The 144,179-nt window shown below is 34.8% G+C and overlaps 1 protein-coding gene across 1 annotated transcript; it reads right to left on the minus strand.

The window, feature by feature from the left end:
- Nucleotides 1-50,325: 50,325 nt before the first annotated feature.
- Nucleotides 50,326-101,972, minus strand: GRPR (gastrin releasing peptide receptor). Its single transcript, XM_051984451.1, has 3 exons — nucleotides 101,339-101,972; nucleotides 59,742-60,093; nucleotides 50,326-52,292 (listed from the first exon to the last, which is right to left on the minus strand). The coding sequence occupies exons 1-3, from the start codon at nucleotides 101,746-101,748 to the stop codon at nucleotides 51,900-51,902; spliced, it is 1,155 nt and encodes a 384-aa protein (XP_051840411.1). The 5' UTR covers nucleotides 101,749-101,972; the 3' UTR covers nucleotides 50,326-51,899.
- Between the last annotated feature and the right edge of the window lie 42,207 nt (nucleotides 101,973-144,179).

Genomic DNA, 144,179 nt, shown 5'->3' on the forward strand with positions numbered 1-144,179 from the left:
TTAGATGCTATACCACTTGGTACATATATGTTTAATATTGATATTGCTTCATTGTCTATAGTATCCTCTAGCAAGATATAGTTTCCTTCCTTATCTCTTTTAATTAGATCAATTTTTGCTTTTGCTTGATCTAAGATAAGGATGGTTTTCCCTGATTTTTTGACTTTACCTGAAGCATAATAGATTCTGCTCTAACCTTTTACCTTTACTCTGCCTGTATCTCCCTGTTTTAAATGTGTTTTCTGTAAACAACATATTGTGGGTTCTGACTTTTGATCCAGTCTGCTATGTGCCTTCACTTTATGGGAGAATTCATCCCATTCACATTTATGGTTAAAATTTCTAATTCTGTATTTTCTGCCATCATAATATCCCCAGATTGTGTTTTTCTTTTTCTTTCCCTGCCTTACCCCCATTCCCTAGTATTAAACTTATGGGTCCCACTTGTGTCATGCAGCTCTACCTCTTTAGGATCCCTTTGAATCCCTTCCCCTTTCTTGCACCCTTCCCTTATTACTCTTTTTCCTTTTCCCTTTTCCTCCCCCACTTTTTAATGAGGTGATTCTCTGTAAAATAAATGTCAATTATTTTCTCTTTGAGCCAACTCTGAGGAGAGTAAGATTCACACAATGTTCCTCCCCTTCTCTAAGTTCCCTCAGATATGATAGGTTTCCTTTGCCTCATTGTGGGATATAGTTTCCCTCTTTTTATTTCCCCTTTCCCCTTTTTCTGACACTATCCCCTTTCCATTTCTAATTCCCTTTTTTTATGTTATATCAGTAAAATCAAATTATACATGCTTTTTTTTTTTTTTTTTGTATATCCACAACAGAAATACAGTTCTCAAAAGTTCCTTTTATTTTTTTCTCCTTCTCTTGAGTCCTATGGTTAAAAATCAAATTTTTTTTGTTTAACTCTGGCTTTTTCCTTAGAAACAAATGGAAGTCCTCTGTTTCATTAAATTTCCATCTTCTTCCATGGGAAAAAAATGCTCAGCTTAGTTGGGTAGTTGATTCTTGGCTGCATTCCAAGCTCTTTTGACTTTCGGAATATCAGATTCCCGGCCCTTCGATCCTTTAATGTTAAGGCAGCCAGATCTTGAGCGACCCTTATTGTGGCACCTTGGTATTTGAATTGTTTTTTCCTGGCTGCTTGTAATATTTTTTCTTTAGTTTGACAGTTCTGAAATTTGGCCACAATATTCCTTGGAGTTTTTTTTTTAAGGTCTTTTTCAGAAGGTGTTCAATGAATTCGTTCAATGCCTATTTTACCTTCTGGTTCTATTACTTCTGGGCAGTTCTCTTTGATGATTTCCTGTAAAATAGTATCTAGGCTCTTTTTTCCATTATAATTTTCGGGTAGTCCAACGATCCTCAGGTTATCTCTCTTAGATCTATTTTCCAGGTTTGTTGTTTTTCCAAGTAAATATTTTACATTTTTTCCTAATCTTTCATTGTTTTTTTGGTTTTGCTTGACTGATTCTTGATGTCTCAATGAATCAGTCATTTCTACCATGTTTCCCTGATAATAAGACCTATCCCAAAAATAAGCTCTCCCCTTACTGTGTAAGATTCCTCTAAAATAAGCCCTCCTCCCCAAATTAAGCCCTATTGAGATTGCTACTGTAGTGAAGGTGATCCCCTGCACTACACGCTACATTATGGTATCCTCTGTATGCAACGTTCCCCCCCTTCCCTCCCCCCGGGTGAAACGCACGCCGCACTCCGAGCTGCATCCAATCAGAGCTGCAGCAGTGAGCGCGTCATCCTGTTCTTCCTTTTTTTTTTTTTAAATAACTTGTTATTGATAGAACCCATACCAGGGTAATTTTTTACAGCATTATCCCTTGCATTCACTTCTGTTCCGATTTTTCCCTCCCTCCCTCCACCCCCTCCCCCGGCAAGCAGTCCTTTACATGTTGAATAGGTTACAGTATATCCTAGATACAATATATGTGTGCAGAACCAAACAGTTTTCTTGTTGCACAGAGAGAATTGAATTCAGAAGGTATAAATAATCTGGGAAGAAAAACAAAATGCAAGCAGTTTATATTCATTTCCCAGTGTTCTTTCTTTGGGTGTAGCTGCTTCTGTCCATCTTTGATCTATTGAAACTGAATTAGCTCTCTTTATCAAAGAAATCCACTTCCATCAGAATACATCCTCAAACAGTATCATTGTTGAGGTATATAATGATCTCCTGGTTCTGCTCATTTCACTTAGCATCAGTTCATGTAAGTCTCGCCAGTCCTCTCTGTATTCATCCCACTGGTCATTCCTTACAGAACAATAATATTCCATAATGTTCATATACCACAATTTACTCAACTGTTCTCCAATTGATGGGCATCCATTCATTTTGATATAATTTTAGAAAACAAAGTAAGGGCTGATTCACTTTTTACATTATATCCCTAAAATCTTGTAGTATGTAGTGCAGGTATTTATACATATATTTTGTTTTAAAATTGAATTTAAGCATTTCTATCTATGGTTCCATCTTTTCTACTTTTTAAAAAATCTTAATCTGTTGTTGAAGTTCTTATAGAGCTAATGGTCTCATTGTATGATATAAACTATGTATTTGATATCTCTATCTATTTCCTTTCTTTCCTTCTTTCTTTCCTTCTTTCTTTCTTTCTTTCTTTCCTTCCTTCCTTCCTTCCTTCCTTCCTTCCTTCCTTCCTTCCTTCCTTCCTTCCTTCCTTCCTTCCTTCCTTCCTTCCTTCCTTCTTTCTTTCTTTCTTTCTTTCTTTCTTTCTTTCTTTCTTTCTTTCCTTCCTTCCTTCCTTCCTTCCTTCCTTCCTTCCTTCCTTCCTTCCTTCCTTCCTACCTTCCTTCCTTCTTTCTTTCTCTCCCTTTTTCTTCTTCTTCCCCCTTTTCCTTCCTTTTTTCTTCTTCCCTCCTTCTTTCCTTCCATTTATTCTTTCATTTTAAAATTTTATTTAAAATTTAAAGACAAAATAGAAAAAAACAGAAAAATAAACATAATTGCTATGTGCACAACAGAACATAAAAGAAGATTCAAAATATGAGAAAATAAATTTCTTTTTTAAAATTTATTTTATTATTTTTTTAAATTTTATAATAGCTTTTTATTGACAGAACCCATGCCAGGGCAATTTTTTACAACATTAGCCCTTGCACTCACTTCTGTTCCGATTTTTCCCCTCCCTCCCTCCACCCCCTCCCCTAGATGGCAAGCAGTCCTATATATGTTAAATATGTTGCAGTATATCCTAGATACAATATATGTATGCAGAACTAAACAGTTCTCTTGTTGCGCAGGGGGAATTGGATTCAGAAGGTAAAAATAAGCCAGGAAGAAAAACAAAAATGCAAATAGTTTACATTGATTTCCCATTGTTCTTTCTTTGGGTGTAGCTGCTTCTGTCCATCATTGATCAATTGAAACTGAGTTAGGTCTCTTTGTCAAAGAGATCCACTTCCATCAAAATATATCCTCATACAATATCATTGTCGAAATGTATAATGATCTCCTGGTTCTGCTCATTTCACTTAGCATCAGTTCATGTAAGTCTCTCCAAGCTTCTCTGTATTCATCTTGCTGGTCATTTCTTATAGAACAATAATATTCCATAACATTCATATACCACAATTTACCCAACCATTCTCCAATTGATGGGCATCCATTCATTTTCCAGTTTCTAGCCACTACAAAGAGGGCTGCCACAAACATTCATGCATATACAGGTCCCTTTCCCTTCTTTAGTATTTCTTTGGGATATAAGCCCAGAAGTAGCACTGCTGGATCAAAGGGCATGCACAGTTTGATAACTTTTTGGGCATAATTCCAGATTGCTCTCCAGAATGGTTGGATTCGTTCACAACTCCACCAATAATGTATCAGTGTCGCAGTTTTCTTGCATCCTCTCCAACATTCACCATTATTTTTTCCTTTCATCTTAGCCAATCTGACAGGTGTGTAGTGGTATCTCAGAGTTGTCTTAATTTGCATTTCTCTGATCAATAGTGATTTGGAACACTCTTTCATATGAGTGATAATAGTTTCAATTTCATCATTTGAAAATTGTCTGTTCATATCCTTTGACCATTTATCAATTGGAGAATGGCTTGATTTCTTATAAATTAGAGTCAATTCTCTATATATTTTGGAAAGGAGGCCTTTATCAGAACCTTTAACTGTGAAGATGTTTTCCCAGTTTCTTGCTTCCCTTCTAATCTTGTTTGCATTAGTTTTGTTTGTACAGAGGCTTTTTAATTTGATATAATGAAAATTTTCTATTTTATGATCAGTAATGGTCTAGTTCATCTTTGGTCACAAATTTCTTTCTCCTCCACAAGTCTGAGAGATAAGCTATCCTATGTTCCTCTAACTTATTTATAATCCCGTTCTTTATGCCTAAATCATGGACCCATTTTGATCTTATACGGTGTTACCTGTGGGTCCATGCCTAATTTCTGCCATACTAATTTCCAGTTATCCCAGCAGTTTTTTCAGGATGGAACAAAAGGGCAGATCAGAAATGGTTTGATTATCAAGATAAGGAAGGAGATAGAGCACTTAAGCTGCTCAAGTCAGCAGAGACTAATCAACTGCACTTTAAGTACAGCATTTGAAGGATGTGGATTTGAATGTTGGGAGCACAATAAGAATCACAAAATCATAGCAAAAAAAAGAAGAAAAAAATTAAAAAATAGTAAAAGTAATAAGCTCATGTTCCTAGCAGCAGGGGAAAGCCACCTTAATTTTCTTCAGACTCCATCTGCTTCTCTGCAGCATTGTCAGTACACTTCCTGCCCTGCTGTTTCTTTTCCTCTCCACCTTTCTAGTAATTCTTCATGTATTATCTACTCTGTAAGCTTCTTGAAGGTAAGGACTATCTTGCTTGTTTGAATTTTTATTCCTGGTAAATAGCATAATGTTAAACTCCAAACATACAAAGAAAGGCAAAAAGGAAGGCCCTTAAGAAGCATGCTTTTTAATGGGGGCAACAACATCCAGACAGCCATAAATATATTTTATAAATATTGTATAAATATAAAAATAAATATTTTATAAATAAAATAAAAATATTTTATAAATATAAATAGTTATAAATATATAAATATAAACATATAAATATATATAAATATAAATATTTTATATAAAATATAAAAATTTTATAAATATCCTAATAAACATAAATATATAAATAAATATATATAAATAATATAATATATTGTATAAATATAAATATTTAAAATAAATATTAAATATACTATAAATATTACAAATACAAATGTGTGTGTATTATATATGTATACATACACATATGTATATATATATGCCTATATGTGGCATGTATATTTATATACATATATAAAATATATATGTGCCTATATATGGCATCTGTGTATCTATATATATGAAGAGAAAAGGGGAAGGAGAGTGGAAAAAGGGAGGGAGAGAGAGAGAGAGAGAGAGAGAGAGAGAGATAATGGTAAGGTAAGGGGAAGAGAAAGGAAGAGAGGGGTGGGGAAAGAGGGAGAGCCTGAGCCAAGGTGAGAGAATTGGAAATAATCTTAAAGGGAAGGCATTAGGTACATTTGAGGAGAAGATTGAGAAAAACCACCTGCACACAATAGGATTTGAAGGAAGCCAGTGAAGCCAAAGGGAGACTAGAAGAAAGAATGGGGATTAGTCAGGAAAAATGCCTCTATTGGGAAATGGAATATTGGGTGGGAGAGAAAGTAAAAAGACTAGTCTAGCACTTTGTGCAAACACTTAAATTTTAAAAATAAACTTTACAAGATTAGAAAAGTATTTCTAGATAGCCTGCTCAATACAATATGGCAGCTGGGAAAAATAATGCAATCTTAGGCCATAGAATATTACTTCCTGGAATGAGGAAGTAAAATCATAGCCAGAGTATTGTATTTCATTTTGGGTGTTACATTTAAGTCAGCATACCAATAAGCTGGAGAGAATCCAGAGACAGGTAACCAGGATGGTAAAGTTCATACTCTGTAAGGACTGAATGAATTAAGGGGTGGTGAATACTTGAGAACTGATATAGGGGAAGGAAGAATTGATAACTATTAAGGTAGGGAGTGCACAGAGTTGATATGCATGGCCTCAGAGGAAGGAACTAGGAGCAATGGGTGGAAATTACACTGAGGCATATTTAGATGTGCTGAAATGAGACATTTCCTAATTGTTAGGGTTATTGCAAAGTATAATTATTTAATTAAATAATTTAAAATATTTCAGTATCATTATTATTATCTTTACTAGAATAATTTAGTCAGCTATTTTAGATAGTAGATAGAGCATTATGTTTGGAGTCAGAGTTGAATTTGAAGTTTGTCTTAGACAGTCTTAATTGTATGGCTCTGGGAAAGAAAGTCACTTAATTTCTAGCTACCTCAGTTTTCTTATCTGTGAAATGGGAATCATAGGATTGCTGTAAATAACATGTAATATTATGTAAAGCATATAAGTTATGCATAAAATATTATGTAAATAAAAAATAATATGTAAATAATCTGTAAAGTGCTTTGTGAAACACTGTATAAATGTTTTGTTATTGTTAAGTTATTTTCAGTTGGGTCCTACTCTTCTATTTTTAGTTGTGTCCAACTCTTCATGACCCCATGGATGTCTGTCCATGGGTTTTCTTGGCAAAGATACTGGAGTGGTTTGCTATTTCCTTCTCCAGTTGAAAAACAGACAGTAAGTGATTGTCTAAGGTTAAACAGCTAGGGCATTTTTGAAATTAATTTGAATTCAGATCTTCCCAACTCCAATCTCAGAGTTCTATCTCCTCTGACACCTGTCAGTAGGGAAAAGCTTTCTATATTTGTTGCCTTCTCTCCATGTTTTTTTTTAAAACCTCTCATTTAATTCTCATTCTCTTCACTCTGATTTTCATATCTAATGTTCAACTGAAATTTTATTCTCAAAGGTCACTCATCTTTATTTATGACTAAATTCAATGTCCTTTTCTCATTTCCATCATCATAATTGATGTTAGTGTTTGGTCCTAGGTGTTTGATCCTGCTAACCATCTCCTTTATCTGTTTCTCCTCCCTGGATTTTTGTGACACTTCCATTGTGGGTCTCTTCCTTTCTGTTTGATCAATACATTTCAGTTTTTTTTGTAGGTATAGCAATTTATATGTGTGGGTAGCCCCGAGATTTCTGATATAGGGCATCTCTCCTATGGCGTCAACTCCTATAGGCAGCCCTGCTTCTCTCTTCTCTCTTCATCGCCTGAATAACATCTTTAGGTGAAAGTTTCAAAGACATCTCAAAATCAAAACATACTACAGTACCTTCCACCACACTCCAAATGCAACCTTTCTCCTAATTTTCCCATTTCTGCTGAAGACATATTGTTCTTTTAATAAACAATGTTCATTCTTTGATATATTTGATTATCTGTCGATGGGGTGGGAGGAGAGAAGGAGGAACAGAGAGAGAAAGTAAAGAGGGAAGGGGAGAGAGAGAGAGAGAGAGACAGAGACAGAGACAGAGATATATAGAAAGATAGAGAAACAGAGAAAGACAGAGAGAGACAGAGACAGAGATGGAGAGACAGACACACACAGAGAAAGAGAGACAGAAAGACAGGCAAACCAGACAGAAACAGACAAAGAAATGGAAGTAATCTTAAAGAGAAGACATTAACTCTGTATGGGAAGGAAAAACTGAGAAAAACCTATTGCACAATTAGTCTTTGAAGGAAGCCATTAAAACCAAGGGGAGACTAATAACCAATGTTCATTCTTTGCCAAGTCTTGTTGATTCTATTTTCGCATTATTCATGACTTTCTTATTCTCTCCACTGGCATCACAACTACCTCAATTCACATCTCTACCTCTATCACCTCTATGAACTGAAAGATTACAGTAGCTTCCTAATTGCTCTTGCATCCATTCTTTCCCCTCATCAAAGTGACCCTTTTCCACATGTTGACAAATAGATATTCCTAAAGAATAGGTATGGCCATGTACTTATATTGTGTGCCTGTACTTGAGAAAATTGTTTCAAAATCCATGTTAACATTAAAATCCTTGTCATTGTGGCTCTAACCTGTATTTCCAAGCTAATTCTATTATATTGTTGTTGTCTAGTTGTTTTTCAGAACTGTCCTGGCAAAGACAGGTCCTTCTCCAGCTCATTTTGCAATTGGGAAAACTGAGGCAAACAGGGATCTTTAACTTGTCTGGGATCACACAACTAGTAAGTGTCTGAGGTTAGATTTGAACTTAAGAGGAATCTTTTTGTTTTCAGATCTAACACTCTATCCATTGCTGTCCTAATCATGTTACTCCCTTTCATGTTTGTTTTTCCTATGTTGTAGACAAAAACTGACTGATAAATATTTTCTGGATACTACATTCCATTTCCTATGTGCATGTCTTTTTCTATGCAATTGCCCTTACCTAGAATGCTTCCACCTTTCTTTTGGAGCATCAATTCATTTTAGGTTCAGATAAAGTCCTACCTCCTATATTAGATGTTTTCCTTGATTCCCTCAGATTTTATTCTGTTCCCCAAATCATTCTATTTTTATACATATTGTATTTACTTACCTGCGTCTTTCATCCATTAATTTCCCCATCTGACCAGAAAGATGATGCTTCTTAAAAGCAGGGACACTTTCAATTTTGTTTTTCTCTCTCTCAAGTACCTGACAGTTTCTGAATGCTTACTGAATTGAGTTGACCTATGGTTTAGGAATATTATGTTTGCAATGGTTTAAAGAATCAATTAGAGAGAAGAGATACCAGAGACAGGAAGACCAGTTAAAAAGTCATTTTGTAGTCTGGGGAAGAAGTGCTAAGGACCATAACTAAAGTGGTGCTCTATGAGCGGCTATATGGGAATAGATGCAAGCGGTTTTATGAAAATAAAATTTTCAAGATTTGACAGTTAATTGGGTATAAGAGAAGGGGAGGAATTAAATATGATTCCAATATGTTAACAGTCCCTTTCAATTTTGGGCCACATGCAAATGAAATGTGCATCTTGCATGGCTTCATCCACATCAATGATAAAAATGTTAAATTTAATAATATAAGGGACTGGAGACCACCAGATTCTTAATGATTCTTTGGTTCCAGTGATTAAACAAGTTCTATTTAATCTAACTATACCATAACATAGTTTTTAATCCCTCCATCATATTATTATACATACAAGGATACTTTGAGAGTTGGTCAAATGCTTTGATGAAATTTAGGTATATTACTGTATTGTATTCAGTTCTTTCTTTTGATGTACAGGTCTGTTTACACCAACAAAAAGGAAGTAAAATGAGCTTGTTTATATTTTTGATGAACTCATGCTAACTATTAACAACCATCTCCTCTCTTTCTCACAAACCATTTCTTGAATGTTCTATAATTTTGCAAGGAATATTTGGCAGGCTATAGTTTGAAGAATCAATTGGAGTAAAATCGATAAAAGTGCAGAAACAGTTAGACCCTTTGGGAAGATAAAAACATGAGTTTTCCCATGAATAACATGAACCCATAGATCTTTTCTGAGAATTACAAAAAGGGATTTTTATATTTTCATTCATTCTCCTTTTGAGGAAGGCCAATGAAATATATGAGTAAAAGAAACAAAAAAACAGACCATGGCAAATTTTAAAAGCAGATATTTCACTTCCTTTCCCCCAAAATTCCTAATCTCTTGTGCCCTGGTACCCTGTGATGGAGGGGTGGAGGAATGGAATTCACATCAAAGATAGGTTGGAAATGGTCACTACATTCATAGGGAAGGATTCTTGTGAAGGAATCCCCCCTGCCCATCACCACCCAGTAGTCTATAAGAATTGTAGAAATGGCTCTATTCTTTCTCTTTGGATCCAGTTTCTCTTGGAATGCTTGTACTTTCTGTTGGACTTCTAGTCTACATGGATAGGCAGGACAGAACTTCTTTTCCCTCCCTCTCTCCAACTGTGAACAGAGGAAAAGTGGTTTTTTGCTAAAGCACATGACAGCAGGGACATCTCTTTCCTAGGAGAGCTTGAGTCCTTGGCTACCCTCTTCTGCCTTTCTTTTCTAAGAAATGACCATTTCTAATGAAGATATACTTGTATCATTGTGGCAACCTGTATGAAAGCTAGGAGCCAAAGCACATAGTCAGGTCCATGAGAGGTACCTCAGTTTCATAATTCTCTTACACCCTTCCTGTAAGTCATTAATAAAAATGTCAAATGTGGCTCTTCAACAATGAGATGATTCAAACAAATTCCAATTGTTCAGTGATGAAGAGAGCCATCTACACCTAGAGAGAGAACTGTAGGAACTGAATGTGATTCACAACATAGCATTTTCACTCTTTTTGTTATTTGCTTGCATTTTATTTTGCTTCTCTCTCTCTTTTTTTTTTATTGGTTTGATTTGATTTTTTCTTGTGCAGCACAATAATTGTATAAATATGAATGCATATATTGAATTTAACATCTTTCTACTATGTTTAATATATATTGGACTACTTGCCATCTAGAGGAGGGGGTAGGGAAAAGGGGGAAAATTGGAACACAAGGTTTTACAAGGACTAATGTTGAATAATGGTCCATTCATGTTTTGAAAAATAAAAAGTTTTAATAATAATAAAAAAGATAAATATGTCAAAAGGTTCTAACATCAGGGGTGTGGAGTTTAACAATGATTAGCCAGTATGATAATTGTAAACTTTATATTATTTGATATTATGCTTATAATGACAGGACTCCAATATGGAGTCATTTAGGCTAAGTGGTCCTAATGCTTATAAAGTACATAAGCAAAAGACAAACAAAGCTTATGCTTTTCCACTATTCCAATCTATGTTAATTCTGTGTCAGGCAGATAATGCTTGAAAGTCATGAGTAGTTGCAAAGAGTCTTTTGTCATTTTCCTTCTACTGCCTTAGCCAGTTTACTTAAATTCTCTTCCAGTTTCTGGTCCTGATTAAGAAACTGCCCATAAATATTGATACATTGTTGGTGGAATTGTGAATGGATCCAACCATTGTGGAGAACAATTTGGAACTATGCTCAAAAAGTTATCAAATTGTGCATAGCCTTTGATCCAGCAGTATTACTACTGGACTTATATCTCAAAGAGATCTTAAAGAAGAGAAAGGGACCTATATGTGCAAAAATGTTTGTGGCAGCCCTTTTTGTGGTGGCCAGAAGCTGGAAAATGCATGGATGTTCATCAATTGGAGAATGGCTGAATAAATTGTGGCATATGAATGTTATGGAATATTATTGTTCTGTAAGAAATGACCAGTAGGATGATTTCAGAGAGGTCTGGAGAAACTTACATGAACTGATGCTAAGTGAAATGAGCAGAGCCAGGCGATCATTATATACTTGAACAATACTATATGATCATCAATTCTGTTGGTTGTGGCCCTCTTCAACAATGAGATGATTCAAACCAGCTTCAATTGTTCAGTAATGAAGAGAATCAGCTACAGTCAGAGAAAGAACTATGGGAAATGAGAATGGACTACAATATAGCATTTCTATTCTTCCTGTTATTGTTTTCCTTCTCAGGTTTTTTTTAACTTTCTAGATCCGATTTTTCCCAAAAATTGGGAAACAGATGAATAAATTAGGATAGATAAATGCAATAAAACAATACTGTACTGAACTCTTATCAGTGTAATGAAGCAAGTGATAAAACATTCTACTCACTTCTTAAAAGAAAGGTAAAGGAGACAAAATACAGATTGAGAAAAATTTTTATAGGATATGGCCAATGTAGAAAATTGTTGAAATATGGAAAGAGGTCAGTAGCATATGTATGTAATTTAGAGAGCTATAACATAGGGTAACTAGATGTTGCAGGGGATAGAGCACCAGTCCTCGAGTCAGAAGAACCAGAATTCAAATCCAGACTTGGTTGCTTAATACTTGTTAGCTTTGTGACAAGTCACTTATTTGTGAGAATAAAAATAAATAAGACATGAAACAAGCATTGATCTATGATCAATCGCTTATCCAATCTTTTGCTCTAAACCAACCAATGGCATTTATTAAGTCTTTACTTTGTTTTTAGTCATAGCTAACTCTTTGGAACTCCATTTGTTGTTTTCTTGGCAAAGATATTGGAATAGTAGTGGCAGCTAGGTGGTGCAGCGGATACAGCACAGTTCTGAAGTCAGGAGGATCTGACTCAGACACTTAACACTTTCTAGCTATGTGACCCTGGGCAAGTCACTTAACCCCAATTGCCTCAGGGGAAAAAAAAATTGGAATAGTCTTGCCATTTCCTTTACCAGCTCGTTTTTTAGATGAGAAAATCAAGGCAAATATTAAATTCTCTTAATTTCATTAAGTTACTTGACTAGGGTCACAAGCTAATAAGTATGTAATAAGTATAAGCAATAAACTTAGGAAGATGAGAGCGCTATCCACTGTACCATTTAATTGCACTGTATGTTAGAGACTCTGCTAAAGACAAAGGATACAAAGAAAAGCAAAAATAATTCTTGCGTTTAAAGTGTTTGTTTTTTAATTAGAGTGACAAAGTAGGTGGAAGGTAACCTTAGAAGGCAAGAGGCTAATAGTTGGGGAAACCTGGAAAGACTATCTGCAGAAGTTAGCATTTGAATGAGTCTTGGAAAAAAAAAATTGCAAATTTGTAGACAATGGTTTGATTTTCTACAATTCACTTGACTTGAAAGGGTTAATCAACCCCCATCCCTCTCCCTTTTCATTTTAGAGTGAAGTAGACCAAGTTAAGGCACAGCTGGCTGTTGATATAAGATAATCAATCACTTTTCAGAGTTTTCTTGCTTTCTCAGATTTCTCCAGGCTGAAATTAGTTAGTTCCAGGATGAAACCCATACAAAGGCTTTGGATGAATGGATTGGTTATCAAAGAAACTATCAAAATAGCTTAGCCATTAGAAATGGGATGAGGGAAAGGGGAACTACAGCCACTGTGAAAGATTTTCTCAACACCCTCTTGGAACACCTGACATATAGAAAAAGTATGAACCTCCATTTCATGCTCTGGAGAGAATCTTCTAATTTTGACAACAAGATCAGTCACTTTTACAGCTCTCTTTCTTAAGTACAAGTCAGGGATTGACTTGTATCTTTAATGGATAAACAGTTCCCAAACAAGTTTCACCCATCTTTTAAAAATATCATTTCTTTTTCTTTTAAAAGTGGACTACAGTTGTATCAGAGCCACTAGGTTATTATACTTTTGGCAGTAGACTTTTTCCTCCATTTTATTCTTCTTATGTGGGTAGTCATACTTCAGAGCAGCTAGATGGCCCAGTGGAAAGAGCTCTGGGCCTGAAGTCAGACATTCATCTTCCTTGTTATACCTCAGTTCTCTTTTATTGTCCTGACTCAGTTTCTCTAATTATCCTGACTCAGTCTCCCTAAATTGTTTTGCCTTGGTTTCTAATTGTTCTGCTCTATCCTGCAAAACCACCCCTCCCTTTTAATCATCAGAATATTTGATAAGGATAAAAGATCTTATATTTTAGAATATCAGAATGCCTCTCCCTATCCCAAACTATCTGAATATCAGATACTGTCTTATAAGAGACCCTCTCCCCATCTCCACGGTGCCTCCACCCATGATGTCATCTCCATCTCAGGTAGCTCACCCCACCCTGTCAAAACTGGATTGTTAGTCCCATGTTCCCCCTCTCAGCACCCTGACTCTACCCCTGCCTCGGTGTACCCCCTGTTGTCTGAGCCATGTGTATTTATGTCATTGAGAACTCAGACTGGTTGCTGGATTCTTGGAAATGATAGTCTCATTCAGCCCTGGGACCAAAGCATGGATTCATTTGGTCCCAGTAAATCTCTCCCTTTCAAATAAATTATTAAATACTCTCTACTCTCTATCTTGCCTCAGTTTCTCCGGCATTAGATCCTGAGTTCAAATCTAATCTCAAATACTTGCTAGCTGTTTGACTTATCCCATTTGCCTCAGTTTCTTCATTGTAAATTGAGCTAAATAAGGAAATGGCAAGTCATTCCAGTATATTTGTCTAAAAACCACCAATGTGGTCATGAAGAATCAGATGTGAATGAATAATAAGAGATGGGTCACTAAAGAGAGATACTTTTTTACTCCTTGCCATTTTTAATTTCCTAATTTCTTTTCAGTGACTGGATTATTTATATTTTATACTATCACATTTTAAAATTATTGGTAAGTAATACCCTAAACAAATCCCTCTAGAAATACAATTATGAGGAGTTTCATTTGGGCTAATAGTTAAGTACCTGGGCCATGAAATCAACAAATCAAACATAAAAACAGAGTGGGTTCTTTTTTTTTTTTTTTTTTTTTTTTTTTTGTCAAATTCTTTTTGAGTTATTCAAGCCTGACTTCTAACATCCCTCTGGAGAGTCAGTTGGAAAGGTTCATTTTAATTTCCTAAATTATCAGGTTTCCACTGAATATTCTAAAATTATATATAAAGTCCCTTAGCCACTATCACATTTCTTCTTCTGTGTAATAAGGAAAACAAGACCTTTGAAGAACTCAATATACTGGCAACAGCAAAAAAAATGGAATGATAGGCACTATTTGAAAACTCATTCCCTTAGAGAGATTTCTTTGTCAAAGTTTGAATCACTGATGTACCTAAGCTGTATCTTCACTCCTTAGGCTTCTAAAGCTGTCTGAAATAACCAAAGGAAAACTGATCTGGGGTTTCTCTGGACATTCAAGAACAAAATCTACCTTCTTTCTTACTTTGTGCTGAAGGGTAATTGCTTTAATAAAGTTGTTTGATGTCACAAACACCAGATAATACTATTGCTATGGAAATAGAATGCTTCTATCTGAAACAAAATTGATCTTTTGTATTCTTTGCATTAGTAATTTATCAGGGTAGAGGAAAGAAAGATCAACTTTGGAGGAAAGGTCAATATCAATGCCTAAAAAGATCAATGCTTAGAAAATGGAATTAAAAACTAATTATAGTAAATTTATCCCAACTCCATTATCTCAGGATAATATTCTATAACAATTAAAAAGAATTAGATTTGTCTTGGTAATCTTGTCTGAAATAATTTTATAGAAAATGATCTGACTTTTCAATCCCTACATATTAGGGTAGCTAGGTAATAGAGCACTAATGAATAGAGCACTGGGCCTGGAGACAGGAAGATCTGAATTCAGATCCCATCTCAGACTGTGATCCTGGGCAATGGTTTCCTCAACTGGAAAATGTAGATAATATAGGTACATGCCTCTCAGAGTTGTTGTGAGGCTGAAATGAGATAATACTCATAGAGAGTTTACCATTATATACGGCACATTGTTTCTTGTTGTTTGTCCTCTCTAGAAGACTACCAATGTCTTCACTTACAAGAAAAATGAATGTAGATAAGAACTGCGCAAAGTCAACAGCCTCTCTCCTCCAAAATCATCATTGGAGTCCAATGGCAAGAAATAAATAGTTCCAGACAACTGGTTATGTCCCAGGATGCAGTAGGAAATAGTGGTTCTTTAAGCTAAGGTCTTTCCCAGGTCTGAGTTTACCTATTTAGTGAATAAAGGCTAGGTAAGATTTGAGAGAAAAACTGACCTACTTTGCTTTCCCAAAAGAATCAATCTATGAGGAGAAGGCACTCACAATTTCTGGAGAGAGTGGAAGCAATTGCTATTTACATTCATTCTGAACCATCAAAACCCAAAGAGCAAGTAAGGCTCAGGCTGGAATCTATTACTGGCCAATCAGTGAAAGCTGGGATTTAAAGGTATAATCAGGTAGCTCTATTTGAATCTCAATGGACTTTAACAAGGCCTGGTTTTCCAGGCCTTTAAGAAATGATAAATAAAAACTACATGAGACAAAATTGTTGATTGTACCAATGTTTTGGAAAAAACAATGATAGAATAAAGAAGTGTGTGGTGATGGAAGGAAGAGGGGAAGACAATCTACTTTCATATCCCCAAATATTTTGCAAAGTATAAGTGATCAAAATTTACATTTCTTTGGACAGAACACCCATATTTAGTAAGGGTATGGCTCTCTATGTGAGCAAGGTAGGGGAAGGGAAAAAAAGAGGAGGAGGAGGAGGAGGAGGAAGGAAACAATAGCATTGTTCAACTAGAACTAGTCTGTTGAGTCCCCTCCTGGGGCAACTACAACTACTCACAGATTGTTGCTTGTCCTTCTTTCTGGAAGAAGACCAATGATACCAGGAGGGTCATATCTTAATTTTCAAGTAAATTGGAAAAGTCACTGGTTTTTAGAGTTATCACTGGGGTCCAGTGGCAATATATGTGTCAGGATTGGTGATAGCTTAAATGGTACATGGCAGCCACTAAGGGGCCCTCTTACCCAGCTTCTTAATAAGTTGAAACTTTATTGGATCTTGCTATGTAAGTCTGCTATTTTATTGGCGTCCCCCAGGCTCCTGACCTGCTGATAAACCACCCCCCAAAATAAAAATTACCTAATGCGCGCTATAACCACTAGAGATACCCCAATTATAAAGCCAAACTGCACTAACACCATCACAAATGCCTCGACAAAAAACATGGTTGAGCTGAAATGGGAAGGAATAGGCCTGAAGTAGCAACCAGTAGCCAGTCCGAGGAAGGAACTAAGGTTCCTCTGCAGATTATGGGCTTACTGTGAAGGATCGTGTATCTTCAGATGATGGTCCTGAGGTGAGGATAAAGGTTTTCCTAAGGATAATGATCTGCTAGAAGAAGTAGCTTTGTTGATCACTCTTTATGGACGTAATGTCTATGTAAGCCAACATATTATGTCTTATGTAATATATACATATTATGTATTATGTACTATATGAGATATATTAGGTAAAGATAGGCATGTATTAGATAATGATTAGTAATATTAATATTAATGTATTTAGTAATGTCTACTTAATATGTATATTATTATATGATAGGGGACTATAAATGTATGCTCTCTCTATATAAAATATACATAAATAGAGTTGTCATTTGTGTCTATGTGGCCATCAAACTGGTTTTTGTAATGGGCTGAGGCTCAAGTTGATGCACTGAGGTCCCAAGCACGTGAGGCTAAATAGTAATTGGACCATACTCTATTAATATATAAGCTTGGAGAAAGAATGGCCCCTGCCCACTCTTTGTGCAAGTCCTGATGTGTTGTATAGGAAATGACGATTTTGGTGGGTGGAGGCAAGGGGGCGGAGATGAAAGCAGAAAGAGACTGCTGGCTGGCATCTTGACACAGCTGCTCGCATTGCTATCTCGATGGCCCTTCATCTCCAATCCCCCTCTGCTAGCTGGCTTCCTGTTGCAGCTGCCCATGTTGCTATCGCAATCCTTCTTCACCTCTACTGAGAATAAAAATTGAAGATTTTTCCCTTAACCTGAATTCCTGACTCTGGCTGATTTTAAATACACGGTCATCACAGGTTTTTTTTTTTTTTTCTTTTTTAATAAAGATCTATCCAAATGTCTTATTCCAATGTAGAGATAACCTTGGGATGTCTAGGACAATGCAAAAGGAATATGAGCTGTAATATATTTTATCATACCTGAAAAACTTTGTATATGGTTCTAACTACTGACCATTCCTACTTTCTAAGGGTTAGTCTAGATAACAATATAGAGGTTTATCATCCCCTGGCTGTTCATTTGGTGACGAATTCTTTAGACATGGCAAATCATGAAATAACAAACAAAAAATACCAAAAAATCCCACAGTACAATTTGAGCCTTCCCCCCAACATATTCCTCTGTTTCTACAATGTTAATTCGGAAAAGGGGGCATAGGATTTCAAGAAGCACAGATAAACATTGATTTAAGTTTTGGTACACTTAATAGGAGATGTTTATTCAGTGATCCAGAAGAAAAAAAGCTATTAAAGGAAAAGAAAGTCTTCTGTCTTGCATCTCGATATAAATCAAATCAGAAGAGAAAAGAGACTTAGCTAAAATATGCTTTTTTCTGAGATTGTATTCCATTTGTATTGTATGTATATACAAACATATGCATAATGCATAGTTATTTGCATGTTCTTTCATTTTCCTGTAAGCTCCTTGAGGACAAGTACTGTGTTTTTGTTTTTCTTTTTATCCTCAATGCTTAATATAATGCCTAATACATCAAGCACTTAATAATTAGTCATTAACTGACTAAATGGACATCAATAAACCTTTAAGCATTTTTAAAATGTCAACGATATATTAAACAATGTGCCATAGGTCCCGGAGAGTACAAAGGATGAAAGAATCCTTTTTTTTGTGAGGTGCTTATGCTCCAATATAAAATGTATAAAATATGTCATTTTGCATTATATTTGCAGTGGAGAGGCATATAAAGGAGTTGGTGCAGTTGATTTTATTGTGGACCAAAGGACAACAAAAAACTTAATTTCACAGAACATCTGCTCTTCTTATATCACAACACTCATATAAGTTTTTGCAAAAAAACCACCATGAAAATAAATGAAACTTATGTTCTAGCATCTGTTGTAGAGAATGAGGAAAATAAGATGTTTTATGAATAACTTATTAAGACTCTTCAAATAAAATCACCATTTAACTTAATTCTAAGTGACTTCAATGCAGGAGGAAAGATGGTGAAAAATGTTGGAAAATAAAGTTCAGGGGTAAGAAGTCAGAGAAGGCAAGGATGTATACCACTATATGGAAGCTTTGCACCTATTCATTGTGAATACTTTCTTTGAGCATAGAGTTAGAATGTGTTGGGCATATCCAGTGTCAAATACCATTATGAAAATGAAATTGATTATGTTTTCACAGGGAATGCCTGATTATGTGACATGTGAATGATTTCTAAACCAATTGTCTGTCAACTAGAACCAGTCAGTCTAAGTTCTTGTTAAAGCAATAATCAAAATTTGTATATTTGTAAGATAATAAAAATATGATAACATAATAAAGGCAACTCCAGTAGTATCTATTTAAATCAACTGCTGACTGCAAATTAAAGAAATGGATAAAAGAGCAGATATCAACACAGACCATCACTGTCGTTGAGAGATGCAGATCAATTGTCACAGTGAGGAAACTATAGAAACCTAGAAACCAACTTAACATGTAAACATTTCATGTTTTTGCTGAGTAGAAAGATATGGTTAACATCACTTTAGAATATAAACTAATTTGTAAAATCTTATGGAGGAGGATAGTGGAAGATTATAGGTAATATGGCTTCATCAATCAATCAAAGAATATTTATTTAGTGTCTACTATTTTCCAGACATTGTGCTAAATACTGGGGATGCTGAAAGAGTCAAAACACAGTTGCTTCCCTCAAGTAACTTACAATCTAATGGTAGAGACAATGGATAAATAATTACATACAAAGTAAACTATATACAGGATAAATAGGAAATTTGTGGAGGAGGTACCACCTTTGTATTCTAATATTATATATGACAGGACCTTTGGAGCATTCACAATTCACCTGATATGGAAGCACCCCTAAGCAGATTTGCCTGATCATTCTCAAATCTCCACTTTCCTTTCTGTCTTATGCAGAAAAGCTAGTCTCCTTTAGTTGACTACCAAACTGGAACAGGTGGCATCTTTAAAACTGGGTGCAATTGAGATAATTATTTTTTCCCAATTTTTCTGATCCGTCCCTTTATGCAGTGTGCACTTTCCTGCCACATTCTGAGGGTGATGATCACAGTTCAAACACAGCAAGGTATTTAATGGTGAAAGAAGAAGGACTTCCTTCCTCTGCCCTGCTTCTTTTATCCCAGCTCTGATAAATAAGCATAGAACTGTTTATTTTTATTCTATGTCATTTGTCCTCAGTTTTAGGTGTCAGGAGTGGTCCCCACTAGAACTGGAAGTTCATGTCATTATGACTTTGGAAATGATTTGCAGGCAGTATGGGTTTAGTCAACCAAGCCAACAGTAAAGTCCAGAGAAGTCAGATCACCTTAGATTCAAGGCCAGTTTGTTTTCAATTTGGAACTGGCACTGTACTACAGAAATTGAGCTATGCTAAAAACCTAATACCTTTCCCCTTCCCAGAGACTGAAATAATATAAGGTATAGGGGTGTTGGCCTAATAAGTATGTAGATTTGTGATTATACTTTACTTTTACAGTAAATATTTCTTTGTAAAAATCTCATGTGAATGTAGTGATTAAATGGAACTGGGGTGCAAGGTGGCTCCTTATACTTGGATAAATACCACTGGTTTAGAGCCATTTTAGAGAGCCTGCATCCCACAACCCCCCTTATGGGTACCCAACACTGAAGGATGGGTAAGATTTAACTTCTCTGGTTATAAGTGGGGGCTAGGGTAGCAAATATTGCCCATAATCCCCACTGTACTACATTAGGAATGAGCACTAAAGAAGACAAAAATCAGAATAACAGCTAGATTAGACTATATAGCCTAAGAAAAACAAAGGCAGTTTATGCTGCAGGCTAAACATCTTTTTATAGGGTCAAAGAATCAGCTTTCAAAGATAGCTGAAGGAAAAGGGCAATGCAAAAGGTATGAAAAAAAACTTAAACCTTTTAATTACTGAAAAAAAAGAGACTACAAGAACATCACTATAAAATTTTAATGACAATAATAATAATCTACTTATGAATCAAGGACTTTCTTGATGAAGCTATGAGAAAAGAATACAGGATTATTCAAATGATATTCTGCAACAATTCACTGAAAAGTATAGAGAATATAAGATCACACTGCTTATTTTGTGGACTTTTGAAAAAAAATTGATGTCTCCTCATAGGCTCTCTTTCAACAACATATTTCTTGTGTACATTTCAAAATCATATTTCATATTCTTTGAAATATGTAGCAATAGAGATGAATGTCTTTGATAATAAAGATGTTATTATTTGATAAATAATAGTGAATAAGACATAAAATCTGGAGATGTACACTTGCTAAAAGTATTTACCACTGCTGTGGAGCATATTCAGTCCAAGTTGAAGAGGGATTCTTTATAAGGTAAGGTCACTTTGAAGATGACATGAAGTCCCTCTGCATGAAGTCCCAGAACATTGCCTTAAAAGCCACGCAGGAAAATACTTGTTCCCAAAAACTGGTCCAGATCATGATAGACAGTTGGATGCACAACTAGCACATTATTTTCATTATATAAATAAATATATTTTGACAAGAGAATGCAAATGAATAATAAGTTTGGCCCACAATTGTATACAAAGAAGAGAGCAGAGTGGATTGCCTTTGGAAAATTGCAAAAAAAAAATTTTTTTAACAACTTCCAAGTTTTTCTTTGAAATAAAGGCTCATCTTTCCATGTATATTTTCTCTCTGATGTTGTGTGGCTATGAATCATAGAATATCCCAGTCATTAAAAAAATAGTTGAGTGTGATGACTGAGTATTTTAAGATCAGCCAGAGTCAGGAATTCAGGTTAAGGGAAAATCTTCAATCTTTATTCTTTTTGGAGGTGAAGGGGATTAGCAATGTGAGCAGCAGTGACAGGACCCAGCCAGCAGTCTCTTTCCGCCTTTCTCTTAGCCCCCCTGCCTCCTCCCACTAAAATCGTCATTTCCTATACAACACCTCAGGACTTGCACAAAGAGTGGGCAGGGGCCATTTTTTTCCCCAAGCATATATATTAATAGAATATGGTCCAATTACTATTTAGCCTCATGTGCTTGGGACCTCAGTGCATCAACTTGAGCTTCAGCCCATTACAGTTGAGCATCACATAGAGGGCAATGGAGAGATGCTTGGTGAGTAGCCATTAAGTGGCTACTCATATTATACACAAACAATTGCACAAGAATAGACATTTAGATGGATCAGTGGATAGAGAGCTGGGTCTGAAGTCCAGAAATCTGAGTTCAAATCTGTCCTCAGACTACATGACTGTGGACAAGTTACTTAACCTCCATTTGCTTTAATTCACTGGGGAAGGAAATGACAAATAATTCCCCTGTCTTTGCCAAGAAAACCCCTTGGATAGCATTGGTGTGTCATGGTCAGGGCCACATTCAATCATTACTGAATGATTGAACATCAAAACAGCACAAAGAATATAATCAGAAAATTATAGCTGGAAAAGAAGGTGAGCTGATCATAGATGGGACACTTAAAAATTCTCCTTTTACATAAGTAATGTAAAGATCTATAGAGGTAGCTCTTCTAATAAAGATTTTCAAAAGGATCTAAATAAGAGTTGCATAGGATAAAAGAACGTCATGGGGGTGTGCAGATTGAGATGGGCAATAACTCAAGTAAACAAGCATTTGTCAAGTGCTTACCATGTGCAGGCCATGTGCTAAGCACTGAGAAGAGAAATACAAGCAGAAAAATAATGCCTGCCTTCAAGGAGCTTACATTTCTTTAAAAAAAAAATATTTCTTGAACTAAATACAAAATAAGAAAAAATAGAATAGAAAAAAGAAAGACAGAAAAGAAAAAGACAAAATAAAGCAAAACATTGTCCTATGCCCCACAGAACATGAAGGAGGATTCAAAATATACAATAATTTCCATTTCAAGAAAGCATATTGTATTCATGAGCTTTCATCTTTACTTCCTTGTAGGTCATTCTTTAGTTCTCTGCTAGGTATTTTCTACTCTATTCCTTTTCTTCCCCTTCATCCCTCCCACCTCCTCCAAGCAAGCCACAGTTAAGCCAGATATATTTATGTTTACATAACACACACACACACACACACACACACACACATATATATATATATATACATTCAAAACTACCCACAGACATACATATATCTATATACACATATATAGAGATTTACATGTATACATACTCACTTAGACACACACAAACATATATATAATGCATATATATGCATATGGATTTGTATAATATTCTCTCTAAAATGTAACGTTCTATTGAGGTTTTCTTGGGGTTTCTGGAGGCAACCTTCCTTTCAGTTCAGTAATCACCACACTAGTAGTCAGAGGTTAAAGTCTGAATCCTTTATTCTCGCTTTCAAAGTCTTGTCTCCTTTATTTGGGGCTCAGTTAGTTTTCTGGAGGCCTTCTGGAGTCTTGGTTTCAGTGGAGAAGTGAAGGAGGAGAGCCTAACACAAGGTGGTGTGAGATGGGATGAATCTATCTGAGTCCAAGGGCTTATGCTCCAGCCTTCAGCCTCCAGCCTTCTGTCCATTTGTCTCTGAATCTCCCTGGCTAAAGCTTCTAGCTTATATGCCCCCACTGAGTACAAACCAATCATTATATCACTAGGAAACCATTATTTGTTGTAGGATTAAATCAATGCTAAACTAGATTTAACCACTGTCTCCTCAATTCCACTTAGTTCCTTGTTTCAAGTTCTGGCCCATAACATCTCCTTGTAGCATTAAATCATTAATATTGAACCATGCTAAATTAGATAACTATTGTCTCAATTCCACTGACTTAGTACTTTATAAGAATCCTTTGTTTCAAGTTCTGGCCCATAACACAGTTGCTCATATATAAATATGCATCTAAAACAATATTAATATGGATGACTTATAATGTAGATTTCTCTCTTGATTGTGATTACTAGCCCTACTTTTACCAATCAATTCTACTCCTGATCCTTGCTATATAATCTCTTATTTCCTATTCCTGATAATTCTTTAATTCTGCTCTTTTAACTTGCCTTGATATATATTACTTAGCTTCCCCCTACCCATGGATCCCTCCCTTATCTTCTCCTCCCACCCTTTCCTTCTCTCTTTATCCTATTTCCATTAATCAGCACACCTTATCCCATTCCTGTTCATCTAAACTCCCTTCTGTACCCTCACCTTACTCTTACCCTCCCTCCCCTCTTTATTCATTAATCTATACATCCTGTCTCACTGCCATAAATCTACACATCCTTCTACACCCCACTTTATCCTATTCTATTCCTCCTTCCTTTTCCCTTTATTTTCCTTATAGTGTTTGGAAGGTGTTATATCTCCATATATAGGTGTGTGTGTGTGTGTGTGTGTGTGTGTGTGTGTGTGTGTATACACACATATATATGTATATATATTCTTCCTCTGTACTTCATTTATATAACATAATTACTATTTTTATCTTTTCCCAGACAGTTTTGCTTCTTAGAGTCAGATAATACTGAACTCTGTCCCAATCTTTATTTTGAGCTACCCAATTGCTAATGTCAATCTTAAACATAAAGTTTAAATTTCCATATTAAAAAAAAACACACATAAACAATTTGTCCATGTTAAATTCCTTGAAATGAATCTTTTATATTGGCTCAAATTTTCTATTAAGTTTGGGTTTGGTTGAGACAAAGTCCTGAAAATCTGCAGGTTCAATGAATGTTGATTTTTAAAAAATTCAATATTATGGATAATTTTGCTGGACAATATTTTTGACTGCAGGCCTAGATCTTTTGATTGTCAGGATATATGATTCCAGGACCTGCCATCTTTTATTGTGGAGGCTGATAAATCCTATACAATTCTAATTATAGCTCCAATTTTTTTTTCTTATTACTTGAATATTTTTCTCTTTGATCTGGGAGTTTTGAAATTTTGCAATAATATTTCTATGTGTTTTCTAAAAAGGGTGTCTTGAGATGGTGATTGGTGGATTTTTTTTCCTACTTTCTCCTCATGTTCTATCATTCCAGGAAAATTTTAAAAATATTTCTTGCACTATTGTGTCAAGGTTCTTTTTTTTTTTTTTTTTTTTTTTGTCAGTTTTCAGGTAGTCCAATTATTCTTATATTTTTCGCTTCTTGATTTCTTCTCCAGATTTGTTGTTTTTCTTATATTTCACATTCTGTGCTATTTTTTCATTCTTTATATTTAGCTTTGTTATTTCTTGGTCATTTATAGCTTCACTGGCTTCTTGCCCAATTCTAATTTTCAAAGAATCATTTTCTTTAAGGTTCTGTATCTCCTTTTTCAGTTGGTTACTTTTTTTCATAATCTTATTGTTTTTCTTGGATGGTTTTTATTTTACTTTCGTTTTAGTTTTTCCTCACTTTCATTTGGTTTTTAAAGACTCTTTTGGAGATCTTTTATAGATTCCCTGTGCAGGGAGCTATTTAACATTACTTTTTGGGGTATACAAAGCTTTTTTTTTTTTTTTTTTTTTTTACTAAAATGTCCTCCTCTGAAGATGAGCTCTAGTCTTCCTTTTCCCAAAGTAAGTTTCTATGATTTAATTCTTTTTTCTTTGCTGGTTAATTTTTTTTTTTTTTAATGAGAAGTATTAGTGTAAGCACCGCTAATTGTAGTTTGGGAGGATAGTGCTTCTACTTTCACTTCAGCCCTCCCCTCTGATCTGACCATTGTCAAATCATGTCTGCACACCTCTCTGGGGAGGGATCCCCTCCTTCCCTCCCCACAGTGGGGCATGTGTCTTTGTCCCACTGTTTCTACACTCACAGCGTTTGCTGGTTCTTTCTAGCTCAGAGCTGCGTTTCTGCATCACAGCTGGACCTGGTGTCCCTAAACAGCGGGAGTCCCCCCCCAGTCTTCCTAGACTCAGACCCTATCTCCCCACACTGTCACCTTTCTGGGAAGTGAAGGTTTGACCTGAGGCTTCAGCCAAATCCAGCTAGCCCCAGGACTCCTCTGGCTGTTTTTGCAGAGTTAACCTGGAGGTGTTTGTTATTCACCTGTGTTAATCTTTATTTTAAAATATAATTTTATTGATATTTTTCTACTTTTTTTATCACTATGGTATCCCACATGTTCCTCTTCCTTTCCCTTCTAGAGAACCATCCATATAAAAATAGCATTTTTGCAGAGGGAGAAAAAGTTAGCATAGCTGATTGATACATTGAAAAAGTCTGAAAATATGTGCAATGCATAACATCTGTGGTCTTTCACTGCCACAAAGCAATAGGCTGAAGGTGACTTCTAATATCACTCTATTCAAGTCTCATTTGATCTTCATAATTTTGTACATTTACTTTTGATTTTTTTTTGGTGTGTATGTGTGTGTGTTTTTCTCCATTTCCATTGTTGTTGTTACTGTATATATTATTTTCTTGATCCTGCTTACTTCTCTATATTGTTTCATATAAATCTTTCTTTTGGGAGGGGAGAGTTTAACCGCTTTTTTTTTTTTTTTTGTATGTAGCTTTGAAACAAACAAATCTATTATCATTTGGTGGCCAATCTTCTGGTGATGAAGTCATGCACTAAGTGCATTTTATTGAATATATATTTGTAGCCCATCAATTAACAAATATTTGTTAAACCCCTACTATTTGCCAGGCACTGTGCTCAATATACAAAAAAGGACAAGATAATCTCTGATCTCAATGAATGTAGAGTCTAATGTAGAAATATAATATACAAAAGGAAGCAGAAAAAATAGGGAAAAGAAGAGGGAGAGGTTACAGAAAACATGATGAAGTCTCAGTGAATGCCAGAAATGAAGAGATGCCTCACCTGCACTCCCCCTTACATAGAAGTTCTGGGAGAAACTCTCTGATTTCTGCCCTCCATCTTCCAATCAAGGGATAAAGAAGCTCCAGGAGCAAGAGATACTGATGTAACCTTGTACAAAGAAAGGGTTTTTAAGGCATGATGAAGTCTAAAAGAGTCCAGATAGGTGGGAAATATTCCAAAATAATAATAATCCCTCAGAATAGAACCGATTAATTTTTTAAATTTTCCTTTCTTTCCCTAAAGTAATATGTTATACATAGTAAGAAATCAGTGAATGTGTTATAAATAAGTATTAAATGAATGAATTTCCATTTTCAAAGCAATAAGTTAACCAAATAAGCTATGTCCCAAAGTTGTTTCATTGAGAACAGAATATCAGGGCTTCAAGGGAAGAATTTTGCAAATCTAATGAAACAGATGGTAAATGTATAATCAGTATAGATCAATAAAAAAAGATAGAAGGAATTAGATGAAGAGAAATGCCTTCAATGGATGTCGGCCTTTTATAGGAAGTAATTAATTTCTTTGTGGAGAGATCAATCAGGGAAATGTGATTATACAAAGGACCTTAAAAGTTGGAAAGGATTCTAAAAAAAATTGATCAATTTTTTTTTCTCCAATGAGGAAAATATTTTTAAAAATTATTTTAAAATAAACTTTTGAGGCAGCTAGGTTGCACAGTGGATAAGAGTACCAGCCCTGAAGTCAGTAGCTTCTAAGTTCAAATTTGGCCTCAGATAACTACCATTAGACACAAATACATGTTTGTGAATACATATATATGTAAAAATCATTCTACATAATTGTATTGATAAGTTTTTTCTCTGGATACAGATAGTATTTTCCTTCATATGTAGCTAATTTGAATATTTAAATCAAAATGACTTATTCAGAGTTCTTAAAACAATTTTGCTCTTATAATATATAATGATTTTTTTGGTTCTACTCTTTTTGTTTTATATTATGTCATGTAAGTCTATCCATTTTTTCTAAGTTCATTGAGCTCATCACTTCCATCACAATCATATACCAAAATTTGTCAAGCCATTCCCCACGTGATGGGCATCCCCACAGTTTCAGTTCTTTGCCACCACAAAGAGAGCTGCTATACATATTTTAAAACAAATTAGTTCTTTTCCTTTATATTTTAAAACAATTGAACTTACCAATTCAAATCAGTAAACTTATTAAGTGACCACTATGTACTAGATACTGTTCTAATCTCAGAGGATATAAACAAAGGCAAAAATATAGTTCTTATCCTGGAGGAGAAGGAGTAAACTACATGCAAATGAATATATAGAGGCTACAAACTATATAGAGGCTGGAAATAATCCACAGAGGGAAAAATTTTCTGCAGGAAGTGAGAATTGAAAAAAGACAGGGATGTCAAAAAGTGATAAAGAAGAGGATTCTAAGTATGGGACAGTCAAACCTGGAGTGCCTTGTTCTTGGAATAGCAAGCAGACCAGTGCCATTGGATGGCAGAGTACATGGGCAGGTATGAGATACAGAGAGACTAAAAAGATGTGTGTGTGTGTGTGTGTGTGTGTGTATGTGTGTGTGTGTTTGTGCTGAGAAGAGTAGGTTTATGGAGGACTTTGATATTCAAACAGAGGAATTTGTGTTTGATTTTGGAGGTGAAAAGGAACCATTGGAGTTTGTTGAATGGCTGAGGTAAGAGTTACACACTAGCTGTATGTTTCTGGTTTAGTCACTTAACCCTGTGTACCTCAGTATCTTTATCTGTAAAATGAGCTCGAAGAGGAAATGGAAAACCATTCCAGCATTTTTTGCAGGAAAAAAAACAATAAACAAATCTGCAAATTGAATCACAAGAAACCAGATATGACTGAAAAACTACTGAACAGAATATTTGTACAGTAACTGATTATGAGAGCAATAGTAGAGAGAATTAGTATTTAGGGAGCAACTACTATCTGCCCATTTACTATGCTAAGCGTTTTACAAATATTATTTCTTTTGATTCTCACAAAAACCTTCTGAGTAGATGCTCTTATTACAACTGAGAAAAATGAGACAGATTGGTTAATTGATTTGCTTAGAACCAGACAGCTAGCATGTGTCTTAGACTGAATTTGAACTTAGGTCTTCCTGGCTCTAGCATGAGTATTCTATCTAACTAGGTAGTTAAAATAAGTTATTGTTTTAGTTAAAATTAGTTAAAATAAGTCATTACACTAAAGGGAGAAATAATTATAGAATATACTGAAATAGATGATGGATGAATATTTATAAAATATATTGACACTAAATCTTTTAGAATTAACCCTCAGGCTTTATGTTAATGTGAAGCCTATTTAAGTCCCAAATCTTTTTTTGATTTTATATTGAATTATACATGTATAATAGAATAGATTTTATTAAGGATAATTTCTGGCTTAATGTTTTGCTTTTTTTTTCTTTTAGAGAGGAAGTTTATAATACAATTCTTTTTCGCATCTTTTATGCTGAAATTTTTTGGTGATTAACTTTACATTAAAAATATAAAAAGATACTTCCTTTAGTTTTCTGTTCTAAACTAATCATTTCTTTTCTTTTTATAATTTAATTTAATTTAAAATTATCAAGCATTTATCTTCTCATCCCTTAACTTCCACTGGGGAAAAAAAAACAAAACAAAAATTTTGACATAGATATACATAGGCATGTCAAATAATTTCCCACATAACCCACATTAAAACACTCATGTATCCTTCTGCCTTTTGTATCTGGCACTTCTCTGTCAGGAGAAATCATTATTGGCCTTCTAGAATCAGGGTTGATCAACACAATTAGCTATCTTATGTCTTTCAAAATTTCTTATCTTTAAAATATTATTGTATACATTGTTCTGCTGGTCCTGCTCACTTCTTTCTGCATCAGTTCATATTAGTTTTTTAGGTTTCTCTAAAACTATCCCTTTCATCGTTTCTTATTGCATATAATGTAATACTATGGTGTTATATTATATTCCTTCTCCACCAAATTAGCACCCTTCTCTTTTTTTTTTGCCATTAGAGAAAGAGCTACTTTAAATATTTTCTACTTATGAATTTGTAAATTCTTTCTTTGCTCTTTGGTATATTGACTCAATAGTGGTATTGCTGAGTGTCACTTTAGAGGGCCCCAAAAAGGGAATTAATATATCTGTTTTCCTACAGCTCTTCCAATATTTGTCATCTTTGTTTTTTGCCATTTTAGCCAATGTGATGAGTATGAAATATTGCTTCAAAGGTTTTTTAATTTCTATTTCTCCACTTATTTGTGATTTAGAATAGTTTTTATATTCAGATTAGTATTAATATTAGTGTATACTTCCTAACTACTCCCAGGGCATTTACTAGAGGGAGGTAATTGATTTTTTTATTGAATAATCCTATTAGCATATCAACCATATTGAGGGATGGAAGAAAACCAAAACTTGTAATTAAGAGAGGAAATAGGATGGGAGATATTTACATTAAGCTTAAGTGGGATGCTGTGATGTGGTCTTGAAGTTTCTAATTGTTTGGTTATGATGATTTATATATCAAAAAATGAACAAAAGGTCCCCCTGAAGTATTATTATTTTTATCAAGCATTTCTTGTTTGTTTCTTGAATTTCTAGAATTGATGGCATTCTCATTTTACATATCAGGTTCCCAGAATAGCTACTCTAGCCTTAAGAAAGATCTCCAGGTCAATCCCTACTCAGTATGATAGCTTGTGAACCCTAATGATGTGTTTACTTTATCCCAAGTCGCACAGAGGGACAAATATTAGTTCAAGGCAAAAATATTTGATAAAATGACATAGTAATATTTGAAATAGAACATTTTTACAATAAGTAGAGGACATACTCTCCTACAAATGTACATATCAAAGTGGAAAGAGTCAGCATGCATTCGGATCATAACTTAGGCTTGGTCAATTCAGAAACAGTTTTGACTTTATTATTCAGGGGTGAATCATTTGGGTGAGGTGACAGAGGTAGTCAGTAACAGAATCACAACTAGAATATATACTTCTTTCTTTATTTTTTTGCAAAAATATATTTTGTTTAGCCATCTTGAAAAAAAAAGGAAGAGAAAGTGGAAAATGATTTGCTGTACAATTTGTCAATTCTCTCTCTTGAGGTGGTCAGCATTTTTCATCATGAGTCCTTTGAAATTGTCTTGAACATTGTATTTACCAGAGAGGCTAAATCTTTCAGATTTGATTATCATAGAATATTCCCCTTCTTGACCCTAGCCCAGTGCCTTTTGTACTATGTCAGGTTAAGCTCAGAAATTTGATTTCTAGTTTTAACATTGACTTTAAGTGGATTTATGACATTGAACAAATCATTTAATTTTCTTTGTCTCAATTTTCTTATCAGGAAAATTAAGAGGTTGGACAAGATTAACTTTAGGCTGCTTTCTAGGACTTTTAGTTACCTTTTCTCCCAAAGCCTCCCCTTACAGTGGGCTCAGAATTTCCAGCCTTTTCTTAATTCCTAACTAGATACTCTGGTTGGTTTGATTCTGTGAAAAGCAGACTATATTCTGATATTGATCCCCCTTTTAACTCTTTTTTGTTGTTTATTCTCTTCCTTCAATAGATTATAAGTTCCTTAAGAGCAGAAACTTTTTCTTATTTGAGTCTTCAGTGTTTAGCAGAATACCTGATATGCTTACTAAGTGTCTACTGACTACTGACTAAAATGCTTGCTTCAATAGAGTACAAGAGTACATAGCAAGTGTTAGGTTTTTGTTTTGTAACTCATTATTTTTAGAATGCCAGTGGGAAAGGTCAGCTATAATCAAATATTCAGAATCATTGAATGCTAGAGCTGGAAGGGACTTAAAGATTATCTAGTCTAATCCCCATGAAAATGAATTTGAATTTATTTTTCTGACTTCAAAACTTAAGGTTATTTTTAATAACTTCATACCTTGAACATATATTAAAATATATAGGAATAGGAAAATGTATCATATTTGAATATATATTCAAATATTCAAATATGATACATTTTCCTAGCTACTAGTATGTTTAAATGAAAGAGTTTACTGAAATGTGACCATGGCTTCTTAAAATAAAAAATTGGCCCAGAGGTTGGTTGACCTGGAACTTAGTCTTCATGTCTCTTATTTCCTGGCTCACTAATTGAACTGGAACACCTTTCTTCTTTCCATTTTATCTCAATGATCTAAAAGTAATCATGCTTCTTGTTTGTGGCTTTAATAAGAATATTGTGGATCCTAACAAAGAAAGAGTCTGTCAGGGAAAAGAGTCTAAAGACGGGATATTTGTGACATAACATTCAGTACATAGCTTGTGAAATGTTCTATCTACCACAACATGATTGAAAAACATAACTTTAGTTAGTTGTCCATTTGGATGTCTTTGCTCCTAAAGTGACAATGAATTTTAGTTATTCGGAGTAGGAAGGGCATTCAGATTGGCACTAACACTTTTGTGTTAGTCACATAGGTAATACTGTTTCACAGAATTATGGTATCCCAGAACTGGAAAGGACAAAGCATAAAATTAATGATGGATTTCAAATCAGAGGTTGTTGAGTTCAAAACCTGACTGACTACCACTTCATATTTGTTCTTGTTAAAGTCACTTAACCTCATTGGCCTCAGTTTTCTCATCTGTAAGAAATCCCCTATGGTACAGCAGCTAATTAAATTGGTGGGGCAATTGAGAAAAAGGAGGGATTTTCTCATTGTACTTTGTTTTTTTATTCTCATCTGTAATGTTGTACTCAATTCTGAGCATCACGTTTATTTTGTTAATATTGTTTTATTTTTCCCCCAATTACATGTTAAAATTTTTTTGGAATTTATTATGCAAGATTTTTTCCCCTCCCTGCCTCTTGAACATCACATTTAGGGAAGGAAATTGCTAACTGTAGATTATCTAGTGGAAGGGAACTAGGATGATGAAGGACTTTGAGACTATGACATTCAAGGATTAGTTGAAAGGACAAGGGAATATTTAGCTTGGAGAAAAGAATTTTCTGGGGCAGCTAAGTGACTAGGAAGAGAAAAAAAAAGAAAAAAGAAAAAGAAAGGAAAAAAAGATGATGATGATGAAGAAAAATAAGAAAGAGGAGGAAGAGGAAGAGTAGAAGGAGGAGGAGAAAACGAATCAAAGGGAATGGTTACATTCATGTATTTGAATTGAAGGGCTTTTCTTTTGTGCAAAGGAGGGATTGAATTTTCTCTGTTTGTCCCAAGAGAATAGAATCAGCAGCCATATATGGAAATTGCCATAAGACAGGCTTAGACTTGCTGTTAGGAAAAAAAATTAACCAATAGACTTGTCCAAAAGTAAAATACTCTTTACTTTTCATTATTTCGTAATGTAAATTTTTAAAATGTAAAAAAAATACATTACTTTGTAAGTAACAGCTTTGCCACTACAAAGGATGGATTCCCTTTCACTGGAAGTATTCAGGAAGATGCTAAACCAGGGAAAATAAAAACAGAAAAAGAAAAAGTAAACCAATTTTTTCAATGAATATCAATGTTGAACTTTTAAATAAAACACTGGCAAAGAGATTATAGCATTATATATAGCATTATATACTATGACTAGGTGAGATTTGCACTGGGAATGCAGGTTAATTCAATATTACAAAAATGATCCCCATAATTGATCATATCAATAATAAAAACAGAATAGGAATCTTATAATTTTATTGATAGATTCAGAAAAAACTCTTGCAAAGTATAACACCTGTTTCTATGAAAAATACTAGAATCAAAGGAATCAATGAAGCCTTTCTTAAAATAAGTAATCTCTCTGTAAAAATAATATCCAGCGTTATCTCTAATGGAGATAAACTTAACAATTAAAACCAATAAGATCAAACATGAAATAAGGATCTTGATTATCACACCTATTTTTATCATTGTGCTAGAAGTACTGGTTATAGCAATAAGACCAGAAAAATAAATTGAAGGAATAAAAGTAGATAATGAGAAAACAACACTATTATTCTTTGCAGATAATATGATGACATACTTAGAGAACTCTAAAGAATCAACTAAAAAACTAGGTGAAACAAATAACTTCAACAAAGTTGCAAGATATTAAATAAATCCACAAATCACTAGCATTTCAATATACTATCAACAAAACCCTGCAGGAAGAGATAGAAGAGAAATCCCATTCTGGAGAACAATTTGGAGCTATGGCCAAAGAACTATAAAACTGTGCAAATTCTTTGACCCAGCAAATCTAGATTTGTATCTCAAATAGATCAAAAAAGAGAAAAAAGGAACAGTTTTCACAAAAAATATTTACAGTTGCTCTTTTTGTATTAGCAAGAAATTGAAAATCAAGGGGAAGCCAATCAATTGGGAAAAGGCTAGAAAAGTTATAGTATATTATTGCAATGAAATACTATTGTGGTATAACAAATGGTGAATAGGATGATTTCAGGAAAACTTGGGAAATTTTATATGAAAGTGAAATGAGTAAAACCTTCTGGTTCTGTGTACATTGTAGACAGTAACAGCAATATTGTAGATAATTGTAAAGACTTGGCCATTTTGATTAAGACAATGATCCAAAATAATTTCCAAGGTTTGATGGTTAAAAAAAAAGGCTATCTATCTCAAGAGAAAAAACTGATGAACTTTGGATGCCTATTGAAGCATAATTTTAAAAATTCTTAAATTTTGTTTATTTTCTTCTGCAACATGACTAATATGAAAATGTTTGTCATGACTTCAGATGTTTAACCAAAATCAAAGTGATTGCCTTCTTAAGAAAGGTTACAGGGTTGTAAGGGAGAAATTTAGAATTCAACATTTTAAAAAATGATTGATAAGTTTTTACATGTAATTAAGGAAAAAATTAATGAAACAAATACAAATAATTGAAAAAAGAAAAAAGGAAAATTTAGATGACCACTTATCAAATATGGTATAGTGGGGGATTCTTTGTTGTGTGGATTAGACAGAATGACTACTGAGGTTCTATCAACTCTCAAATTCTATGATTCCTAAATCTATCATTTTATGACTTTTGATGTAATCTGCTCTAAATAAGTTTGAAATAGGAATCCTCTCTATAACACTGATGATAAGTTTCATCTATTTGATGTCTTGAATACCTCCAATGAGGAAAGCTTCTACCACACAAGGTTTGATGATAGCTCTTATTTTTTAGAAAGTTTTTTTTTTTTTATATTGAGTGAAAATCTGATTCCCTCTAACTTTTATCCTCCATACAGGTCCCTTCTCCACATGGTAAGTCCTTCTAATATTTGAAGACTACATTTATGCTTTCACTAAATCTTCAAACAGAGCTCAGTAGATTAGGCTTGTTAGCTATAAGATTATGACTTATTTGTTTATTTAATATTTATAATATTTTAAAAAGCATGGGGTTCTTAATCTTTTCTTTAATTTTTATGGCCTGAGAGAAATGTACAAGATTGCAATATGTAAAAGAATTACTTTTCTGTTACTTGTTAGAATTCTAATTATTTTTTGTCTGAGATTTGAACTTATGATTACTTAAACCTAATAATAAAATATATGTTTTTCTTACCTCTATGATTTCTGCATTGTGGCAGATCAATTTTGGCAATAGTGACCTTCCATATGAACTCAGGAAGGAGATATTTCTTCCATACCAAATTTTATATGTGTATATATTATATATGCACACACATATTTTAATATACATGTATATTGTTCAGTCATGTCTGGTTCTTCATAATATTATGAACCATTCTGTTCATGTGGTTTTCTTAGCAAAATTATTGGAGTGATTTGCCATTTCCTTCTTCATTGGATTAAGATAAACAGAGGTTAAGAGTCTCTAGATTAGAACTCAGGTCTTTCTGACTCCAGACTCAGTGCTCTAAAAACTGAAGCACCAGTTCAGTAGGTGCCTCCCTGACCCCATCTCTTTCTCCCTCTCCACCACCTTTCTCTCCTTCCCCCTCCCTCTTTCTCTCTCCCTCTTTCCTTACTTGGCTTCCTTTCTCTCTCTCTCTCTCTCTCTCTCTCTCTCTCTCTCTCTCTCTCCCTCTCCTTTTCCTCTCCATCCCTTTCTCTTTCTTTTCTGTTTCTGTCTCTTTTTGTCTTCTCTTTTTCTGCTCTTCTTTTTTTCTCTCCTCTTCTCTCACTGTTTCTCTTTTCTTCTTTCTCTGTCTCTTTCTGTCTCTGGTTCTCCTCTCTGTCTCTCTCTTTCTGTCTCTGTCTTTGTCTGTCTGTCTATTTGTGGATGTTTGTCTCCTCTCTCCCTCTTTCTCCCTCCCCCACCCCTGTTTCTTTTCTATCTCTGTCTCCTCTATTTTCTCTGTATCTGTCTGTCTGGCTCTATCTCTCTCCTCTCTTCTATTTATTTTTTTCTTTCTCTCTGTCCCTCTATCTCTGTCTTTCTGTGTGTGTCTCTGTGTCTCTGTCTCTATCTCTTTTCCTTCCATACAAAGCTACCATTCAGACCTTCAGCACTTTTTGTTTGGATTTTCCTAAGAACCTTCAAATTGTTGTTCCTGTTTTAAATCTAAGCTCACTCTAATCCATCTTCCATTCAGATAACAAAGTGATTGCTCTCAGATGTAGATTTGATGCCATCTCACCTCACTTATCAAGAAACTCTAATAGTTTTCTATAACTTCCAGGTCAAAGATAACATTTTTATTTAGCATTCAAAACCCTTCTTCACCTTTCCAGTTGTCTCACACTTGATTCCCCTCCATGTACTATACCATCAAGTCATATTTGTCTAATTGTTCCTTGCACACTATACTCAGTGTTTCCCATCAATATGGGTTGTCCCAATTACCCCTCTCACTTCCACCTCTTAGAATATATGTTTTCCTTCATGATTCTACTCAAAAGCCACCTTGTACAAAAAAATCTCTCTTAGTTCCTTCAGCTTCTAGAACTTTTCCCTTTAATGCTCCCTTTAATCTACTCTATGTACTTAATTATATACATATTGTCTCTCTCCTTTAGAACAAAATCTCCTGGAAAACAGGGATTGTTTTTGCCTTTCTTTGTTATGGGCCAGAACTTGAAACAAAGTGCTAAGTCACTGGAAAGGATAGAGACACTGCTTATGTACTTGGTTCACACCTTTGGAGTTCACACCTTTGGGAGAGTTCACACATTAGCTCACACATTAGAGTTCACACCTCTCACACCTTTAGAGTTCACACCTTTAAGAGATCATATATAAGGAGCTCCCACAAGCCAACTAGAGACTTTTGGGAGATTCACAAGTCAGGATTCAGTGGAGGAGATTCACAAGTCACAGCTCCCACAAGCCCACTCTCTCAGAGGAGGAGTCAGATTCATTCCATATTTCACCATTGTGCTGGTTGGAGGCTTTGGATTTGGAGGCTGAAGCTGGCAGAGGCAAAGGACTAGCAACAAAAGCTCTTGGAACCAAGGAAAGCTAACCAGGCTATTTTGGAAGAGACAATAAAGGACTGGACTTTAATAGCTGTCTGTATTTGAAGTGATTATTACTGTGAACTGAAACCAAGGCTGCTTCCAGAAGCTCCTTAAGAAACCTGCTCCCAGAGAATAATATAATTTAGAGAAGAGAACACTATATTTCTTCCTATCCCTACTGTTCAAATGAGATGTCTGGCAAACAATAAGTACTTAATAAGTGTTTTTTAATTGATTAATTGATAACCCAGTTAGGTTTGTCATAGCAGATCCGGAACACACCATATGGCTGTTGGACAACACTATTGTAAAATGAACTGTGAGGTTTATCAAGCTCAGAAATCTCTTTTTCTTTTATAAATTCTCCCTCCCTATATCATTGAAATCTACCAAATTTAGCTATAATATTTAAACTTGAAGTAATTCTCATGATTTATGGTACTTCCTTTGGGATAGTTTTAATGGCTGTGGCATACGTAGGCCTAAGTATTTGCTGGGGCTGATTATCCATGCATTGTATAGAAAATGGGGGAAGAAAAAAAAAAAGTTTGCTTCTTGTCATTTGACTGTGAAGGAGCAGCCGGCTAGCTCCAATTTTTGTTCTCTCCCGATCGAAAACTACCAGTATCCTAATTGTTTCTGTTTAAAAACTAATTTCACACCCTGTATTTCCCATTCTTATCAAGAAACAAGGTCCTGATTAGAATGGGAAAAAAATAGTTGTCTCCAGGCAGAAAATATTGTAAATATCCTGAGTCTGTAACTTGTAACTCTCATCTTGTTTAATGAAAATGAATGAAAAAGTTTTCTTATATTGTTTATTTTAGGTAGACACCCACAGGCTGATATAAAATAGAATAGCTGTTGACTTTTTTTCACACAGACAAAAGACTCTATTATCATTTTATTTCATCAAGCATACTTTCTTACATCAAGATATACAGTTCATTTCACATCTACAACTTGAATATTCATTCAGCATCATTGGATTTGATTTTATGTCAGTAGAATGATGAAATATTAAAGCATAAGCATTTCAAAGCATTGTTTGAAAAAATAATTCTTGCTGGAAATATATAGCAGCCATTTTTTCATATTCATATAGCTGAACTTTTTTTGTATTGAATTGCAAGAGAGTTGAATCATTTACAGAAACATACCTTTGTCTTACATGTGAATTTCTCATTTGAAAAATATCTTTTCCAAATGGGATTAAGCCAAGTAACAATTCTCAATTTATGTACAGTTAGCAATTACATAGAGTACTTTTGCCAAGTAAATTAGCATGTAGGACATTTTTTCACAGTGATAAATATTTACAATGTATATTAATAATCACAGTTACAATCGATGAAAATAGAAGAGTTCAACATCATGACCAAAACACAAAATGGCATTCAATTCAATAAATATTTATTAGGCAACTACATGCTTTGCTTTATATAAATTCTTAAATAATAATATATATTTTTAATATATATGTTTTAAAATAATTTAATTTTCAATTGTTTTTATGCACATAAAACCTCATGAATCTGAAGAACATAGAGAAGAGCTCTGAACAAACTGGTAAAGTCTAATTATAGAATAATTTCAAAGGAATACTGAATCACAGAATTTTTATGACAACTTTTTATGATATTATTTTATTTGTGGTGCCAGTGAAAATTTGTGAATAATAATAAAATGAAATAAGTTAATAAAAAATATATAGAGCTTCACAATAGCTCTATGTTAATTACACAGTATGTCTTTAACACAAAAGTCCTGAATTATAATTTTTAAAAATATATTTTTATTTTCCCCAAACACAGGAATTTTATTTTGGAAGATGATCACACATAATAGATTAATGAGGTCTGACTGAATGGGGTTTTATAGTATAATAAAATTATCATTTCCTTTTATGGATAGATGATCTTGATTTTGCCTAACTCTAAACTATTTTTTATTTTGGGTGATAGAATCTAACTCCAGAAGAATAAGATAGATGTGTCCAACTTAATTTCTTAGGATTATGAGCCTTCTAAAATCATGAAGATGGCTATTCCTTGGGACATTTAGCTCACTTACTAAATCATTATTATGGGAACATTGGATAGACATTTGTTTTTACATTTCTGCTGGGGAGCCTCCAAAATGTAATGCTGGAGAAACTGAGGCAAGATAGAGATTAGAGAGTTTTTAATATTTTATTTGAAAGGGAGATATTTACTGGGACCAAATGGATCCATGGCTTGGTCCCAGGGCTGAATGAGACTATCGTCTCCAAGAATCCAGCAAATAATGTGAGTTGTCCATGACATATATACAGGTGGCTCAGATACAGCGGATAGTCAGAGGCAAGGGCAGAGTCAGAGTGCAAAGAGTGGGACGGGGACTCTGACAGGGTCGGGGGGGGGGGGTGCACACTGGAGATGGGGAGAGGCATCTGATAAAACAGTATCTAATATTCTGATAGATTGGAATGGGGAGAGGCATTCTAATAAATATAAGATCTTTTATCCTTATCAAATATTCTGATGATTAAGAGGGAGAGGTAGTTTTGCAGGAGTGAGCAGAACAATTAGAAACTGAGGCAGAACAATTCAGGGAAACCGAGGTAGGACAATTAGGGAAACTGAGTCAAGACAATCAAAGAGAACTGTGGCACAACACTAGAAGGGTTTTCAGAGTTAAGGATATAAAGGGGAAATTTTTCTGGTTAATAAGAACCCTTTATTCCCAGATAATTCTGTTTTATCAAGGTTTTATTTATTTAGAAGTCTCTCCTTTGTGCCACCTTTAACTTCAGAAGTTTGACAAAGCTAAGATTTCTACCTAGACATAACAAGATGATGTTACCCACAACTGGGGACCTTCACAGAAGGTGAGACCCCAAGGTTAAACTGATCTCCATCATTGCCCCTCCCTGACTGTCCCAGGGAGCAATTTCATCAATGCTCCAGTCCTTCTTTGTCAACTACACCCACTTATTGAGGACTTCATCATACCCATGTGTCCTTTGATACATTATTCAATCTTTCTGGTCTTCAATTTCCTGATGTTCCTTCCAGCTCTCCATTTATCCTACTATAATATGCATAGTATAATACAATATACTATACTATACCATTCTAGTGATTTGAGAATTCTGTTCAGAATGAAATAAATCTATAATGATAATAGATATTTAGCTAGCCCTTTAAAATTTACAAAGTGCTCTAATTGATTTTCACAACAAGCCTGGACAATAAATAGGAAATATTATCTTCTCCATTTTATAGATGAAGAAAATGTAACTAGGTAATAACTAGCCTGAGGTCAAACAAGTGCCAAAAGTAGATTGAAACTCAAGTCTTCTGGATTATGGACCCAATGCTCCACCCAGTGCACCAGCTAATGGAGGTTAACTGCCACTTTGGGATACTGTCAAGAGTGTAGGAGTAGAGTGAAATTTCTAAACCATTCATTTATTCAACCTGCATTTATTGAATATATATTCAGTTCCCTAATCTCTGTCATGGACACATCTTCAAATAAAGGGAAAAATCTGTAATAAAACAGCAGCCAAGCTAAACCCAGAAATTTAGCTGACCACTGACTAATTCCATATTTGGGTTCTTTGTGCTATGAACTTGAAAACTTTTGCTAGAATGGCAATGGGACAAATTCTATTGACTTCTCTTCCCAGAGAATTGTTCCAATAGAACATAATGGTACACTAAAAAAAAAAAAAAAAAAAAAAAAAAAAAGATTGTCATGGACACAGATTACCACAGTTATGATGCTTCATCATCAAAAGATGTATTTTCTTCCTCTCTCCTTTGTACTTCACATAATCTCATAGTTGTAATATACCTTAAAAGTCAAAACACAAATATTACTGGAAAGTAAATGTGTTAGTTTTTTTTAAAGACCATTTCCTTCTTTCCTTCCTTCCTTCTTTCCTTTCTTTCTTCCTTCTTTCATTCTTTCCTTCCTTTTTCTTTCTTTCAAAGGATAGTTCTGTAGGTATCAGAAAAGTGAAACTTTACACTATACCAAGAAAAGATTGAAATGAGTTCAAGATTTAGAAATTAAGAGGGATGGTATAAGCAAATTAGAAGAACAAAGAATAGTCTACCTCTAAGATCTGTGGAAAAGGGAAAACATTATAAAATGCAAAATGGATAATTTTGATTACAGTAAATTAAAAAGTTTTTGCACAAACAAAACTATCAGACAAAGGAAAAAATACTGCAAGCTGCTAGAAAAAAAATCAATTCAAATATAGAGGAGCCACAATAAGGATTACTCAAGACCTAGCAGCATCCACATTAAAGGATCGGAGGGCCTGGGATCTGATATTCCGAAAGGCTAAGGAACTTGGTATGCAATCAAGAATAACTTACTCAGCCAAAATGAGCATTTTTTTCCAGGGAAGAAGATGGACATTCACCAAAATAAGCAAATTTCATCTATTTTTGATGAAAAAAACAGAACTTAACAAAAAGTTTGATCTACAAATATAGAACTCAAGAGAAACCTAAAAAGGTAAAAAGAAATCTTAGGAACTATATTTCTGCTATAAAGATATATAAAGAATCCATGTATACCTTGTTCTAGAAACTATAGGTGGGAAGAAAATTGTACCCGGAAAAGGGTAAAGTGGGGGTACTACATCTCATGAAGAGGCAAAGGAAATCTATTATATCTAAGAGAAAGAATGGAGGGGTATGAACACAGTGTGTATCTTACTGCCATCAGAATTGGCTTTAAGAGAAAAATTTTAGACATTTTCAATTTATGGTGAAACTTCTCCCACCTCATTGAAAAGTGGGAAGGGAAAAGTGAAAAGGGAAGGAATAAGCTAAGCGGAAGGGAATACAAAAACTGTGAGGAAAAGGAGCAAGATAGGGGGAGGAACTCTAAGGCAGGGGGAGGGATACTAAAAAGGGAAGGCTGTGAGAAGCAAGTGATGGTCACAAGTTTAATACTGGGGAGGGAAATAAGGGGGAAGGAAGAGAGAAAAGCATAAACAGGGGTTAACAAGTTGGCAAGTAATACAGAATTGGTCATTTTAACCATAAATGTGAATGGGGTAAACTCCTCCATAAAGAGGAAGTGGTTAGCAGAATGGATTAAAAGCCAGAATCCTACAATATGTTGTTTACAAAAAAACACACGTGAAGAATGGAGATACATATAGAGTAAAGGTAAAAGGTTAAAGCAGAATCTACTATGTTTCAGGTGAAGTCAAAAAAGCAGGGGGTAGCCATCCTGATCTCAGATCAAGCAAAAGCAAAAATTGATCTAATTAAAAGAGATAAGGAAGGACACTATATCTTGCTAAAGGGTAGCATAGATAATTAAACAAAATCAATATTAAACATATATGCACCAAGTGGTGTAGCATCTAAATTCTTAAAAGAGAAATTAAGAGAGCTGCAAGAAGAAAGAGACAGTAAAACTATAATAGTGGGAGATCTCAACCTTGCACTCTCAGAATTAGATAAATCAAACCACAAAATAAATAAGAAAGAAGTCAAAGAGGTAAATAGAATACTAGAAAAGTTAGGTATGATAGCTCTCTGGAGAAAATGAAATGGAGACAGAAAGGAGTACACTTTCTTGTCAGCAGTTCATGGAACCTATACAAAAATTGACCATATATTAGGACATAAAAACCTCAAACTCAAATGCAGTAAGGCAGAAATAGTAAATGCATCCTTTTCAGACCATGATGCAACAAAAATTACATTCAAGAAAAAATCAGGGGAAAATACACCAAAAAATAATTGGAAACTAAATAATCTCACATTAAAGAATGATTGAGTGAAACAGCAAATCATAGACATAATTAATAACTTCACCCAAGAAAATGACAATAATGAGACATCATACCAAAATGTGTGAGATACAGCCAAAGTGGTAATAATGGGAAATTTCATATCTCTAGAGGCCTACTTGCATAAAATAAAGAAAGAGAAGGTCAATGAATTGGGCTTGCAACTAAAAATGCTAGAAAAGGAACAAATTAAAAACTCCCAGTCAAACACTAAACTTGAAATTCTAAAACTAAAAGGAGAGATCAATAAAATTGAAGGTAAAAAAAAAAAAAAAACTATTGAATTAATTAATAAAACTAAGAGTTGGTTCTACAAAAACCCCAACAAAATAGACAAACCCTTAATAAATCTGACTTAAAAAAGGGAAGGGGAAAATCAAATTGTTAGTCTTAAAAATGAAAAAAAAGAACTCGCCACTAACGAAGAGGAAATTAGAGCAATAATTAGGAGTTACTTTGCCCAACCTTATGCCAATAAATTCGACAACTTAAATGAAATGGAAGAATACCTTCAAAAATATAGCTTGCCCAAATTAACAGAGGAAGAAGTAAATATCCTAAACAGTCCCATCTCAGAAAAAGAAATAGAACAAGCTATTAACCAACTCCCTAAGAAAAAATCTCCAGGACCAGATGTATTTACATGTGAATTCTACCAAACATTTAAAGAACAATTAATTCCAATGCTATATAAACTATTTGAAAAAATAGGGATTGAAGGAGTCCTACCAAACTCCTTTTATGACACAGACATGGTACTGATACCTAAACCAGGTAGGTTGAAAACAGAGAAAGAAAATTATAGACCAATCTCCCTAATGAATATTGATGCTAAAATCTTAAATAAAATATTAGCAAAAAGATTATAGAAAATCATCCCCAGGATAATACACTATGACCAAGTAGGATTTATACCAGGAATGCAGGGCTGGTTAATTAGGAAATACTAACATTAGGAAATTTTATTTTCCTAATTATTAGGAAATATTTTAGGAATATTAGGAAATTTTATTAGGAATATTAGGAAAACTATTAGCATAATTGACTATATCAATAATCAAGTTAACAAAAACCATATGATCATTTCAATAGATGCAGAAAAAGCATAATAAAATCCAACATCTATTCCTAATAAAAACACTTGAGAGGATAGGAATAAATAGACTTTTCCTTAAAATAGTCAGGAGCATATATTTAAAACCATCAGTAAGCATCATATGCAATGGGGAAAAATTGGAACCTTTCCCAGTAAGATCAGGAGTGAAACAAGATTACCCACTATCACCATTATTATTCAATATTGTATTAGAAATGCTAGCCTTGGCAATAAGAGTCGAGAAAGAGATTAAAGTAATTAGAGTAGGTAATGAGGAAGCCAAACTATCACTCTTTGAAGATGATATGATGGTATACTTAGAGAACCCCAGAGATTCTACTAAAAAGCTATTAGAAATAATTCATAACTTTACCAAAGTTGCAGGATACAAAATAAATCCCCATAAATCCTCAGCATTTTAATACATCACCAACAAAATCCAACAGCAAGAAATACAAAGAGAAATTCCATTCAAAATAACTGTCGATAGCATAAAATATTTGGGAATCTATCTACCAAAGAAAAGTCAGGAATTATATGAGTAAAATTACAAAACACTTTCCACACAAATAAAGTCAGATTTAAATAATTGGAAAAATATTAAGTGCTCTGGGATAGGCCAAGTGAATATAATAAAGATGACAATACTCCCTAAACTAATCTATTTATTTAGTGCTATACCAATTAGACTCCCAAGAAAATATTTTAATGATCTAGAAAAAATAACAAAAAAATTCATATGGAAAAACAAAAGGTCTAGAATCTCAAGGGAATTAATGAAAAAAAAAAATCAAGCAAAGGTGGCCTAGCTGTACCTAATCTAAAATTATATTATAAAGTAGCAGTCACCAAAACCATTTGGTATTGGCTAAGAAATAAATTAGTTGATCAGTGGAATAGGTTAGGTTCACAAGACAAAATAGTCAATTATAGCAATCTAGTGTTTGACAAACCCAAAGATCCTAACTTTTGGGATAAGAATTCATTATTTGACAAAAATTGCTGGGATAACTAGAAATTAGTTTGGCAGAAATTAGGCATGGACCCACATTTAACACTGTACACCAAGATAAGATCAAAATGGATCCATCATTTAGGCATAAAGAATGAGATTATAAATAAATTAGAGGAACATAGGATAGTTTATCTCTCTGACTTCTGGAGGAGGAAGGAATTTGTGACCAAAGATGAACTAGAGATCATTATTGATAACAAAATAGAAATTTTTGATGATATCAAATTAAAATGCCTCTGTACATACAAAACTAATGCAAACAAGATTAGAAGGGAAGCAATAAACTGGGAAAACATCTTCACAGTTAAAGGTTCTGATAAAGGCCTCATTTCCAAAATATATAGAGAACTGACTCTAATATATAAGAAATCAAGCCATTCTCCAATTGATGAATGGTCAAATGATATGAAAAGACAATTTTCAGATGATGAAATTGAAACTATTACCACTCATATGAAAGAGTGTTCCAAATCACTATTGATCAGAGAAATGCAAATTAAGACAACTCTGAGATACCACTACACATCTGTCAGATTGGCTAAGATGACAGGAAAAAATAATGATGAATGTTAGAGGGGATGCGGGAAAACTGGGACACTGATGCATTGTTAGTGGAATTGTGAACGAATCCAACCATTATGGAGAGCAATCTGGAATTATGCCCCAAAAGTTATCAAACTGTGCATACCTTTTGATCCAGCAGTGCTACTACTGGGCTTATATCCCAAAGAAATACTAAAGAAGGGAAAGGGACCTGTATGTGCACGTATGTTTGTGGCAGCCCTCTTTGTAGTGGCCAGAAACTGGAAACTGAGTAGATGCCCATCAGTTGGAGAATGGCTGAATAAATTGTGGTATATGAATATTATAGAATATTATTGTTCGGTAAGAAATGACCAACAGGATGATTTCAGAAAGGCCTGGAGAGACTTACACGAACTGATGCTAAGTGAAATGAGCAGAACCAGGAGATCCTTATATACTTCAACAACAATACTGTATGAGGATGCATTCTAATGGAAGTGGATTTCTTCGACAAAGAGAAGATATAACTCAGTTTCAATTGATCAATGATGGACAGAAGCAATATACCCAAAGAAAGAACACTGGGAAATGAATGTAAACTGTTTGCATTTTTGTTTTTCTTCCTGGGTTATTTTTACCTTCTGAATCTAATTCTTCCTGTGTAACAAGAGAACTATTCAGTTTTGCACACATATATTGTATCTATGATATACTGTGACATATTTAACATGTATAGGATTGCTTGCCATCTGGGAAAGGGGGTGAAGGGAAGGAGGGGGAAAGTCGGAACAAAAGTGAGTGCAAAGGATAATGTTGTAAAAAAGTTACCTAGGCATAGGTTCTGTCAATAAAAAGTTATAATTATTTAAAAAAATAATAACAATAAATAAATAAATAAAATAAAATCTAGATGAAATTAGTCTAGTTCTAAAGGCCTATGATTTTAAATTCATGTTATAGATTCCAATCTTAAGCAGGAATTTTTCCACCTGGAACAAGGACAACAAACCATGATCAGAGTAAGTGTAGTGAAATAAATACTTAGTTGAAGAGGTTTGAGGAAGAGGCTTCCATTAATAATCCACCTGATATCCTCCTCTTTTAATCCACTTTTGCCACTGAGTTACTAAATGCTGATGTTTTTACATAGATAAAAGATAGCAAATGACAGTATTCTGGGTGGAAAGCCCCAATTGCCCTTCCTTAGTTACAGTTTTTATGAGAACATATACAAAACATTCTATTTAACAAGCAACTCAAGGATGACATAACACATTTTTCTAATCACCATATCTATCATGATATCTTTGAGGTAGAAAGTGATGGGGAAAAAGACCAAGCATAGTATCTCCCATTTATGCTAGAATACAAATAAAACCTATACAAATAACTTCTAAGTGTCTAAAAGTAAAATCATTCTAATTTTTGCATAAAACAAAGGTGATTGAGCATAAAGACTGAAAACAGCATTCAAAATTTAGCAATCAAAGGTCAGAAGTAAACCAGAAATACTAGTTCTGTGCATAAGATCAATTAGCCTATTTAAACTTTCAGTATAAATAAGGCATTTGGAATTCAAGGTAAAATCCTTGACGCTCTGTCAAATGAATTCCTTTTCACCAAAGGCTGATTTCCATAACAACATGAGCTTTGTTTTTGAGCTAAGAAGCTAGTCCATATCTTTCTAAAGGATTTCAGATTAATGAAAATGAAGCTAAATACTATGCAATTGAATGAAGCCAAAACAATGTTGTAGGCTTGGGGAAGGAGAAAAAATTCAGTGGAATAGTGGAGTGAGATACATAGAAAGGGGTTAACTCACATTTATTTATTTATTTTTAAGCTCTACCTTACTAAATAAGCTTCTCAATAAGCACTCTTTGTCTGGATTATGCTCAGAGCCTTAGGAGGTCCAAGACCCACACAAAAGCAGCTGTTCATTCTTTTTCAGAAGGCTGGGGTTTGTTTATTGCTTAATCTATTACTGTTGTGTTACTTGCCTCAGGGAGGCTCCATCTAAAATAGATTGAAAGATAGTGTGTGTCAATTGAATAAACACAGATGCTTTCTCCCCTCCCCAGGAAAAAAAAAAAAAAAAGATTCTTTTTCAAAGACATGAGCACTAAATGTAATTATTTCTAGAAGCTAGATGTGAACAATTTTAGTGTCCCTCCAGTGTAAAAAGATAGCTCTGGGGAGTGTTGGAGGCTCCAAATTGGAACTCTTGGGAGGTCTAGGATTGAGGGCTTTATACCTACTATGGAACTGTCCCTAAACTACAACCTCTTTTAGGGAGAAGAATTTTAGGTTTCTAAGATGTGAGGGATGAGAGACTTCATCCAAACTGACTACTCAGAAGTATCTTCAAATACAAAGAGGAATCATTTATTCAGTCCAGTTCTAATTTCTGCATAGAACAAAGGTGAGACCCAAGCACACCTGAGCAGACATAGAGCCTCTCAGCTCCCATCTCCCAGGATGTACCTAGCCTAGGGAGCAGGAAATAGTGAATCTGTTAAATTACAAAAGATCCAACTCTTTTCATTCGATGTTCCCTTTAATTGTCCTGACTCAGTTTCCCTAAATTGTTCTGACTCAGTTTCCCTAAATTGTCCTGCTTCAGTTTCCCTAAATTGTCCTGCCTCAGTTTCCTTTAAATTGTTCTGCTTCAGTTCCTAATTGTTCTGCCTCAATCCCCCTGGTTGCAACACCATCCTTCTCTCCTGATCATTAGAACTGATATAATTTAGGGCTGGCTACACTAAGGTTATAAATTGTAAATGTTTAATCCAGATAAGGAGAAAGACCTTCTATCTTAGATGTCATGATCCTAGATTTTTCCTATTTATCAGAATGTCTGGTGCCTCCCCCCATTCTGTCATTGTTCTTCTTGATTCTAACTTATCAGAATTTCTGGTGTCTCCTCCCACCCTGTCAGAATCGGATTGATAGCCTATCCCAATCTGACTCCACCCCTGCCTTGGTCTACCCCAGTAGCTTGGAGCCACGTGTTTATATATATTTCATGAGAACCTCACATTCCCTCGCTGGATGCTTTGAGACATCAGCCCTGGAGGCAACATGCCCCCAGCACAATCTCTCCCTTTCAAATAAAATATTAAAAACTCTTTAATCTCTATCTTGCCTCAGTTTCTCCAACATTACATTTTTAAACTGCTATTTGCTCTAGCATCTCTGATTTCTGATCTCTCTGATCAAAAAAAAAAAAAAAACTATTCAAAGAGTGATATTGTCCTAATATCCTCTTCATAAAGTACAGATCCTTCTTCTACTCTTGTTAAAAAGATTCCTTAAATACCTTTTATATTTGAGAAATCAAAGGTATTTGAATCAAAGCTCATTGCATGACCTATTCAATTACAAACTGATATGGATTTAAAAAATAAATCATCAAGAGACACACAGCAATCCTTGAGTTTTGAAGGGAGTCACACTGAACCCTAGACTGAAAATTGTGTGACGTATTGTAACAAATGGCCATTGCAACAAAGGTCAGGAAGATTGTCAATATGATCCATTCTTAAGAAGAATTCCAAAGAAAACCAATGGACTTTGTCTAATAGTCTAGACCTCTATGGGCCATAAGATTCCAAAGCAGCTGCAGTTTGGTGAGTGGAATTGAAACAATTAGATTCATGGTATAAAAATAAAAAAGAGGAAAAAAAAAAAGAAGAAAGTCTTTAAGAACACAAAAGTGCACAGTTTTAAACTCTGTAACACAACTGATCCTCATAGAAGACAGAAAGAAAACGATGAGCCTGAAAGACATCAACAAGAAATGAAAATGCTCATATCCATTCATTGCATAAATATTGCCTTGAGCAAATATCCTTCAGACCAGGTTAATTTTTTCTCTTCCACAACTTGTTAATCTTTGGAAAAATGAACTCCTCTCTGAAACCAAGGGAGAACAAGTTTCTTGATGGGGCCTTGAAGAAATAAGTGCTAATCACACCACATTTTCCAGCCACACCTTCTCACAAGGACAATGAACATCATGACAAAATACAAAGAATAGGTTGTTTTCAAGCACATGTGCAGAATGGATTAGCCTATTTACAAATTGGCAGAAGGAGTTTACCTACAAGATAAGCTTGATTTGAATCAACTAAACCAGTTTTATAACCCCACTTTTATTCATTTTCTTAAAGAGACAGTTTTTTGGAAAACAATATTACATTTTTCCAATTACAATTAAAGATAGTTTTCAATATGCATTTTAATAAGATTTTGAGTTTTAAATTTTTTTCTCCCTCTTTTTACTTTTTCCACAAGATAGCAAGCAATCTGAACTAGGTTATACATGTGCCATCATGGAAACACATTTCATAGTCACATTCATGTTGTGAAAGAAGAAAAGCCATAAAAACCAAAAAAGCAAAAAAAAGTGAAAATAATATGCTTTAATCTGCATTCAGACTCCATAGTTCCTTCTTAAATGTGGTTGTCTTGGATCATGGCATTGCTCAGAATTGAGCTGTTATGTGCAATTTTTTTCTGGTTCTGCTCACTTCACTCAACAATAGTTCATGTAAATCTTTCCAATCTTTCCAAAATCAGTCTGCTCATCATTTTTTATAGCATATTAATATTCCATTACATTTATATACTACATTTGTTCAGCCATTCCCCATTAATGGGCATGCTCTCAATTTCCAATTCTCTGCTACTACAAAAAGAGCTATTATATTTTTGTACATATTCACCCTTTTTCCTTTTTTATGATTTCTTTGGGATATAGACCTAGTAGTGGTATTACTGTATCAAAGGGTATGCACAGTTTGATTGCCCTTTTGGCATAGGTCCAAATCATTCTCCAGAATGGCTGGATCAGTTCACAACTCCACCAACAGTGTATTAGTATACCCAATTTTCCCACATTTTCTCCAACACTTATTTTCTTTTGCTGTCAAAATATTCAATCTAATAGGTGTGATATGGTACTCCAGAGTTGTTTTAATTTGCATAACTCTAGTCAATAGTGACTTAGGAGTATTTTTTCAAATGTCTATAGTTTTAATTTCTTCATCTGAAAACTGCATACTCTTTGATTATTTCTAAAATGAGAAATGATTTGCATTCTTAGAAAATTTGACTCACTTCTCTATATATTTGAAAAATGAATTCTTTATCAGAAACACTGGCTGTAAAATTTTTCCCCATCTTTCTGTTTTCCTTCTATTCTTGGCTGCATTGATTAGGTTTGAACAAATTTTTAAAAATTTAATATGATCAAAATTATCCATTTTGTATTTTATAATGTTCTCTATAGCATGGTCATAATTTTTTCCCTTTTCTATAGCTTAACAGGTAAACCATTTCTTGCTCTTCTAATTTGCTTATGGTATCACCCTTTAATCAACAAATGAATTTTTAAAAAATTCTATGCATTCATTACTTTGCAGATAGATTTGTTTTCTGCATATGGGCTAAAGAAAGCTCTTTTCAAGAGGCAGAGCAAAATAAAGGTGATTGCCATTAAACAAATCTGAAAAGTATACTTCAAATTTTTCATACAGATTCTAGGAGAAATCCATGCTCCATAAAATGTAACAGATGGAGTTTGCTTTGATCTTTGGGGTGTGAGGGAGAAGGAAACATAAGTGAACTACTTTTACCAGTAAACAAATTTTTATTCAAATTCACTTGACTGCTTTCACATTTAAATTAATTGCCTTTATAAGGCAGATACAACAACCCACCCACTCTTTCTTATCCCCTAAATACCACATTTAAAAATTTATGATATAAATAAATACTATATTATACATATTTATATGAATATGAATACACATATTTAGCTCTAGGAAATAGGTAAAAATTTTAAATTAGTGTTTTTTACCTCCTAACAATTGCTTATTTCTAAGCAATAGATCTTTTTGGCAACCAAATGAAAAAAGACTGTCATCAAGTAAGAATTCAGTCTTGTGAAGCTATGTGACATACACACAAGGGAAGGAGCAAGTAAAGATAATTCTGAATTGTCTGCATTACCTTGAACTTAGTCAATAAGTATTTATTAAGGTCCTGTTATGTACCAGGCAAGTTGCTAAGCATGGAAGATAACAAGACAAAAAAACCAGAACAGCCTACCTTGAAAAATAAATATTCAGCAACTTTTAATGCCTCTTTTTGTCTGGATTTTCTAAATGGAGAAGGTCCCTTAGCTTGAACACTAAAGCATTAGACAGGTGCACGTCAAACATACTTGCCATGTTTGATTCATAAAAAGTTGCTCTTCACTGAGAACAATAGATATTTTCCTGGAAAGATAAATCAAACCACATTTTAAACTAATCAGTTTCCATTATTAGAAAACCCTAAAGAAGAAATACTTGATAAAATGAACCATTATCTCTTTTTTTGTTTGTTTGTTTTGCTTTGGAAAACTAAATAGTTACCTATTTGGCTTAAAGCAAATTATGCCTGAAAACTAGAGTTTAGGATTCTGACCTGCTGAAACATTCATCCTGCTGAAACATCTCCCTGAGTCAATCACAGTAGAAGATATGAACATGGTGTCATCTCTTTAAAAACACTCACAGCTTTGTCCTTCCTTCTCATCTCCTTTCTGCCAGAACCAATTTCTCTAGGGTTTCAGATGTTTTCTCCAACATGCAGATGCAAATTGGAGCTGGAGGGAAAAGAGTGAGAGGAGCTAAAAGTCCTGATGGACCCATAGAGAGCCCAGCCTGAAACCACCTTTCCTGAGTCAAATCTACACATAACCCTCATGGCAGACAGGGTTGCCATTGATGAGGCTGAAGGTAGCCACCGACTGGTTGGTGCTCTTGAGTGAGGTCATGCATGTGGTGCTCCTGCCGGTACTCTGAGACCTCCTGAGCAATCCTGGCCCACAGCAGGAGAACTGGGCGTTGAATTGTTTCCTGAAACTCTTGCTCAGCAAGTAGAGAGCAAAGGGGTTCACGCAGGAGTTGGCAAAGGCCAGGAGCCGGGCGCAGATGCTGGTGATAAAATGCAGCATGGAGATGTCCACCTCTGAGTAGTGGTAGGAGCGGTACAGGTAGATGATATGGTTGGGCAGCCAGCAGACCGCGAAGAGAGCTACGAACACCAGAACCGTCTTTGCCAGCCGCTTTCGCGATTCGATCTGAACGACCCAAAAAGAGAGAGAGACAAGCAGAAACTCAGGGATTAAAATGCAATTAACTAAGACAGAAAAGGGATAACAATGCATCAGCCGCAAGGAGAGCTTAAAACAAAGCTGATTACTTGGCTTAAAGGATTACATATAACAATTTCAACGAGGGCCCTTGAGGGTTTATTGGCTCTGCTAATGTGTGGTTCCCGATTCTACTCCTAATATTTCATCTTTCACTTGCATGTTAAGGCATCACCTCCCTGCTGTCATGGTCCTCTGAGAACAAAGGGCCAACAACAATATTCATCTCCATTCAGTCCTGACCAGACTGTTACATTGGCTGCTCATATGACCCACCTCAGGATTCTACCCAGATCTCTTCTCTGTTTACCTGGCAAGTTGCCCATTTGGACTCCACAGCAGGATTCACAACAGAAGTAGGTTAACCTACCATTTCCACCCTCTTGCTCCTTGGACACAAGCCCTCCAGTACTGCTTTACTGCCTGTGTTAGTGACAACCTCCAGCAGGGGAGGGTAAAAAGATTTTGGTAGACTTCATCCACACCTTACATTCTAGGATCCCAGACACATAGTTAAAATGAACCTTGGAGACCAACTAATCCAATTCCTATGCCTTATTCTGCAGGTGAGAGAACTGACCGCAGAGGGTCAGTAATTTGCCCAATGGGCCACTGTGAAGACCGAGTTAGCACCCTGGGTACCTTAGAATAAGCCGGAGTCAGGATAAGCAAAAGTCCTTGGTCTTTATTCTTGGTCTTTAGGGGTAGGAGTGAATTGGATGGACACAGGATCTCCACAACCTCTCCTCTTCATCTTCCGCCCAGAAGTGACCCTGTATCGTCTTATTCCACCCCCTAATCCCTCCCACAATTCTCTGTATACACCAATTATCGAGCCAGCACAGAATAGTGTGAAGGGCCATTTTCCAAGCCTATACTTATAGTGTTGTCCAATCGGTAATTGGCCTTAAGTGCTCAGTTGTCCAACCTCAGTGCATTAACTCAAGAATTTCAGCCCTTTACAGGCCGCAGGTATTAATTTTCAGTTCTGAACCCTTATCATACTTTTCATTGCACCATGTTACCACCTGTGAGAGAGGTACCTCACAGTGTAACATTAGTAATATAGGAAGAAAAAGGTGCAGTGGATAGCGCACCAGGCACGGAGTCCAGAAGATTGATCTTCTGATTCAAATCTGGCCTCACACATTTACTAGCTATAAGTCTGGATAAGTCACTTAACAGTTTGCCTCATAAGAAGGAAATGCAAATGACTCTAGCATCTTTGCCAAGAAAACCCCACATGGGGTTACAAAGAGTTGGACATGACTGAAATGACTGAACAAGAACAGGAAAGATGACTTGACAGGAAATAGTTATTAATATCCCTACAGAAGTGGCAGGAGTGATTTAGAATAATGGACAATGCTCTGATATTAGCCTTTATCACTGATATGATTCCAAGAGCAGGAGTGACCATACTTTTTAAAAAACCTATATACTAAAATTACCTATATGTGGCAATTTAGAAAGATGGTTCTTTCCCAAACTGTTTCTCTAACTCTTTCACTACTGAGGCCCAGAATTCCATTATACCCCATTCAATTTTTGAATTAAAGCCTTGTGGGCAACCAGTTGTTCTTCAAAATAAAGGAACAGCCCATTAATCCCTATTAATCATGAACAATTTAGTATGTTTTTTTTTTTTTTAATCAGGTCCATTTCTTCTTTGACCACCACTTCTGATCAAATCATAGATAGATTATAAAAGGGAAGGAAAGGTAATTTTTGAGCGGGATGTAGGGAAGAGAAAGACTAGTTGACCCATCACACTGGGGACTTGTGTGTGGGCACTGAACCCTCAAAGGGATGGGGTAGGGTGGCATAGTAAATTACAATTCAATATAAATTATGCGGTAAATGACTAAATTCAATCTTTTTGCTACATTGAAAAATAGACTCATTAGAAGGAGTTGTGGCACAATTGATAGAGAGCTGATCCTAGAGTTAGAGAGAACGTGACCCAAGTTTTATCTCTGACACATTCTGGCTGTATGACCCTATTTATGTGACATGATCATTCAGTGTTCTAGGTAACTCTATAAGATTATATATGTCACAGAAATGATGTCAACTTGTATTTGAACAGGAAGTTTTCTTTGAGAGTTTGCTAGATCAATGAAATCAAAAATCTAGTCTATATTGATGAAGCATGTTGTTTTGCTTTTGCTATGATAAATCTTCTTTATAATAGATTATTTGGTACCTAAGATGTCTCTTTGGGTTGGATGAGGCTCTTTGCACTCTGTGGTTATGCCATTTCCCATACAATTTATATAGAATCTAATGTACTTACATTTTACAAACAGGTTTCAAAGGTGTAAAATTTTTGAACATAATGTTAGATTCAATGACATGGAGTTTTACATAAAAAGCCATGCATCAAATTGACAGTGTTAGTAAAAAAACCAAAAAAACAAATCAAACTTAATGTGATGACTGTAAAGAAATAGGTCCACTATTAAATTGTTAATAAAATGATGAATAAATGTTATCTCCCAACAATCAATAATGATCATGCCCTTTGAGCCAATAATCCCATTACTAAGATCATATTAAAAGAATACTATTAAAGGGAACACAGACACACACACAGAGACACATGCACACACAAACACATACATAATCCCTAGCTATGTCAAAATATTTATAGCAGTTTTATTAACAAAATAGCAAAAGACTATAAACACCTGATATATTTAGGAAGTGGGAAATAGCTGGATAAAGTGCAGTCTATCAATATAATGAACTATTATTGCACTTATAAAAAAGACAAATAAAAAGAAGAGAGAAAAATATGAAAAAACTTATATGAAGTGATTTAGAGTGAAGAATTGCAGATTCAGAATTATAGACTGCTCTAACTATAAAAGAATCAATGAAATATGGTTATATTAAAGAAAACATGGGAGAAGCAGAAATGATATCATTTTTCTAAACTACAAAAATTATCTGCCCTTTTAGCAAGCTCTAAATAATTTGAAACTTTTGATTTTACATTAAGTTTTTTCTCATTTATTTTACTTTTTAAAATGGCTGCTTATACTGAAAAAAAAAATGAAACAATTTACATGAAGGATGTACTTCTCAATGAGCATGAGCAGTTCCTGATCCCAACGAAACTTTCTGTTTTATGAAGAAACTTAGATGTGTCTTTTTGGGGGCCTATTTCATATGTAATTCCCAAATATGTGCTGGACATCTTGCTGTGACTTCATAGGCCTATGAACCCCATTCAAGGCCTATGCTGAAATAGATCTGGCCTTTCTTCCCAAACCAAGTCACTGGTATGCTAACTCTTAACTCTCTTAACCCTGCAACAGAGTACAAGGTTCAAGTAATTTTTCCTTAGCAGGTGATAGTATTCAAATTCATTGAAAAAAAAATACAAGTTGGCAGTAAACAATTAAGAAAGAGTTATTGCTGATTAAATTTACTTTCTACATTCCCTCTCTCCATCAAGTGACTTTCTCTAGATTGGCAAAATCATTTTCCATAAACTGTTTATACTAAATTTTAACAGAGAGCTCTATATGATGCTGCTCCAGAAAAATTGGAATGGCACCTGAGTAAATGAAAATGGAGGTGGCTTGATTTTTTTCCTCTTTTGGTTGTTGATAATTAAACATATAAATATACTAACTTTAAATACAATACTAAATTTAAATACATTTAAATCCAGTGGCTAGAGAGTCAGATTTGGAATTTAGGAAAAATTAGGTTTAAATCCTATATTTGAAGTATATTGCTATATAGCTAAGGGAAAGTTAATATCTCTGTAAATATTCATAAAGGGTTACCTAAGGCACCTTTAATAAATGCCTTAGGTAACCCTTTATGAATATTTACAGAGATATTAACCTCTGTAAACAAATTTCCTTGCAAGGAAGTCTCTATACCAAATTGTGGTATCCTAAGACTCTTTTAGATCAAAATGTTCATTGTAATACTACAATGTTTTAATTTCTAATACAGTAAATATCAATAGATAAATCCCACATAAAACATTCTTTGGGGTCCTTGATAATTGTAAAAATGGTAAAGGAGTTCTAAGATCAAAAAGTTTGAGAACTGCTACCCTACATGGATAAAATCATAGATTTGGACCAAAATAAACAAATAAAACCCCTCAAAAATACAGTATAAATCAAACACTACTATTTTGTGGTATATTTAATTCCCAAAGATCTAAAGGACTGTTTGCTTCATATGACCTCAATATATGGTTTCATGAAAAGTTTCAAATAATATAACTGTCTTGCTTCTGTTGTAAGAGGAAAAGCCATTTTTTTTTTCCTAATGGAAAAACAATCAAGGAAATGGATATTTTTCCCTGAGGGCTGCTTTCAGAGGACAATTTCATTGAAGTCTCTCTTCTGAACCTATCACCTCCATAACCTTCACCACAAATTGAATGCTGTGGGTGAGGCCTCCAATTGAGCCAACTATTTATTGAAATGGTATATGTATTCTTTTCTGCCCTAAAGACTGCAACATCCACATTTAGTAAGAGAAAAAGAAAAACTCTCATCATCAGGATCTCTATTTTTACCATTTTCTTATCAGAATAATATCATGGGCTTCTCTTTCTTTAGCTGATATTGGTTGCAGGGGGAAATAGGGGAGGAGCCATAAGTGAAAATGAAAAAATGATGGGCAAAATTTCTTTAAATATTTTATTGGGTTCTTATCCGATAGAAAACAATTATGCACAAAAAGATAGATTATTCTTTCACAACAAAGGAACAATGGTCAAGAGACCATTCTGTCTGAGACAGAAGTTTAGGATGTTTCATTGTATCCAGCCAGGGCTGAACTTCCTGGTTCTTGATACATAGCAAAGCCAAGGGAAAAGAAGGAAGATATTAGGAGGCAGTTCATTCATTTTACTACCTCCTCCATGTGATTGTTTACTTTCTATAATCTATAGATTTAGGGTTAGAGGGAATTGTAGTTCAATTCTCTCAAAAAAAAAGGAGACACTAAGGTTAAGGTATTTTTACAAAGACACACAGGCAGCAAATAGCAAAATGAGAATTTCAATCTTAAATTCTTTGACTCCAGATTTATCACTCATCTCAAAAGGATTAAATGAGATAATGGATGTTAATAAACACACACACACACACACACACACACACACACACACACACACAAAGAGAGTGAGAAAACACTATTTCTTGCATGTTGTGCCACAGTTTTCTTTTATTGTCCTGCCTCAGTTTCCCTAATTCGTCCTGCCTTGGTTTCCTTAATTGTTTTATCTCAATCCCCTTACTTGCAAATCCCCCTCCAGTTCATTAAGACTGAGGGCTACTTGCTCTAAGGTCTAATGTCAATGTGAGACTCTAATTGTCAATGTGAGACTCAAGATAAGGGGGAGTTCAGATTTCCTGGCTCCTAACTCCTTCTGTCATCAAGAATTTATGGTCCTACCCCCTATCTAATTTACCAGAATATCTGGTGCTTCCTACCACCCTACCACAGACCAGGCAGAGTCAGAACACTGAGAGTAGGAACAGACCCTGCCTTGGTCTACCCCTGTAGCTGAGCCATGTGTGTATACATGTCATTGAGAACTATCATTTGGTACTGGATACTTTGAGATGAGAATCTTGTCCAGTCAATTAATTAAGAGCTCCAATAAATAAACTATTAAAACTCTCTAATCTCTATCTTGACTCAGTTTCTCCAACATTACAGCAACTAAGTACTGGAATTAGCTGTTCTAAAGGTGAAAGAACTCTGAACTGGAACTGAACAAGAGTGCAAATTGAGTCTTAGACTTGATACTTATCAGAAACTTGTTCATCCCTCATTTTCAAAGAGGACCAATGACTTCAGGTATTATGCCACAATTCTCTTTTATTGTCCTGACTCAGTTTCCCTAATTATCCTGATCCAGTCCTGACTCAGTTTCTCTAATTGTTCTGCTTCAGTTTATAATTATCAGTTCAAAGCTCAGTCCTGCAAAACCTCTCCTCTCTCTTTATCAGAATATTTGATAAGAATAAAAGATCTTATATTTTAGAATATCAGAATGCCTCTCCCCATCTCTGGAGTTCCTCCCCCCATTAGGTCATCCCATCTCTGGAGGCTTACCCCACTCTGTCAGAGTCCTGTTCCCGCTCTCAGCACTCTGATTCTGCCCTTGCCTCAGTCTAACCCCTGAGTCTGAGCCATGTGTAGATATGTCATTGAGAACTCACATTGTTTGTTGGATTCTTGGAGACAATAGTTTCATTCAGCCCTGGGACAAACATGGATCCATTTGGTCCCAGAAAATCTCCTTTTAAAATAAATTATTAAATACTCTCTAATCTCTATCTTGCCTCAGTTTCTCTGGCATTCACTTGCATATGAATTGGATTTAAGGCAGAGGCACCCCTCAAAGTGGTCAGTTTCATTCTCTGTTTCAGATTCATCAAAGTCCAGTGGCAAGACAAAATTCAAGACAACTGGTTATATCTATCTGCCAAGATGGTTTTATTGGATGAGAAATAGACACCAAAGGTGGATGAGCAGTTGTGAAAAGGAAACTTTCACACCAGAGGTGCTAGTCCTTCCTGAAACTTAGAAACAAGACAAAACAGAAACCCAAGAATCCAACTTCATTATTTTACAGATAAATAAATTCAGAATTTGAACTCAGATCCTCTGCTTTCAAATTCAGTACTTTTCTTATTGTACCACAAACTGTGGCTTTGAATAATCCATTTAACTAATTCTGAGCCTCATTTTAGACATTTATATCATTGTGAAAATAAAATGAGATGATAATAAATAAAGTTTTGTAATTGTATGAAATATCAGCTATATTATTTCTTTATCTCTACTAAAATCTTTATTTCCAAAAATAAATAATTTTGACAATAATTCTATTATCTGTCCCTCCTAATACTTCACACAGTGACAAGCAAGACACTAACTACATTTTCAGGATGTTAGGAGAAGGGAAGCAACTAATATATATGTCAGCTACCTCCTAAGTCTCAGGTTGAAATAAAATAATTCTTTTAAATTAAAAAAAAAAAAAGAATTAAAAGAACCTAGATTCTTCTCACAAATAAATCTTCCATGTCTCATTAATTCCCTCAAAGAATATGATAGTTACTTAATTATCACATATTTAAAAGATGCTGAACTAATTTTAAGTGTTAGGGGTACTTAGGTCACCTATACACAAGACAAGCCTTCATAGAACTTTTAGGCTGACTTGAAACATCTAATCTAAACCTCAACTAATGTATTGTTCATCCAAAAATGCTATGTGTCCAGTATGGAACCTCAGGATTTTTTGTTCATCTATATATTATTCATATGTTACCAAAAAGATCCCTTTCATGGATAATAATAAATATATCTTTAAAAACCTACCTGCCTTCTGACATGTATGTTCCCTTCCACTGGCAAATTGTAAGCACTTCGGATCAAATTCTTGGCAATGAAATAATAATAAACAGAAATGATGAATAAGGGAATAATGTAGAAGATCAGGAAGGAAGCTGTTGAATGGATTTTGGGGTGCAATTCATTGGAATGAGGATATGGTGCACAACTGACAAAGGTTTGATTAGTGCTCTGTTCATAAAATGGGTGCAGATCGGAAAACACCGCTTCAGGAATGGCGAGCATCATGGAGATGATCCAGATAAAAGCTGCTTTTAAGCAGATCTTCAACAGGGCATGGGAGGCTTGGATATCCATTGGTCGAACAATAGCTTTATATCTAGGGCCAAGAAAGAGAAACCATTAATTCTCTGAGAGTCATCTTTTTATTTTTACTTTTATTCTATGTGCTTTCATCACAAAACATCTATCAATGTGATATCATTTGTATACTTTGTGGAAAATAAAATTATTTAAGAAATACAAAGACAAGATCACTTTTTTTTTAGGGGGTTTTTGTGACAGAGTGCAAGACTTGGAGTTCAGAAAGATTCCAAAGCTTGCCTTTGCTTAGCTGTTACCATAGATTTGTTATGGAACCTTGTTGAGCCTCAGTTACTTCATCTAAAAAATGCGGATAAAACTATTTGTCACTTGAATCTATCAGTATTGTTATGATAATGAAATAAAATGAAATAGTGTCCCTAAGAAGCATTGTAAAATGTTAAAATGTTTATGTTCAACCACTTATAAGATGTATATAGATATGATATTTATAGAGATAAGTAGAGAGAATAATTTTTAACCTAAGGCAAATTTTAAATACTTAAATACTTTTGATATTTGAAAACTGTCTTTTCAGTTTGAGAGAAAATATTGAATCAGGTAAGACATACATGACCTTAGGATCATAAATTCAGAGGTAGAAAGAACCTTGGAGGTCATCCTGTCCAGCTCTCACTTTACAGGTGAGAAATTGGGATCTAAATAGGTGATTTGAGTCACTTAAAATAATACAGGTCTTAAATGGCAGATGTAGACCAACGTTGTCTTAGTCCAAATCAATCAGGTACATCATTAGCACATTAACCTCATTATTAGCACAAGCTGTTCCATAGTAAAAGTTGGGATCCTATGGTTACAACTTGGAGTTTAATGCTTTGTCAGGGATAGAAGCATCAGGGCTGGGTATGGCTTTAGTGATGGTAAGGGAGCAAGGGAATTTACTGCTATCTTATCTATCATGGTATTCTATTGTATAGCACCTCCTTTTCCTTCTTTTCTTCTCCCCCATAGTATTTCAGATCCGGTATGTTTTGACAATTTTCATTAATTCAATATAATTCTTCTTGTAGGCTTTCTTTTCATCATTTAATTTTATTCTTGCTTGCTTGGTATATAAGGAAGGAACTGCCATGTTTAATATTCAAACTGTGAATATTGGCAGCCTGAGAAGCATCTGAATCTTTTCTAGTGTCTATTCATACTCTGATAGAAAATATATGATGAAAAGAATTCATTGTCATTGAATTCAAAATTAATTTTAGATAAGATAGAAAGAAAGTACTATGAATTATTGAATTCATGGTGGTTATTTTTTATTCAATAGATTTTCTTCATTTACTATCATCAGAGTCAAATCCAGTATTGATAGAACAAGGCTTTGCCCTGAGATGCCAATATCTAAGTGGTATGCTTCTACCCCTGGCATAAGATCAACTTGCCAGCCAGTATTTTTCACTGGTTAAGTTGCTCTGACAACCATCTACTTCCCTGACAAGGTTGGATGTTCTAATGAGGATGGACTCTCTTTTCCCAGGACTAACTCCAGTATACTTTCTGGTCTAAGGCCTTAATCATAAGGAGAACTGATGGCAAGCCCAGTAAAATCTTTGAAGACAATGATTTTCTCATACTTTGGCAGTTAATCACCAAGGATAGTACCCAGAACAGAATAGTCCTGAATTCAATGTTTTCTATTATTGTATAGACTTTCTTGAAATGGAAATTTATTGTTACATATATTGAAGCCTTTCTTATGTTGTGTTGTGCACATGACAATGTTTTTTCTCCCTTTCCTTTTTTTTTTCAGTTTCTATTTAAGATTTAAATAAATACATTTGAAAAAAAAAAGAATACACACACACACACACACACACACACACACACAAATCAGTGCTCAAAGCTTTGGATAAAATAAATAATCAATTTCTTAACATTATCCCTATGCCCAACCCCTCTCTCTTCACCTGTTGAGATCAATTGAGGGAGGTTCTGTCTCAGAATAAGGATCTGCATAGACACTGGCACATTGTTATGATAAACTTGGGGTTAATTTAACTTTTCTATACTTGGAACTCTCCATGTACTAGCTAGTCAATTTTACTCCAGCTCATCTTTACCTGTGTTTTAAAATTGCTTTTTCACTATGCAAACCCACTTCTTTGCTATATCTCCCCATGTTGTCTTCTCTGTCCAATCCAGCCCTTCTTCCTAATTTTTCTATTCTCTCTGACCTCTGTTTATATGGTGTCCAGGTTATTGCTATAAACTCTCTTTTATGTTAGATCTCTTCTCATATTCCTTCCTCATAGTCCCTCCACATCTTCTATACTCATTGAACCTTAGCTTTCTCCTAAAAATGCCACAGCCAGGGTCATATAGTCAGTAGGAATCAGAGACACCACTTGAACCCAGCTTCTTAGAGCTCTGAGGTAGCCTGTCTATCTAGTACAACATGTTCTTCTCACAGTTCAGAAATAAGGACCTTTGGTAGTGGGATTTTTACATACTGGTTAAAATTTGTCATGAACCAGTGGCAGTCCATAGATGAGAATATGGGAATCACTGACCTTTATGAATCATTTCACATTTATAAATAGATCTGAGCTGTTAGTAATCTTTTGTTGGGGTATGTTTTATTTTTTTTACTTGAATTATAACCTTCTTGAGGACAATGAATATGTCCAACTTTGCAAACTTGTTTGGTTAGATTTACATTAATGTATATTATATATCATATATATAGTATATTATATAATATAGCATAGTTTATGTATAGTATATAGCATATACATTTATATTACATCATATATTATAGTACATAGAGAGATGATGATAAGAGGGACACATATGGTACTGTGAGAAGAGTATTATATATGAAGTTCTGCCTTTGAAACTTATTATCTGTAACCTTGGATAAGTTACTCTACTGAAAGTTATGGGAACCATTGTTCCCAGCCCAGTTTGTCAGTCATTTTGAGGGAAGATGTTACTCAGTCTCCTGATATTTGTCATGGCCTATCACCCCTTTACCTGTGACTTTTGTATTCCTACCTGCAGATTGTCACATTCTTGCTGCCTTGGGGAGGAGCTGTGATACAAAGGGTCAACCTCTTTTGCTAAAGTAGACCTATCTGAATTGTCTTAATTTTAAATTTTAAATTTTAAAATTAAACCTATAAGAGCTAGCACCACATTGAAGCCATTGCTAATCTTCAGTGATCAGTCTCTCAGTATGTTGCTACCTTGATATACTTATAATAAACTCCTTTTAATTTTCTTTTTCCTGAGTTTTGCCTCATTAATCAAGGTGAAAGCCCAAATGAAGAATTTTCCTTTTAACAACTCTTCCTTCCTCATCCGTAAAATGAGGCAGTTGTATTGAATAAAGCTAAGGTCCCCTTCAGTTCAAAATCTATGATTCTATTTTATATCTACCATGAAATGGAAGGTAATTAGATCATGCTTTCTTCTTTATCAAAAAAAAAATTCCTGCTTTGCTTTTTCTTATACAAAACTTGAAGTGAAGGGATTAGTTTTCTTGCATCCTGAGCTCCAGTATCTTTAGGTATAGATAGAATGACTGACTAAATGAAAGAATGAAAAAGCACTTAGTAAGTCTTCACTATATGCAAAGCATCATTGTTAAAGATCCCAATACTTCTTTGCTTAACTATCCATTATTCCCCACTGAAACTACTAGGCTTGTAAGTTGTTTATTTTTATCTCTGCTCTATATTATGTGAGGTTCTGGAGAATGCATCTAAATATAAATATGTATGCATATACATATTCACTTAAGGATAAAATAAGTTTGCTCCTATGAATATTGAACTATGTCTGCAACTATTTATGCAAACAAAAAAACAAATACATTATTTTTGTCTTCTCTTCTCCCTCCTTCTCCCTCCCCCCCCTCGTCCTGGGGAAATTTTCATGAAGAAAGGTCTTATATACTTACATAACTGAAGAAAAGTGTTTTGAAGAAATGACTTTTATAAACACAGAGTAATGATTATATTGGTATATAACCTAAATATGTTCTATTGCCTAATTCAATGAAATCTCATTAGCAGATCAATATGTTGTAGTGTACAGCATTCAGAATTTGGATCTAGGAAGACCTGAATCCAAATCCTTCTTCAGATACATACAAGCTTTGTGATACTGGGGAAGTCATTAAAAGTCTTTGAGTGAGCATATTTCCTTCCTCATCTAGAGAATGGAAATAATAACAGCATCTAAACTCAAATGTTCTGGATTGTAAATGCACATCATCTTTGTTACTTTTATTGTTTTATGTTTGGTTCCATTCAAAGTAGAGAAATTATCAATCAGCTTTTAAAAGGAAAATTCTTTGTTGGGGCTTTCTCCCTGATTAAGAAAGCAAAACTCAAGACAAAGAGAATTAAAAGGAGTTTCTTAAAATACCTCATGGTAGCAACTGATAATTAGAGATCAGCAAGGTATTCAAGGTGGAACCAGTTTTTCTGATAACTTTTGGAATGAGATAAAGACAATACCGATAGGCCTTGCCAGAAAAAGGGATAGTTTATTGCACCTAAGCACCTACAAGTTGCCTATCCCTGAAGGCAAGCAGGCAGGAGCTACATGATAAATAGCAGGTGGCTGGAGAGTGGATGAGACTTCCTTCAGAGCCTCCTTCAGCTGAGCTTCCTCCAACACTGATCAAATGGCAGGACAGAGAACAATGGGTCACTGAGTCAGTGACTGAGTCAGTATAATTTTAATATATTCTCCTGTTCAGGAATGGGTAGGCAATAGTCCTGCTGTAATATGTCTTCATTAGTTCATAACTGGAATAATCTGTCTAGTTCTTGGTATCAAATTTTAGTTTTCTATGAGCTAGTATAAGATTTTTGTAAAAATATACATAGACATAGAAAATATATAGAAATAAATGGAAGGGCATATATAGATATCAATATATGATACAGAAAAACAAGTATTCTTTTCAGTATTCCTATTCAATAATTATCTTAGTACTATCAAACTTTGTTTTTCCACCATTCTTTTTAGATTTATTATTTTCTTTCTTTTTATCTCTTTGTCTGACTTGTTAAGTTTATAAACACTTAGTGTCTTACTATAAAAATCTTTTTCCCTGAAGTTCTTAGCTGTTATACAATATAGTGCATATGTATTTAATACTCATATTAATTCATTATTTAAGTTAGCTTTCAATTTAATGGTCTTTTTCTTGGCAGAATATTTTTTTCCAATTACCTAAAATCAGGATTGTGACTCGTACATTTTTAAATTCATCTAAAGCATAATAGATTTTATTTCACACCCTTATTTTAACTCTTGTGTGTTTTTATGTCTTGACAATGTTTAGTTTTTCATATGTAGCCTTAATTCATCATTGGAGTAAATTTTCTAATTGATTCATTCTCTTTCTTCCATTTTACAGTAATTTTTAGTTCATTAATATTAATTTAATTTTTAAAATTAATTTAATTTAATATTAAATGTTATAATTATTAAGTCTCTGTTTCCCTCCACCAAATTTTATTACTTAATTTATTACTTAAAAAGGCCCTAAAATATGTTTGATTATAACAATCTGATTCAATTCTTCTTCCATAGACACATGCCCCCATCTACTTCCTATCCCAAACCTTGATTCCTTGATTGTACTTGTATTCTTTCTGCTCCTTCCTTTTCCCCTTCCCCACCTCTCTCTCTCTCTCTCTCTCTCTCTCTCTCTCTCTCTCTCTCTCTCTCTCTCTCTCACGCTCTTCCCTTTCCTCTTCCTCACCTTACTTTTTATGTCCCTCCACCTTTCTCTTACCCAGACCACCTCCCTTTTTGTCTGGGTGACAATCCATTCTAAGATATTTAGAAATTCTTATCCTTACTAGGATACTCTCATATCTGATCTCCTTTCATTGTCTAAACATGTTGGTTTTTTTTTTTTTTTGTCTTTATATTCTATTCACCCTCATGCAGGGTGAAACTTCTAAAAGACTTTTGAAATCATGTCTTGTTATGGTTCCCCATACTATTCCATCCTTCCAACCCCACTCTTGTTTTATAAATGTGTTTATAAATAGTTAGCATAAGGTAACAATATTGGGAAGTAAGATTGCAAAAGGGGAACAAAAAGTTATTTACAAATTGTCCCATAAATTAGGGGAGTATAGGAGCCATTGGCAATTTCCTAATAAATTAACTCGGGCCATATCCTGAAACTATGTGCTAAATTAGAGGAACCCAGTTAGGCCCTAATGTAATGGCCTGTTGGTCCTGCTAATTTGCTTGTGGTCTTACAAGCCTCAGATATACAGACATACAGTAGGACCAGCAAAACACCAGAAAGACATTATGTAAATGAGGAACTATGACTGTGGTACTAATAATTTTGAGATGATGTTGATCTATTAATGAACTAAGTGAAAGTAGTAATAAGAGTAATCTATCCCCTACCACCAAAACTATGAAGATGAGACCCCAAACTCCTGGTTCCTGAGCACTCCTCCATTTGCTATGAGTTTATATTGCCTAAGTACTCCCAAATCTGATCAGTGGTTAACTGATTATGTTAACAGTGGAAAACAAATGATTAACTCTTATCCCCTCCCTATTTCCATTCTCTTCCCCACTGCTGTCTGCCTCCTTTCACCATCCTATTCCTTGTCCCCAGCTATTTGCCTCTTTATTCTTGATGTCTTATTAAAATACGATTGAAGCATTATTCCTCACTTGCTGTCTTCATCTTTCCTGGATAGTATATAATGAACTGCATGGGCATGTTTGCTCTAACCCAAAGGGATTTCTTTGTAATTCTTTCCTTTATTTCATAGGCTGGAAACAGTAAGACTGGGACTAAATTTTGTCTTACAGCTGCCCCCATCATGAATAAACATGGTGCAGTGAATTCACTGATAGAAAACAAAGATGAGCAAATGAACTTTGTGTCTCCCAGAAGGGATTTTTCTATTATTTGGGTCACAGTCAATTTATTATTAATGCAAAGACAGTAATCACATATCCTACTCTGCACAGCCCAGGTAAGAACATGGTTCTGTGTATATATATATATATATATATATATATATATATATAACATTTTAATTAAGAAGCCAAATCAACAATACTAAGTGTTGAAAGAACTAATAACTGGCTATAAAGCTAGGTAATATCCCAAGGAGGGACACCAGGATGGTAGAAAGCCTTAAGATTGTAACATCTTGAGGATTAATTGAGGGAACCAGGGATGTCAATCCTTGAGAAGAGAAGGAAATTGTAAAAATAAATTAGAAAATCTTTTTACAGTTGAGTCAAATTGAGCTTCAATTCTCCTTGCCAATGGTTACATAATTAGTAAGTATATCAGATTGGATTTAAACACTGGTTTATTTTGATTACAACTTCCAGTGCTCTACTAGCTGTCTTTTATTGCTAACATAATAAATGCTTCATTAAACACAAGTAAATTGTTGGGGGTTAGAATTTGAATCTTTATCTCCTTCAAGTACTCTTTCCTCTATGCCTTGTTAATTGCACAAAACACAAATACTTGGATACTAAAAGAAGAAGCTGGTTATTTTCCAAGTCATTTTGAATATAATTTTCTCTGAGAAAATGAAAAAGGAGCTCAGGTCTTGTCCTAAGTGAGAAATGAAGTAGGCAAAATTGTCTTTGGTATATTTAGTATTTGGAGAAGGAAATGGCAAACCATGACAGTATTTTTGCCAAGAAACCTCATCGTCAATATGATTCATGGGTTCACAAACTGAATGATTCAACAACATTCAGTCTCACCTTCTAGAACACTTCTCCCCCCCACCCCCACATGTCTTAAACTCTATTAAAATGTGCTCTCAGATTTATATTAGTACCAGTCATTTATCTTGCTGATATATAGGAGTACTCCATCTAAAGAAGTTCATTATAAAAAGTCAACGAAGAGAATTTATTATTTATTATTTTATTGCAAATATGATATTATGGAGAGGAAGTAATTAGTGCTTTCAGAACAATATAATAAGCCAAATAGAATTACAAAGAAGTTTCAGGATAGAACAATGAGGTTTGATTGTTGTATAATCAATTGATATTACATATTGAGGTTTGATTATTTGATTAATGAAATCATTGCAAAGATTGTCAATTGAAGCAACATTATGTAACATGTGCCTATATTGACATTTTAATGTTCATCTCTTTATGAAATGGAATGGTAAAAAAAAATCTTTTCCCCCAAGAATAGCCAACATGATAGATACTATCATGATAGATACTTCCCTATCTAGGAGCCATTGGGAAATGCTGAAAGTGGAATAAGAAAAGGATAGATGGCATGGAGAAGGAAAATAGGAAGAAATAGTGGCTTGGACACTGTGTAAGAGGCAGCATGTGTTGGTAAAAAAAAAAAACATATATATATATATGTATATGTATATGTATATGTATATGTATATGTACATGTATATGTATATGTATATAGCATTGTCTTTAGAAGCAAAAGCTTTGGATTTGAGTCCTGGTTCTATAACTTTCTGTGGGACCTAGGGCCACTGAATCACTCTGAGACCTGAAACTATTGTAAAAATTTTTAAAAAGAAGTTGTGACCCCATTTCTCATGACCGCATGTCCTGGGAAGGTGGGAGGAGCCAAGGAAAAGTAGCTTTTAGACCTTTCCCACGTCTGCTAAAGCATGTCACCTGCTTCCAGTGAATCTGTTCTTCAGCTTTAGAGGCCTCAAAATGGAAGAAGACTGTGCTTAATTAGGTAGATTTAAAGATGGGAATAGTTTCGTATAGTCAATGGGAAAAAAGCCTTTTCCCAACAACATGGTAGACCAAGACAACATGTCCATGTTGTCTTTTGACTCCTGTCTCCTGTCTCTAGGACCCTCCAAAACCATTTCTTGCTGTCTGGGCATGGTCAAACCCTTGTTAGACCTATATTAAATCAAGCCATCAGCTAGCATTTATTAAACACTTACTATATGAGAGGCACTGAGCTAGATGCTGGTATAGCATACACAAAGAATGAAATAATCCCTGCTTGCAAAGAGCTTACATTCAAATGGAATCCTTCCACCCTGGGATCTGTTGGACCACACTCAGGTTCAAAGTGAGAGACAGGAAATATATTTGTCCCCAGAGCAAAGAAAACTCTATTTATAGATCAGGCAAATCACTAGAAATTAAATCATATAGCATTTTACTGAGCCATACTACCAGAACCTGATGAATCCATGCAATGAGAAACAGTTCCTCTTATGGATTCTTGCTGCAGTGGAGGAAAGAGGAAAAAAAAAATCCCCATGAGGGAAACTTGTGGCTTCAAAGACATTGGAAAGGGTTTTCCTTTGTGTTGTTGATAGAACTGTTGCCTGAGCAATTCCTTGGCTCTTTAGATGTCAATCATTGAGAATCATTGTTCCCAGTCAGCATCTAGCTCAGTTCCCAAGTGGCTTCTCAACCATCACCAACTTAAATTCCATCTTTCAATTCATTACTTTGTCCAGATATCATCCAAGCCATTGTTTCAGACTTCTCTTTATCTCAGAAAACTTCATTCCTCTTCTGCTTCAGATACATACATACATACATAGTACTGAAAACTCTCTTTTACAATCAGTCCTTTTAGGGTCTATCCAGAGCCATGTACCGTAGAACTATACTTACACAGATTAGATAGATAAAAAACAGATGACAGATAGGGAGATCAACAGATATAGATGGATGAAAGACATAAATGGTAGAGAAATAAACAGAGAGGGGATGGACAGATAAGTGGATATAGATCATATATAGATAATAGGTGATAAGCAGACACAGGCACAGATAGATAGATAGATAGCATTTATTGAGCATTTACTATATATTAGGCATTGTGCCACAAATACAAGCAAATGAAATCGTATCTCCCTCAAGGAATTGGCATTCTAATGCAGGAGACAGCACATGTGCAAGGGAGGTGAGATGAGAATGGGAAAAGCTATTTGTGCTAGAGCAATGAAACAGACTAGGAAAAGGCAAAGAAGAGTTCTTAGGAAGAGAAATCCAGACTTAAAGGAGATGAAATATAGCTAGGTCCTTCCTGGAAAGGTGGTCCCAGGGTGGGAGTCACCAGTTAGGTGAGGAGTGCTTTAGGTGGAGGTTTCTCTAGCATGACAATATTGTAGAGGAGGAGGAAAAAAGTCAGAGAATTTGGTTGTGAGAACTATTCTTTTCCATGTTTTCCCGCTTTACTAAAGCAATATTGAAAGAAGCTCCTCAAGCAGAAATGATAGTTTCTTCTTTTCTTTCCACCATCCTCATGTTTTTGTCATTTTCTCTGTTGTTTTTCATAGCCATCCCCTCAACTGGAATTTCTCCTACCTCACTCCCAGTTGACAGAATTCCCAGATTACAGGAAATGGTGACCTTCAAAAAGGTCTGTACTTTTCACTCTTTGCTTCTGAGTCTAGGGTTAAACTCACTCCTCTGTACTCCTGCCACACTAATAAGTACCTGGATATTCACATTTTCCTGAAGTCCCTTTCTGCTTCAGAAGGCTCGATTTAACTTAGGAGGAATAGAGACAAGGAAGGACATAAGTTAGCTATTTGCCAGCACAGTAAACATTTGTTCTCCTTAAAGATCTAAATGGAAAGACACTATTTTTATTGCAGCTATTAATATTACTAAAGGTAATACTCTAGCTCTCAAATATGCAGAGCAAAAGGGATGTGGAAACTTTAACATAAATTTAAAGAGACTCCCACATTACTTTTGGATGCTAAATAAGGTTGAGTCATTTGGCCACCAATGACCAGCCAACTATAAAAAAGAGCTTATATTTTTCACTGTCTGTGCAGGATGATATATTTCCAGAGCTCAATACTAACTTGGTAAGTGAGCCCTTGAGACTAGGTATACATAATATGAAATATTACAGTTTCTAGTCAGCATGCTTAAAATAGAAAAGAGTAAATAAGTTAGTACTTGGAAAGGATGCAAACATTGAGGCATAAGTAGGTTATTGGCCATGACTCAAAAAATTTTGTCACAGGGAAAACAAATTACAAAAGTCTTGTTAGACTTTTTCTTCAGTAATTTCTTCAGTAAATTTATGAGTAACAAAATTTTCAGAACATTGGACAGTATTCACCTTATTTCATCAAGAATACAGAAAATACTATGAGTATTTCAATACTTTTTTACTTAATGGATTCAATGCCTGTCTACAGTGAATGTTACAGTTTAGTAACTTGTCCATCCAATGGTACCTCACCGGGAAAAAAATATTCTTCATTTATTTGGGTTTTTCTGGGAGGTAGCATAGTATGATGGATAGAGAGCTGGATTTTGAGTGAGGAAAGACTATATTCAAACCTCACTTCTGACTTAACCAACCATATAACTATGAATAAGGCATTTGTAAAATGAGATGCTTAACTTCTGTAGTATCAATCTCACAGGGTTGTGAGAGTCAAGAGAGATAATGTATGGAACTTTATATATTTTAAATCATGTAAAATCATTTAAAATCACTAGTCACTCTCATCCCATTCCTATGTGATTTTCTAGGATGATGTCTTCATTGTAACTTTTCTTCTATTTTTTTGGTCTAATCTGCTCCATGATCCTTTCCCTACTTCCTTGCTTCCCTGCTTCATTTTTCTCTTTACAACAATAATCATATGATCCTTAAATGATATTTTCTCTGTTGCTTTTCTCTCACAAAATCTAGCACAATTTTAACACATACAGAATAAACTTCTTGTGGAAGACGAGCTTTTGTCTCACTTTTATCTTTGTATGTGCCTAGTACAATATATTTTTTGAAATCAGCAAACAAATACAATAGAATTTTGCATTCTCTCAATCAATTCTGTCTGCAAAGGTTTGCTCTGCTATAGAAAACTGAAAAATCTGAAAATCTGTGAAAATCACCTGTGAAAAATGCCTTTTTCCTTCTTTTATCAAAGGCATACTTAATATATGCTATGAATATTCTCAAAATATAGAGAAAGCAGAGATCGACATCAATAGTTACTAAGGTCAAATTCATTTGTCTTTGTGACTATCACCCATGATTCATTCTTTTGAAGTACTTCTCCCTTTGAAATGTCTTGGAAATGGATCCTCAAGAGTCATTAAAATTTTATTACCCCCACCATGAGTTTCTTTCACGTGTCCTTGGACAGTGAAAGCCATCTTTCCTCTTTTTTACCCAGTGGCAAGATGTTACAGCCCAATGTTATGGTTGCACTTCCACATGTCTGTTTGTTTCCCCCCTTCCATGTTTTCTATTATTGTCTTTTAACTACTTTACTAGGTCCAGTGTTCTGTAGCTTGCCTGTTCATCCCCTGATTTTTTGGTTGTTTTGGGAAGGCAATATGCTTTATGGTCTTTCATTATTGGTTCTATAATATATACCTATACTTTAAGTTGATGCTGCCTTGGTGCTGCCCTTCCTTATCATGCATCTTCATTTGCCAAAATGATCAAGTATTTTATCCCTTTAGTTGTTTCTGGGATCTTTGTCCTTTTTGATGTAGCAACATAGTGGTTATGTTTTTCTATGATATTAGAATCTAATTCTTTTATTTTAATCCATTTCCTCTTTTTCCGAAGAAGGAGCTTGTTTCAAAAGCTTATACTGGTATCATTATCATTGTTCATAGTACACATTTTAATCTTTATCCATTTAACCTATGTGAATAATAATTTCGATGATTTGCCTGTACACATACTAATGATTCTGAAATGACTCCCCTATCAGCGATCAATCTTATACTCTCTGCCAAGATTTGGTCATGCTCTTGACTTCCAAGGTCAACTGTAAACTCCTTTGTTTGAAATTTAAAGGTTTCCTCAACCTGGTCTATTCCTTCCTTTCCAATCCATCCCCTCTTTGCAACATTGGCTTATTTGCAGTTCTTTGCACAGGAAATACCATTTCTTCTCTCTCTGACATTTCACTGATTGCTCCTTATCTTTCCCTTCCTTACTTCTGCAGAAGGCCTATGTTGCTTCTCCTCCACCCCAAGGATAAACACCTTCCCTATGAAATTACCTTCCATAAAGTACATAACAATTCTAGTTAGTCACATATTGTTTCTTCCATTACAGTGGAAACTCCTTGAGTGCAGGAATTGTTTTTGCCTTTCTTCATATTCCCATCATTTAGGCTAGTTCTTGATACATAATAAGCAAGTAAAAAACTAACATATATTAGTTGTTGCTTTCCCTCTGGTCCAATCCACTCAACATTTATTAAGCACCTATTAAGTGCCAGGCAATGTGGCTACAGTTAATAAAAAGACAATCCCTACCCTCAAAGAGCTTACAGTCTAAAGGGGGAAACAGCATGCAAAAGAAGGCAGGAAACGAGGAACCTGGTATAGAGGCATCTTGTTCTGTGGAATTGAAACTAGGCAGAGCAGCAGATGTAAAATAGAGTGATCTGGTCATCTAATTTCTGCCCTCTACAGAAGAAGGCATTGGGAAGAATTTGATATTCCACTCTGTAGTCTTCCCATCAGAAAGGAGAGAAGGCTGAGGGAGGTGATATCAATTAAGTCTTAAATTAACACCATGGTGGTCAGTTGAGAAGTGATGAATTTATCTTAGAATAAGCTTCTTGTTTCATGGACTGGAACACAGTAAGAGCAGCAGCAGATGCAACAATGAATGAACAATGCCTTTCAACTTTTTGGTTAGTAAGAATTTGTTACTGTGTTACAATGGAAAGAGAAATTCTAACATGTCTAACATTAGTTCTGACTGTGTTAGAAGTTCTACACACAGTTCTAAGAGTCATTTTCTATTTTTGTTTAATGAATCTCAATGACCAAAGGATTCATTATTGAACAAATAACATTCTGATGATGACTCTTATACTGAGTTTAGTTGGTCTTCAGAAAGAAGACATTATTCTTGAAACAGTCCTTTATGACTTACATGAACTAATCTAAACTAAGTAAAGTGAGTATAACCAAGAGAACATTGTACACAGTAACAAGATTATATGATGATCATCTGTGATAGACTCAGCCCTTTTCCACAATGACGTCATTCTAGGAAGTTCCAATAGATTTGTGGTGGAGTCATCTGCATCCAAAGAAAGAACTAAGGAGACTGAATGTGGATCAGAGCAGAGTATTTTCACCTTTTGTTGTCATTTCTTTGCTTGTTTTTTTCTCATGGTTTTTTTTTTCTCTTTTGATTTGATTTATCTTCTGCAGCATGACAAATATGAAAATATGTTTACAAGAATTAAACATGTTTAACCTATATCAAATTGCTTGCTTGTTAGAAAAGGAGGGAGGGATGGAGAAAGGGAGAAAAAATTGTAATGCAAGGTTTTGCAAGAGTGAATGTTGAAAAATTCACTATTTGACAAAAACTGCTAGGAAAATTAGAAATTACTATGGAAGAAATTAGGGCTCAACCCACACCTAGCACCACATACCAAGATAAGATCTAAATGGGTTCATGATTTAGACATAAAGAGTGATATTATAAGTCTAGGATAGTTTACCTCTCAGATTTGTAAAGGAAGGAATTTTGTCCAAAGAAGAAATGGAACTCATAATTGAATTCCAGATAGACAATTTTGATTATATTAAGTTAAGAAATTCTGTACAAACAAAACTGATGCAGACAAGATCAGAAAAGAAACAATAAATTGGGAAATCATTTTCACATTTAAGGATTCTGATAAAGGCCTCATTACTAAACTATGTAGAGAATTGACTCAGATTTATAAGAATGCAAGCCATTCTCCAATTGGTAAATGGTCAAAGAATATGAACAGACAATTTTCAGATGAAGAAATTAAAACTATTTCTAATCATATGAGAAGGTGTTCTAAATCACTATTGATCAGAGAAATGCAAATTAAGACAACTCTGAGATACCACTAAATGCCTCTTAGATTGGCTAAGATGACAGGAAAAGATAAGGATGACTATTGAAGGGGATGTGGGAAAAATGAGACACTAATACATTGTTGGTGGAGGTATGAACAGATGCAGCCATTCTGGAGAGCAATTTGGAACTATGTTAAAAAAAGTTATCAAACTGTGCATAACCTTTCACCCAGCAGTGTTTCTATTGGACCTATATCCCAAAGAGATCTTAAAGGAAGGAAAGAGACCCACATGTGCAAAAATGTTTGTGGCAGTCATTTCATAGTAGCAAGAAATTGGAGACTGAGTGAATGCCCATCAGTTGAGCTGAATAAGTTATGATATATGAATGTTATGGAATATTATAGTTTTATAAGAAATGATTAGGAAGATGATTTTAGAAAGGCCTGGAGAGACTTACATGAATTGATGCTGAGTGAAATGAGCAGAACCAGAAAATCATTGTACATGACAATAACAAGACTATACAATGATCAATTATGATGGACATGCCTCTTTCCAACAATGAGATGATTAATGCCAATTCCAATGATCTTGTGATGAAGAGAGCCATCCACATCCAGAGAGAGGACAGTAAGAACTGAATGTAGATCACAACATAACATTCTCACTCTTTTTATTGTTGTTTGCTTACATTTTATCTTTTCTACTCTTTACTTTCTTTTTTTGATCTGATTTCTCTTGTGCAGCAAGAGAATAGTATAAATATATTTATACATATTGTATTTAACATATATTTTAACATGTTTAACATATATTGGACTACCTTCCATTTAGGGGAAGGGGTGGAGGGAAGGAGAGGGAAATTTGGAACACAAGTTTTGCAAGGATCAATATTGAAAAATTACCCATGCATATGTTTTGAAAATAAAAAGCTTTAATTTAGAAAAATAAAAAATAAATTAAAAAAATAAATGTAGCAACAGGATAAAAAAAAGTGAATGTTGAGCATAATATGTAATGGGGACAAAGTAAAACCATTCCCAATAAGATCAGGAGTGAAACAAGGCTGCCCACTATCATCATTACTATTTAATATTTTATTAGAAATGTTACTTTTGGCAATAAGAGAAGAAGAAGAGATTAAAAGGAATTAGAGTAGGTCATGAGGAAACCAAATTATCACTCTTTGCAGATGATATGATGGTATACTTGGAGAACCTTAAAGAATCAACTAAAAAACTACTAGAAGAGTGAATGTTGAAAATTATTTTCGTATGTATTTGGAAAAAATAAAATACTATTTTTTAAAAAAAGGCATCTTTTCAGTTGAGTGAAACTAGCCAGCACTTGTGGTTTGGATAGTATTACAGGGAGACTATAACCAATGAGGTTCCAGTGTAGGAAGCATATATGTTTAGCAAATCAGCTTTTGGAAGTTCATGATGTCATTGACCAATCCTACTATTCTACCAGCATAACCTCCAAGAACTCAGGCTCACCCTCCCTTCATGATAAAATATTTTTCAAGTACTATCAACTAAATTAATAAATAAATCCCATGTACCTTTTAAATACAGACAAATAAACAAAGTGCACATTTTAATTTTTGGTGATATTAAAATGTCACTATGACATATTTTCCTAATAACATATTTAATAAAAGTGAACATCAGAGTAGCTTATATTTTTCATTTTCTTACCAAAAATATCTTTAAAGTTTAGGAATCTTAAATTGGATTTTTAATTATCTTCAATGTTTTTTGGGAAAATACATAATAAAGACTTGTTTGTGAAAACTCAGAAAATCTCATCATGAAATATGGCATTTGATGAAACAATGGAACAATGGAATTTGATGGCAAGAATGAATATTAAGGATTTTCTCATTTATTTTTAACAGATAAAGAAACTGAGGGCTTGAAAGATAAAAAGTTTTTCATTTAGTTACATAACAAGCTTGTTGCAAAACTAAGACTTCTACACTACCATGTCTTGATTGCTGTATTCCTCAAATAAATTCTACTTTAATATCTAATGGGAATACCATATCATTTTAATTGACATTTTGTCTCCACCAACAGTAAAATATCAGTAGCAATATTTCTATGGAAGCAAAAAGAAAATGTAAATAAAGTAGGATCTACATCTATTAGAAAGTGGCTAAACAAGATGTAATATAAGGATGCAGTGGAATACGATTACCCTATAAGAAATTATAAATGTGTGGAATTCAGAAAAAAAAGGGAAGTCCTATTTGAATTAATTTAGGGTAAAGCAAAACCAGGAAGAAGAAAAATATATGTATGCATGTATACATACATACACACATATATATACACACATATACATATATACATGTGAGTGTACATATATTGTACATTCATATAGGAAATATAAAACATATATCATTTCATAAATATACATGTATAAATATATGTGCATGTTTATACACATTTAAATATGTGTACATGTGTATATATGTACACACATATATACATTTATATATGTGTTGAGAGAGAGAGAGAGAGAATTTGTTGTTTTTGTTTATCATTTTGGTGACCCCCCATTTAGGGTTTTCTTGGCAGATGTTGAAGTGGTTTGCCATTTCCCTCTCCAGCTCATTTTACAGATGAGGAAACTGAGACAAATAGGGTTAAGTAACTTGCTCAAAGTCATACACTTAGGATGTGTCTGAGGTCAGATTTTAATTTAGGAAAATGAGTCTTCCTGAATGCAGACCCAGCACTCTGTGCACTATGGCGCCACCTAACTTCCCTATAAATCACTGCAGTAATATAAATGACGCTGAAAAACAGCCAATTCTGATTACTTAATAAGGTTTTATCTTGGCCCTGTGGAATATATGATGAAACATATGTTTTCCCTTAATAGAGATGGGGGACAAATGTATGAGGTACATTGTTTGGCTCATTTGCTTGATTCTGCCGTTTATTTGCTTAGCTTTCTTATGTCACAAAGCAGAGTTAAAATGGTGAAGGGAATGATATTAGTAAATGACTGTACAAAAACAAAAGAACAAAATTTTTTATGACTAGTGACTAGTCCTGCTAGTACTAGGACTTCTGATTTTCTGAAAAAATCTTTAAGATGAGAAAGTTAATTTTAGAGTTGAAGTTTCCCCAGCTCATAGGCTCTAATTGTAATTGTGAAGTAATATGAAAGGAAGCTAATAATTTAAAGCCTATATTCAAAAACACTTTTAGGAACATAAATAAAAATGTTGCCAACATTATATAATGGCATCCCAAAAGTTAATGAAGTTTTAAACCATTAGAGCTCAAAATTGTTCATTTTGCAGATGAGAAAAACTGAGGCAAAAAGGAGAAAAATGACTTGCATGAGGCTATGTAGCATCTGATATAACATTTGTACCCAGAACTTCCTGACTTTCAGTCCAGTGTCTTATTCATCAGAATACAGTTATCCCATCTGTATCATGACTTTCCTCAACATGATTTCAATATAACACAAGTGTGTTAATAATAAGAAATTAAATGGGAATCTGGGGGAAGGGGGGTTTTGGAAGTCACAAACAAAATGCAAAATACATTAGATGAAAATTTAGAAATTCAGAAATGCATAAAATATATGTATGCTATTGTATAATGTTAACACATTTTATTTTTTAATACCATAATAATTCAGATTCTCTGTTACAAAGGGAGGGCCCAAACTTTTTACATGGATTTTTCAAATCATGGGACACCATGCCCTAACTGCCAAGATGTGGAAAAGATAACTGTATCCTCCAAGTCAGATGCCTTAATCTCTCAGAAAAAAAGAAGTCAAGGTTGTCTACTGAGTGTGAGATGGGGAGAAGTTGAAGCTGGATACTTGAAGAGAGAAAAGAAAGTTAGTTGCCTTAAAAAAATTTAAAAAGAGGGAGAAGGTATAAAATCATAGGACTTTTTTCCATTTGGCAGGCATCTTAAAGATTACTTAACCCCAATTTTTTTTTTTTTTGCTGTTTATTTTTTAATTATAGCACCCATTTCTGAGGATTATAATGAAGATAAATAAGACATTTTTGCAAAATGTTTGCAAATCTCAAAGTCAATAGTGTGTGAATAATAAATATATTTTAAAATTCTTATAACATATATAAAATAAATAATATAAATGCTACTGAGAGAAATGGTTATTTCTCTTATAGTAATAATTGTTGCATTGTTACTAAATGCTTAATTAGAACTAAGATTTTTCCTCTTCCTATTTCCTCATCCAGAAATGAATCCCTACAGGTTATCCAGTCTTTGAAGGGCAGGGCTAATGAAAAAAATGAAAAAATGGGCAAAATACACCCATCTAGGGAAATTTAGATTTGATCAAAAGATAAAAAACTTCTACTCTATGGGAAGTGGTAAATTCTGACCCATTGTGTTTTAGTCAGACAGAGCTAAATGGAAGTGGATTCCTACTTTTATCTAGATTGGCCTAGGCAGGGTATAATCTGGTATAGATAAATTTATTGGTCTAAGATTAAATGATCAGTTTCATGTCCCCCAGACTCTTATTAGAATAAACCCACTTCTCATTATTATATTCATTCTCTTTACTTGTTAGCCAATCAAAGTTGATTTCCACTCTCAGGAAGACCCACTTTTCCAAGATCATATAAGCATTGAGTGGGTTCCATGAGGGATATTTAGGTTTAAAAAAGACAGCCAAATGACCCTTTTATTAATTATCAGCCACAGTTAAAAATTCTAATTTTGTCTCTTTTTATACATCATACTATGAAGTTATTATTATTTTATAATTAAGTTAGATGAAGCTTGAAGAAGATGAATGGATTATCTCATGCTCTAGAGGTAGTATATAACAGACACAAAGATTCTGTCTCCAAATCTAGTATAAAGTAAAGTTACTTTACAATATACCATAGACTAGCAGAACAGTGTTTCTCCCATCTCTTTTTCTGGAATCCATTGCCTCATAGTGTTTTTTGCTACACTTTCACTGACCTGAGCTTGAAAGATTGCTTCTGTCCATGCTCTGGTGTACTTAAATTTGCCATAGTTCTGCTCAGCTTTTTTTTCTGCCTTCCATAGAATTCTAGATCTGGAGCTAAAAAAGAGAACTTACAAATTGTCCCGCCCAATTACAAACTTATCATCTCATAAAGAGACCCAGTTTCAAAAAACAAACAAAACAGCAAAAGGTAAGATGTATTCTCATTAATTATAACCTTAATCTTGTCTAAGATAATACCAGTGATGATATGCAAGAAGTCTAGAATGGAAATAATGCCAGCTTATAAGGATAGGTTTGTATAGATCTGGCAATTATACAATAGAAAAGAAAATTAGAAATGGATAGATTTAATTCCATTTAATTATCTTATAGATATTAAATAAATAAAACTTGGAGGGGAATACCCTCAGGTTTTCTGGTCAAAACAGAAATGATTGCTTTTTACAATCAATATGAGTCAATCATAATCCAAACAATGACAAAATGGAGCTTGGTCTTGGACCTCTTGGTGGCTAATCAATGAGAATCAGAGGTTTTTTTTTTTTTTTTGGTTTATTTATTTAGATTTTTTTTTGGATTAGGTGAAAGAAGAGATTTTTTGCCTTAATTGCTACCTAGCCTTAATCACTAAGTGGGTGCAGCATCAGTTGAAGATCTTAGTAAAAAAAAAAAAGTCTGTGCAAACAGGACCATCTTCAATCATCTTGATCTTGCCACTGGACCCAGATAGCTCTGGAGGGGAAATGAGGCAGGTGACCTTGCACAACCCTCTCTCCCTCAAATCCAATTCACTTGCATATTATGGCATCACTTCCTTCTTTGAAAACAAAGGACAAACAACAACAATTTTACAGCTAAGGAAACTGAGACCTACAGTTACTTTGACCAAGGTGACAGAGGCAGGATTTGAACTTATGTCTTGTGACTCCAAGTTCAGTTGTCTTTCTAATGTACCACGTCTCTAACTGGGATGGGGGAAGAGGGGGAAAAGGATGACTACTTTTACTGGACAATCTTTTGAGAAGAGTACTATAACTCCAAGAACTGAAGGTTCCTCCAGGCTAGAGAGGGAGGGAGATAACTAAAGAACAGAAAGAAGATCAATTGTCAAACATAATTAAAGGTAAAAGAAAGAAGCTTATATTTCTTACTTAATTATTTTGTTATTTTCTCCCCTTATATCCATCTTGAGAGACTTTTTGAACTCACATTAGAACTTGATCCATAAACTATATTAAGTCCATAAAACATGATTCAAAAAGAGAACAAAGAAACCTTTTTGGAAAAAGATGCTACAGAGGAGGAAGAGTCTTGCCTGAGATGCTGTGATAGTAAAGCTAACAGCAAGGATAGCAATAGCCCTTATGGCAGAAAAAACATTTGGAATCCTTTTTGAGCTTTCTAGAGCAGTAAATCCAAAATAGAGAACCAGACAATTTTGGAATCAAGGAATCAAAACTTCCCACCCCTTCTTCCCCAAAGTATACCATCTTCCCAGTCATTTAGTCTGGAATCTGGGAACATCTTTGACTGCCTTCTCTTTCACCTCCTATATGCCAACAATTGTCTGGTTTGACTGGTTCTACTTTCACTAGGCTTTTTTCACATATATTTCCTTCCTGATACTTGCATGAATACCACACTAGCTGAAGCTCTCAATGTAATTAGTCTAGAACACTATAATATCTTAATTTGTCTTCTTGATTCCATCCTCTTACTTCTTCACACATCTTGCCAATCTAAACTAATCCAATCCAACAAATATTAAGTTTCTACTATGTGTTAGATACTGTGCTAAAAATTAAGGATATAATTAATAAAAAGAAAGACTATCCCTGTCCTCAAGGTGCTTACAATTTAATGGGGAGGAGGAGGGAACGGGGAACAATACACAAAAGGAAACAGGAAAACTAAAGGAAAAGGGATGGCGTATTGGGAGAGAGAAGGATATCTCATTTCATGGAATTGAAACCAGAATGAGCAGCAGAAACAGAATGGAGCTGCAAAAAAAAAAATAAAATAAATCTTCCCACATCTTAATTCTGACAGCTCTAAACCCTCCAGTTAACTTTCTAAACCCTGTTAATTTTCAGTAAAAGACAAAACTCTTCATTGGAGCTTTTAATACCCACATTCTGATTCCAACCTACTTTTCAAGACTTACCTCACCATATTTATTCTGGATATTCTACATTCTAACCAACCTAGATTATGAGTGGTTCCTGGACTCAATATACCAATGTATTGAAATAGTCTGTCTCCCTTGCTTAGATACTTAGAATGCATTCCCTCCTCACCATCCCATGAGCCAAAATTTTTCTCTCCCTCCTCAATTTTCCTTTGTTTAGATTTCTCCTTAACTTTCATTACTCTATTCTAGAACATATTCTATGTGTATATATATCCTTGAGTGCAAAAATGTTATAATTTTATCTCAGTATTCCTAAATTATTTCTAAGATTATAAGTTGTAGAGCAGGTGCTAATCTGCATTTTTTTTTAAAGGAAATTTCCTCTCCAGATGTTCTTCATTTATTAGTGAGATCACAAGTCCAAGGGGAAAAATTTCCAGCACTTAGCACAGAATTTTCCAAATAGTAAATGTTTAATAAAAGTCTGTTAAGTTAAAATTTTCATGGGAAAGAAATTGAAAAGTCATTTGTTTCAAATCCTTTCTGTAGTATGAATCCCTTTTACAATATTGTCAAATACCATATAGGCCCTACTTGAAGACTTCCAATGATAGGGAAACTACTTCCTTCCATGGCAATCTGTTTAACTTTGGAATGGCTAAAATTATTAGGAAATTCTCCTCATAGTGAGTAAAAATCTTTCTCCCTATAATTTCTGCTCATTGGTCCTACTTCTGCCCTACTGTGCCAAACAAATAACACCTCAAGTATTTGAAGTGAACATGTAATTATCAAGTCTTCCCAAGATAAATATCCCAATTAAGGCTTTTCATCTTGTTCATCCTCTCTGAATGACATTCAAGTTGTCGAGGTTCCTCCTAAAATATGTCACATAGAAATCTTGGTGTGAAGTAGGAAGGGGAAGTAGAGGGAGACCGTATCTTCCCTCATTCTGGATACTACATGTTGAGTAACACAGTAGAGCATCACATTCATTTTCTGGCTGCCATATCACATTGACCTTTAACATTTCAACTTCCTAAGAACCAGAAACTAAACTGGCAGAGGTAAGATATATTGCATACATATTATTTTAATAACTCACACTGATCATTGTTTCCCTTTATAAACATATATAAACCATACTTAACTATATACCCATTAATGCAAATAAATAAATCAATGAAATGGTTATATTATTTTAAACTTCTACTGCAGATTTCCATCAGAACCGATAGCCATATTTTGTTATTATAACTGCAAGTAGCACAATTTCTAATACACTCTATTTCTTCATGGGATTCAATATTCATACTACTCACAACCTAACAAAAACTGACTTTAGAATTTTCTTGTGGATCAAAGTCAAGTTTATCAGTATGTAATTTAAAGAATCTACCTTTTTAATATTTTGAAAATAAGGGCTATACTTGCCCAACTATCTCTCATCTTATTAAATCTTTCCTGTTCCTTATGATTTTTCATAGATCAAAGTCATGGGAGAAAATAAAAACCACTGGGTACAACTCTATCATTTTAAAATAAAGAAACTTAGATAAAGAGTCATAGATCTAGTTGAGAAATTCAAGAAAGTATGATGGCAGATTGTTAGAAAGGTTATCATATGGGTATTGAAGTTTTTGAAGATTATGGCAGAATTATAAGAAAAGAGAAAGACTGTATCACATACCAAAGGTATGGAGAAATGTGGGGGAATGACTAAGACACTGGGTAGTTTAACAAGGGTTGGGAGAGAAGAGTGGTTTAAGATGACATGAACTTGATGACCATTGAGAGTTGGTGATAAAGTAAACCCCCTGAAGTGTCAGTAGGGAACAAGTTGTTTGAGGACCCATTCTCTTATGGTTATGAGACAGGAGAAGAAAAAATATATGGTTAGCATTTGACTAGGGCAACTAGATTTCTTTAAGGGAACATCTTATAGTTCTGCATTAGGAAAATTAATAGAATGTGAAAGACTGGTCAGGAAGCTGTGGCAATAGTCAGATGACAGTCACTTGTCCAGCCAATCAATTAACAAGTATTTATTTAAGCACTAATTAAGTAATCCAGAGCACAAAATTCATAGAAAACATATTCCCTACCCACAAAAAGTTTACAGTGAGAGAAGATAAATGCCAGTAAAATAATCAATAAATGAGACTAGAATATATATATATATATATATATATATATATATATATATATAGTAGAAAATTGAAACATCAAAACAATTATTGATTAGGAGAGTATAGAATCAAATGTTAATTTCATGGTGAAGATAATGCCCAAATCAATAAGGGCTGTATTTTCCCTTCATCCTCTAATTCTGGCTTTTGTAAAAGGTAAGTAGAATCTATAATCCCAGTCAATGCCATATATGGAAAAGTACTGCTTTAAGATAGGACTCTTGGGAACCATGTGGAAGGTTGGAATACTTTGGTAGTTTTTATAACTTTTTAGGAAAGTATATTTCCTGAATCTAACATCCATGAATTTTAAAACTTCTACTTTTCAAACAGTTTTTGAATGGTAGTAAAGATGACATATTTTGAAATTAAGACAACTCTGAGACACTACTACAGGCCTCTCAGATTGGCTAAAATGATAGGAAAATATAATGATGAATGTTGGAGGGGATGGGAAAACTGGGACACTGATGCATTGTTAGTGGAGTTGTGAACAGATCCAACCATTTTGGAGAGCAATCTGGAATTATGCCCCCAAAGTTATCAAACTGTGCATACCCTTGGATCCAGCAGTGTTACTACTGGGCTTATATCCCAAAGAGATATTAAAGAAGGGGAAGGGGTCCGTATGTGCAAAAATGTTTGTGGCAATACTTTCTGTAGTGGCTAGAAACTGGAAATTGAATAGATGCCCATCAAGTGGAGAATGGCTGAATAAACTGTGGTATATGAATGTTATGGAATATTATTGTTCTGTAAGAAATGACCGGCAGGATGAATACAGAGAGGCTTGGAGAGACTTACATGAACTGATGCTAAATGAAATGAGCAGAACCAGGAGATTATTATACACTTCAATAACAATACTATATGATGATCAATTCTGATGGACATGGATCTCTTCAAAAATGAGAGTAACCAAATCAGTTCCAATTGATCTGTAAGAAACAGAACCAGCATCCAGAGAAAGAACATTCGGAAATGAGTAGAGGCCACAACATAACATTTCCACTCTCTCTGTTATTGTTTGCTTACATTTTTGTTTTTTCTTCTCAGGTTATTTCTACCTTCTTTCTAAATCCAATCTTTCTTGTGCAACAAGATAACTGTATAAATATGTGTATATATATTGTTATACTTTAACATATTTAACATGTATGGAACTACCTGACATCTAGGGGAGAGAGTGGAGGGAAGGAGAGGAAGTTGAAACAGAAGTTTTTGCAAGGGGCAGTATTGAAAAATTACCCATGCCTATGTTTTGTATATAAAAAACTATAATAAATTTTTTTAAAAGATAACATATTGTGAGAACAAGAATAAATTAATGATGACAAAAATAACAAAGACAAAGAGATGAACAATAACAGAGATAAATAAAAAAGCTTATTTGCATGAAAAGACAAGTTAAATGCAAAAAAAGTCACCGTAAATCAATTTTTATGTGGCAATTTGAAGTTAGTTATTCTCTTTATAAAACCATTTTTTTCCTTTTCAAAGAAAGTTCATATTTTAGAGTTATAGCAATTATTTGAATCAATATAGTTAAGTGTTTAGAAGGGGAAAGTTCAGCATTGTATGGGCCCACAAACTCATTCTTGAGGAAGTTTAAAGAATGCTGCTCATAACAACACATATAAATCAGGACAAGATTGGAATGGGGCGGGGCGGGGGGAATGAACTGGTCATCAAAAAACAACTCAAGTCTTAGGAAATCATAAAATGTGGAAAGAAAAGTCTAAAATTTTCATTTTAATGATGTAGAAACTAAGGCATAAAACAAGTGACTTGTCTTGCAAATCAGGATAACTCTCAGATATCATTTACACTCCTTTCAGATTGACTAAGATGACCAGTAAAGGTAATGATAAATGTTGGAGAGAATGTGGGGAAACTGGGACACTGACACATTATCGGTGGAGTTGTGAACTTATCCAATTATTCTAGAGAACAATTTGGAACTATGCCCCAAAGGGCATATATCTTTGCATATATGTTATAATTTTTGCATATATTTTGAAAGTAAAAAGCCATTATTAAAAAAAAAGTGACTTTTCTATGGTCACACAACTAGATAGCAGAAAATCTGGAATTGGGAGGCATTTAGTATAGTGGCAATAGAAAACACTGTATCAGTAATTAAAGGACCTGGATCTGAATCTTGTTCTAACCAGGGACATCGACTTGAACAATTCACTTAATATTTGGTGGTGGGAGCAGGGAGGATCTTAGTTTTTTCATCTGCAAAATGAAAGGGCTGGAATAGTGTGATTTTTCAGGTCTCTTCCATCTTTTAAGTTTATTATCCAACTCTAATGTCTTGAATGTTTCTCCTAGTCCAGGACACTTTCAAATTTGACTGTAGCCCAATGGCTCCCAGGTCTCTTTCTACAGGAGCTTTACATATTGATATCCATGTACCAAGAGACAAAAAAATAATAATAATTAATATTTAATAATTTATTATTATCTTTCTCACTAATGTCCCACAGATACTCTACCTATTCTTAATTACATGTCTACTCAAAAATTAAGTTTTTATTTGAAATCCAAATCTTGCCTATTGCATAAGCAGTAAATTTTGACTCTAGAACCAGCCGTGATATCACTAATTAAATTAAGAGTAACATTTTATTTTTTAAAACTATTTTACTTTTATATGACATTATAAATAAATCACTGTGAGATTTTTGCTTAAACAAACTGTTCTGTTATTTTAAAGTTGTTTTAAAATGTTTAATAGGGAAAAAATCTGATTCCTCTAAGAGATCACCTCAAATCTTTAAAACAAAGCTAAGTAGTGGCAGGTGTGGATTTGGAGAAAGGAAGGAAGGAGTTGGGGATGGAAGCATTTAAAGTATAAACTTTAGCTAGACTACACAGATGTAATTGTAGAAGGAGAAAGGGAAAAATGAAGTTTAGTACTTTTTGTCAGAGTAAATTCATTATTTAATGGAATAAAACCATCACATTGTGGGTCCAACTCCCCCTCTTTTTCCCCAGTGAATTTAAGATTTAAGGGTTTACGGCAGCCACAGTCAACATACAAAGAAAAGGAACATCTAAAGAAAAATAGTTGTCCTTCCTATTTTACAAACAATAAGGTACAGTAGAAAAATGTATTGTCTTTGGAATCAGAATACCTGATTTAAAGTTCTATTTTTGATACTGTTTGACAGATAAGTCACAATTCTTCTAAGGCCTGTTTCTTCTATAAAGTGATGGGGTTAGACTAAGGTTCTAAGATTCAAAGGTTCCTTCAAATTCCAAATCTATGATCTTATGATCTAGGACTTAGTACTGCAAAAATTCTTCAAAAATAACTGGAATATCTGAAGTTAGTAAAAATCAGTCATTAAGCTAATAGCAATAGGAAAAAGCCCCTGTTACTTAGAACTCTTATTTGACAACTATAATGGGAAAAGTCTGCATAGTTTCCAATAGTATGTTATGCTTCTGGAATCCATAACTGAGGTTCAAGACTTTTATCACCATAAAGTGCATGTAAAGGCTTTTGTTAAGTAGTATTTGATGAGTTAAATTTAGGGTGAAAGTAGTAATATATACCTTCAAAAACAGAACAAAACATAAAAGAAATATAATCTATGATTATATAACCATAGGTTATAGTTCTTTTATGTTTTGTTCTTTGTTTTTTTCCTTTACCTTGGCTTGCTCATGGGCCATCTGGTGAGTGGTGCCTCCTGGGAGTCAAGCATTCTCAAGGTGAATTGACTTGAGTAATAAAGAGCTAGTATTTTCAAATTGTCTCAAAGTCTTGATTAGTAGTTGAGAAGCCAGGGTGCAAGGAGAAGAAGCATGATCCTTACTTAGTCTGAGAATGTAGTTTTTTTCAAATGCAGCTAAAGGGTTAATGTATCAGATTCTCTAAGAGGTAGTAATCAATTGAAGTTGCCAGATTTTTGCCCTTTTTAGGATGCCCTACTCAGTCAACTTTTAATTTAGAAACTATCAACAGTCTCAAGACTAGGAACCCTCATTTTTATTGTTCTGTTGGGGACACCTGCTCCAGATGAAATAAAAATTTCTTTGGCCTAAGAAGATTCACTCTTTCATTGTACTTTATAATGACTTTTAAGTTAGAATAATGAATCAAATAAAGAGACTGCATGGTATACAGCCAGGTTCCCACTAGTGCAAATAATGACTCCCCCCAAAGTGGCTCCATTATAAGTCAAAAGGCATTATTTTCATTAAACTGAACTGAATTACAATATTTTACATATTTATAACTTCACATAGTGTGAATTTAAATACATGCAAACATTTCACAGGATTCATTATTTATACTCCTTAGAACCTAACTGTATTGTAAAGAATACTGACTTTACAAAGGATATGAACAGACAGTTTTCGGACGAAGAAATTGAAACTATTTCTAGTCATATGATAAGGTGTTCCAAATCATTATTGATCAGAGAAATGCAAATTAAGACTACTCTGAGATACCACTGCACACCTGTCAAATTGGCTAAAATGACAGGAAAAGATAATGAGAAATGTTGGAGGATATGGGAAAATTGGGACACTGATGCATTGTTGGTGAAGTTGTGAATGGATTCAACCATTCTGGAGAGCAATTTGGAACTATGCTCAAAAAGTTATCAAACTGTGCATACCCTTGGATCTAGCAGTTTTCTACTGGGTTTATATCCCAAAGAAATACTGAAGAAGGGAAAGGGATCTGTATGTGCAAAAATGTTTGTGGCAACACTTTCTGTAGTGGCTAGAAACTGGAAATTGAATGGATGCCCACCAACTGGAGAATGATTGAATAAACTGTGGTAGATGAGTGTTATGGAATATTATTGTTCTATAAGAAATGACCAGCAGGATGATTTCAGAGAGGGTTGGAGAGACTTACATGAACTATGCTAAGTGAAATGAGCAGAACCAGGAGATCATTATGAACTTCAACAACAATACTATATAAGGATCAATTCTGATGGTTGTAGCTTTCTTCAACAATGAGAGGATTCAAATCAGTTCCAATTGATCTGTAATGAACAGAACCAGCACCCAGAGAAAGAACACTGGGAAATGAGTAGAGACCACAACATAACATTTCCACTCTCTCTGTTATTGTTGGCTTACATTTTTGTTTTTTCTTCTCAGGTTATTTTTACCTTCTTTCTAAATCCAATCTTTCTTGTGCAATAAGATACAATCTTTCTGTATAAATATGAATACATATATTGTATTTAACATATACTTTAACATATTTAACATGTATGGGACTTCTTGCTATCGAGGGGAGGGGGTGGAAGGAAGGAGGGGAAAAGTTGAAACAGAAACTTTTGCAAGGGGCAATGTTGAAAAATTACCCATGCCTATGTTTTGTATGTAAAAAGCTATAATAAAAAAAAATTAATAAAATTTAAAAAATAATAATACTGACTTTAGAGTCAGAAAATTTCAGCTCACAATCTGTTACTTGGACTCACTTGAGTCTAAGTTTCGTGATCTATAAAATAGGCATAATAATGCTTGTCATATTTATTTTTTGGCATTATTGTGAATATAAACCACGTGTTACATTAGCATTTTACAAGCTACCCAAAGAAAATTAGAATTATAAAAATATATGTTTCAAGAGATATAAAGATGAAATTCTGGACTGAAAGGCATGAGAGTATTATTGTCTTGTCAAAGAAATTTTGGAGCCATAGGGGAAATTAAGTCTATTTCTGATGAAAAAATACATATAGTATTTTCAATATATGCAAAGTTAATATTTAATGGTAGGGTCACTAACAAAAAATTTCTTGCAGAACCTTAAGTAGACTTGAGAGGTGTGTGTGTGTGTGTGTGTGTGTGTGTGTGTGTGTGTGTGCACATACACATATTTCCATAGAGAGGAGCTTTTTGAAGAATTAAAATCGACTTGATTTAGAGTCCATGATGAGAGTTTCTCTTCATTCTCACTGTCAGACTGCAAGAATTGAGCAGGGGCTCTGGTCACATTTGATTAACTCTTTCTCATTGTAAGTAGAAAGTGTATACTGCTATTTTAGTAGATATCTTTATAGAGAAATAATTGTAATAGTAATTGCTCATATTTGTACATTCTTTCAAGTTTTATAAAAGACTTTCTTCACAATAACAAAAGAACTGGGGAATGTAATATTTCTATTTTGTAGATGAGAAAACTGAGGCAGTTTGTAAGTGACTGGGATGAAATTCAGACACAGCTCTATAGATTTTAAGTCCAGTGCCATGTGAATGCATGCAGATCAGCATAGACCCCTAGTGATCTCCCCCTTTTTGTAAAGCCACATGTCCTCCATCAATTATTCATGTCTGCAAGAAATCCAAGTAGCAAGATACATTCATTTGGAGGCCTCTAATAAATCATAGACGCAGTACCCATGAGGAAGTCTCCATAGACTAACATAACAAAAATATTTGGATCATAAAATTTCAAGGTAGAAGGGACCTTAGAAATCATTTAGCCCAAATTTTTATTTTTAAGGTGAGAAAACTGAGGACTAAAGATGACACCCCATCGATAGCAAAACTGATATAGGAAGGAAGATCATCTGACTTTCATATAGAATCATCTGACTTTCCTTTCACAACAGTACAATGCCTTCCAACTCAAGCAGATAGTTGGAAATGTTGATATTATTAATCATTACAGATCAAAACAAATTATAAAAGGAGAAGAAAATAAACTCTCAACTCAAGCACTGATCCTAATATAAATACTACCAAGAGAATTTATAATCCCAATCAGTGTGTAATGGATGTAGAGGCAACTGTGAAGTTCCTTTAAAAAAGCCTTTGGGACTTTTAGCACTTGCTGTAGTGAATTTTTCATAATTCAGGTATTGCCCTGAAGTTTTCATGTTTTACCACTGCACAATCACATAAACTGGCAGGAGTAATCATTAATTGATCACATAAGATTCTATAAAATAAACATCCAAGTTCTTGAAGAGGGAAATCTGGGAGAGCAGAAATCAAGGCCTCCAAGGCTGGAATGGGCTTTTCCCATGGCAGAGCATAAATGGTATAATATCTTGCATGGTGTCTGCTACCAAATAGATACACAATAAGTAATCAGTTACTATTGGGGAGATCCAGGATTTTTTCCTTTCCTATTTCTTCATTCTCTATTAGGTTAAATCAGCCCCTGAATGAGTAATAGATCTAATAGTGAGTTTGGGTTTAACATTTTACTTAATCTTGTCCACCTCCACCCAAATGGGAAAACTAGTTCTACTCAGGCTTGGTTTGGGAGTAGATCCCTTGTCTAGACTGGCCCTAGGTTGGGGTGATCTGAGAAAAAGAGTGATAAAATCAAAGTCATGTCCTCCAGCCCTCATTGGAATATGTCCACCTCTCATTATAATATTCATTCTTCTCCTTGATTAGCAGAGATGATTATCAACTGTTGGGAACATCCTCTACCAAAAGTATAAAAGCATCAATAGGCTGCTATGATTCAAATGACCAACCTTCTATTAATTATTTGTCATACTTAACAAAGTGATTAATTATCAAAATTATATCTCTGGAACTTTTTTACATAATAGCACTATCTCTCCTCTTCTTTAATTGAGAGAGAAAAAGTTAACAGTTTAGAAACAAAAACAGCTCACTTTTAAGATTTACAAAACCCTTTCTACTTAGCATTTTAAGGCTGATTGTGAAATACAATAATCTCATTTTACAGATAAGAACCTTGAGACTTGGAGAAATCAAGAGATATACCTAAGTTCATACTACTAGAGTATCAGAATCAAGATTAGAATCTAAATCTTTGCCTGATACCGGATTTCAACTTTTTAAAAAATTAAAATTCGTGGATTTCTTGGGGTTAAAAAAAATAAGGGGTGTATGTCTATGAAGGAAGCCTCGTAAGAGTAGGGAAAAAGATGTTATCATCAGGATATTAATTAAAATAAATAAATAAAAGAATGTAAGGGGGAAAAAAAGGTTTGTTTTTTTTCCCCCCATTTGGGGGGATAGAAGGAAAGAGGAAGTTCTGGACCTATGGCTTCATTAATGTGTGACATTCCCTTTACCAACATAATTCAGCAATTTATAAGCTTAGAGCATTTTCCTAGAGATTATGTGACTTCTCAGTGTATTTCAGGAGTGGACTTGAAAGTCAAGCTTATCTGACTGAGGCTCTCTGAGTTCCATGGTAGGCTGACTCTGCTCGAAGCATTTTCCCATGTCTGGAACGTTTTGTTTTGTTTTGTTTTGTTTTGTTTTGTTTTCTCTGCCTACTGGCTTCCTTTGTTTCCTTTAAGTCCCAAATAAAATCCAATCTTCTAGAGGCAGCCTTTTCTAAACCCTCTTAATTCCAGTGCCTTCCTTCTTATACTATATATATATATAAGGGAGACTGTTGTCTCCCTTATTAGATTATGAGCTCCATAAGGGCAGGACATGATTTTTTGTCTTTCTTGGTATCCCCAGTGCTTAGCACAGTTCTTGGTATCTAGTAGATAAGTAAGTAGACAACTGATTTTTAACTTTATGCAACCAGACTATTTTATCTTTTAGGATCACTGCTTTTCTTATTTCATTAAGACTGAGAATGGAAAGATGGATAGAATTTTATGCTACCATTTATTGACAGAGTCATCAATGAATCAAAAAATATTCATCAAGTTTTTGTTATGTGTTGAATAATATATTTGAATACCATGGGAAATAAAGAAGAATGTAAAATGATCCTTGCATTCAAAGAGCTTAAAATCTGGCTGGAAAATGAATGTTAACATATTAATAACATATACGTCCATATACTTTTGTATAGTTCTCATATTTTCCTATGTTATTATTAAGTGCTAAACTTAGGACTTAATTAGTTGAAAAATTAAACTTCAGAGAAGACAGGAATGTAAAATCAATTTGCTTTAACATGTGGTTTTTGGTGTTTTGGAGTTTTGAAAAATATAGGGAAGGAAATAAAGAGACAATAAGAGCAGTGAGGAGGCATAGTAAATTTCTGTTTTACCAGCCCTGGAGTCAGTTGGACTTGAGTTCAAATCTGGACTCAGACACTTACTAGTTTTATGATCTTGGGCAAGTCACTTAATTCTGTTTGCCTCAGTTTCCTCATCCATAAAATGAACTTATTTCAGAAATACCAAACCATTACAATATCTTTGCCAAGAAAATCTCAAATGGAATCGGGATGAGTCAGACATGACTGAACAACAGAGACTTAATAGGTTTGTAGATTTAGAGCTGGATGGGACTTCAAAAGCCATCTGGTCTAATCCCTCATTTTACGGATGAGAAAACTGAGGCCAATGGAGACTGAATGAGTTACCCAATGTGAGGGATCTAGAAGACCCTTACCCAAAATGACTACTCAGAGACTTCTTGAAGTAAAAAGCAGAAAGGTTGTTGTTTAATAATAAATTCTCATGAGAATGAGCAATTTCACCATGAGGAGGGAAAGAGAGAAAGCTTACGGTAGAAGGGCTAAAGATTTAGCAAAGATATACAGTTTTTATAGGTTTGGTTACAAAGGATTACATCATAGGTTGGAGAGCATTAAGAAAATAGGTGCCCTCTCCCCTTAATTGAATGTTAGACATGGGTGCCAACAGACCTTCAAAATTTAGATTACTAAACTAACAACATTCAACTAATAGTCTAAATATTGATGGCATTGAATAAATGTCATCATTTCAGGTTAAGTAAATATATCTAAAGTTTTAGTAAACATTGGCTAATACACAACATACTTATGCAGGTCACAGAGACATAGAAATAATGAAAAATAAAAATATAGAAAAAGAATTTAAATGTTCTTAGAAGTTCTTCACTTTATCTCCATTTCACATACCAAGACCCATAAACAAATGTCAGAGATAATATTTGACCCAAGATCTTCTGAGTAAAATCAGTGCTCTTACTATTAGGTTCCTTAATTCTCATGATATAGATGTATGACTAATTCAGGCTTAGAAAAAAGCATCTGGTTAAATTCCTAAGAGTTAAAAAATGGTTCTAACAAATAATAAAGTTTGTTTATGTGTTTTTAAAAATATCATGAGCCAGATTCTCCAAGAGTGTGTGTGTGTGTGTGTGTATGTGTGTGTATGTGTGTGTGTGTGTGTGTGTGTGTGCATGCCAGTAGAAAATATTTATAAGCCCCATTAATTCTTTTAAGGATAATACTCATAGACTATGTCCTTGGAGCACTGACAAGTACTCCATGTTGGTACAAGTATGCATACAACCCTGATGGAAATAATTTTATAATAGAAGGATTTTTGCAAAGTGATTCATGCTTATTATGATCTCACCGCCCACTCACACCTTAGTCCTTGGAAATTTATTTTCTCTCAACATCATTATTCTGAAACTGTTCTCTCTGTAATTCTCCAATAGATGAGAAAAGAAAATGAACAGATCATTCTCACAAGAAAAAAATAAACAATAAAACTTTAGCATTTATATTAAAAATGCTCTAAATCATTATTAGAGAAATGCAATCAAATGTGCATAGATGACTGTTGGAATCTTTACAAACTGCTAATTCATTAGAGTTGATAGATTATTGATCTGATCTTACAAGGAGATGTTTTGGGCCAGAACCTGAAACAAGGTACTAAGTAGAACTAATTGATATAATGCTTGTGTTCATATCTTTACTCGTTGGAGTTCACACGTTTGGGAGATTTCAGGGTTTAATATGAGATATCTGTTTCAAGTTGTGGCCCAAAACATGTCCTTGTAAGATCTGATCAATGATACTGAACCATGCTAAATTAGATAATTATTGTCTCTATCAACTCTAATGACTTAACAATTTGTAAAGATTCCAACAGATGACAGCTGATGAGGAGGTGAGGAGTATAAAAGAGTTGAAATTATGGAACAAATATACGTACAATACATATGTATATTGTGAATTTGTCAGCTCTGAAAAGGAATTTTAGAACTATGTTCCAGAAGTCATTAATCTATGTATACCCTTTAAACAATGCTACTACTAGGCTTATAATGTCAATGAAATGAAATAAGGAGGAAAAGGATGTATACAGACAAAAAGATTTACTTACATTTTTTACAGGGACAAAGAACTAGAAACTAAGTGGGTGCCCATCAATTGGAGAATGGCTTGACAGATTATGGGCTATAATGTAATACTATGCCAAAAAAATGGTTAAAGGGATGGTTTCAAAGAAAACTGGGAAGACTCATCTCAACTGAAGACAAGCAAAATAAGCATAAACAGAAAAAATTATTATGAATTAACATTTTAAAGAAAAACAACTTTCAAAGACTTAAGAACTTCAACCAATTTAATGACCAGTCACAACTTATTTTTAGCACAACTTCAGAGAATTGATAACAAAACCCACCTCCAGACAGAAAGGTACAGAACAAAGCATATTCTTTTTGGATGTGGCCATTGTGCTTGTTGTTGAGTTTTTTCAGTCATGTCTGACTCTTTGTGACCTCATTTGGGGTTTTCTTGGAAAAGACATTGGAGTGATTTCCCATTTCTTTCTCCAGATCATTTTATAGATGAGGAAACCAAGGCAAACAAAGTTAAGTTACTTGCCCATGGTCACACAACTAGTGAGTGTCTGAGGCTGGATTTGAACTCAAGAAGATGAGTGTTCCTGATTTCAAACCCAGTGCTCTATCTATTGGTCATCTAGTTATCCCGGTGTGATCATTAGAGAATTAATTTTGTTTGTGCTTATTTATTATAAGTGTTGTTTTTGTTTTTGTTTTTTTAATTAAGGGAGGGACATTTAGAGGAATAAAAAGAGAGTAGCAATAGTATTGTTTCCTTCTCTCCCCCTCCCCCAACAAAAAGGACATGAGTATTTAAAAGAAAATGGATAGAAGAAAACAGAAGGATATTTAGAAGGAAATACAATCAAGACAGCTTTGAAAATCATATTGAAATTTTATATGCTGTTTTAAAGAAAGAAAAGCAAACAGTATTTTGAAGATACCTGTTTCATATACAGCTTTTTTCCTATTCTGATTTGTACATGGAAATATTAATTTTCATATGTAAGTGCAAAATTTAAAAATAAAAAAGAAATCGTGACCTATTATCATCAAATTCAAAGCTCTTTCTTCAGTACTCCTATTAAAAGTAAACCCTTTGAGAATAAGGATTATTTCATTCTTTGTATTTTTATCTTCAAGATACTACACAGTATCTGGCACAATGTATTCCCTTAATAAGTGCTTGTTGGTTGTATCTTTTAAAACCTTTGATACCCCCTAGGAGTTTTGAATATTCTCTTCTCCCTTGTTTTTTGAGACATCATTCTCCAGGGTCTCCTATCTTTTTAACCATCCTTCCTCTGCCAAATTAATGTTGATCTTTTTTCCAAGGTCTTATTCTCAGATCTTCAGTCCAAACTCTCTACCTTCATGAGCCTATTTACTGACATATCAACCATTACCAATATGTAGTTGGTTCCTAGTTATATTTATCGCATTCTGACTTCTCTACATCATAAACTACCAACTCCATGCAAGAGCAACTTAGACTTAAGTTCAAAATGAAATTATTTTTCTCTGCTAACTTATCATCTTTCTTATTTTTTGTTACTGAAACCATTCAGTCACTCACATTCCTAATTCCCATATCTAATATCTAATCACTTGTTGAGACCTGCCATTTCTGTCTTCGCAATCTCTCATGTGTCTTTTCTTTTCTACGATGTGTCACTCCATCTCTTTAATTCAGATCCTCATTTTTTTGTCTATCAAAACCTGGACTAATACATTAGATTCTTAATGGGCTTCCTGAGAGTTATCAATAGCCATGTGAAAAAAGTGCTCTAAATTACGAATAATTAGAGAAATATAGTTTAAAACAACTGTAAGATGTCACCTCACACTGATCAGATTAGCTAAGATTAAAAAAAAAGAAAATGACAAATTCTGGAAAGAATGTGGGAAAACAATGCAATGTTGATGGGGCTATGAATTATTTAAACCATTCTGTAAAGTAATTTGGAACTATGTCCCCAAAGCTATTAAACTATACATACCCTTTGACCCCAAAATATCACCACTAGGTCCATAGCCCAAAGAGATCAAAAGAAAAGGAAAAGGATACATATATACAAAATTATTTGTAGCATCTCTTTTTTTGTGGTGACAAAGAATTAGAAACTGAAGAGATACCCATCAATTTGAGAATGACTGAGCAGATTTTGGCATATGATTGTGATAGGATGCTACTGTGTGGTAAGAAATGATGAAAGCATTATTTCACAAAAATCGGGGAAACTTGTGTGAACTGATACAAAAATGAACTGATCAGAACAAGGACAATAATTTATACCATAATAGCAAAATTATAAATCTAGTCAACTGTGAAAGATTTCACATTGACCCACCATAATTCTAAAGAAGGTATAATAAAAGTACTACCTGCCTTCAGAAAGAGACTTGATGAACTCAGAGCACAAATTTTCTTTTCTTTTCTTCTTAATGTGACCAAGGCTGAAATGTGTCTTACATGACTATATATATTTGTAATGGATTTTGTTTTTCTTGCTTTCTTAATAGGTAAAAGGGAAAAGAGAGGGGAGAAGGAAATTTGGAACTGAAAATAAAATGAAATTGAATTGAAAAAAAAAATTTAAAAACAGGCCTCCTGCTTCATCTGTTCCCTTACTACAATCTAGCCTTTATATTACTGCCAGAATAATTATCGTGATATACAGAATAATAATCAAATCTAATCATCTACAATCATAAAATGTAATCTTCAATAGCTTTATATTGTCTAGAAAACAAAATTCAATATTAATGAACCAACAAGCATTATAAAGTACCTACTATGTGCTTGATACTTTGCTAAGCACAGACAAAAATGAAACATTCCCTTTCCTTAAGCAACTTACATTATATTAGGGAAGACAAACATGTATGTATAAAAGTACATGCAAACTAGCTACACGATAATTATCTTGGGATCTTAGGTCTTTCACAATGTAAAGCCCTTTTATCTGTCTCACTATATATTAACTACTTGTTACCTTCTGCAGTGCCCAATGTATTCCAGCCTTCATACCTTTGCTCATATTTTTTCCATAGTCCTAGAATATTTCCTACTCCATTTCCATTTGTTAAAATCCTAATTGTCCAATAAGGTTAATTAAGTGCATCCCCCTCTAATAAACTTTTGCCAGTCCTTCTGGTTAGTGACAATCATTTTTCTTTTTGGGTCTTATATAGAATGTGGTTTACACACAGAAGTTATCAAGTACCACTTTGCTGAGTTCAGGATCTAGAGTAGGAAGAGAGAAATTCAAATCCTAATCAGATACTTTCTAAGTAAAACACATAACATTTCTCAGTCTCATTTCCTCAAGTATAACATAAGGATACTAATAACCATTTATCTCACAGAGTTGTTCTGAAGGTCAAATGAGATTATGGAAGTAAAACACTTTGCAAACATTAAAATGTTACATTGTTAAGACTGCTATTCATGTCATATATGTGTCACATATGCTTAATTTAGAGTGTAAGCTTCTTGAAAGCTATGTGTTATAAAATTTTATTTTATAAAATCTTTGGTTTTTTTCCCATTTTCTACCACAGTATTTTGCCAATATTAGGCACTAACTAAACACTGTCTGAAATTGAACTTTGTGAAAGATTACATCGGTATATCCTTAGAATCTTCTCTATGGGAGCTAATTTAATTCCCATGATGCAAAGCCAAATAATATGAAATATTAGGAGACTAGTAGCAAACTACTAGTTGAGGCAAACAAGGTTGAGTGACTTGCCTAGGATCACGCAGTTAATTGTCTGGGACTGGATTTAAACTCAGGAAGATGGAATCTTCTTGATTCCAAGTCTAGTGTTCTTTTCACTGTGTTGCCTAGCTACCCTTCATGTATGTGCATACATATATAAATAAGTTCAATAGAATTTATTAGGGGGGAGGGAAGCTAGCCACTGATAAAAATCATTTTAAATATGTGGCATTTGAAAAGCTTTAGAGGAAACTAGGGGTTCTGGGAGATGGAGATAATACAAAATAATAGAAAAAGCACTGAGTTAAAAAGTTTGAAGACCAAAATTCTAATTATGAAGCTACCATTTTCTGCTTGTGTGAACAAATCACTTGACTCAACATAGTATTTAGTATTTGTGAGGTACTGAGGTTTTGTAAGGATAGGGTGTTATGTTCCCCATTAAGAACTGCTAATCAAATGTAACTAGCTAGTTAACTAAATAGCAGTTTAGGAAAAACATTGTGCCAAGCACTGGGATATAAATCTGACTAAATAAGGCAGTGCCTGCCCTCAAGGAGCTGACATTTAATAAGGGATGATTTGCAAGGGAGCTGAAAAAAAAAAAAAAAAAAGGGAAAGCAACATGGTGTGTAGGTAGCCAAGACGTGTTATAGGTACCTGGTTCCAGGTGAGATAACATGAAAACTCACCTGTATTAGCCCTGAGTCCCAGAGATAGAATCCAGGGTTGGAAGAGCAGAGAGAAGATGGCAAACAGGGATGATCTCTGGAATGGAAGCAGTGTGGTGTGGAAATAAAATTTCAAAATATTTACTCTGTAAATAATCTCCATTAACTGCCTTACCAGGCAACTAGTTAATGCAGTGGATAGAGATTCTAGCCTGTAATCAAGAGAATCTGAATTCAAATCCAGCTTTAGATATTTACTACCTGTGTGACACTGGGCAAGTGATTTAATCCTTGTTTGCCTCAGTTTCCCTATCTGTAAAATAAGCTGGGGAAAGAAATGGCGAACCACTCCAGTATTTTTGCCAAAAAAAAAAAAAAAACCAAATGGGGTCAGGAAGAATTGAATTTAGCTAATTGATTAAACCACTTTTTTTTTTTTTTTTTTTTTTTTTTTACAAAAACTCCTTTAAGTTAGTTTCTTAATTTGAGAATATACTGTGAAATTCATGGCACACTGTTTACCATAACTGCCATGCTAGTGATACTCTCAGTGGTTAACCTGACTGGAGTTTCCAAAAAGTGTTTAAAGATAGAGGGAAGCATTCATACACTGTGAAAAATGGAGTTTCTCCCTTAGGCACACAGGGAGGGTGACATGGTGTCCTGGTAAACTTAGGCACATTCCACATTCTGTACTCCTACTGCTTCTCTTTTTTGACCTCAAGACACATTTGAAAGGCTATCTCATTTCTGCTGATGACAAAGTTTGCCATCGTTTGAAACCCTGGAGATCAGCTCAGGGTGATTATACTTTTTGTTCTGTTTCCTTTCCTTCCCTTCGGTTTTGCACAGCAAACAATAAATGAGTAACAAAAAGAGAGCTGCATCAATTCCCTTCCCAAACAGGTGCAAAGTCTCCTCTTCAAGATAGATTAAACTTGTATAACCCTTTTTCAAATATGTAACCTTGTATGAAGTTTCACTACAAAGATATCCACATAGCAGATCTCACTGTGCAAACTATCCAGTCTATCCAAACTCACCCTGGAATTTAGCCATGAGAAAAAGTCAAGCTGTCCAGAAGAAATGAATTCAGAGATCTAGTTTATCTGTGTTCTTAGCTTTATTTAAAAGTATATATTGGAAATGAAAGGACACAAAACCAACTCATCCTTTTTAGTTTTCCCTAAGAATAATATTTTCCTTTTATACATTATGTAGTTTGGAGGATTATTTTGTCTAAAATGTAACCTGTGTCAGGATTGATTAGTTTTACTTGGAGAGGGAGGGAGATTAAAAGGAATGACATATATCTGTTCAACCTATTGTTAAATGCACCTCTCTCTCTCTGTCTCTCTGTGTGTCTCTCTGTCGCTGTCTCTGTCTCTGTCTCGGTCTCTCTCTGTCTCTCTCTCTTTCTGTCTCTCTCTGTCTCTCTCTCTCTTTCTGTCTCTCTCTCTGTCTCTCTCTCTTCTATTTCAAATATCCTTTGGAAGACAGGATATTTACTTGATTCTCCTCCTGATTTACCCCATTACTTATTCCTTGGAAACCTCTTACCAACAAACTTCCAGAATTAAACCTTGAAAAGATAGTCCAATTGTCACCAAGCTCAGGCCCTGGAAACAGTATGAACACAGCAAAGTCGATATTACAGGGAGATGGGAACAGTTAGCAAAAGCACCAAAATTGAAAAGTAATATTGGATTTCCAACATGGTACTTACCTGTCTGCAGAGAGAGCTGTGAGTGTAAAGACTGATACCCCAACTGAAGTGAGCTGGATGAAGGGGATCAGTTTACAACCAATTCTGCCAAAAAGCCACCTGTCTGCCAGATACCTGCTAGCATCCACAGGGGCACATGTGATGAGCAGAAGCAAGTCTCCCAAAGCCAGGCTGGAGATGAACAAGTTAGGCACATTTCTCATAGATTTGACCGTGCAAAAGATCTTGATCAGGGTAATATTGCCAACCAGTCCGATCAGAATAATAAGCCCATACACAACTGGGATGATATACAAGAATCCTGGGTTCAACCAGTCATTCCTCAGAGAGAAGTTTTCACTGTAGTTAGAGAAGTTGCAACTAATAAAGTCTTCTTCCAAATCCATAAGAAAGCATTCCTTTGGTACCATTATTTAAGCCACCCAAGTGTGCTCTTAGATACTGCTTAAGAAGAAATTGTTGTAGTCCAGCCGTTGGTTGCAAGAGAGGCTAAGTTTTATGCTGGACAATTTATCTTCTTTAATAAAAACATCACTAGGCAAGAATCCTCACATACCATGACATTCGAGACATACCAGCCAGGCTTTTGATCCTGAATCTGTTCTGTTCTTCAGATTCATCTAACCAAGCAGATCAATTTGTAAGTTTGTCAAAAATAAAAATAAAATAAAATTCTGAAGAAAGCCCGAATTAGGAAAAAGAGAGAGAGAGAGAGAACATACTCAGAATTCAATCTGGTTAGTTTATCTCTTCTGTACGCTTTTCCAGGTTAAGCACTAGCCTGAGTTTGCCTGATTGCAATTTGCCAGAACTTTTGAATGCTGCTTTCATTCCCCTCCGTCTCACTGACTTTAAAAAAGACAGGTTTAAAGTGAGGAAAAGAAACTGCTTTTGGAAAACCTCGGATCCTATAGGCAGGAGAGAGTGCACGTGATAGCTCTCACCAGCAAAACTGTTCAATAGAACAATTGAAAAGGAAAAGTGGGCTATTTCTAGACTAGAGAATGCCAGCCACCTACTGGACAACTTCTTCACTGCCCAATTCATTGTCCGTTTCCAGAGAAATACAAGCTCTTTGGAGGGAAATCACTATCTTCTTTGATTTATTATAACAGAAGTACCTTCAGTCTCACATTCAGCATGATTGTAGACTGCCTTCCTGAGTTCAGCTATGGAAACTCCCTAGAAGACATTTCTCGAGGGGTCCTGAAGGAAAGCCAAAGCCCACTCATATTCTCTCATTCCATTTCAGTATACTAGAGACTGGAAACATTTTACAAGAGAACTCCAGTAATTCTCTCAAATAAACACGCCAAGCACACCTGTCCCACTCTTTTATCATTCTGTGCATTGCCTGCTATAGCCTTGAGGAAGCTAGGGGCAAAGGACTGCAGATAAGGACTTTGACTCTTTAATAGCTGATATTCTGAAAGCCCAGTAAATGCTTTAAGTCAAAGTGTCTAACAACCCACTTTTATAGTCCTAAAGGAAATTCTCTTTCTTTATTATGAGAGCCCTGAGCTGGGAACCAGATGTAATTTTTTTTTTTTTTTTTTTTTTTGGTGTGTGTGTGTGTGTGTGTGTGTGTGTGTGTGTGTGTGTGTGTGTGTTGAAGGCAATTGGGATTAAGTGACTTGCCCAGTGTCACTGGGCAATTTTCTGATAATTTTCTGGGTAGCTGCTGGTAATTTTCTGAGGTAGCTACTGATGCCAGATGCTGTATCTAAGGGTCACTTAGCTAAACCCCAAGAATCAGATATAAACTTAAGAACAAAAGGATGTGGATTCTCTTATAGAAAAGACAATATATAACCACTGCTCATACTCCTTAAGGGGCTTGATTTCCCTAAGAGTTTTTCTTATCACAACCCTGAGAAATAGGTAGTAGAAATACTATTACCTTCATTTTATAAATGGGAAAAGTGAGGACCAGATATTCTAAGTGATTTCTCTGTAGCCACAAGTTTAATAAAGGGGAATGCAGATGTGCTTGATTCCAAGAGCAGGGCTCAGTCATGCACTACATGTTCCCTAAAAACATACTAATCTACTCTAGCCTGACAAGCACATTATTAATTAGCTTTTTTGTCAGTAAGTTATGCACATGAATGAACTGCATTACCCTGTTTCAATCTTTAGAATTTGTGCAGAACAAACAATCCCCTGAAGTTCTCTAGTAGCCCATCAGTTACTTCTAGGTTCTTGTTAAAGGATTTCAATGGAAAATCTCACTTTCCAGAATCCTGAATTAAAAAGCAACCATAGAAGCAGCAGCAGCAGCAAATTATTGGAGATGCGTCCTGCTTGATATTCTTTGAAGGGAAATGTGTCCATCAGGAAAACACAGACATTACGATCCTGGGAATTTCCAATGTGACATTATAAACACTCAAGCCACAGTTCTGTTGCTCAAATACCCAGAACAAAATCAACAGCTGTTGCCTGCTACGTAAGTACATATCACTTACTGCACTGCCCAGTGTGGGATTGACGCCTCAGTGCCAATAGTCGTCATCAATATTACTGAGCACCCTTGGAAAGGGGAAGGAGGAGGGATAATGAGCGATTAGACACAATTGTTCCTTGCATGATGATGGCTATGTGTCAAATCCTGCTAGGGTCAATCATACCCAGGTGTTTGTTCAGCAGATGACTGAATGGTGACCCTTATGTGACTTCAGCATATGTATAGGATAGAACACACATAAGTAAATGGTTACTATTTTCAAACATAGTGGTTTCAGAGAAGGAAAAACTGATCAAACATCATTCACTCTCTCCTAATCAATGTTGCTTTTGCTTCAGTTTTCATGAATAGTTCAATCATTTCCATCCCTGTAGACAACTGGACTTTGTAGTGGATTTGAAATCAAGGATGAATGTGACTTGGCAGATGGAAAACATGGAAATCATATGAGAAGAAGAGAGCGAGAAGAGGATCATTGAATCACTAATTTAGAGGTGGAAGTCATCTTGGATGCTGTGTGATTCAATTCATAGATAAGGAAACTGAAAACTGGAGATGTTAAATGGTATTTTCAAGATTATACAGGTAGGAACAGAATCAGAATTTCAATCTAGGTCTTCTGACTCTAAAATCAGTGCTTTTTCTATGGTATCATGAAAGAAGTAGAAGGAAGATATTTATCAGCCAAATAATAAATGTATATAGAATATCACTTCTATGTAGAGCATCATGATAAGTACTATGCCAAATATAAAGTATAAGACAAAGTCCCTGCCCAAAAGGTGCTTAAAGTCTAATGGAAGAGGCAGCTAGGTGGAGCAGTGGATAGAGCACCAGTCCTGAATTCAGGAGGACCTGAGTTCAAATCTATCTTAGACACTTAATATTTCCTGGCTGTGTGACCCTGGGCAAGTCACTTAACCCCAATTGCCTCAGCAAAAAAAAAAAAAAAAAAAAAAAAAAAGTTTAATGCATATCACAGTACACTGGCACAGAGAAAAGTTAGCTGATAAGCTGGGCAGTAAACGACAAATGAGAGGGATAATGAATACCACAGAAATTACAAAGGTGGAAGAAATCATTATGATGGAACAAAATGTGGAACAATTTCAGGAAGGTCAGGGTACACAAAATCACAAAAGCACAAAGGGTGCTTGAAACAGATATTGACAAATGAATAGGATTCAGAGAGGAGGTTTCTTATAGGCAGCTAGATGGGACAGCAGATAGAGTACTGGGCCTGGAGTCAGGGATACCCGAGTTAAATCAAGCCTCACACACTTATAAATAGTATTCTCCTAGACAAGCCAATTAATCTTTGCCTCAGTTTTCTCAACTGGGAAGTGGGGATAATAATAGCATCTATTTCCCAAGATGGTTGTGAAGATCAAATGATAATATTTGGAAAGATATAACATAGTGCCTGGAACATAGTAGGCATTTTATAAATGTTTCTTTCCTTCCTTCTCTCCTTCCCTCTTTTCCTTCCTTGTTCCCTCCTTCCCTTTCTTCCTCCCTCCCTTCCTCCATTCCTTCCTTTCTTTCAAAAGCCTTTGGGATGCCTTTAGTGAAGGGAGAGACAGAGACAGAGAGAGAGAGAGAGATAGATAATGGTGGATTTCTTTCCTTTAACCTGTTTTGTGAAGCATTTTTATCAGTGCCTTGAATGAAAACATAGATTTTATGTTTGTCAAATTTGCAAAAGATATAAAATCAAATATTATGTTAATAATATGGATCTGAAAAACTTCAAAGGACTGAAATGTTTTATAGTAATAGAAACAAATGGGAAGTCCTAATCTTGGATTCTTTAAAAAAAAACAACTGTATAAGCACAGGATCAAAATTAATTAATCTGAAAAAGACCTTGAGGATTTCAAAAACAGCAAGGTCAATATAAGATGCTGCTTCTACAAATAATATACAAGGATAACATGCAAAGTTGTTCTGGGACCCGCTCAACCCAGTTTCAAATCGCACTTAGGACTTTTAGTAACTGGGTGATCAGGGACCAATTAATTAATCTTTCTAAGCTTATTTTGTCATCTGTAAAATAAGAATAATAATATCTGTGGGACCTACCTCACAGTATTGCTGTCAGGCTCCGATGAGATAATGTATAGAAAGCACTTTGCCATCTTGAAGTACTAGAGAAATGTCAATTGTTATGATGAACTGCTCCCACATCTAAAATCTCTCTTCTTCTGGGTACGATATTTTAGAAATGCTAGTGAGAAGCCTGAATGCACTTGAGGACAGGGACCAAGAAGGTAAAGGGAATAAAGGCCATGGGACATGAAGAACATTTGATTAAATTGTTTATCTTGGAGAAAAGAAGACTTAGAGGAGAAAGGAATAGCTGTCTTCAAGCATCGAAGGGCTATGACATAGAAGAGGGAGTGGATTTGCTCTTTCTAGCCCTAGAGTACAGAAGTAGAACCAGTACATAGAAGTTATAAAGAGAGTTAACCCACATAAGTCATCAGCATTCTTATGTATCACTAACAAAACCCAACAGTTAGAGTTACAAAAAGAAATTCCATTTAAAGTAACTACTGATTGTATAAAATATTTAGGAATCTATCTGCCAAGGGAAAATCTGAAACTTTATCAGCAAAACTACAAAACACTTTCCACACAAATTAAGTCTGATCTAACCAACTGGAAAAATATTAAATGCTCTTGGATTGGGCAAGCAAATAAAATAAAGAAGACAATACTACCTAAACTAATCTATTTATTTAGCGCTATACCAATCAGACTCCCAAAAAACTATTTTGATGACCTAGAAAAAATAACAACAAAATTCATATGGAAAAACAAAAGGTCAAGAATTTCAAGGGAATTAATGAAAAAAAAAATCAAATGAAGACCAGATCTAAAATTATATTATAAAGCAGCGGTGACTAAAACCATCTGGTATTGGCTAAGAAATAGACTAGTTGATCAATGGAATAGGTTAGGTTCAAAGGACAAAACAGCCAATAACTTTAATAATCTAGTGTTTGACAAACCCAAAGACCCCAGTTTTGGGGATAAGAACACATTATTTGACAAAAATTGCTGGGAAAATTGGAAATTAGTATGGCAGAAACAAGGCATTGACCCACACTTAACACCGTACACCAAGATAAGGTCAAAATGGGTTCATGACCTAGGCATAAAGAATGAGATTATAAATAAATTGGAAGAGCATAGAATAGTTTACCTGTCAGACCTGTGGAAGAGGAAGGGATTTATGACCAAAGAAGAACTAGAGACCACTATTGACCGCAAAATAGAAAATTTTGATTATATCAAATTAAAAAGTTTTTGTACAAACAAAACAAATGCAGACAAGATTAGAAGAGAAACAATAAACTGGGAAAATATTTTTACAGTCAAAGGATCTCATTTCCAAAATATATAGAGAATTGACTCTAATTTATAAGAAATCAAGCCATTCTCCAATTGATAAATGGTCAAAGGATATGAACAGACAATTCTCAGATGAAGAAATTAAAACTATTTATAGCCATATGAAAATATGCTCCAAATCATTATTAATCAGAGAAATGCAAATTAAGACAACTCTGAGATACCACTACACACCTGTCAGATTGGCTAGAATGACAGGGAAAGATAATGCGGAATGTTGGAGGGGATGTGGGAAAACAGGGACACTGATACATTGTTGGTGGAATTGTGAACACATCCAGCCATTCTGGAGAGCAATTTGGAACTATGCTCAAAAAGTTATCAAACTGTGCATATCCTTTGATCCAGCAGTGTTTCTACTGGGCTTATATCCCAAAGAGATACTAAAGAAGGGAAAGGGACTGCCAAAATGTTTGTGGCAGCCCTGTTTGTAGTGTCTAGAAGCTGGAAAATGAAAGGATGCCCATCAATTGGAGAATGGTTGAGTAAATTGTGGTATGTGAATGTTATGGAATATTATTGTTCTGTAAGAAATGACCAGCAGGATGAATACAGAGAGGACTGGTGAGACTTACATGAACTGATGCTAAGTGAAATGAGCAGAACCAGGAGATCATTATATACCTCAACAACAATACTGTATGAGGATGTATTCTGATGGAACTGGATTTCTTCGACAAAGAGATCTAACTCAGTTTCAATTGATCAAGGATGGACAGAAGCAGTTACACCCAAAGAAAGAACACTGGGAAATGAATATAAACTGCTTGCATTTTTGTTTTTCTTCCCCGGTTATTTATACCTTCTGAATCCAATTCTCCCTGTGCAACAAGAGAACTGTTTGGTTCTGCACACATATATTGTATCTAGGATATACTGTAACCTATTTAACATGTATAGGACTGCTTGCCATCTGGGGAGGGGGTGGAGGGAGGGAGGGAAAAAATCGGAACAGAAGCGAGTGCAAGGGATAATTTTGTAAAAAATTATCCAGGCATGGGTTCTGTCAATAAAAAGTAATTTTAAAAAAAGGGAAAAAAAAGAGAGAGAGAGTTTAGAGAGTTGGAGTCAATATGGTGGTAGGAAGCAGTGTTTTGGGTCCTGGTCACAACTTTTGCCATCAGATCTAGAAAATGCACCAGACTAAATCCTATGAGGGAATCTAGAAAAAGGCACAGAAAGCCCTTTGCTCATTCCAGCGCAATCCAGGAATACAGGCAGAAGATTTGGAATGCCAGGGACTGGGTTAGGCTAGAAGCATGTCTTGAGTGGAACATTAAATGCTGTGCATCAAGGCAAGAGGAGGTCTCAGACCCATAAATTCGCACCTTTGGACCAATGCTGGGACATTTCAATGGGGACAGGTGCCAACTGGTAGCTTTGTTGCTTACTATCTTGTTCTGAATCACAGATCCAGGGTGAACTAAAAAGAGGCACCTTCTTCCGCAGGCACCTGCCTTGGGTCCTAGGCTGCATACCAAAAAAGACAGAATTCAGAAGCCAGCAGTAACAAGAGCAATGTGACTCAGTTGTAAGATTCAAAACAGAAGCTCACTCTCATCATCTTATCCAGCCTGCAGAAAAATAACCAAGGCAGGAATCCCAAACCAAAGGGAAGCCACTTTGAACCAACAGAACTTTCTAGTTGGTTCATAAGGGCAGACCCAGGAACTTGAAGAGCTAGTGGGGAGCAAAGAAGGAAGGGAGAGAAGACGTGATGGAAGGAGAGAGCAGCAAGTAGTTGATTACTCCAGTAGTGAGTGATCTCACGTTTCCCATCTGTCCCTGAGATCCTGGGCTAACATAACACTCAGTTCTTCAAGACAACAGTAAAAGGACCAGCTCATTCCTAATATCAAATTCAAAGTCAGGAACTGAGCTGAAGGGGTGGACAAACAAAATAAGAATTCCACTTTAACAAACTATTATTGTGGCCAGGACAATCAATACAAAAACACAGAAGAGAATGACTCCAAATATCTACAAGCAATGGCTCAGAGAAAAACACAGCTTGAACACAAATTCAATTAGAATTTTTAGATGCAATGAAACAAGAGTTTAAAAAAAGTTTAAAAATATTTTTAAGTGGAATGAAAGCACTTGTGGAAAAAAATTGAAAAAGAAATGAGAGCTAGGGAAGAAAGGAATGGAAAGGCAATAAATAGACTGACACAAGAGATTCAAACTCTTGCCTAGGCAACACTCCCTAAATTTGGGTAGGCCAAATAGAAGTCAGTGCCTCTATGATGCAATAAGAAATACTGAGAGGCTAAGTTTGATGGCTAAAAAAATAGAAGAAAATATAGGGTATCTCAGTGAAAACAACTGACTTGGAAAACAAGTTAAAAAGAAGGATAAAAAAGAATAATTAAACTATTCAAATGCTATTGATATAATATGATTTTATGGACTCCTGATTTTAGGGAGGCTTCTATTAAGTCAGTAATTCTAAATTTTCCATCTTTGAAGTCTGCCTCAGGAACCTCCCATGCCCAATCTGTCTGATTCTGAATAGATCCCTCCTCAATCAGATAGCTTCTGGCTTCAGGATGGTTCCAGTCAAGAAATCTCAAAAAAACCAAACCAAAACAAAACAAAAAAAACCTTCCCAGATCTCTCTGAACTTGAGAGAAAAGTAGAAATAAAAAGAATATAGTAGTCACCTTTGGAAAGAAATCCAAAAAATGAAAACTCCTTGGAACATGAAAGCTCACATTCAAAGCTTATAGGTCAAAGGAAAACTATTGCAAACAATCATAAAGAAAGAATTCTAGTACCAATGAGCTACAGTCAGGATTATGCATGATCTGTCAGCCACCAATATAAAAGACAAAAGAATTTAGGATATAATATTACGAAAGGCAAAAGATACAGGCTTAGACCCAAGAATAATTTATCCAGAAAAACTGAGTCCAATGCTATAGAGGGAAAATAGATTTTTAGTGAAATACAGGATTTCCAAACATTCCTGAAGAAAAAACCAAAGCTATGGAGAAGGTTTAAAACTCAAATATAGGTATAAAGAGAATCATAAATATGTAAACATAAAGAAATAATGATAAAAAGTCTAAACAAGGATAAATTGCTTATATTCAGATATTAAAATATCTATCATCATGAGTCACAGAATCCAATTCAGCAATGTCAAAGAATGGTTCTGTTAATTCTTATTGATCTTAAGAAAAGAATGGAAAAAGAATGGGACAAATGGATGAGAATTTATTTGGTTTCCACAGTTATGAAAATTAAATTGGAGAAATGAAACTTAAATTAAAAATCTGAAACCCGCAAGGACATCAAACAATAATTTAGGGTGGAGTTTATCCTTCTTTATCTTGCTTATTGAAGGCAAGGACTGTCTTTTGTACTCAGTGGCCTGAGATTTGAAAAGAATCTTTTGTTCTTTGCCCTTAGCCCTTCTCAGTTACCTTCCCCCTTCCAGAATAGAGCTCCTTTGGGGCTGGGACTGGCTATGTAATGTGGGGTGGAGATTCATGTCATGTAACTTCTGTAACATCCAATTAATGGGAATCAGGGGAGGGACTTGTGCTTCAGGATGGGAAATAAAATGCTGCCTTTGGAGTTTCAAAGGGGAGTCTACTAACCTAAATACTCATTCTCGCAAGAACGTAAAATAAATCTTTCCTGCATTCATCAGTGAGTCAGTGGAGTACTTAGATGTTTTGTTTCTTACAAGAGGGAAAGAGCAATACATTGGTTAATGTGACTTTAAAAAGTTCAAGAGACAATTTTGGGATAATTCATCATTTTGTTAATCATGCCAGCAATAATTAATAAGTGGGATAAGTTGTTGTGCCACAGTTCTCTTTTAATGTCCTCACCCAGTTTCCCTAATTGTCCTATTCAGTTACTCTGCCTCAGGTTATAATCATTCACTCTTTTTTTTTTTTTTTTTAATAACTTTTTATTGATAGAACCCATGCCAGGGTAATTCTTTACAGCATTATCCCCTGCATTCACTTCTGTTCCGACTTCTCCCCTCTCTCTCTCCACCCCCTGCCCCAGATGGCAAGCAGTCCCTTACATGTTGAATAGGTCACAGTATATCCTAGATACAATATATGTGTGCAGTACCGAACAGTTTTCTTGTTGCACAGGGAGAATTGAATTCAGAAGGCATAAACAACCCAGGAAGAAAAACAAAAATGCAAGCAGTTCATATTCATTTCCAGTGTTCTTTCTCTGGATGTAGCTGCTTCTGTCCATCTTTGATCAATTAAAGCTCTCTTTATCGAAGAGATCCACTTCCATCAGAATACAGCCTCAAACAGTATCTTTGTTGAGGTATATAATGATCTCCTGGTTCTGCTCGTTTCACTTAGCATCAGTTCATGTAAGTCTCGCCAGTCCTCTGTGTATTCATCCTGCTGGTCATTCCTTACAGAACAATAATATTCCATAACATTCATATACCACAATTTACTCAACCATTCTCCAGTTGATGGACATCCTTTCATTTTCCAGCTTCTAGCCACTACAAACAGGGCTGCCACAAACATTTTGGCACATACAGCGATAACCATTCACTCTTAATGCTTGATGGGATAAAGTTCTTTATCCATTTTAGATGTCATTAGATTATCAGAAGCCTCTCCAGTACCTCTCTCCATTATGTCATCCTAGGTGTCTCTCCCCATTAGGTCATCCCCATCCAGGTACCTTCCCCATTATGTCATTGTTCTTGTTACCCTATAAAAGAATCTTGTATCTGACATTTGCTGCTGGATTCTTTGAGACCATAGTCTCATTCAGCCCTGGGACCAAACCATGGATCCATTTGGTCCCAGTAAATCTCTCCATTTAATAAATTATTAAATACTCTCTATCTTGCTCAGTTTCTCTGGCATTACAATGTAACACTGTTGAAGGTCAAAAACCCCTCATAGAACCCACTAGATGCTTATATATCCTTGGAAGAGTGAATATTCCTGAAGATGGTGATGGTCAACAAGTAAAGAGAGAGAATGAATATTATAATAAAAGAGGGACTTATTCTTATCAAGTCATTTACTTCCCAAGTATCCCTACTGTTGGGGCAATCTAATCAAGGAATTTATCCCCACCAAAGTAGAATACAATGGGTTTCCTCAGGTGAGTGGGGTTTGAAGATTGAACAGAAAGTTTGAGTTTCATTATGAGCAATATCTTCCAACTGTTGTTTTGCCCTATTAGGGAAGAGGGACTCAGAAAGAAAAAAAATCCTGTGTCCCCCCAATATTAACAATTAGTTATTTAATAATCATTTCTCTCAGGGAGAGGCATTTATGCACAAAAAAGAGGAGTAGGTGATGAGGGGAATGGTTGATCCTTGAATTTCATTCTAATTGGTACCAAGCAAAAGAAGGAATACAGAAATACATTTCTTTCAACAGGGAAATAGTAGGAAAAGTACAGTAGTGAGGAGGAATTAGGGATTAGTTAAAGGAGGGGTTTAGCCGTGAGCAAAATAAACTCTCTCTCTATATAAAAATGTTTATAACTCTTGTAAGGTGGCAAAGAATGATAGATATGAAAGAGTGCCCATAAACTGGGGAATGGAAAAACAAATTATGGCACATAAATATGATAGAATACTATTATGCTGAATTCTTTATCAATGACCAACCAAGCTTCTAGAGGATAAATACAACCTACCTCTTGATAAAGAGTTGAAGGACTCAGAATGCAGAACAAGACATTTTTTTCCTATATTTAAGCAATATGGGAATTTTCTTTGATTGATTATACATGTTTGTAATAGATTTTATTTTTCTTATGTTTTCATTTGGTAGGGAATAAGGTAAGGGTGTATAATATTTAGAAGGCACATTTTGGGCAATAATATATATATATATATATATATAATTTTTAAATGCAAAAAGAGAAGTTCACTTTGGTCCAATGTAAGGAAAAATTCCATAACAATTAGATACAAAAGATAATAGGTTGTAGAATATTTCATTAGAGTTCTTTAATCAGAGGCAAGGTGATCATTTCTAGGAATGTTATAGAGATTCACGCTTTGAATATGTTACACTATATGTCCTCTGAATTCTCTCTTGAGTTTGTAATTGTTTGACTACCTCTCTGAGCCTCACCTTCACACTTGTAAAATGAGATTCCTGATGAATTCTAAGGTCTCTTTGAATTTTAACATCCTATGATTTTCTGGTGCTTGGGATGATCTCTCTTGCATAGAGATCTCCTAGGAGGAAAAAAAATTAAAAAGCCATCCTAAGTTCAATACATCTTCAACTATACAAAACTATAATAAACAAACCTCCAAAGATATACTTAATTTTTAACAAGTTATCCAGATAACCCAATTAGTTGAAATTAAAGGCATTTAAGCAGAAAAGCATGATACAAAAATAGCAGTAGAGCACTCCTGTAGTAAACCTGGGACTCACTTTTCTACAAATTCACATACCATTAATGAGAAAAGTGAATATATGTGCCGTGGCATATACATGGGGGTGACCAGAGACTACAAATGAGGAAAGAATAAGTATGTTCAAAAACATGTATAAATAGACATATATACTGTGACCAAGTCATATGTATGGATAGTAGATAACTAGAGAGTACATGTGTAGCAAAGACCATATGTGATCTGACAACACACTTCTTGTACTATGGGACTGCAACTGCTCCTTTGTGATATCATTATACTGTTCTCTGTTAAAATATTTTTCTGAAAATTATTCTTTTTTTCCTTTCTTTTTCTTTAGAGCTTACTTCCTTGTCTCATTTTGAACGTTTCTTTATTCTTGACATACTACTTGATAAATATCCTATTTCTCTATTCACGTCAGGATTTCTGAGTTAATTTCTTTTACTAATTTGTGGGCTTTATCATTTTGATACAACTTCTGGCTATTTTGGCTCCTGTTTGGTAGAAAGTAGTAGCCACACAGAGTAACTTTAGGCTAAAAGTATGTACTCTTTTAACTCATTTCTTCCCAATAACTAACAGAATCAATGTTTCTTCACTAGGCCTCTATGTGACTAACGGTTAGAAAATCCCTTTTGATTGTAGTTAAATCCTTATAGTCAACCTGAATTCCCCAGAAAAATTCTGGAGATGCCCCTTATTAATATCTAAGATTACTTCCAACATCTTTTATAGGTCAAAAGTGCTGAGGTTAACTCAGCCCTTTCCTCCCAAATTTGTAGGTCTTTCCATACAATGTCAGGAAACAGGGAGATGGAAAGAATGAAAAAGACATTTTTCATTTTTTATAGGTCCACTGTGAGGTATTACTATTGTTCTATGTCATTAGTAATTCTGACCAGGCCAGTTATTCAAATTCACAATTGAAATGCAATGAAATACTTATGGATCATGAAATTAAATAAAAACAAATTTATTTCCAATAAGATATTTTTAAAAGCATAGAATTTTTAATTAATATAGATGCTGTTCCCTTCTTCCTATACATTCATGATAGCAGTGTTACTGATGAGGTTTGGGGTTATGTCCCCAAATGATGAGATTTGGTGCAGGGCAGGGAGTTATGGGAACTCTTTGGTTGGTGTAGAGGTGATTCATAAAGGAATTTATGAACCTAAAAAGCTAGACTGGTAAAGAGACATTTATTATTGGCATTGGGATGTCAGCCTTTGCGAGAAAGACTGAATTTCTTGGTAGCAAGGTCCCGGCAGAGGGATATAAAGTTTAAAGCAGAAAAATCCTGGCAGAAAGGTAAAGAGGGCATAGTCCTGTTAGGGAAATAGTAGAGAAAGAGATAAAGAAGGAGTAATGCTGAAAGAGAATATCATTTCAGCGGGCAGAGAGTTGCGGTTTATGCTAAAGGAAGAGAGAAGTTCCTTGGCATGGCATGTTAGGTCCTGCAAGGAGTAAGCCCCAAGTTGCCTCTTTTTTATAATTGAAGCCTCAGCTAGAAGCTGGGGGCAGCTCTTGATGGGGGTTGGGAGCAGTTTGAGCTGGAATCAGAACAGAAAATCTTGGAATTGAATGAGTTTCTCTGAGCTAATTTCCAACTCAATAGAGTTAGGAGTAGTCCTGGACTCAACCAGTCCCACCCAGATAACAGAATGAAAAACACTTTATCTTGATTCCCTGGGGTGTGTCTCTCAGGGGAGAACTTAGCATTCTCCTCCACCCCCACCCCAAGTCAGAGAGAAAGAAAGAGAAAGAGTTTCAGGGCTCCTCTTGTCATTACTAGGTCAGGAAGATATCCCACAAGACAAAAGAAATTCTATTGAGTCATTAAGAGAGATCTCTATAGACTGGGCTTGCTGTGCCTAGGGTGATGAGGAAGCAATGTCAATAGTTCATTCAATTCTTTAAACCAAGCAAATCATAAGGACAGAGTTCTTTCTTTTTTCTCTCTTTTTTTTTCATAATTTGTAATTTAATATTGTTAATTTTCCCCAAATACATGCAAAAACAATTTTAACATTTAAAAAAAAAAATGCGTCACAAATTTTCTTCCTGCCTCTCCATTCTCCTGCCATTGAGAAGGTAAGCAATTTTACATATTAAAATGTGTAGTAATGTGAAACATATTTCTATGTAAGTCATGTTGTGAAAAAATACACACAAAAGGAAGCCTCAAGAAAAAAAAATTATGAAAAATTATGCTTTAATGTTTATTTACTCTCAGATGTAACTCTGAAGATGAATTGCACATTTCATCATAAGTCCTACATAATTGTCCTAGATCATTGTATTGCTGAGAATAACTAAGTCATTCACAGTTTACATCACCTTGAAATATTGCTATTACTTTATACAAAGTTCTTCTGATCTTGCTCATTTCATTTTGCATTAGTTTGTATAAGTTTTTCCAAGTTTTTCTGAGAATATCCTACTTATCATTTATTATAGCACAATAGTATTCCACCACAATCATATTCCATAACTTCTTTTCTTTAAAAGAGAAATCATCCCAGTCTCAACAAACAGATGTTGCTTCTATCACATCCTACTACTTGGTGGCAAAATATCAAAAATTTTGCAGTAAACTTCTACCACTGATATGGTCTTCAGACTACTGAGAAATTCCTAAGAAATTCTGAACTTGAGCAGAAGCCTAGCATGGACAGCACCAGAAAAGGTGCTCTACAATAAATATAAAAACAAGAAATAAATTTCATATGTTTAAAAGAATTGCACATATTTAACCTACATCAGATTGTTTTATTATCAGAGGCTTAGATTTAAAGCAAAGATTTGGTATTATCCCCCAATTATTGCCAGGAAGATTTGGCTAGTGAATGGTGAAAAATGAATGTAGCATATAGTTGGGCATGTACCAAGAGTCACACAGGAACAGGTTGCACCAAGAACTATGCCTTCGTTTCTTTTATTTCTAACCTGTGATAGGGATTGATGAATATGTGAAAAGTGTTCTCATTACTATGGACCTACTGTTCCTTAAGTCACTCTTATTCATTATCACTGCTTGGTTTTGAGGTACTCTGCTTGGTTTTGTGATGAATGTTGAAAATTATCTTTACATGATCCTGGAAAAATAAAATACTATTGAAAATTAAAAATTAAATTTCTAAAATCATGTAAAGATTTTCTTCCTGGGAATAACAATTGGGAGATAATACCAATTTGCCTCTTTTGAAGCCTTTGATGATAGATTATCTCTACTTAAACATAAATTTAATAAAACTCCTCATCTTCTAGAAACCCCAAATTTCCGCCAAGTAGGCTAAAGGCTCCCAATTCTTAAAAGTGAATTTAGGTTCCCGATAATTATGTAAATTTATTCCTCCCCTATGTCATTAGAAATTAGATACTCTATTGATCTACCACCTGGAAACCAACTGTTGACAGAATTTGTCTTTATGAAGTCAGGTTTGCAGAACTCCCCATCTTAGGGACAAAGGAACAAAGAGCAGTTAGAATTCTATCCAAACTTCTAACTGTCATTTAACTGTCATTGTAAAAGTAAAGCTCCTGTGAGGTCCCCAAACCAATGTACTTCTGCAGTCATAAGAAGCTCAGATTGGCCACATAAGACCTTAATATCCATCATATAAGTTTGATACATTGAGAGATCATCAACATGAAGATTTTCAGCAAGCTGCCAAAAACTCAAGACCAGACTTCATGGGAGGTAATGAACTTGTTTTTAGACATGTTACATTAATTTAGTTGAACAGAAGAAAATGACAGAGTAAAAAAGTTAAGAAAAAAGAAAGATAAAATTATCAGATTGGTAAAAACAAGGGGGTGACTGGGAGTTTTATAGCTCAGAAGTTTCAATAATTAAATATTATTTTTTTAAAAAGCATAGAGTGTCAAGACAAGAGTTTTGAAAAAGGTCAGCCATGTTGTAGTGAGAAAAAACCCAACATACATCAGACATTACATGTATATTAGATCTTTTGACTGCTCATAGAACCTTAACAATGGGAAAGCTAGACTAAACTTTTCAATAATGCTTAAAATTAGTGAGACTGGAGAGATGTCAGATTTTAATTAGGCAGGGAGAACAAAGAAGGAAGAATGTGATAATAGTATCAACGCATGCATGAATGTTTAGGTTTTTTTTTTTTTTTTAACTTTTCCTTTTCTTTTGCTCTTACATTAGAGATACCTATCAACTTCTACAATGATAGAAAAGAAGACCACAAAGTAGGGAGTTTAGTCTTCAGGAAAAAAAATTTTCAAACTGAAACACCACATAAACTGTGAGAGAGATTATAGTCCCAACTTTACTTTGTATCTCTATATGTAATTGATGAAATGGGTAGCTATTAAAAGCAGATGTGGTATGGGTTGATGTGAAATGAAATAAACAGAACCAGGAAAACAATACGTATTGTAATTACAACAATATAATTAGAAAGAACAATAATCACAAAACAAATGAAACTGAAACTGAAAATTAAAATGATCAAGTTTGATGCCAAAGAAGAGACAAGAATGTATCTTCCTCCCTCTTTGCAGAGGTGGGGGACTGTGGATGAGGATTTTAATTGGTATAAGATTAGACTCAGTCAATATGTTGGAAGGGGAATTGTCTCCCTAAAATTTACAAAATAAGCATTAGACTGGACTTACCATAAACCTGCCTTTGAGTTTATATGCTGATGTGTATATATATATATATATATATGATTTAAGATACTTTTTAAGATTCCATCCTTTAACCTGCTTTGTGATCTTATTAAATCACTGAATTCCTTGTATTTCAGTTTTCTTATTTATAAAGATAGATTCAGATCTTTATCATCAAAGTCCCAAGAGAAGGACTAATTCCATGAAGAAGCCTCATGGATATTAGTACTACCTTCTACTTCCCCAAATGTAATTCTTTTTATCTCTCTCTTTTGTCTCTTCTCTCATTCTTCTCCTCTACTTTCTCTGACTTTCTTTGATTGTGTGACTACTATAATGGCCGAAAGCCATAGTTAATGAAACTTAATGGGGGAGGGAGGGAGAACACTTTGTAATAGAATCAAGTATGTTAAAAAAAGAAATACATATATATAATCTATAATGATTGAAAGAAAAACGGTTAGGAGTTGAAGATGACTGTGAAGAATAATTGCTCTTGTGGGCCTGATAGAGTTTGGATGACATTCCTGAAACTCAATCAGGTCCATTTAGTTTAGAACAGGTAAATTTCCAGATTTAGTTTTTATATCACTAGGTAGGATGGGAGGGAACATCCTTGAGGGAAGCTGGAGAAATAATGCTCCATTTTGTAAACGAGTCCAGTGAGGTTTGCTTCTGACAAAGGTGCTATAGGAAGACCAAAGATTTTGTTGCTGATAGGTATGAGACAGGCTTGTATTACCCAAGGATCTAAGGTAGAAGCTGTTAATCCTGCTGCCTCTGCCTCTGCATCAATCTTATGATTCTGCTCCCTGGTTTTTCCACTGGCCAACAAGAAGCATTACAGGTAGCTGAAGGGAACCAATTCTTAGGTGTATTGGGTGGAGTCCTTGAAATGACTTGAGTATATGCAAACTAAAAATCGGAGATTTCACAGAATTTGAAAGGAATTTTCCAGTCAACAAGTCAGATAATTGGCTAGGGCCAGGGACTTTCACTAAAAACAATGTGAATTTTCAGTTCAAAGAAAAATGTAATCTTATGTTAAAGAGACTATGCAATTTTTAGCTTCCTGGCTAAATTCAGATGTGATAGTCTTAAGCTATGTGAAAATCCATGAAAATTTGTGAAAAGAATCTGACTACTAACCAGCTGTACCACAACAGAGCAGCAGAGTACCCTGAAGAGACTACACTGTTGAAAACCAGCCGATGATAACAGAGAGCAGATGAGAAAGAGATGAGAAAGCAGAGAACACCAGTACTAAGCCTAACCCAGTAGAGAGGCCTCAATATCCAGGAGAAATGTAATGTGTATCAGAGAGCCCCAAGATAATGCAGTTCCCAACATTAGAAAATAATACAGAAAAATTTCCAGACAACCTGGATTTTCACTGCAAGAGGTATGAGTTGCTATAGCTACATGTCCATCATTGTTTCCTACACAATATACCCTTGTTCCTTATACATACAACCCTCCCCCATGGAGGATTTATGAGGAAGAAGGACTCATAAACTATCATTTGGAGTGAGAGCAGACTCATAGAGTTCCCAGGTAGTTTGGGGGATTTCATTTGTGAGAGAAATTATGATGTTATAATAGAGATGGGGAATTGGACTAAATGTTCTCCCGGGTCCTTCCTATCTCTGGGCTATCTAAGGAATCAAAACTTATATATAGGATATATCTATACCTATATTTATATCCATATCTAGCTATATAGCAAATGTTTCCTCCCTCAGTAAAGAGGAAAAAAATCCATATAGAAATTTGAAGCAAAATATGCAACTTCTCATCAGAAATATTGCTAGGCTTCAAGATGATTATTTCCTGGCAACAGTGAGCATGTTCCCTCTCACATTTTCTTCTGTTAATATTATAGCAAAGATTCAGACAGTTAAATGTAGCACTTTGACAAAGCTTGATGGACTCTTTTTCATTCCTCTCCATATATAGATATATAGAGATAGATATGTCCTATATATCGGCTATATAGGAAAAGTGGTAGACTATCCTTATTTATCATCCTCTTTTTCAGTTTTCTTATTTATATTTTTGAGAAGTTCAGAGAGACAACACATAGTACATGTTCCAATGCCATATAATGTCATAAATATATGTGTGTATATATGTCATCTTTATGTCATATACATAGACACACAAACATGTATGTGCATACATATGTAAATAAAATATACATGTTTCAGGGCAGCTAGGTAGTACAGTGGATAGAACATTAAGCCTGGAGTTAGGGTTCAAATTTGATCTCAGGTAATTAATAGCTATGTGGTCCTGAGCAAATCACTTAACTTGTGTATTACCCCAGTTTCCTTAACTGTAAAATGGGGATAATAATAGCATCTGCTTCCCAGAGTTGTGAGGATCAAATGTGATAACATTTGTAAAGTTCTTAGCATAGCAGGTGCTATGTAAAATTATATATATACACTTATGTACATACCCAGATAGATATAAATAGATCACATGTCTATGGATATGTACACATGTATAAGTATGTATATGTTTATATTCACATATGTGCATGTGTCATATCCATAGGAATAAAACTTTTGGCAATAGTATTTGTGCCTCTATTTTTCCCTCCCCACACTTCTTTTAAGCTGTAGTCAGAAATATCAACTCCTAAGGACAGGACATTCAGATCCAGCCTCTAGCTCCTGGCCTCTATCAAAATTGTGTCATATATAATTAGTTCAAAATTGAAGTAAGCAGAGGGAAAGCAGAAAGTCATCAGATATCAAGACTGACAGAACCCAGGCTGAGTTTCCTCTCTCAATAAACAGGAAAAAAAAATCCATACAGAAACTCGAAGCAAAATATACAACTTCTCATCAGAAATATTCCTAGGCTTCAAGGTGATTATTTCCTGGCAACAGTGAGCATGTTCTCTCTCACATTCTCTCATGCTAATCTTGTAGCAAAGATTCAGGCGGTTAAATGTAGCACTATGACAAAGCCTGATGGACTGTTTTTCATCCTCCTCCATAACCCCACTCCTAATTTGCCATGTTCTTTTTGCATCACTACTTTACTAATTCTTTCTAAAGGAGTAAGGCTAAATTCTTCTATGTCCAGCAGATCTCTTTCCATATCTATAAAAATAGCCAAACCAACCCAAAGCTTCTCTGTGTAAATGTTCCTTTTATCGAATATTATTTCTCCCTCCAAGAGTTTTGTTCTTTTGAATTTAGTACCACAGAAGACAGAAAAGCAGCTTCTCTCTCTTTTACCCTCAACCTCAAAGAGATAAGAATAGTACTTTTTATGTGGAAAGACTGGCCCAATGCCCAAGGTTTAGAGCTGCCTCTAGAAAATGTTTCATTCAGTCTACGGACAGAAAATTATGATAATTACTAACCAATCCCTCCAAATATCTATCTATCTATTTATGTCTGGCTATCTGTCTATCATCTCTTGCTTTATGTGTATGCCTGTATGTATGTGTATATATCTGTGTGTGTGTGTGTGTGTGTGTGTGTATGTGTGTGTGTGTATAGAATTGCCAATCATTCCCTTCAACTAGCTGTCTACCCCCTATTTATCTGTATGGCTATTATCTATCTCTGTCATCTTTTGCTTTGTGTTTATATATGTATATACATAAATATTTTACATATATAGTATATGTATATGTGTAGAATTGCCAACTGTTCTCTTCAAATATATATCTGTCCATCTGACTGGCTATTATCTATGTTGTCTTTTGCTTTCTGTTTATATATGTGTATATATAAATACCTTACATATATTGTATATATATGTGTGTGTAGAATACCAACTATTTTCTTCAAATATCTATCATCTAAGCTAGCTAACCAGCTACCTATTTTCCTGTCTATCCATCACTTTATCTAACTCTTGTCACCCATTGCTTTATTGTGTCTATGTCTATACATACCTTATATATATGTGTGTTTGTGTTTATATAAATATATACATACATATATATATATAGGACATAAGTGTGTATTATATAGAAAACATGCTCTTTATGTATATATGTATATGTACACATCTCCATACTTGCATTTATGCATGCATATATACATATATATGTATTGTGTGTGTATATATATATATATATATATGAGACAACTACATATTAGGAAGAAAAGATGGGCTGGTCATGTGATAAGGATAAGGAATGGCAAGTGGTCAGCCAGGGTGTTCTACTAGTATTTTACAATCTTAGGAGAAAGTAAGGAAGGCTTTTATTATGTTACATAGATTCACTCTAGTTAATTTATGGGAAGATATAGATAAGAATTGCATTAGATAGGCAGCTATTTATGAATCAGCATCTGTATCATGGAAAGGAGCAATCAAATTTTTCATATTATATTATATACATATATATGTTACTTCATATGTATTTTGCACATGTATGTATATAAAATGTCCCAAAATATTAGTGTAATTTTAAACTCTAAAACTTAGAACAGATATTTGTGTGTGTTTTAATTAGATACTTAATTACATTATTTTCATATATAGTAAATAAAATGTATTCCATTCATATAGAAGAAAAAAGCACCTTCCTTGTTCCTTCCTGTTTCTTTCTCTTTGTGTCTCTTTCTCTATCTCCATGTCTTTTTCATTCTGTCTCCCTGTGTGTCTCTCTCTCTTTCTGTCTCTCTATCATTGTCTCTTTCCTCTTATCTATCTCTCTCTGACAGGAGGTTAAAAACAATGTTATCAGAAAATAGTTAGAATGAGAAACAAGATAGGAGAAAGAGGGACACTCAATCTTGAGAAAAACCGAGGTCTAGAGACAAGAAAATGACAGTCAGAAAATGATAGAAAGAGAGAAAGAAAGTGACGAGAGTAAAAGAGACAGACAGAGAGACAGAGACAGAAGGGAAAGAAGGCTAAAGAAAGAAAGAAAAAACAAGTGGTGGGAAAGAAAAAATGGAAGTGAGACATAATCTATTCTTTCAATGAGTTCACACTCTAATTAATGGAGTCAATACATGAGTCTTAAGAGGGGAACAATGGAATCTTTAGGGTACATAAGTATAGCAGATGTCTCTGGAATCCAGAGTCTAGAGAAAGGGTCAGTGGAAAGACCTGGAGGACCTCAGGATGCTGCAACACAGCAGGTGATAAGGTCTGGTGATCTATCTCATCAGAAGGATAAATTTAAAAACATTTATAATTCTTCATCGTTTACCTTGCATCCTATTTTATCTAAATGAGTTTCCTCTGATCTTGTGATCTGGCTGTTATTCCTATAGAGTCACTTGATTTTGGCTCAAGAATTTTGGACTGGAGAGTTGACATATTTTCAGTATTTTTACCTCATAAATCAGCAAACATCAGAAATGTTGCTTTGTTGCATGTCCAAACTTAAGAAAGTGATGGAAAAAGTGGTAATTCAAATGAAACTTAAAAGTGTGTGCTGTATACACTGCCCCTCCACCTTCCTCCCCCCCCCCACCGCCAAAAAAAAAAACAAAAACTGGTAGTTAAAACATTTACTAGGACAGTTTTGTAAAGGAGGAAGGTCTAGAGAGGTAAGTAGAAATTTTATCCTATGGACTAAAGGAAAATATCATGTGGTGAGTTCACATTTCAGTGTAGAATGAAGAAAGAAAATAGAACACCACAAGATATCTGTAGCTATAATTATAGCAATTTTATGAAGAACTTGACAATTCCTTCCAAATTAAATTTACATTTATATTTTTGACTATAATGCAAAGATATATATATATATACATACATATATATATGTATATATATATATAAGAACATCAACCACATTAGAAAATAATATGGGGGCAGCTAGTTGGTGTAGTGGATAGAGCAACATCCCTGAAGTCAGGAAGACCTGAGTTCAAATCTGGCCTCAGACACTTAACCCTTCCTGGCTGTGTGACCCTGGACAAGTCACTTAGCCCCAATTGCATCAGCAAAAAAAAAAGAAGAAGAAGAAGAAGAAGAGGAAGAAGAAGAAGAAGAAGAAGAGGAAGAAGAAGAAGAAGAAGAAGAAGAAGAAGAAGAAGAAGAAGAAGAAGAAGAAGAAGAAGAAGAAGAAGAAGAAGAAAGAAAGAAAGAAAGAAAGAAAGAAAGAAAGAAAGAAAGAAAGAAAGAAAGAAAATATTCAGGATTAGGTAGCACAGAGAATAGAGTGTTAGGCCTGGAGTCAATATGACATCTTCCTGAGTTCGAAGAAGAAGAAGAAAGAAAGAAAGAAAATATTCAGGATTAGGTAGCACAGAGAATAGAGTGTTAGGCCTGGAGTCAATATGACATCTTCCTGAGTTCAAATCTGGTCTCAGAAACTTTTGGCTGTGTGATCCTGAATGAGTCACTTAATTATATTTGCCTCAGTTTCCTCATTTGTAAAATGAGCTGTAAAAGGAAATAGCAAACCTGTCCAGTATCTTTGCCAAGAAAACCTCAAATGGTTCACAAAGAGTAAGATATAACCAAAAACAATTGAACTACAACACAGGAGAAATTAAAATTAAACAAAGGATTATATCATATATAACACAGTGTCACAGAAATAGTACACTATCCATAGTCACTGCATCTGGGTTTAAATCCCAGCTCAGTCATTACTTGAGGAACTTTGGGAAAGTCACTTTCTGGAATTCTAATTTCCTCATCTGTAAAATGAGGCATTGGTCTAGCTGACCCACAAGGTCTCTTCTAAACCTAAATCTTCACTCCTGTGACTACTAAAAAGTCTCGTGACTTATATTATGAATAATTTAATTCTTTACCATAAAAGGTGATGTGAGAAGTAGAAAAGGACATTAAAAAAAAGAAGAAATCAATTGTCTCTTAGTAGACAGGAAATGACAGGTTATTGATATGGGAGTCATTTCTACTGTGAGCAGTTGAATCATTGACTAGTTGTTAGACCATAGATCAAAATCAATGCCAAATTATAAAAAGTTGATACTGTATAGTCAATCATGCCAGCTCCAATTGGACCTCTTTTTCAAAGCTGTAGGCTCTGGAATATGTCAGAACTTGCTTTTCCATGACATTCAGCCTATATGCTTTTGCATGGGTGATTGTCCTTATGGCCAGAATGCAACTCTCCTACCCCTTAAAATCCCTAACTTCCATTAAGACTCAGCATCATCTCCAATACAAGATCTGGTTGTGATGCTCTTATTTGTTAGTGCTGTCCTGCTACTGAAAGTACTTTGCATTATCTTTAATGGTTTAGTTGGGACTAACTTTTTGTACCTTTCTATCTTCCACTGTTTTGACTTCTTTGTTTGATGTTTTACAACCCTTTGTAGAATATTAGCTTCCTGAGGATATGGACTATTTATTTTTGTTTTCAGTATCTTTAGTATTTAGATTATTCATTGGCTGTAGTAGGTTCTTAATAGATGCTTGTTGGAAAGCATCTTAAACAACCATTTTCCTCCATTGCCAAATGTAGCTGCAAAATCTACCAATTATACAAGTCTGACTATGTTGTTCCCTGCTGTATAAAGCTAAGTGGTTTCCTATTATCTCTAGGATCAATTTTCTATTTGTCTTTTAAAGCCTTTTATAACCAGAAGCCTTCTTACATCTCCAGCCTTTTTATACTATCCTCCCTACCACATACTTGTACAATGCAGAGTCACTGGCTCTTTTTGCTGTTCTTTGCATATGACCCTACATCTTCAATTCTTTACCTTTGCACTGACTGTCCCTTATGCCTGTAATAGTCTCCCTTTTGCATCTTTACTTTCTAAATTCCTTTAAGAATCAGTTCCAATACAACTTTCTACAAGAGGTCTTTCTTGATAATTTCTATTCCTGCAGAAATGAAGGGATGAGAACAATTTGTTCCAAAGACCACAAAGGCAGCTGAAGCAGGAGCTGGGTCAGGCATCTAAATAACAAATTCATCCACTGCATTCAGGGTCATCCCCAGACATCCTGACTTTTGCCTTCCCACTTTGATGATTCTGGAGGACAGAGCAAGTCTAATCACTTTGCATATCCCTGCCTCACCTAAATCCAATTCATGGGTAAGCCATCACCCAATGATTTCATATTGGTCCTCCTTCTAAAAAAGGACAAACGACACAATGTCTCTATCTCCAATCTACCGTTGTATGTTCCTTGTATGTACAGAAGTGTTTATTTCTCCCATGAGCTCTTTGATGTCAGGGTCTTCTGACTCTAGAGCTGGTGCTCTATTCACTGTTCATCTAGCGACTCCTCCTTTATGACAGATATCATGATTTTTTCCTTTCTTTTGATTGCTAGGGGTTAACATAGCCCTTGGGTACACAATAAGTACTTAATGAATACTTATTGTTTGATTGACTGATAGTCCTAATCCCTTTACATAGAATTTTAGAACTTTTAAGAACAAAAGAGATCATCTAGTCCAGCCCACTTTTTATTTATCATTTTTTTGGCTTTCAATCCACATTAATTATTTTTATTATAGCTTTTTATTTATAAGATATATACATGGGTAATTTTTCAGCATTGACAATTGCAAAACTTTTTGTTCCAATTTTTCTCCTCCTTCCCTCCACCCCCTCCCCCAGATGGCAGGTAGACCAATACATGTTAAATATGTTAAAGTATATGTTAAATACAATATATGTATACATGTCCAAACAGTTATTTTGCTACACAAGAAGAATCAGATTTTGAAATAATGTACTATTAACCTGTGAAGGAAATAAAAAATGCAAGCAGACAAAAACAGAGGGACTGGAAATGCTATGTAGTGGTTCACACTCATTTCCCAGAGTTCTTTCTCTGGGTTTAGCTGGTTCTATTCATTTTTGAACAAATTAAACGGATTTGATTCATCTCATTGCTGAAGAGGGCCACGTTCATCAAAATTGATCATCATATAGTATTGTTATTGTAGTATATAATGATCTCCTGGTCCTGCTTTTTTCACTCAGCATCAGTTCATATAAGTCTCTCCAGGCCTTTCTGAAATCTTCCTGTTGGTCATTTCTTACAGAACAATAACATTCCATAATATTCATATACCACAACTTACCCAACCATTCTCCAGTTGATGCAAACTACTTCTTTTAAATAAGATTAGAGATTTTATAACTTACTCATGGCCACAGAGCTAGTTACTGGAAAACCTAGAATTAGGACCCAGGTTACTATGTATATACTTTACAAACTCTTCATTAAAGTCTTCCATGATTTGGACCCAGTAATTTTTTTCCCAACCAACTTGCTATTTTAATCTTGCCTACTTATGGCTTTTTAGACTTATGAGATACAATCCACAATTTTTAAGAGATTCTGGAAGTATAAAGGACAAGCAACAGAAGCAATGAGATTTAGAGATACTCACCATTCAGACTTTACCTAGAACCTTGTAAAGGGTGAACCCTTTTCTGATAAGAGATCATTTTGCATATTGTATAGGATATAAAACTTTGAGTAGACTCAGATGTAAAGCTTCAAGTGGTTAATTTGCATGTAAAAGGTCCGAAAATAAATGAATTTATGAATATAAAAAACTTTTATTAAGCACTTAGCACATGTGAAACATTATTAACTTAGAATAAACAAATTTAAAAATTTTTTTAAAGCAGCAAGAAGGATAAGTGACATATTTAGTGCACAGAGTGCTAGCCCTGAAATTTTCCTGAATTCAAATTCAGTCTCAGGTACTTACTAGCTTGTGTGACCCTGGGCAAGTCAGTTAACTCTGCTTGCCTTGGTTTCCCCATCTGTCAAATGAACTGGAGAAAAAAATGGCAAACCACTCCAGTATCTTTACCAAGAAAACCACAGAGTCTGAAATGACCGAAAAACAAAAAACACTTTTAAAAAAGTTTGAATAGATGAAAAATAGAAAGGCCTGTGAGAATCAAAAGTCTTAATGGTGTAACTTCAGGGTGGATGGCAAGATCTAGGTCAGATGATAGTTCCAGGGAAGACAGAGCAGATGGCCCTCCATCTCACAATTATTATTGTAATAATAAAAACTAATACTTATATAAGGTCTACTATGTGTCAGACACACAGCTAAGAACTTTATAATTCATTTGATCCTAACCACCTCTCTTGAGAAGTAGGTGCTATTATTAATCCCAAATTATTAATGAAGAAAATGAGGAAGATGTTGTAAAGTCCAAGTTGGCTCCCTTGGGGCCTCATGATCAGCCAGATCAAGATAAGCAAAAGTCCTTGGTCTTTAGGGGGAGAAGTGAAGGACACAGACAAAACTGCCAGAAGTTTTGCCAAGGATCTTTCCTTGATTCTAGAGCCTAGAATCTCCATCTTTCTCCTCCTTGTTCTGCCACCAAGTGAGTTCTGGCAATCTCTCACCCCACCCTCTAATCCTTACCTATGATTATCTTTACATCAAACATTGAGCCAGCACCAATGGTGAGAAGAGCCATTTATCCAAACCTATGCTAATAGAATCATTGTCTTATTCTGAATAGATAATTAGCCTTAAGTGCTCGGATTCAAGTGCACCTATTCAAAGTTTCAGCCCTTTACATCTCCCACTTTCTTTTGTTTTAGAACACAGGTGCTCACATCCTCTCTGACTTCTCAGGTAGTTGAGAACCCCAAAAAGGAGGTGATCATACCCCCCGATTTCTCAGGAAGAGAGGTGAAAACACTAAAAAGGAGGTGATCACGCCTTCCCCCTGACTTCTCAGGAAGAGAGATGAAAAACCCCAAAGAGAAGTGGAGAATCAAGCCAGATATTAGCGGATTTCTGGGCTGAAGGGTCTTACTAGAAACAGGTATGCACAAACCCATCAGCAGGAGGGGTATTACACAAGCACATAGCAATAAAGCACAGGCTAGCAGTGATGACTCTCCCCACAGCCAGTGCAGGCTCAATGTGGTATAACAAACATGAATTGTACATGCAAGTAGTGATATAACAAATAATATGAATCAACACAGTGTTGTAAAAGATTTCCAAAGTCCTAGAAGGAAGATATGTAAATAACAATCACACATATGCCTCCTTCAGCAGCCAAGAGATAGTCCAAAACCAATATATTGTCCATTCCTTCATATGTTAGGGAATACAATGATTCCTGCAGATTTTGAAGTCTTACAACAGTTTTATCATGTCTCAGAAAATCCAATGATTCCTGAGGGTTTCTGAAGTCCTGCATCAGTCTCATTAACAATTTTTGATGTCCATGAGTCAATTGCCATAACTGCCATGCACAATCAGCGATGGAATCACCTGATGTTTCTTGGGTCTTCTCTTTCGTTTCAAGAGTCTGCTTCATCTCTCTCCTATGGCCTAGGCGAATATGGCTCATTGACACCCATCTGATTCCTTTTCCATCTGTAGAGATACAAGCAAACCCTCTCCCCCAAGCAGTTAACCTATCTGGTCCCTTCCATTCACCACTTTCTGGGTCTCTCCACATCACCTGGCAATTATCTACAGATAGTGGAGCTGCTCACACTGGACATTGCCCTTCCGGTGGGTTATAAAACTTGTCTGCAAGAGCCAGTGCATCTTTGTCAAAAATCAATTGTATAAAGAGCTAAATTTAGAAGTTCTCTAGAGTTACCTGTGGTTCCCCCTTTCTTTTGTTTTTGGAGGAGCGTCTTACTGTCTCTGTTTCTCCTCTCTACTACTGCTTATCCTTGAGGATTAAAAGGTATGCTAGTGGTATGTAAAATCTTACACTGTGCACAAAAGTGTGCAAAATGTTTAGAAGTATATGCAGGTTTATTATCTGTTTTTATTGCTTGTGGCACACCCATAATTGCAAATGCTTGTATAAAGAATTCAGTGAGCACTCAGACTGTCTCTTTTGCTGCTGATATTGCAAAGGTGAATCCTGAAAAGTTTGGATAAAAGACAGACGACCAAAAGATTTATAATGGGTCACATCCATTTGCCAAATTTCACTGGGTCTCAAACCACGAGGGTTCTTCCCTAGAGAGAGCATAGGAGTGTGGAAAGGAAGGCAAGCTGTACAGCCTTTTACTATGCTCCTAGCTTCCTCTCTTGTTATTCCAAATTGTAAACGTATAGCTTGAGCATCCTGATGATATTTAGAATGAGATTCTTGGGCTTCCCGAAATAAAGGAGTATTAGCCAACATTGTTAGAAGGCTATCTGCCTTTGAATTACCATCAAAAATAGGACCTGGAAGTCCACTATGAGAGTGGTCATGCAAGATACAAATCTTATCTGGATGCTTTCTCATTTGCTCTTGAAGTTCCTTAAAGAGCTAATATATATTGTAAATTACAAATTTTATTTAGGCTGTGGCAATTCTTTGTACCACACCTACTGAATAGGCCAAATCAGATATATTTTTATGTCCTGAATAATAAGAGTTAGAATGATTGCATACAATTCATTCTGCCGAGTGGACTGAAAAGGATTTCTGATTACTTTCTTTATAGTTGTCACGAGAATATACAGCACAAATATTATGTTTGGATGCATCTGTAAAGATAGTTGGTCCTTTAAGAGAAACTTTAGAAACCTTTTCTTCAAGAATCTATTGCCAATTATGTAATATTCAGGTTATCTTTAATGGAGACCCATGTGTAAAATTAGGAGCTGTGGCCAATAAAATTTGCCACTATAGGATGGTTTCACAGCATGAATTAATTTGTGCATTAGTATAAAAAGTGTATATCTTGTCAGATCTTATCTCAGATAATTGTGCTGCTTGCTTAATGGCCTTTAATACAATTCTAGCACTGGGTAAGGAGTAAGGCTTTGGCGTGGTTGTGCTGGAAAGTTCACCTGCTGTATCACACTGTCTCCTTGATGAAGAAATGCTGTGGGTGCCTCTTTTGTAGTATTTCCAAGTGTTTTTGAGTGACTCTTTGAACCACATTGGATAAAGCCACTTCAACTTCTCTCAAAGCCTCTTGAACTTCTTTTGTAAGCTGGCGTGGTGAGTTTACAGCACTGTGTCCCCTTATAATGTCATATAATGGTTGCAATTGATAGGTAGTCAGGCCTAACACTGCTCATATCCATTGGATATCTCCTATCAATTTCTGAAAGTCATTTAAGTTGTTTAGCTTCTCTGTTCTTAAGGAAAGTTTTTGTACTGTAAGCCCCTTAAGGTATACTTGAAAAGGAGCGTGTCTTTGAATTTTTTCAGGAGCTATATGCAATATGTATTTCCTTAACGTTTCTATGGTCTTTGGTAGACATCCTTCTAACATTGGTTCCTCAGGTGCACATCCCAATACATCATCCATGTAATGTAATAACATAACTTTTGGAAATGCTTTTCTTACTGGAGTAAGAGCAGCAGCAACATACATTTGACACATAGTTGGACTGTTTTTCACTTCGTGTGGCAAAACTGTCTATCCATATTTTTTATAAGGTTTAGCTAAGTTAACACTGGGCACTAAAAAGGCAAGTCTTTTCATATCCTCCTTATCTAGAGGGATAGAATAGAAACAATCCTTAATGTCTATAACCTAAAGAGACCATTCTCTAGGTATTTGAATAGGAGATGGACGTCCAGGCTGAAGAGTTCCCATAGTTTCCATCTGTTAATTTACTTTTCTTAAATCAGTCAACATCCTCCATTTTCCAGATTTCTTTCCTACAACAAATACTGGGGAATTCCAAGGACTTAGAGAAAATTATAAGTGTCCTTGGTCAAGTTGCTCCTGTACTATATGTAATAAGGCCTGAATTTTATTGCTAGCTAAAGGCCACTGTTCTATCCATACTAGTGTATCAGTTTTCCATTGAATAGGAACAGGTGAAAGTGTTGACAGGCCTTCAACAGCAGCCCTGCCTAAAAAACCTAAGTATTCATTTGTAATCCTAATTATTGTAAAATGTCTCTTCCTCACAGATTGATGGGGATTTTTTTTTCAGCTATAAAAAGAGTAAAAACTCCTGTTTTGCCTTCAAAAGTCCATTTGAAAGGGGTAGCACTAACTTCAGCTGCTATCGATCCTCCTATGCCAGACATGTAGGTGTCTGCTTTAATCTTTGGCTAGTGACTGGGCCAGTTGGCACCTCTAATGACTGTATGATCTGCACCAGTGTCTATAAATCCTTCTAATTGTATGCCATTTATATAGATAGTGAGCATAAGTCAATTAGCTGTAACTGCTGCAGTCTAGAATATTCCTGGATTTTGTGGCTTGGAGTCAGAATCTGGCCGACTATCACCAAATTGCTTTTTAAGAGTCTGTATCAGTAAACTTGATGCTACTACTTCTCCTGGGTGATAAAAGTCACACATTGTCTACCTGTATTAGTGACTGGGATATTATCTACACATTCCCCAGTTTCCCACATCAGTGTATGGATGGATACTGTTTTGTACATACTCTCAGGAGGTGAAATTGTCAAGTCTACTGTGCCTGGAGGCAAGGGATCCATAGGCTGGAGAGGAACAGATTTCACCTCTCCAGGGGGTATCTCAGTATACCCAGCTGCATGCACCTCTATTCTCCCCAATTATAATCCCTTTCTCCTATCAGGTTGCTTCCTGGCTGATTGATTGTGTAATCCCTTTCTCCCATCAGATTGCTTCTTGGCTGATTGGTCATGTCTGAATACTGAGCTTCTAAAGGCTCTTTGGGTGTAGCATCAGCTGCCATCATGCCCCAAGTGTTTTTTTGCCTTGGGCCCTGGGACTGAGCCCCTCATCCCATTTCCCTGAATCAGTCTACATTCTTATGCCCAATGGAAGTTTCTGTTGCATTTTGGACATGGGATTTTGGGTCTAATTCTCCAACCCTGTTTTCTCACTCTGTTTTTATATCAACATTGAGCTTTCAGATGCCCTATTTTACCACATTGAAAGCATTGACAAGTCTTTCTGGAAGTCCCTTGCCAAAAGGGACCCTGTCTTCCCATGTTCAGATCTTGGGAAGTCTGCATCATAGCCTGGCTATAAAATTTTGTGCCCACTGTGGCATGGCATCTTATGATCTCCTCTAAAGGAGCATCCTTATGTAGTCCTAGTATAATTCTTTTACAAACCTCATTAGCATTTTCTTTAGTAAGTTGCCTTATTATAATTTCCATTGCTGCATTTTCACCAATAGTTCATATAACAGCTGCTTGCAGACGTCTCACAAAATCAGCAAAGGGTTCATTTGGCCCTTATGGTATTTTTGTGAAGGCACCTCCTCTGTCCTGTTGACCTGGGATAAAACCCCATGCTTTGATAGCAGCAGCAGCAATTAATCTATGCTGAAATGTCTGCATAAGAACCTACATTTGTTAGTTTGTCACAGGTGATTGGAGTATTAACTCCTGTTTGCCTATTTCATTGGGCTTGTATCCTACAGAGTTCACTTTATTCAGAGAGCCACAACAAGTTTTGTCCAAGTTCTAAGCATGTCCTTGCTATAGATTTCCAATCATTAGGGGTTAAAATTTCATAAGCCAAATTCTCTACTAACATCTTAACATAAGATGATGTAGCCCCATAAAGAATGCAAGCCTTTTTTAGGTCTTTGATGATTTCTAGATCAAAAAGAATGTATCTTCTCCTTTCTTGATCTGAAGAGTTAAGCTGTTTAATCACAGGATACATTTCTATTCTGCCATTCAAGTTCACTTAATTCCTCATGCCCTCTGGTGATATTTCCATTAATCTCTGCTTTTTCTTCCTTTTTTTCCTCACACTTCCTCTTCTGGCTGTTCTTAAAACTTTTCTTTTTCTTTTTTTTTTTTTCTATAACTTTCAAGATTCTTTAAGGTCAATTGTATTAAGTTGCACATATAGAATATTTCCTTAGAAATTGAATCAGGACCTTTATCATTGCAATATTCACATAGTTGATCTCCTACTAGTTTCCAATTATCTACCTCTATTTCTTCTTCCTTGAAAAATCAAGGGGATGTGCATTCTAATGTATCCACGAGTCCATCAATCTGCTCCCAAGTTACAATCAAACCTTGCCTCTTAATTAGTCTAAGTATATTTCCTGTAGATCTCCCTCGGGATGGGGTTGGGGGAGAATCTTTTCCTAATTTCTGCCCCATTTCAGCTAGAAAATGAGAGTTACTAGTTTAGCTCTTAACAAAGTAAGTTCCCTGTTTGTCTATTAAAATACTCACTCTATTTCTGGTCCTTAGCCCATGTTGGGTGCCAAAATGCAAAATTCAGATTAGCTCCCTTGAAGCCTCATGGTCAGCCAGATAAGCAAATGTCCTTGGTCTTTAAGGGGAGAAGTGAAAGAGATAGACAAAACTGCCAGTTTTGCCAAGAATCTCTCCTTGATTTTAGAATCTAGGATCTCTTTGTCCTTTCTCTTTGTCCTGCCACCAAATGAGTTCGCAGTCTCTCACCCCACCCTCTCATCCTTACTTATGATTATCTTTACACCAAACATTGAACCAGCACCAATGGTGAGAAGAGCCTTCTTTCTAAACATACGCTAATAGAATCATTATCTTGTTTTGAATAGATAATTAGCCTTAAGTGCTCGATTGTCTGATCGAATGCACCTATTCAGAGTTTCAGCCCTTTACAAGAGGTAAAGTAAGTAAAGTGATAACTGCATTTGAACTCAGGTGTGCCTGAATCTGGGCTTAGTCCTCTACTTACTGGATCATCTACTTGATTCTGCATTTGGTCCCATTTGGAATGAAGACTTAATTTTCTGCCCTGCTACTCTGGCTGCTAATCCATAATCAAACCATAATCAAATGCAGCTGGGCAAACTGCACTAATACATAAGGACTATAAGAAATGTATATGCAAGTAGTTCAGACTAGTAGCATATATTTAAAACCTGTACCCTCAAGCAAAAGTTTTATAATGATTTTTTTTTTCTTTTTCTGGACTGCAAAATAAATGAACTTAATGGAAAAGGGATGGTTGCCCTGCCACCTAGATTCCTGGATAGTATTTATTTCTTTGGCTCTGACATTTGCAATCTACTGCAGTCAGCCAAATTTTCTTCTTTGGGAACCAATGATCAATAGTTTTTGTTCCCTCTGGTAATATATGCTTCAACCAAATTTGAATAATGGAGCTTTTCAGATCCCTTGGTTATTCTATATGAGTTCTCTGCAAAGATCAGAGTTTAGAGAACCATAATCCCATTTGTAGCTCTACATTTTCAGACAGGAGCTGGAGATGAAGTTTAGGTAATCTCCGTTTACCATAGATCTTCTCATTTTCCTCTGATAACTGATCTAGAAAATTATTTGATCTATATCAGTGACTACATCAGATATGTCCAACTTAGTTTTGTTATCTTTATTTTTTTTATCACATAGACTATATTCAGATAGTTTATCTTTAATTTTTATCACATAGACTTTATTCAGATAGTTTAACAAGCCTATGGCTATTATGACATTCCTTTTAAATTTAAAATATGGATAGGTATGTTGTTAAGATAAGAAATAGAGCAGCCAAAATGAATTATAATAAATGTGCTGAAAGCAGTGCAATTTACTTCCCACTCCTCGGTTAAGAACTGACATGAAGATAATGATTCTTTCAGTTCCAGTACAAGAGCAATAAAATGAAAACTGATCAACAGAAACAGACATTGTCTCTTAACTGAGGTCAGTATGGTTCTTATTCAGAGATAAAATATTCCATCTGATGACCTGATGTGTGATGAAAAAGTGGACAATTCTGAGAAAGCTTGATTTCTGTATCTTATCATCATCAAACCATAATAATAGGCACATGTCCTTGAAATGCTACTTACCTAAATAAATAATCATATAAAATGATTTAATTGTGACCTTGCACAATGTTGTATAATAAAAAATGGTATATTGACTAAATGGAAAAATAGCCTCGGTAATTGTTGATGACATTACTATGAACAGATGTCTCTTGTCATATGGTAGTTTGAAAAAGAAAAACTAGTTCATTCACTTGAACATTTTGTTTCTGTTCAGAAATTATTAATGATTTCTGCTTCATCTACTTTTGACAAGTTAAAAAGATGTCCTTGGAATTCTTAAGTTAACTGGTCATCAAGGATATTTTCTCAGTTTTCATGGTTCATCTATTATGTTGAATGTACCAGAAGTGTTTAAAGCAGCTCTAACAGTGAAATGTTTTATGTATGTTGAATTATATATTATTTGAACCCCCATCCCTATCAATGCATCCATGCCAAGGAAAGAAAATAGAGCTATCTTTAATTTTATCTGGTTAACTTCATGGAGTGGAATCTTATGTGATATACAATAACGACAGATCCCAATTACAACATAAATAAAAAATGAGCATATAGAGTAAAAACATTGACTTCTCTAATTTTGTATGTCATTTTATAAGTTTTTTTCCCTTCTCTTCCCTTGTCATCTTCTTATTTTTCTCATTCTTTTTATTTTTAAATCTTGAGTCTCCCAATCTCTTTGAGGAAGAAGGGATGCTCCTAGACCTAATATTGATCAGAATAAAATCTTTGATATCCTCCATTTTGTCATGCTTTGGCAACCTGGTGCCCCTCTCTCCCTTTTGCTGCTCCTGAAGGCTTACCACATTGATGCTAAACTTAGTGTAAATACCCAATCACCTTAGCTTGCTGTAGCTCAGGGTTTCTGAACTCGAAATTCTTTAGCATCAGATTTCTGAGAGTCTAGAATTATAGTTATGTGCTAGGTCACCAGGTACCAGAATATTTTCAATCTAATTTCAATTACTGTGTGAAAAATGTGTGTAGAGTTTAACATATATTCGATTATTTGTTGTCTGGGGAAATGGGGAGAAGGAAGGGAGGGAGAAAAATTTGGAACGCAAAGTTTTGCAAGGGTGAATGTTGAAAATTATCTTTGTATATATTTTGAAAGTAAAAAGCTATAATTTAAAAATGTATGTAGAGAATGGTAAGTTCATTCTTTCAGGTAAGAAAAGAAAAAATGTACACTTGTATTAATGATGCATTTAAATCCCAGTGTCAGTGACAAAACTGGGACAGGAGAGAATAACTTCATTTTATCCATCCCTAGACTCAGTGATTACTAACAGTGAGTAGTGATTTGAATAAGACATTTCTAAATTGTGTCTGCAATGGGAAAAGTATGCATAGGCATAGTTTGACACATGACAATGATTTTCAGAGATTTTAAGTATCGTTGGATGAGCTAGAGTTTTGATGGTTTTAATCCTTAAAAAGGAATAAGAATACTACCAGAAAGTAGCTCAGTTGGCTAAAGGAATCAAATGAATTTTACATGATTTAGACTTCTAAAATTCTATTTATTGTACTGTATTTTGTTGTGAATGACTTAACTATTCTCAGTAATACAGTGATCCAAGACAATTGTGAAGGACTTATTATGAAAAAAACTATCCTTACCCAGAGTAAGAATTTATTGTTCCTGAATATGGATTGAAATATACTTTCTTTTTAATTTCTTTATTTTTCTTGTGGATTCTTTTTTGGGGGGGAGGGAGGCTGTGCTTTTTCTTTCACAACATGATTTTTATGGAAATGTTCTGCATAATTCAGGTATCATGATCATCATCATCATGCATCTATAACCTGCTTGCTTTCTCAATGAGGGGGATCGATATAGAGGAAGGGAGAGAAATTGAAACTCAAAATTTTAAAAACAAATGTTAAAAATTGTTTTTACATGTAACTAGGGAAAAATAAAATACTAAAAAAAAAAGAGAGAGAGAGAGGGGAGAGATAGGAACTCAAAAGGTAAATAAAAGTAGTTGGACTACTCCAAACAGGAATTTCAAAATTCCTAGATATTATTATAGATATAGGAAAATTATAGATATAGGAAAGTCTGGAGTATGTTTGTAGTTGGGTAAGTAGGAGACATTTAAATGTGTCTAATTATAATGACCACTCATATTTGAATACTATTTTAAGATTTACATTGTAAATATGAACAGTAATGCTTTCTGGGAATCAACATATTATTATCCCCATTTTATAACTTAATGAATGTATTTCATAAATCAAAAATTGTAAAACACAAATAGGAATTGAATCCTTAATCTCTCCTATATATATGCAAACTTCCTTAAAAAAATAGCATTTTTGGAAAATGAGAATTTCCAAGAACAATTCACTTTATATTTTTCTATTTCTAAGTGTTAATGCCATAGAGTAGTAAAATCCATTTAGGAAATACAAGAGGATGGGAAACGAATGTAAACTATCTGCATTTTTGTTTTTCTTCCCGGATTATTTATACCTTCTGAATCCAATTCTCCTTACGCAACAAGAGAACTGTTCGGTTCTGCAAACATATATTGTATCTAGGATATACTGCAACATATCCAACATATAAAGGACTGCTTGCCATCTAGGGGAGGGGGTGGAGGGAGGGAGGGGGAAAAAAATTGGAACAGAAACGAGTGTCAATATAATGTAATTATTAAATAAAAAAATTAAAAAAAAAAAAGGAAATACGAGAGGATAGATTAAAACAATCTTATCTAGTGTAGTAGAAATTTTAGATGTATTAATCCAAAGTAGGTCCTGTTGCTTTTTGTTATTTACTCAATGAACATTTATTAAGATCCTATCATGTGGGTTGTTGGCAAATGGAAGAGAGATGGTGTCATCTCTTTTCCCCTAGTGTCCCTTAGCACTACCTGGACATCATGCTGATCATAAAGATTTGGACATCAGAACTTGTTTTTGTTGTAATTTGTAGTAACAAAATGTGGTAACTTTGACTACAGTGTTACACATAACTCTTTTTCAACCACACATACACACATACACACACACACACATACACACACACACACACACACTCATTAATCTATACTTCTTACTATGCCCCTCTTGAGTAAATAAAAAAAAACATTAATACATTCACACAAAGTTCAGTAAATGAAGCTCCTTCATTTGGTTATGTCCAAAAATATGTCTTTCATTTTCAGTTAATTACTTCTCTAACAGGAGTAGCATATTTCTTTTCACACTTTTGGATACCTGGTTTATCATTGCATTGATTAGATTTCTAAAATTTTTCAAAGTTTGTTTTCTTTTGTCTAGAACATTTATCATTTTTATAGATGGCTCTCTTAGTTCCTCTCATTTTGCTCTGCATCAATTCATAGAGACTCTCCCAGTTTTCTGTAGAATTGTCCTTTTTGATATTTCTTGTGGCCCAATAATATTCCATTCTATTTATATATCCACAATTTGTTCTCTAGCAGGATGATATCTCTTTAGTTTCAATTTTTTTGGCCCACAGAAAAAGCTGTTACAATATTTTTGAACATATATGTCATGTTTCTTTTTCTTAAGAGGGAGAGAGAAAAAAAATTAATTTCAGGGTATAGCCCCAGTAGTGATCTATGTGGATCAAAAGGGATTCTTCCTATTTTCCCACAATCTTTCCAATTGTCATTATCCTCTTTTATCATCTTTGTCAAAATGAGAGTTTTGAGGTAGAACCTAAAAGTTACTTTAATTTGCATTTTCTAATTACTAATAATTTAGAGCATTTATACATATGATTGTATATGTATTTATACATATACATATACAAGCTATACATAGCTTGAATCTCTTCCTTTGAAAACTATGTGTTCACAGTTATAGGCTATTTATCTGTTAGGGAATGGCTCAGTCTCTGTTTACAATTAGATTATTTAAGACCTTTGTCAGGAAAACTTTCAACCAAAAAATCTTACTACTGGTTTCCCTTTGAATTTTAAGCATATTATATACTTTTGGGGGGGCAGAAACATTGGAATTTTATATAATTAAAAGCATGTATTTGATCTTGTTCATCATTTGCTTACTCATGAGCTCTATCCTTATCCACAGTTCTGAAAGATAATTTCTTCCTTTTTCCTCTTAATTTTTTTATGAAGTGATCTTTTATATCTAAATCATATTAGATTTGTCTGGAATGTGTCAAGACTGTCTATTCCAGGAACTTTGAGGGCCTATTTGTGGATTCCCAGGTGAGAGGGAAAATCTATAGGCAATTGTATGTTTTCTTTTTAGAGTAGTGTATTTCTAAGCCCTACTGGCTTGTTTATAAGGGATCTGGTATTTTCCCATACTCTGCAATTTGGATCGTTTGTTCCTTCCCAACAAGAGCTGATCCATATTTCAAGAATTGTCACTAGAATTGCTGATAGTAACTGGGGAATGCAAGAAATTGGAATCCTTATTTCTTGCTATTAACTAATGAATAGCATTTTCTTCTACAAGCATTATTCATTCATTCACTCAATTAGACATGCATTAAACCTCTTCTGATGCAGAGTACTATGTGACATTTTGAGAAATATCAAGTTTAAATAATAAATAGTTCCTGTCCTTGAAGCAATACTTCACTTCTGACATCTCTTTGATCAATGCCTATGTACTGCGTTTTGTTGTTGTTGTTGTTGTTGTTGTTGTTGTAGTTTTTCTTTCTTTTCTTTTCTTTTCTTTTCTTTTTTTTTTTTTTTGCGAAAAAACTAGAGTTCAGTGATTTGGCATGGGTCAAGTATCTGAGGTTGGATTTGAACTCAGGTTCTCCTAACTCTAGGGCTGATGCTTTATCCATTATCCCACCTAGTTGTACCAACTCCTATGTACTGAGTATATTCTCCTTTTATTAAAATTTGTGAATTATCTCTTATCTCTCAACTCAAGTGTAAGCTCTTTGAGGGCAGGGACTATGTATTTTTGCTACTTATTTATCTTCCCCAAGTTTAGGAGAATATTTCATCCATAGATAATAAATAATCTGTTGATCTGAATAGGAGAAGAGGAGATACTATTGGTGTATATATTCTCTTATATTTGTAGAGATTGAAATTATTCAGGTTGTAAGCAAATAGAGAAAAGCAATTTTGGCATTATGTCCTTTTGTCTTTCATGTAACTAGATAATTATTTTGGGTTTTAAATAGCATTTAAAAACTCCCATTTAGTGCCAAATTTAAACAGGAAAGAAACTGAACAAGATAGCCTTTGCATTATAATAGTAATGGAAAACATAATTACAAAAATTGTCAGTGAAAAGGAGGCATTCATTTGTAGGACATGAACTTAAAATAACTAATAAATTCAGTAGACATGCTTTTTCTTACAGACAGAAAACAAGGGTGATCAATACCTAGCTGGTTCAATGATGAAAAACCTAAATTCATTGAATGTAAATGATCTTACATCTTGGTTTAGTATAAATAATCATGTTTGGCATTACTTACTAGGGTAGAAATGCTAATATCAGAGCTAGCCAGGATGACAAACTTCCTTTTATTAACTTACTAAAACAAATGCCATTGAAAATTCATCAAATCAAAATTAAGTGAATTAAAACTAAATTAAAAATTTTCTTTCTTTCTTTGAATTTTCTTAGACAAAAATCTATTAAATCTTAAAAGAAAATATAATTATTAGAAAATTTTGCATCCATTCATCCATCCATAGGAGATAATAAAAATTCATTGGATCAGTCTACCAACTTTTTGAAGTAGGAATCAATAAAATAATAAATGAAGGACATTTGATAAATATAAAGGTTAAAGTAATCAATTAAATCAAAGGTGAAAAATGGAGAGTTTTCAAATGCACATTATAAAACATTCTTTTGTGCAAATTCTAGCATTTAGATATTAATGCAACAGAATTGCAAATCAAAATATGGAACCTTTTCTTGATATTATTTAACTAGTTAATAATCATTAATATAATGATGCATATGGATATAGGTACAGAGTAGATATGTGACACAATGTATAGAGTGCTGAGTCTGGAGTAAGGAAGATTCATCTTCCTGAGTTCAAATGTGACCTCAGATACTTAAGTGCTGTGTGACTCTAGACAAATCTAGTTAACCCTGCTTGCCCTCAGTTTCCTCATCTATAAAATTAGCTGGAGAAGGAAATGGCAAACTACTCCAATATCTTTGTCAAGAAAACATGATTGATACCGTGTTTCCCCGATAATAAGACACTGTCTTATTATTTTTTTGGACAGAAAAACACCAGAGGACTTACTTTCAGGGGAGAGCTTATTTTAATGAACATTGACAGCAATTTTAATAAACAGGTAAATGTGAACCAAAAAAAGTACCTTTATTCAATAATGATCATGGCATCTTCTTCAACAACATCGTCATAAGTGTCCATCCCCTGAATTCCATCCTGGATATCTTGCGCCTCTATTTCCTTCAGAAGAAGTGGACCCAATCTGTCATGTCCAGCAATATAGCTCTCTTTAAATAAACATGTCTTGTCCAGGTAACCTGCTCGTAGTGCCTTGGCGACACAGCTGTCAGTCATTTTATCCCATGACTTCTTTACCCAAGTCACAACTTCTTGCAGACAGGGCTTCACAAAGTTTCCATGCTGATTTCTTTCCATTCTATTTTCAGTGTAGTCATTGACTTCCATGCACAAATGGTCCTTGAATGACTTGTTTATTGCAATATCAAGGATCTGGAGATAGGCAGTCATTCCTGCAGGAATCATTACTTGATCTATTCTTCTCTCTGCAAGAAAGTTCTTCATTTCTTTAGTGCGGTGAGTGCTGGCTGAGTTCTTCTTTTATCCTCCATCATGCCCCCGGAGTTCTTCTTTTATCCTCCATCATGCCCCTTTTATCCTCCGTCATGCCCCCTCACTCCCACTTACATACCGGGTTTTTATGTTGTCCTGCCTCAGCTCTCCTCCGCGGCACTGCTCTCAATGGTGCCAGCAAGCAAATCACTGGGGAAGAACAGGATGATGCACTCACTGCTGCAGCTCTGATTGGATGCAGCTCGGGAGCGCGGAGTGCGTTTCCCCCGGGGGGAGGAGAGGGGCAGACGGTGCATACAGAGGGTATCGTAATGTAGCGTGTAGCGCAGGGGATCACCTTCACTACAGTAGCAACTCAATAGGGCTTATTTTCGGGGGAGGGCTTATTTTAGAGGAATCTTACACACAGTAAGGGGAAGGCTTATTTTCGGGATAGGTCTTATTATTGGGGAAACAAGGTAGGGAAACAAGGTACTTCTGAAGCTTATTTTTTAACTCCAAAGGAAAGTTTCACAGTTATTCCTATTAAATATAATTTTATTAAATTAAATTCATTGTTTAGGCTCCTGTTAAGATTTTTGGGATTGTGACTCCTAGCACATTAGCTATCCCTCCCAGTATTATTATTAACAAATATGATAACACATTTTGTAAGACTTTATCCACTAATGAAAAATGTTAAATGGAATGAGGCCCAAAACAGATCCCTGGAAAACTTCATTAGAAATGTTCATCCAATTGTACACCAATCCATGTATCATTCTTTGGATCCAGTCAGTTCCATAGTCATTTAACTGTATTTTCATTTTGACCTGTATTTTTAATATAATTTGTTTTCTTGGAGCCATCCACTATATCCCAAAGCACCAAAACCTCTGCACAGCCTCTGCAATATGCTCCATCTCTCGTGACAGACACTTGGAGCTGCTCAAGTCATCATTTACCTTAAAAATGAAGTTCTGGAGCCTATGCTCATCTGGAGCATAGATCTCATTGATCTATGATTAATACTAAAGTCTTGGACTTTATGTACCCATTTCTCTGTCTTCATATACCTCTTGGGCTGTATGTTATTATAGTTTGAATCTTCAAGGCTGCTTTTCATATTTATATTAATCAGGTTTCACATGGGGAAATATAATGGAAAAATGACACATTGGAGTGTACCCCAAGCTGAAATGTCAGATAGCCTGAACTCTTCAATGAAGTCTTCAGGGAAGACTCTTGTTTGCCTCTCTGGTTTCTAGATTTTCAACTGTTATGCACAAGGGTAATCTAGAATAGAATTCTAGAAAATGTTAATAAAATCAACAGAGCACAAATATAAGAAATGTAAGTCTTTTAAAATATTAGCTTTAGAGAATTGTTTAAAGTTACTCTCATTCTCAAGGATCTCAGGCTCACAGCACCTTGGTGTCATTGATTCCTCAACTGCACTTATCTCTTACATCCAGACTGTTGCCATGTCTTGTTTTAACCTTTCTAGAGTATTTGGTATACATGTCCTCTGTTTATTTCCCCC

This window comes from Antechinus flavipes, chromosome 3 (assembly GCF_016432865.1).
Source record: "Antechinus flavipes isolate AdamAnt ecotype Samford, QLD, Australia chromosome 3, AdamAnt_v2, whole genome shotgun sequence".
NCBI lineage: Eukaryota > Metazoa > Chordata > Mammalia > Dasyuromorphia > Dasyuridae > Antechinus > Antechinus flavipes.

What these genes read in the sequence shown, in the direction of transcription:
- GRPR (XM_051984451.1), bottom strand. Translation starts at nt 101,748, where the DNA reads ATGGTACCAAAGGAATGCTTTCTTATGGATTTGGAAGAAGACTTTATT. An exon ending in ACAGCTCTCTCTGCAGACAG is followed by an intron (nt 60,094 to 101,338) that starts GTAAGTACCATG and finishes TCTTGGCCCTAG; the next exon opens with ATATAAAGCTATTGTTCGAC. An exon ending in ACATACATGTCAGAAGGCAG is followed by an intron (nt 52,293 to 59,741) that starts GTAGGTTTTTAA and finishes TGGGTCGTTCAG; the next exon opens with ATCGAATCGCGAAAGCGGCT.